The 144,179-nt window shown below is 25.7% G+C and overlaps 4 protein-coding genes and 1 long non-coding RNA gene across 14 annotated transcripts in view; 1 reads left to right on the top strand and 4 right to left on the bottom strand.

Annotated features, from left to right (window-relative positions):
• The window catches only part of LOC135927679 (uncharacterized), an 18,668-nt gene extending 7,611 nt beyond the window's left edge, over nt 1-11,057 (bottom strand). For 3 of the 5 annotated variants that reach the window (XM_065463831.1, XM_065463834.1, XM_065463835.1), the window contains exons 1-5: nt 10,927-11,057; nt 10,764-10,883; nt 10,612-10,722; nt 10,458-10,570; nt 10,303-10,412 (exon numbers count right to left, since the gene is read on the bottom strand). In XM_065463831.1, coding sequence (XP_065319903.1) covers nt 10,303-10,412; nt 10,458-10,570; nt 10,612-10,722; nt 10,764-10,883; nt 10,927-10,983 — 511 coding nt within the window. In that variant the 5' untranslated portion in view covers nt 10,984-11,057. Of the gene's footprint in view, nt 1-10,302; nt 10,413-10,457; nt 10,571-10,611; nt 10,723-10,763; nt 10,888-10,926 lie in introns of all 5 variants that reach the window. The other 2 variants (XM_065463832.1, XM_065463836.1) reach the window with 2 other exon arrangements.
• Nucleotides 4,775-10,053, top strand: LOC135927680 (uncharacterized). The gene is made up of 3 exons (XR_010572150.1): nt 4,775-4,841; nt 5,512-5,628; nt 9,935-10,053. It is a non-coding gene; the product is annotated as an uncharacterized LOC135927680 (long non-coding RNA).
• A 28,582-nt stretch (nt 11,058-39,639) lies between the features above and the next one.
• On the bottom strand, nt 39,640-77,926 carry LOC135925735 (S-adenosyl-L-methionine-dependent tRNA 4-demethylwyosine synthase TYW1-like). Its single transcript, XM_065461195.1, has 15 exons — nt 77,836-77,926; nt 77,591-77,785; nt 77,108-77,239; nt 76,490-76,675; nt 72,173-72,254; nt 64,329-64,457; nt 57,618-57,835; nt 56,810-56,936; nt 52,085-52,256; nt 51,390-51,478; nt 48,648-48,846; nt 48,008-48,147; nt 47,676-47,890; nt 40,282-40,476; nt 39,640-40,071 (listed from the first exon to the last, which is right to left on the bottom strand). Exons 1-15 carry the CDS (start codon nt 77,920-77,922, stop codon nt 39,703-39,705), a joined length of 2,535 nt encoding a protein of 844 aa, XP_065317267.1. The 5' UTR covers nt 77,923-77,926; the 3' UTR covers nt 39,640-39,702.
• A 4,190-nt stretch (nt 77,927-82,116) lies between these two features.
• Nucleotides 82,117-92,879, bottom strand: LOC135927691 (cytosolic Fe-S cluster assembly factor nubp1-like). Of its 4 annotated transcripts, none has more exons than XM_065463851.1 (9): nt 92,688-92,879; nt 92,540-92,641; nt 92,293-92,429; nt 92,073-92,174; nt 90,880-90,970; nt 90,047-90,210; nt 89,626-89,790; nt 82,374-82,518; nt 82,117-82,244 (listed from the first exon to the last, which is right to left on the bottom strand). In XM_065463851.1, the coding sequence occupies exons 2-9, from the start codon at nt 92,577-92,579 to the stop codon at nt 82,147-82,149; spliced, it is 942 nt and encodes a 313-aa protein (XP_065319923.1). In that variant the 5' UTR covers nt 92,580-92,641; nt 92,688-92,879; the 3' UTR covers nt 82,117-82,146. The 4 variants fall into 4 exon arrangements, 2 of the variants coding, with proteins under 2 accessions (XP_065319923.1, XP_065319925.1); XR_010572154.1 differs by lacking the exon at nt 82,117-82,244 and adding an exon at nt 82,890-83,028 and having other exon boundaries at nt 82,376-82,518; XR_010572155.1 differs by lacking the exons at nt 82,117-82,244; nt 82,374-82,518 and adding exons at nt 82,658-82,696; nt 82,890-83,028.
• Nucleotides 92,880-132,775: 39,896 nt separating this feature from the next.
• LOC135925910 (delta-aminolevulinic acid dehydratase-like) lies at nt 132,776-143,904 on the bottom strand. 3 transcript variants are annotated; one of them, XM_065461482.1, is made up of 2 exons: nt 143,777-143,902; nt 132,776-135,241 (listed from the first exon to the last, which is right to left on the bottom strand). In XM_065461482.1, exon 2 carries the CDS (start codon nt 135,218-135,220, stop codon nt 133,598-133,600), a length of 1,623 nt encoding a protein of 540 aa, XP_065317554.1. In that variant the 5' UTR covers nt 135,221-135,241; nt 143,777-143,902; the 3' UTR covers nt 132,776-133,597. The 3 variants fall into 3 exon arrangements, with proteins under 3 accessions (XP_065317554.1, XP_065317555.1, XP_065317553.1); XM_065461483.1 differs by lacking the exon at nt 143,777-143,902 and adding an exon at nt 143,590-143,617; XM_065461481.1 differs by having other exon boundaries at nt 132,777-135,460; nt 143,777-143,904.
• Between the last annotated feature and the right edge of the window lie 275 nt (nt 143,905-144,179).

The raw sequence follows: 144,179 nt of genomic DNA, 5'->3' as shown, positions 1-144,179 counted from the left end.
AATCAAGCAGAGCAGATAAATAATATATAATAAAACGATTTTAAAAATGCAAAAATTATACTTTTATAGCAAAACTCTAGCCAAAATCAGGCCTTCGCCTACATCTAATATATATCAACCCCACTAGCCTATATCAGGCATTAGCCTATATGTAGATTCTTTTTTATTTTAATCAATTTAAATGTCATTTTAGTATGGAAATATTTATTGACATGGTGTTCCCGTAACGATAATCTGATAGTGCCACATTGCTTTATCAGAATCATTTATTATAAGAATGAATAGTGGATCTGATTTAATAGGTTTTTTTATCAAGTTTGAATTTTATTTTGATTTAAAAGACCTTTTTTTCAAGTGGCTTGAATTCCAAAGACACATTTTTATTTGTTGCAATAGATTTATCTTGTTCAATATTTTAATTTTAAGAATGACATACTAAAATATAGCCTTTTTTTGGTAAGTAAATAGCGAGTGATCCATTTATTTTTTAATAGTAAAAATAAATTTAAAAAATCCCATAGGCCGTGTCAACGCTCGGTTTATTTCTAAACAGTTGTCTGTTTACATTCTATATAGCTTTTCTTAACCGCCAAAAAAAAGAAAGAGGTTATTTAGATCTATGGAATCCTTTCATTTAATTTATCTAAAAAACTTATAAATAACAAGTAATATTTATTTGGGAGGGTCACCTTTGATCGTAAGATATTAATAGTATTTTCGTCCATTTCGATCAAAATGGATGGCATCATTATTGATGAATTCTAATTTACAAATATTAAATAGACCAATGAAAAAGGTGGACGAATTTACGATTAAATGACTTTAATCATAGTTAGGCAAATCGTTAATTTATTGTAGAAACTTAAAACAAACCAGAATAGGGTGTCGCTGAATAGTCTAGGCTAAACAGAAATAAGTTTCAAAAATAATCCGAGCGTGGATATGGTCTTACAGTTATTTTAACTAAAAATTAAAATCGTTATGTAATATATTTATTTAATTTGTTTTCAAGTTGGAAAAAGGGAGAATATAGTGAAAGATATTTGCACAACTAAAAATTAAAATCGTTATGTAATATATTTATTTAATTTGTTTTCAAGTTGGAAAAAGGGAGAATATAGTGAAAGATATTTGCACTTTGATCATCCAAAACTCAACTCACGATACTGTCAGGATTTTCCCAAGGATGGAATTTTTTACTAAAAAATTGTAAATCTATTCATTTTTAAATATTTAGTAAGCATTTTATAAAAAATTCATAGTGGTGATGTCAAATAGTAAGCGAGAGGACGGGTGAGAGAATTTATAATATTTTTCAGGGGAAATGAACAGAACGAGCTTATATTATAAAAAAAGATTTTATTACGGAGAGAAGAGGTAAACAAATTTATTAGATGAATGGGCAGGTGGGAGGGTTGATTTTTTATAAACCAGAGCAGACGAGCGAATGAGTTAAAAAATTTAAACATTAGGTGAAGGGGCTTTCAGGTTAAAATCAGCCTATTAAAGTCTCTAGGGCACGCACATTAATCTCTTAAATTAAAGCGCTTCATGGCGGAACGTAAAAATGAGATAAAAGTAGGTTTTGATAGAAATTTGGTCACTCAGATACTATTGAGATATTGTTTTTGTTAATTCAAATATCCAAGCCTTAATAGAAGCTTTCAATAATCAGTTTTTAATACTAGATTCTAGATAATACCTAACCAGAGTTGTTAAAAGATATTTTTCAGCTGAATCTAGATCAATACATGATATTATATGCATTCAGATATAGACACAAATACATCGCTACAAATGTATTTGTATGTAGATACCGATACAATTTTCCTCAATATATATTTTTATTAAAATTCAAATTTTGAAGTGAGTTAAAATAAATTATTGCGTTGATATTACAAAATACATAATTTAATGATAAATAATACTTGTTAGATTTTAGTTTTACATATACGAAATATATAATTAAATTAATAATTATTATAGATAATAATTGTTAAATTTCAGTAATAGAGCTCTCAAAATTTTATCATTTGTGTCCCCGTTTATCTGTAAAGACATTTTAAGCCACATTAAAAGTCTTTCTACCCGGTGACTTTTCAGGAGTGGTGTTATATTTTATGAAATGCAACTTTATATTGGAATCTTTAAATATGCTAAAATCCCAACACACATTTTTAAAAAATCATTCAAAATTTGATGAGAAAAATTTATATCATTATTCATATCCTGTAAGGGATACCTAAAAAAAATATGATATTATATTGTTTAATTTTTTTCAGAAGTTGTCAGTTTACAATCCGTTAAAAACTTTGATAGTTCATCAACTAAAATTTAAAATTTATTTTGTTGTCGCCATTCATTGCGTAAAATAAAATTTGTCAGGTTTGTTTATGCATAAAACTCGGATATAATGTTCAATTAAATTCAAATACTATTTTTTTAAATATAAATAGATAAAATAGAATTATATCAAGATGTATCTTAAAATGTATTTAAAAAATACAGATACCACTAAAAATATATCTGTTTATCTTGCTATCGATACCATATGTTTGTATAGATACTTTAACAACTTTACCAGTAGTATATTGGATGAAATGATTTAGAAAACTAATTTAATAACATATTTCAATAGAATATAGTCACATTTAAATGTATCAATTTAAGTTTAAAGAAAGTGGAGATGGCGCGAATTGATGAGAGCATTTACGTTACATTCAATTTTGAAAATGAATTTCTTCGGAAAGACGGTAAGTCAGGTATACATGAAATATCAGCTAATAGCATGCATTATGTCAATACATTGTTCAAGATTGCGCCCAAGGCTAAATTTTTGATAGACTCGGATGTAAGAATTTTTACTGATTATAAGTTTTCATGAAAATAATTTTTGAAGAAAAAAGAAAGAAAAATATATTCATCCGCTACTTTTGAATTCTTTATAGATTAATCCTCGGATTAGATAGTAAGTAAAGGATTTTGCATGTAAACAATTTTAGTCTGGGTAAAAGATTTTTATATAATAGTATTTGAGTAAATTTAATTTAATTCTAAGTATAGTCATTAAGTTAATAAAATTTTTATAAAAAATCCGGTAGTGGATTTGGTCGGGTATTTGCAAAAAATGAATCCGATTCGGTGTCAGGTCATGACTGTAAGGGATCTAGATCCAGTTTAAGGTATATCTCATTGGAAGGATTTGAAAGTTTTTGGATTACAAACGAATTTCTTAAAATAACATATTTTATATATCTTCTTATTCCAATAAAATTTATTTTTTTTAAGCCAAAATTTAATTACAACTACTCTTTGGAAATTTTTTTGCTAGCCCTGTCCTCACTCCACTCATATCAAAAAGTAGTTTTGATATTTAAAGAAAGACAATTTAATTGAATCAAACAGCGATGCCGTTGCCTGAAATTGAGGGACTATCAAAAAATTATAAACCTATCAGGAGTATCTACCCTTTTTTGATGTGATCAAAATGCACATGTATATAAATTTCTAACGAGTTAGCTAGTATTTATCATTGATATTATATAAATTGTATTTTAAAGATTACAAATTTTTATTTGAGAGAATACGCCAAAAATAGTAAAAACTATAGTATAAATGTTGTAACAATAGAAGGATGACATGGGTTAGATTCTATTCTAAATAGTTTCTTAATTAAAAATATTCCCATATTTTAATTTTCCCCATCATAGACTACTTCCTAAAGAGTTTATTTAAGAGAATTTTTTTTTGAGAAAAGTAACGGCTATGAACAAAAGCTCGTGATGCTATGTCTAGGATAGTTTTAAGGCAGCATAAGAAACTCGCAACTTAATATAATATCCCTAGAAGTGGTCATCTACAATATACCCCTGAGATAAGCACTATACTTGTTTAAATTTCCCATGAGGTGGTAGGCTTTTTAATGGAAAACAAGTGAGTCTGAAATTATAAGTGGCATGAAACGAGCCCTAAAATAAACTTCAATTATTTAATAAACATCAGGGTTTAAAAAATTTCTCAATCATGATAAAATGAGGGATAAAGACAAATGAAGGACTACCATAGAATATTATTATCCGGAGAACTTCATATGAAAGATAAAAAATTCCATTATTGTAACCCCAACGTATGTCCACACATCGGGAGATCCTTGTTTACTTATAAATCATTGATGCCAGATTGAATCAGTATTATATTGGCATTTAATATCATTTGCCACCTTGATATGTAGATAATGGCATTATCCATGGTGGTTACATTAAAAATGCCCTGTTCGTAAAGCATATATTTACTTTTTTCTTTCTTTCTAAGGTTGTACCTAAATTGAAGCCTGCCAAACAAAAATTCAAGTAGGGAAGACTAGAGTTAGGTAAACCCCGGGGTTTGGCTAACCACTTAATCTTATTTAAAATTAAATAGAGTAGAAGGTTTAAATTGTATCCTAATATAGCTTTTATTAGTAACTATAGGCAAAAAATCTTGAAATAATTAATTATTAAAAATTTATTTAAAAAATAAAATTTTGATGTCAAATTCAAAAGATTTTTACATGACAGAATTTTAAATTTATAAAGTTATTTAATCATTTATATATAAATTAAATTTTATAGCAAAGTTTTATCCATCTTTTATAATTTAAGAAAGTTTTGAGTATTTATTTTGTTTAGATATTATTTCAATCATGATTACTAAATTTAAAGCTAGTGGGACTTGCTAATCCCACGTCAATATTCTGTCAGTTAATATTAAAAAAAAATTTATGGCTGTGTATGATTGGTATATAGGATTTATATTAAGAAATCATAATCTCTTCTTAAGATTCTTATATTTATTCATTTGAAGTAGGCCTATCGAAAATTATTTATAAATTCAATTTCTAAATTTATGAATATGAATAAAAAAAATTGACGAATAATAAATTTAAATTATTCGAATTATTAATTAATTTTAGAATTATTAGCAAATATTATTAATTAATTTGTTTTTTTTTAAATGAGAGCCACTCTAATCAAATACCTTATTTTTCTGGCACTTGTAATATAAATTTTTTTTTTCTCATCGTTGTAGTGACTTCTTGTTTAAAATTTCATAAAGCAAAATTAATTTGTAAAATCATGCTATCAGTAGGAGGAAACAATAGCGCTTTTTTTGAGCGTCTATTTTAATTTTATAGACTTTGTACTACCAAAAATGGCAGGTCACTAAAAGAACAACTAGTATACCCTTTGTCTTTTTTATCAATTCATTTTGAAATTACAATAACTATTCTTATGATTTTATTTTACATTATTGAATTTTGCAATTAAATATTGTATACTAAATAAAATATCTGAAAAATATTAACTTTTTTTAAATAAATCGAATAATTCGTTATTCGTATACGAATACATTATTTTCGTATAACATGAATACTAAATCATTCGATTCGGAATTTACGAATCGAATATGAATATTTTATTATTCGATTTTCTGGACTTAATTGTTAAATAATTTTTCCATTTAATGAATTAGGTAAAAATAATGGCTAACACTAGTAGAGAAAACCATAGATTTGTGCTCTGTATGATCCATGTAGCGGAAGAAAAGATGCATGAAAGATGTCTTATGCCAAAAAATTTTGGAGTTATGGTAAGTTGATTGAATCGTATTTTTACAATGTTCATTTTAATTATTTAAGAATTAGGGGGTGTAATCAATCCAATTTATAATATGGGGGAAATTGTCTATAAAATAAAGAATAGGATATAATGAATATAAAAAAATATACCAATAAAATAAATAATTATAAACAAATGAACTATTGCAATTTAAAAGGAATCATTATTATATATTTATAAATATTACTCATCATTTCGAGATATATCAGATCAGACTTCTCAGCTAAATAAACTAATAGCCTATATTTTTAAAATTAAGAATGATTGGGCCCAATGTCGAACTTTTGATATATAGGTTCGGTTCTGTTAAAGTTCCAGGAAGAAAAAATTATAAAGGTTCAGTTCAGGTTAAGAAATTAAATTTTATAAATGTTCAAATTTGAATTTTGTACACATATATAGCTCGATAAATAGTTTTAATTATATTTTCTGATAAATATAGGGAAAGAAATACAAAACACAATTTAAAGTTAACCTATAATTTTATTGTCAATTTATATTTGTATATAAAATCATGATTACAATATATGATTAAAATAACATCTAATATATCTATCCTGAGAAAGCCGTTAGCATCCCTTGATCACTGTAATACTCAATTTCAGTTGAAGATTTTTATGACATATGCATATCCATCAATGAACCAAATCTTGTAATTTATCTTTCGGATGCTGACAATTCTAACTTTTCTTCTGTAAAGAGTCTCCGGGTAAAATAAGCAAAATGACTGGCATCAAGAAATTTAAAAATATTTATTCTATCAATTATCAGATTTTGGGGGACTATATACTATGCTACCATGAAGCAGGTTCTACTTCCTCAGGATTAAATCAGAAGTTTGGGCCAGATAGTGAGGATGTAGTGTAGCTCTCACGATCTGGCCAAATACTTCGATATTATCGTACCCCATCCCTGAAATTGCTGCTTCTGTATCAAATAACATTGAAACAACACTTTCATTCAACACTCTAGGACAAATGTCATACGCTATCTCTTCATGTATCATATTTATTTTTTTAACATTATTGGTAAACTTTATATTTCTCCACCCTTACCTCCGCCACACCCTTATAGTCACTAACTCATACAATCTCTTGCCACATATCCTTCTTTCCCACACTAAAAACATACCGCATTATACTCTCCATTTTCTTCCTTAAAATTGGACATAATTATTTCTTTGCGTCTTTCACTTTCTATAGCCTGCACATGAGTATTTTGATCCGTTCTCCTTTGTGGAAAACCCCCTCTTATATTATATTTGCCTATGCTACACTCCTCCTTATTATGATCAAATCTCCCGTACCCGATACATTTCAATTTATTTTGCTTCCGCCAATGCGGGACTATATCACCATATTTTCCACACACAAAATACTTTGTTTCTTGACAATCTCTGAATATATGGCCTTGCAGTTATAGCAATTAATACCCCCCCTCTCTCTCGCGATTAAATCTCGGTCTCATCTCCTCTCTATTTTTCAACGAATTTTCTCTTCCTTTTTTAAATAAAACTACAAATAACGTAAGAAAAAAATAAATAATAATAAAATATTGTTTGATTATCAACATTTCTTTCAAGGCCAAAATAAAAATAAAATAATTAAAACTACGATATAAAATATAACACATTATCTTGGTAAAATTATACTCTTATATAAATAAAAACTACGTTATATAATTTAACATTATACAATCTAAGTAAAGCTATAATCTTACATAAGTATGAATAGGACAATATCTTTGTCCAATATTGCTCTTTGTGGCAATAGAATATATTTCAATTCTGAAAATGTTCTCCCGACCAAAACTTGTATTGCTTAGCTATTCACGTTTCTTAAACTTTGTTCCTTCCCAATATGCAATAATATTTGTGCTATTAATAATTCGTTTATTGGCATTAAAAGGATTTATTAAAAGAATTCATAATGGGACCTATTAATCGGTCTTGTTTTAAATTGTGATTTTAACTTTTCTTATTTTCTTCCATTTGTAATAAGAATTCAAAATCGTCCACTGGGTCATGAGAATTATTAACTTGAACTAAGAAGTGATTTGATCATTATACATTCATTATCAAATGCAATTACATGCCAAGTTTGTATAAGATACTTTGAAGCGCTGTTATTTTTTTATCTGATATAATATTTGATATTAGGGATCAGGATATAAACAAACCGAAATCGTCCTTTGCTCTATTATTTGCATTTTTAAGGAAGAATTTAGCAAATTGTTTTAGTTTCTTTATGTGTTGTCATTAACATTTATAATATTAATATGTATTGCATATTTTATAAATATAAGTAAACATACATTAAAATAAAACAAATAAAGAGCCAAAGTAACCAAAGCCCTACCTAGGAAAATCGCCTTACGGCATATTATATTTCCCGGCAATTTAAAAATATAAATGAAGAATTAAATCCTAAAAAAGTGTATTCCTTAGTTAGGATATTGCAGCGAATATGAAAGCTACTTGGAGAATTTTAATATACAAATCGGCCTTTAACGATATTCAATTTCATGAATGTGCCGCACCAATTACAATTATATTTTCAGATCTAGAACGAGTGGAATTCGCATGTCCATTATTAAAAAAATTGTTAAAACCTTTTGCAACAAATACAAATTTGCAAAAGATCTTAAAAAGCGCCTTTATTGAAGAAACTGTTTGTAATATATGACAGAGGAATAAGTGATTAAATCTTAGATGAAGAACAATTTTAGATAAAAAATTTAAAGTTTTTAAATGTAATTAAACTTGCAGCTATGCCGTTGAGAATTCAAGGACACAAATGCATGTCCCAAAAAATGAGATTTATCTTAAAACAATATTATTTAATTGTACCAAGAACGAATTTTTCGTTGTCAGAAGAGAAAAAAAATTACAAACATATTTGAAAAAAGAAAAAAAATTATCTAAAATGGCTGCCTACTCATTTGATACCCAATATCTCACAAAAAATGAATTCAATGAAAATATGATAAAAGAACTATGATTCTGTAAGGTGGTGATTATCAAGCCATCTTAGTTGATATAATAAATCATTGCTGTAAAAACAATATCTTTGATAAATAAAATATGTGACATGTGGTAGAATCCATAACCATTAATCAGATTTGGGCATAAAGCTAGTGGAAGGAACATTCCACCTTGCCCTTTAAGGGAAGTAGCAAATATCTTATTAACCCTTCCTAGTTCAACTTCTTTAGAAAAAATTGTTTTGTTTGGGGTAATATTCATTCAAAGAACTAAAATCGACCAAAAACTTTGAGTATGGGAAAATAGTACTATTAAACAGCTTGATTTTAGCTGATTTTTAAAAATGGCTAGCTCAATATTTTAGTATTCCAAGATTTTGCTAATAATGTCCATCTTTATGCCATCTATGAGCAAAATCTTTAGGCTTGCGTTATATTTTTCTGGATAAAATATTGAGTTAGCCACTTTTAATAATCGACTCAAATTTATTTAGCAACACTTGGAAAAATAGTTAGTGTTTATGGCAATTTTACAATAATTAAAAACATTTTATTCAATTGAACCAGAGGACAACTCTACCACAAAAGGTGAAAACAAAACAGTATTTCAAAAATGAATTAAAATATAACCAAATTCAATATAATGCATTTATTTATGAAAATTTTTTTTTTGAAATCATAATATAAAACTAATATTCATTTTATTAAAGCAGAATTGAGACTACATCCCAAAAAACATGAATAATTATATTTTAAAATATTAATTTGAATATTTTATTATAAAATATAAAATTACTTGGATTTTGATGTATGGGCTTTTATTTTGCCACCTATATTTTTAAAAAAAATAAGTTCTGCTTGACATATTTCCAAGAGATATTGGTAAAAAACATAATCTGTTAACAGCTATTTTTTTGGTTATATTAACAAGATTAGAATTTACATTTTTTTGTAATGAAGAAATGGATGTGTCCCAAATTAAGGATTTATATAAAGGCCAAGGTACAGAAGCTAAAACAGTTATTACATATAGTTAATAAAGTGAATACTGTCATAAAAATATTTAATTGGGTTTGATCAGTAAAACATTGGTCATTTTACCAAATCAATTTGACAAGCCAAATACCTAAGAATACTTTATAGTTAAACATTATATTTATAAAAAACCCAGACAATATAATTTTTGAATGAACACATATTAGCCATTACAAATTTAAGGTTAATCAAAATAGAATTACTACACTTTAACTCATAATCTTTATTTAAATATATTAAATTATTGTATTTATTAATAGATAGAATATACCCAATACCCAAAAGGACTCAAAGCTGAACACTATAACAAGGCAAAACTTCAAATTTCTTATTTTAAAAATCATTTTATAGAATTGCTAAAGTGGCCTGATGTTAAAGTTACTGGACAAAAACATAAATTATTTGTCAAAGTTTATGATTGTTAAAAATTTAAAGATTTTGTTACTATATATTTATATAAAACCTAATTTTCACAATATAATTACTAAAAATTTTGATGTATGGTCACTGCATATAAATATGTTATATAAATATCATTTAAAAGGCAAATTAGATTCATTTTTGATATCAATCAATAATGGTTTAAATTTATCATTAAGTAGTTTTTTCAAATTTTGCCTTGAAATACTTTTATTTTCATTATTTTTTTCTATATATTGAAATTGACTATTTGATTCCTGTTTAGATTCAACATCATTAATAATCATTTTTAAATTTGTAAATAACAGTGTATTATCCCTATAAAATGTACATATTAAACGCAATAAAAAATATTTAATAAACTTGGATTGCTTCAATTGTTTTATAATGTCAGATTTAGTCATGATTTTAGTTATCAAATTACATATTCTTTCATTATCATAAGAAGAATGGCTGATGTGCTTATATAATTCATCCTATAAAAAAATTTTGATAATATTCTTTAAATAGATTATACAGTTAATAAGTCTAGAAATTTTTCAATTTGTATGTTAAAAAATTTTTGATCATAAATCAGTGATTTTACTTTATTATATTGTAAGCGTAATTGCATATTGGTATAATACATCTATAACTAATAATGCATATTGGAATAAATATATAACAAACTTTTCGATTCGCTTTTAGATTATTAACATGTTCAATAGAATGTTTTATAGATATGTTTTTCTCATTCAGTTTTTGACATATAGTTGCATGTGTAATTTGCGTTTTAATATTATTTTCAACCTATCTTATTTTTATGTAAATTAGAAAGTATATAAAAATTAACATGTTTTCGTGCCCTGTTGTTGTATAATATGTCTATTTTTCGTTTGTGAGCATTCATTAATTCAATAAAATAGTAAAAATTCTACATAAAATATCTATTGAGATCTGGCAGCTATTCCCGTCATACTTGACGGGAATAAAAATCTATAACTATTATATGAAATTTTTTTTTAATATCTTTTTTTTATAAAATAAAGGAGAATCTTCTGTAGATTTTATTAGATAAAATGTTAAATATATGAATGTAAAATATATGAACATAAAATATATGAATTTGTATTCATAAATGTAGGGATATGGATAAATAGTATTGTATATCATTTCCTGAGGTCACATATTAATGGTGAGATAAAAGTATTATATTGACTTTTAGTGTTCCTATCCTATCCTATCAAACACCGGGGAGACATCCCACAATTAAGTGGGCACTGAAAATTTACCCTACTGTCTGGGCCCGTTTAATTTGAGAGAGCTTATGGCATCTCTCACGGAACAGCTGGCATCCGTTAAGATAGACAGTAAAGATAAATTAAGTGTTAGTAAGTAAAAGTGAGGCAAAAGAAGGAGGAGAGATAAAAAGAACAAGAAAATAAGACTGTATAATGTTTTATTTTTTGTTATCTTTATTTATTTTTTTTTCTTTATTATAAATTTTATTGTATTACTATAATATTTGACAATTGAAATGAATATAAGATAATGAGTATAAAAAATTATTGGTAAAATAAGGAGTGAAGGATGGTTTTTTGATTATTTGGAATTGAGGGGAAAAAGAAGGGATTAATCTAGGATGGCTTGATTTAGCCAGAATTTTAAGTCTGGTTTATTTTGGGATATATTGATTAGAAATAGGTTGCTAACGTTATTAAGTTTCAAAATATAAAGAATTTGACCATACCAGGAAATATGGTATAAGTGGTATTGTTTCTTTCTTTTTGAATTGAAGTGTTTTTGAGAGATAGCATCTGAAATGGTACTATAGTGGTCATGTCTTAGAGTATGACATAGGAGTTCAATTTTTCTGTAGGTTAGAAGTCTGTAGATGGGGAGAATGTTACATGTATTTAAGAGATTGAAATTTGAAATAATTAGTGGATATCTTATATTTAGGATATTTCTTAGAGATTTATTGATGAAAGTTTGAGTTTTATGTAGATTTGATCTAGAATTATCCCAAGATTCTATCCCATATGTTAATGAAGGGATAATATAAGATTTAAAGATATGAACTTAAAATTTATTAGAGATGAGATTGGAGTGCCAGAATTTGTTGAGGGAGAAAAAAAATTTTGAGGCTTTAGTAATAGCAGATGAAATATCTGGTTTAACTGATCCTTTGGAATTAATTGTGATACCAAGATAATTGAACGAGTTATTGAAAAGTAAAGTTTTATTATTAAAGGATAATTGTTGAAATTTGGGCGAAGTAGATAAGAAAATAGTTTTTTTAAATTAATTTTTAGATTGATTAGTTGAAGATTAGATGATAATGTTGTTAAAATGTGGTTAATATAGTAGTCTTCTGTAATGATGCAGATGTCGTCTGCGTAACAAAGCCAGTTGACTTTTGAGAAATTGCAGGAATGAATTAAAAGATTATTAAATTTAAAAAAAGTGGGGACAAGGACAGCGTCTACATGACAGGATTTTCACTGGAGGCAAACCCCTTTCAAAAACCCTTGCCTACCCCCCTAAAAAAATACAACCGCCTTCGGTGGCGGTGTTTCCCTACTATCATTTTTACTCTTTTAATTTATTGATACTCTTTTCAGAGAATTTATAAAGGATAACTTAAATTAATCAATCTCTACTACCAACTATCGATATTTTGTGAATATAAAGAATTTATTTTTTAGATAATAAATTCTTTTAAAACATCTATTATTTACAATGAATTATTTATTATGGCATTATGAGCTTGCTGAAATATCTAAACCTTTTAAATTACATTTAAACGGATAGCAGAAAGTTTTATTTGGAAAACAATGTGTATGATTGTTTGCAATATATAAATTTGGTCGTTGAATTGTATTACTATTACAGCAATAATTTTGTCCTATTTCATCTCAAAATTTAATAGATAACCCCCAAAAAATTTATCCTACACCCATTAAAGCAGCTTACCCCCTACCCCCCCCCCTCGAAAAAATATGATGCAAATTGTTCCTACCCCTCCCGCTCATGTAGACGCTGGACAAGGGGCAGCCTTGTTTGATTCCACATTTGGTTTTGAAAAAAGGAGAGACGAGGTTATTATATTTGATGTTAACAAGGCTATTTTCATATATAAACATTATAATTTTGATAAAATGCGGATTGATTTTGTATTTAAAAAGAGTGTGCCATAAAAATTCGTGTTTGATTGAGTCGTAAGCTTTAGAGATGTCTATGAAGATTATGAAGGTGTCAATTTTAAGAAGATGAGCTTTCTCAAGTCTGATCTTTAAAGCTGTGATCAGTTACTGTATTACGACCCTTTCTAAATGATGCTATAGAAGTATGAGTGTTGATTTCAATGGTTTTTTTGATGTGATTGAGGATGAATGTTGTGAGGATTTTGTAATAAGGGGAGTTTAAGGTAATTCCTCTATAATCATGGATGGAGGAGGGGTTGGAGATTTTTGGGAGGTTTATAATAGTGGAATTACACCAGTTGGGGGGAAAAGTGACTGAGTTCCATATTTTATTTAATGTAGGAAAAAGAAGATTGGTAATGGTTTCTGGGAAAATTTTTAAAAGTTCGTTATGAGTATTGTCTGAAGTTGCTTTAGGATTTATAAATTTTTTATTATTGTAATAAATTCGTTCTTGTTTAGAGGAAAAGGGGGGTGTGATAGAATTTGGGATGAGGAAATTATTTTGGGAGAAGGGAATTTGGTGTTAAATAGGGATCGATAATGGTCTGTGAAGATATTTAATTGATCTTCTGGGTTTTTGATTGAAAAGTTACCAATTTTTATGTTATGAAAATTTTTTTCATTAGAAGAAGTAATAAATTTGAGAGTTTTAAAGACATCATAAAGGTTGTTTGAACGTTTAAAGTCTGAAATGAGATTGAGTTTAGATGAAATGTAATTACGTTTGTCTTTTTTTATAGATTTTTTGATTTGATTTAATTTGAGTTTGATGGAAGCATTCTTTTTTAATTTTCTTCTATTTTTGGCAGGTAGAGATAGGATTAGTTGGGTGGTGTGGGAACTAATCCAGTCTGGATAAATTGTTTTGATGTTTAGGTGGGAGTTGGCTGATTAAATGATAGTATTCTGAATAGATTGCCATGAGTTGTCAGTGGGAATTGATTTTAAATCATTGTGGAATTTGGTGGCTAATGAAGGAATAGCTAAGTTATTTACATTATAAGATTTCTTAATTGAGGGGGAAGGTTGATTGATCTTAGATTTGTTAAGATTTTTCAATAGGTAAGGTTTGATGAATAGGTTCAGGAAAATAGGACGGTGATCTGAGAGAAAGTCGAAATCATTTAAGATGGAGAAATTACGGATAAATGAGGACATTTTCCTACTGGTGATAAAGAAGTCAAGTTGACTTTTATAAGGCGAGTTGTATTTAAAGGTGAAATAGTTATTTTTTTTGTTTGAAAAAGGTATTGATAATTTTCAAGTTGAATTTATTACATATTTCAATTATTAATTTGCCGTTATTATTAGTAATTTGATTTAGAGCTGCATGACCTACTATATTATCAATGTTTTCATTGCCTATTTTCATATTAAAGTCTCCTCCAATAATTATGAAGTGATTGGGGTTAATTTGTTTTAGGTGACTAGTCAGGGACGAAATGAAGGAAGGATATTCTGAAGGTTTAGCTGGTGCATAGATGTTTTTTTACCTTTAGAATTTAATGTAATACTAGCAATTCTATCATTGAATGGAGTGAAGTTTGAAATAAATTTCAGAAATGAGTCTTTGATGATGAATGCAACACCATTGTGGATAGGGGAGAGGTTAGAGTTGAATATTATAAAACCTCTTAATTTTTTTTTAATATTATTGATAATAAGAGATTCTTGTGTTAAAATAATGTTAATATCATATAGATCATGGAATTTCCTAAGAATAGTTATTTTTGAAAGTAGGCCAGGAATATTGTAGGAATAAATTGTAAGACTTTTGGAAATTGACATTATATTAATTTTTGAAGCAGAAGAAAATGAGAAAATGGAAACAGATGATACTGAGAATGTTGAGAAACAAAAAAGCTAGACGATTTAATTATAAGGTTAAAAAATAACATGTTGAGTGTAGTGTTATTGAAAAATAAAATTGATTAGTTGTATGATATATAAAATAATAGATTAAAAATTGTGTAAAAAATAGAATTTAATATAAAAGATGATAATAAGGTTATATTAAATAAATTTATAATGTTATAGGAATTTTTGTTAATAGGTAAAAGAATAAGAAGGAAAAAATTTATTGATAAATGGGTGAGATCTTTGGGAGAGGGGAAATAAAGAAAAGTTATATATGAGAATTGGAAATTAGAAATAGATTAGGATAAGAATATATAAATATTTGAATATACTTGATTATCTTCTTAATTTGGTTTATGTAAAATAATTTATATATGTATAAAAATTTGACTAGGTCTAGCTTAGCTCTGTTGGTTGTTGTTATATTTGGTATTCTTATTCCACCGTTAATAGTTTGACTCCTTTATTATATATAATTCATAAAGTCTTTATTTTTATTATTTGTAGATCGCTCATTTTATTTTTGTGTTTACTATTATAAGCTTATTTGTAACATTATTAATTTAGTATATAAGGGATTATATATGGCATAACCGCAAATTTATTTTTTATACCCTTATGTCACATTTTACATAATATATTGTTACTAGTAGATAGCTTGTCAAAAATGACGGGGAATGAAAATTTTCTTCTTATATTTATGATAGATGTTACCTGTTATTTGAAAATTATATCCAATTTTATTCTTTTAACCCCCTTCCCCCTTTAGGCCAGGTTCAATCCATTAAAACTAAGACTAAATACTATGGTTTGAGTAAGAATAAATTTAAAGCTTTTACTTGATAATACCAATATGTTAAATTTACTGATCATTTATACATAATATTTAATATTAAAAAAAATTCCCAGGTAAAATACAACATAATAATTTTGGAAATTCATCCAAGCTGAATGAAAGATCATAATAATTTTGGTAGATGAGAACTGAAATAAAACATTTAAATAATCATAATGAATTTAAAAATACAAAAAAAATCAGATTTCCATTGGCCTTGGTTTTTTGATCAGGCCGAGCCCAGGCTTGCAAAATAACTTGTTTTAGGCCAATGTCTGACCTATAGTTAATAATAAAAAAATTATCAAACGTCCAAGCTCATAATTTTCCCCAAGCCCAGCCCAATATAATTTATAAAAATATTTTCCAAGCCCAGTCCAACTCATAATAATTTTATAAAAATTTTTCTCAAGCCTGGCCAACCCATAGTAATTTTCAAAATTTTTTCCCAAACCTGGAGATAGGTAAATCTCTAAAAACCATATATATTTTTTATTCTATCTTTATCCAGCTCACCCATACTTCAGACCAAGCCCAACCCATTTAGACTAAGAGTGAATACTATTTTTTTGAATAAAAATAATATTTAAATTAGCTTTTACCTGAGGGCCATATAAACATTCTGTGTTAAATATTACACCTATGCCTAATATTAAAAAAATTCCCAAGCCAGGTCCACGCACTTGGGAAAATTTTCTCAAACCTGCCAAAGACCACAATAATTTTGGTAGTTGAGAACTGAAATAAAATATATAAAAGGTCACAATGCATTTAAAAATACAATCAGAATATGAATTTTGCATGGGCCTTGGTTTTTGATCAGGCCTGGCTATGTCTTCAAAGGAAATTCTCAGGCCAATTTCTAGCCCATATTTAAAATTAAAAAATTTTTTGAAAAATGTTTAGCAAGATACATCCAAGTCCAAATTAATTGTGAAAAATATTTCCCAAGCCCAGGAAAACTCAGAATAATTAATTTTTTTCTTGGATCCTAAAAAATATAAGAGGTTTATAAGAATTAAATCTGTCTAATATATGTATATATTAATTGGGAAAATTTTCAAAATTATCATCAAATGAAGGGGAAATATCTGATTTACCTATCATTATATGAAATTCATGAATACACATTAAAGTATCATTCTGAAAATATGTTCATCCTAATTTAAATTTTAAACAAACCACCACCTTTCCAAATGATTTATTATTTAGTTACAAATTATAAAATTAAATTTAAGAAATTGATATTAAATTACAATAGAATAAATAAAAGGATATTTTAAGTTATCAAATAATAGGAGGTTAACTACAATCATAGTCAAATTATATATAAGTAAAACAAAAATGTTATACATTTTACCAAAAATGTTATAATAAGTTATGAATAACATACATTCTACAATTATGAAGTTATGAGAAAATATACAACACTATATTATAATAGATTAAATTATTTAATGGTAATTGAAATATTAGTAAGTGGACAATTTTTACAAAATTATTTTATAATTTATTTTATTCTTCAAAATATTACACTGCTAATAATCTCTGCAATTTCTCTTGGAATATCTGTCAATTTTCTCTTAAACCATACAATAAATATATTACAATAACTCAGATCGTAACATTAAAAGGTGCTGGAAAATAAGGATCTACTATATGTCAAACAATATATATGGTTAAAAGAAAATATTGATGATATTACCAAATATTCTGAGTCAATTTTAAAATTGACAGACAAATATAAAATATTAAAAGACAAAAATATAAAATAGTTTTTTATCTTAGGAATCTAAAAATTGACATCTCGGAACAGTATTATTTTATATATGTATAAAAAATTAACTGTATCATACCTTAATGAAATTGCTATCCCTATGTCTAATGATTCTGTACATTATGTTACTATTATTTGTTATTTATTATTGAATAATAGCTAGATCTATATAATGGCAACAAAGAAAATGAAAACCCTACTATAGTTATTAATAAAAATATTCCTATTCCTACTCTTAAAAGATATTGTATCATTTCTATTATAATTTTATTATATAACTCAAATATAATCATTTATAGTCAAACCGTTTAATTGCATATCGCTTAAGTGCAAACACTTTTAAATGCGAAAAAACCCCGCGATTTTGATAATAATTACTATGGCATAATGTTAAATTACATTTATAATTGCGAATCGGTTAATTGCGAAATTTTTCAGGTCCCATTTATATGACACTAACGTTAATTTAATCGGATAAGTAAAAAAAAATTATCGAAATAAATTATTCGTGATTTTTTTTACATGTGCACCTTTTACTTTTTTTAATACAAAAATGGTAATTTTATTATATATTATAATCATATTTAAATTATTTTTAGAGTAAAACATCATTAAAAACATTAACCCTTAAGCAAAAGGGGGAAATCATTGAAAAATTAAGCACTACCTCAAAAGCACAATTAGCTTTAAGTTATAAATGTCATATTTCGACAATTTATAGATAAGAAGCTAATAAATTAACTATATATTCACAATTTCTAAAGAATAAGCCGCCTACAACTAAAAGAGTTCGAATGAGTTGTTACCCAAAGACAGAAGTAGCTTAATTAGTTTGGTTTACTCAAATGCGAAATAAAAATTGCAGTCTAAATGGGCCAGTGATGTTAGAAAAAGCTATGTTTTTTAGCCAAACAATCAATGAAGGTAATTATAAATTATATATATATAATATGATTATAAATTATAGGCATTCCTACTAGCAGCTGGTTGCAGAGATTTAGGAAAAGACAGAATATAAATTTTCATAATGTTTGCAATGAAAAAGGGAGTGCAGATATTATTAATGCAAATGAATGGAGCAGAAATATACTCCCATCTAGTGTTGTTAATCGACTAAATTTAGTCGACTAACAGATGACTAACTAATAGTTTTAGTCAAAAAATTCGACTAAAAACTTTAGCAACTAAATTAGTCTATTAGTCGACTAATTTGGTCAACTAAAACGAGTAATTATTCGAATAAAAGGACTAATTTAGTCGACTAAAACGACTAATATAGTCGACTAAAACGACTAATATAGTTGACTAAAAGAACTAATTAAGTCGACTAAAAGGACTAATTAAGTCGACTTAATTAAGTCATAATCGTTATTTTTGAACTTTTTTAATAATTTTTTAGCTAAAATATATATGTTGTAAAAATGTAAAAATAAAATTTCGGCGAAGATGTACCATAGAAGAGTGACAATTGTCATAATCGTTATTTTTCAACTTTTTTGAATTTTTTTAAAACAAATAGGTAAAAATATATATTGTAAAGATGTTAAAATAAAATTTCAGTGAAGATGCACGATAGAAGAGTGACAATTGTCAAAATAGTTATTTTTTAATTTTTTTTAAAGTAATTAGGTAAAAATATATATTGTAAAGATGTTAAAATAAAATTTCAGTGAAGATGTACCATAGAAAAGTGACAATTGTCATAATCGTTATTTTTGAACTTTTTTGAATTTTTTCAAAGCAAATAGGTAAAAATATATATTGTAAAGATGTTAAAATAAAATTTCAGTGAAGATTTACCATAGAAAAGTGACAAATGTCATAATCGTTATTTTTTAACTTTTTTTAAAGTAAATAGGTAAAAATATATATTGTAAAGATGTTAAAATAAAATTTCAGTTAAGATGTACCATAGAAAAATGACAATTGTTATAATCATTATTTTTGAATTTTTTCAAAGCAAACAGGTAAAAATATATATTGTAAACATGTTAAGTTAAAATTTTAGTGAAGATACCACAGAAAAGTCACAATTGTCATAATCGTTATTTTGGAACTTTTTTGAATTTTTTTAAAGTAAATAGGTAAGAATATATATTGTAAAGATGTTAAAATAAAATTTCAGTGAAGATGTACCATAGAAGTGACAATTGTCATATTCATTATTTTTTAACTTTTTTTAAGGTAAATAGGTAAAAATATATATTGTAAAGATATTAAAATAAAATTTCTGTGAAGATGTACCATTCGATACTACGGTGCCCCCTTGGCCGATTACATAATCCATCAAAGAGGAAGGAACAAAAAGGATGAATTAGAATTAAAATCTAAAATTATACAGCTACTAGAACATAATAATGGATTGACGATAAAAAATATAATGGATAATTTACCACCTCATCTCAAAATGAGTGATTCGGGAATATCTAGATGCCTTAAATCAATGGGATGGAGTAGGAAAAGGGTTGGAAAAGAACCTGATAGACGGAATTCCTCAGATGTTATAAATATTCGTAAAGAATATTGCCTAAATATGATGAACGTGCCATTTCAAAATATATTCTATTTAGATGAAACAGACTTCAATTCCCTCGTCATTTCCCACTATGGATGGTCACCTTTGGGTAAGAGGCCATCCGTCAAACTTCCTCCTTCAAAGGGGAAAAACGTATCGGTTTTTTGCACCATAGGAATTAATGGTTTCAAAAAATACATGATTATAGACGGGGCATTTACATCAATAAAATTCAAAACTTACCTGGGTGAATTATCATACATTTTACCGTTGAATTCTCTAATAATAATGGATAATGCGCCCATTTACCGAGCTCATATAATAACAGAAAACTATCAAAATATAGTATATCTTCCACCTATTCCCTTCAATTAAACCCCTTGAGAATTTTTAGGCGTTTTGAAAAATCAGTAATGTTTTATATATCCCAAACCCAATAACAGAATTCATATAATTGAGGCAATTACTAGCCTATTACTTAATTTCACTAATTTCAATTTCACAGCCTTCTATTCACATACGATACGATATATCGAAGAGGGAATCCGATCTATTCCTTTGAACAATTAATTTAATAAATTATTACACTAGATTATTATATAATATAGATATATTTTTTCGTTATGTTATGTGCAATACAAATAGAAAAATAAATATTTTTTGATCTTTTATTATGTAAATAAAATATACATTAAATAAAGATTTCACAAGTCATTTTCGAAACTTTAATATAACAAAGGTAAATTTGATAGAAAATAAAATAAACAATGAAGAAATAAGTTAAAAATGATCATATGAAAAAAGTGTTTATAAAAAGTTTCGGTATAATATTATATTTTATTTATTTTTTTATAATTTTTATTTTTTTAATATTAATTTAATTGTTTATATTTTTAATAATAATTTTTCTCCAAAAAAAATAAATAAATAACTTAAAATATTTTTATTCTTATAATTATCGTCTAGCTGGCACCAAAGGGGAGGGGAATAATTTTATTATTTGGATATAAAATTCATTGTTTTTTAAATAATTTTTTTTTTTTAAGAAAATTCGGGGCGGGTCGGGTGGGCTTTAGAAATTTTTTTATATAAATTTATCAATTTTATGATTAATTTTTTATGTAAAATATAAATATTTTATTTTATTTATAGAAACTAGATACCATATAATAAATATCGTTTAATTAGAGAAATTATATAAATCAATTTATGTATTTAAATTAATTCGAGCCGGGTCGGTAAATTTTTTTAAAAAAAATTTCGTTCCGTCCGGGGTAAACTTTTTTAAAAATATTTCGGGCCGGGCCCGGCCTAAAAAATTAGGTCCGATGCAGATCACTAATTCAAACCTATTATTTGAATATTTTGTTTTACAATAATATAACCTTCTTATAGCAATTATATTGAAGTCAATATAATTGCAAAATATTAGAAGTTAAATTACATAATTATAAAATAGTATAGGGGAGACTAGGGTTAGGTAAACCCCGGGGCTTGGAAAACCATTTAATCTCATTTTAAAATTAAATAAACCTGAAAGTTAAAATTTTATCATGGTACATCTTCACTGAAATTTTATTTTAACATTTTTACAAAATATATTTTTATCTATTTACTTTAAAAAAATTCCAAAAAGTTAAAAAATAACGATTATGACAATTGTCACTTTTCTATGGTACATCTTCACTGAAATTTTATTTTAACATCCTTACAATATATATTCTTACCTATTTACTTTAAAAAAGTTCAAAAATAACGATTATTACAATTGTGACTTTTCTGTTGTATCTTCACTAAAATTTTAACTTAACATGTTTACAATATATATTTTTACCTATTTGCTTTGAAAAAATTCAAAAAAGTTCAAAAATAACGATTATGACAATTGTCACTTTTCTATGGTAAATCTTTACATACATTATAACTTAATATGTTTACAATATATATTTTTACCTATATGCTGACTAAATAGATCAACTTAGTCGACTAAATTAGTCGTTTTAATCGACTATATTAGTCATTTTAATTTAGTCGCTAAAGTTTTTAGTCGATTTCCATGACTAGAAAGAACTCGACTAATTAACAACACTACTCCCATCTCTAATTAAAGGTTATCAGAGGTGTAATATTTACAATTGTGATGAGACAGGACTATACTACCGAGCATTAGCAAAGGGTACAGTGGAATTTAGTGGAACTCAACCACTGGGCTTCAAGCCAGACAAGTAAAAGGTCCCAGTTCTATTTATCATAAATGGGGATGGATCTGATAAAAAATTATATGTTGTAGGGAAATTTAAAAACCCTAGGTGCTTTAAAAATAAAAAATTATCAGTTAAATACTACTACAATAAAAGCAGCTGGATGACAACGTCAACTCTTGAAGATATTCTAAAAGAATGGGATTCCTCATTAAAGAAGAAAATTTTATGTAACAAAATTAACATTTAATATAAAATTAATTTTTTTACTAGCAAATACTACATCCCTAACCTTTGGAAATGGGTGCAATTAGATCTTTTAAATGTCATTATAGAAAGGGTATCATGAGAAAGATGATAACATTAATGGAAGGAAATGATACCACCTCTTTTTATAAAAGATTCACACTTTATGATAGCCTCTATCTTATAAAATTCGCATCGGGTGAGGTGACAAGTATTACGATCAGGGTTGCCAGATATTCTTCACTTGAAAACGTGAGTTTTTCTTTTATAATAATTAATGGGGGACTTTGCCCCCCATATCCCCCAATTTGCGGGCCTTCGGCCCGCTTTTGCCCGGCCTTCAGCCGGGGTAATTGTTGTAGCATACTCTCTAAGTTAATATGCTATATTTAATATAACAAGATTTTAAAGACAATGAAAATTCTTTATTGATTTACTAATAACAATTATGATATATAATTTTCTCATGTTTATAAATATAGCATATTAATTATTATATTTTATGGATGATTTTAAAAGTTTTAAAAGAAGCAATAAAGATTTCCCATCGGCACTGTGGAGATAGGCTGAAAACTCTTTGCATGAATAGTTAATTTTGTTTAACCATAAGTTCAGCTTCCAATGATGACGTTCTTTTCGCCAAGCATTAGACTGAATATTTTCTCTGATGAAGCATTTGAATGCGGAATAGAAAATATAAAATTGCATATTTTCTCTATCAATGGTGAGTTTTTATTAGAAAGAAAATCCATCCATTTTTCTTGGGTATTCATATGATAGTTTTTTGACCATAATAGGAGTAAAATTGTGAATATTCCTTCAAAGAGAATTTCTGTATCTATGTTTGGTATTTTATAATCACTAATATTTTTTTGTAATTGTTCAAATTTTGGACATTATTTTAATGTCTTAGGGCTAAGATATTTCCATATATTATTTATAATATCATAACGTTTTTCTACATATTCTATATTTTTTATAAATAGCTTTGATTCATTTTTGAAATTTATTGCCTTTTCTACATCATTATTATGTTGTAGAATATTTTTAGAAATATTCCCATAAAAATTTTGTTGAATTTTTAAATTTAATGAATTCTTTAGTTTTAGAATAAGATCATGTATATATATTGCTAATACATCTTCAGATTGCAATTTATGTTATTGACTAAAGTGCCAACGTTAAGGAAAACACCTATATATGCCTCTGCAAAATCATCTCCAAAAATTATTTTCAAAATTGGTGGGGTTGCTGATAATGATAAAAAAATATTCATTAAGGGGTTGAAAATACTTAAGCATCCGCTTAATCGCTGGGATTAATGTAAGCCAGGGTGTTGGAACATGGCGAAGTGAATCTGACCATTCTAAATTGCACCATTCTACCAATTATTTTATAAATGTAACTCTTTTTATCGAGTTGCTAAATTCATTATAGCATTTAATTAATATGCTCTCAATATCATATTTAAGAAAAATTATGGCCTTTTTAAACGAATTGTGAAGAATGTGGCATATACAACCCATTGGTATAATATTATTACTATGACTTTTCAATTCTGTCCAAATACTTTAATTTTTCCCAAAGCTTACAGATGCGTTATCTGCAAAATAGGCAGTTACATTAGCAATATCAAGTTCAGTGAATTTTAAATTTTCTAGCAAGCATCTAGATATGTCTTTAGGGGTTTCACTGTGAGACGAAAAAATTTTAAGTAATTAAACATTTATTCCATTCTTTTTGTTGAAGTATCTAAATAATAAGGAAAATGTTTTTTAGATCTTTTATAATATTTGCCCTTAATTTATTTCATTTAAAATTTTACGAGTTTTAATATAAGATTTATAAAATCTATAAAAGAAATGTATAGTTATTTAAATTCATATTATAATTATACTTGATATACTTTCTAAAAATTGAATTTCTGTTATGGGTAATTGATCTGAATATGATTGGTTAGTTGGACTATTAACAAATACTACAATTTTTTAAAATATTTTTAAATAAAATTAATTTAAAATTTTATATTTGTTTTTAAAAATATTTTTAAAAAATTTAAAAACGTGAGAAAAAGTGTGAGACTAAATGTGATTATTTTAATTTACTCAAAAAACGTGAGAAAAGCGTGAAGTGTGAGAAAACGTGGGTAAGTAAAAAATTAGGTATGAAATCGTGAGAATCACTGCTAAATCGTGACATCTGGCAACCCTGATTACGATCATAAAATGCTTTATTGAAGCTAATTTTTTTGACAAGTCTATGCCATTTGGTTGGGAATCAGAGGATGATATAGCATTAACTGACAACGAAGAAGATGAATTGGATCCCATATTTGTAGAATATGCATTGCACGATGATGATGCTGGCTGCCATGGAATATTGGATGATCAGGATATTTGTAATCAGATAAGATTAGAATTGGAAGGTTTAATTACTTTAAAAGATTTAATTAATCTTATTTTTTTTATAGGTTATGAAAGCTCTGATAATGATGAGGGGAATCAAGAGATATCAAATCATTTAATTACAAAAGATTAGGCTCTTAATGGTTACTATACTTTTCTTGAATATGCTCACCATCATCTAAAGGACCAAGATTCACTAAGAAAGCTAGAAAATATAATAGAAAAAGAATTATTTACACCAGAGTCTAGCCAAACTCTTACCACAAAATATTTTTATTAAATCTTACATTATTTTATAATTGTGATGCATGTATGTATAATAAAATAAGTTCAAATAAAATATTATATTAACAAAGGATTAATAAACTTTCATTCCAGCATGGCCTGTTTATACATTTACATTTATAATATTAGATATAAGTTCATTTTAAAAAGATTAGATAATATAGTAGGTAATTAAAGTTCTGAAATGGTGAAGATAATCTATAGATCTTATGATTTAATCTAAAAAACCAACTATTTATGGATATACCTCTTTTGAATAGGCAGAGATTTCAAATCAAATATGTGAATTAAAATGACACTTTTAATAAACATAAATTTTCAAGCCTAACCTGCTTTTTAATATTTATTTTTTAATTACTTACCATTTAAAATTAAGGTATGTAAATTAAAATAAGCACCATCTCGTCAGTTTATAAATTTGTAAAATACTTAGCTTAAAGATTTTTATTTTCCTGGATTGCTCTATGATAAAAATTGTAAATATCATTATTGGTTATATTATTTAAAACTTTTTAAATAAAAATTGCAAATTAAGAAAACCAGCAAAAAAAAGTTTTCTTTTTTTATTAAAATAAATATAATTTTAAGTTTGAGATACAACAATTAAAATTGAAATAAATGTGATATTGTTGAGTTTAATAAAATTAGGGCAGGCTGGCTTTTTCAATGATAAAATTCAAAATTTATTACAAACCTGTCTTTATTATATTGGATATATATATACAATAAATTTATATAAATTGTTATATTTTTGTAATTGAACAATTTTCTATGAATTTGAATTGCTTGTAGAAGTGTTTCACATTTATAAGCTTAGGTTTGCAAGAAAAATTATTACCCGGGGAATTAAAACATATGTTACATATTAGATAAATTTTAAAAAATGATTTTTTTATTCGTTTTATAACTTATTTAAATTTAAATATATAGTTTGTACATTAACTAAAAAATGTAATTATTACAAAGTTTGACGGTTTATATGCTTAAAATATATATGATAAATATTTGCATAAAAAACACAAACTGATTTTTAATAAATAAATTTTTTTAATCGTATAATTGCTAAAAATCGGATAATAGCGAAATTTTTAAATATTTTAGTCCCAAGCTTTCGCAATTAAACGGTTTTGAATGTATATATTTTATGGCAAAATTATCTTTCAAAATAAAAGTTATTACTAGTTTTCCAACTGTTTATTAAATATTGAATCATATATTTATTTATTAAGTATATAAATAAAATTTAAATATAACCATTATCAAATAATAAGTTCATATAAAGTTTAATAACTGAAAGTAATATATAATAATAAATACAATTAAATATTTACATTAGAGATCTGCAAAGTTAGACCCGGCCCGTACCCGGCCCAAACGGGCTTCGGTCCGGGCCTAATTCTATTTAAAATATTCGGGTTCGGGCCGGGCCTAATATTTTTAAAAAAATTTCGGGCCGGGTCGGGTCGGACCTTGGAAATTTTATTAAATATATCTATTTATCAATTATATTGAATTTTTTGTGTGAAATAAAAATTTTTGATTTAATTTATTGAAACTAAACGCTATATAACATATGTCTTTTATTTTAAGTATTTATAAAAATTAATTTCTATAGCCGGTAAATATTTTTAAAATAAATTTCGGGTTGGGCCAGGCTTGAAAAATTAGGCTCGATGCAGATCACTAATTTACATATCCTTTAATAAATAACTAATAATTGAATCATATCAAACATTTTGAATATTTTAATTTTTTTAATGTTGTTATTAATGTGAAAATTATAAGGATTTTTTTAAAACATTTTGGACACAGCTTCAAATTTTAGTTAATTATAATTCAATAAATTTTTTGGATTTAAAGAAAAGTTATTTGTAGAATAGAATAATATTTCTTAAAATTATAAAAATAAAATTTGGTAACTATTCTATCTCCAGTTTTGGAATAATAATAAAAATGATTATTTGAGAAAGGAACTATTAAATATACACATGAATTTCATATAAAACCTACACTTATCATAAAAAATTATTTAAATGCTTTTAAGACCTTCATAAATATTCTTTTAACTTCTCCCTTAACAATCAATCTTAAATGCTATGTATACCTAATAAATTAAGACCCTGCATGTTGACCCTTACCAATAATCTTCTAAATAGCCAATGGATACCACCACAGAGTTTTTGTGACACAATCAGGTTGACCTCATATTTGAGATTTATATCTATGATAGGAGGTCTTTGTTTAAAAGAGTATTTATGAAGGTCTTATAAGCATTTAAATAATTTTTTATGATAAGTGTAGGTTTTATATGAAATTCATGTGCATATTTAATAGTTCCTTTCTAAAATAATCATTATTATTATTCCATAACTGGAGATAGAATAGATACCAAATTTTATTTTTATTATTTTAAGAAATGTTATTATATTCTATAAATAACTTTTCTTTAAATCCAAAAAAAAATGTTTTAAAAAATTCTTAAAAGTTTTACAAATTAATAATAACACTTTGACACATTTAAGTTTTAAAAAAATTAAAATATTCAAAATGTTTATAAAAGTATACTTTAAAAATAGTTTTGATAACAAAATTGTTTTACCCCTAAATTCCAAGAGACATACTGTGACATTAAAACTCTCCTTTATTCTACTCAATTTGAAGTTTAAATTTCTTTGAAGCCAATTTTAAAAGACTTAAATATTCTAATATATTAACATTTCCTGTAGGTTAAATATAAACTATAACAAAAACCTTATGAAGGGATATGTGATAAAAGTGTTTTCGCCCTCTGGTTGTGGGTACAACAGAGCCACGTTAGGTTTTCCTCAAAATCCATCAAACTATACAGTTAATTAGGGGAAGAAAAATGAGGAGCCCTTCACACGTTTGTGGGCAAGCGCACGTACTTTTAGGCGTAACATTTCGAACAAAGTTGCTTAAACCTCTATAGGCTTAGTACAAAGGAGTGGGGTAAAAAAAGAGCCTATGCCCGAGAACTACAGTTTAATTTAATTACTTTAAAGGTGGGTGATGGCTGATTTTAAGTTTAAATTCTTTAGTGTAAGTTTTGATGTATCACTATTGAGATTTAATGTTCATAGAATCTGTAAATAAATATGATTAAAATAAAAAAATTTGCCTGAACAGTAGATATAGTGTTATTTTTTTTATTAATGATTCAACCCATACAATACAGTAATCATAGTCTATGTTCAATTTAATGTAACCATTACAGCTTCAAAGGGAATTGAGTGGGATAAAATTATTTAGTATAAAATTGGATGATCCTCTTCTCTTATAAATTGCAAAAGGATGTAGATATATACAATCAAGACTGGAATGAAATGTTCAATAACATAATTGTGTGATCTTTTGGTTCTTATATTTACAAGAATAAGGAATTCAATATATCTAATTGTGTGATCCTTCACTTAACTTTGGATCTGATATAAACTCAACAAATTAAATTAGATCAAATGTAACCATTCCAGTTTAGAAGGTATATGCGTAAGTAAACTTATAATTGCAAAAGGAAGTGTAGAATATTATAATAAATCTAATTGTATGGTTATTTTATACTTACTGAGTGGAATAAAAATATTCAATATGAGATATTCTATATATAATCAAGAGTGGAATGAAATGTTCAATAACCAAATTGTGTGGTCTTTTAGATCTATCTGATATATCAACAAACTTAAAGTAGATCAAATGTAACCATTCCAGTTTAAAAGTATATGTGTACAAAAAAATGATGTATTTATCTACATTATAGTTAACAAATGCTACTTCCTTAAAAGGGATTTATAGATGCATTCATTACAGTTCCAAAAACATGTCCATAATTAGGGTTCCACAGGTACCAAAACCTTTCATTAGGTGTAACTAAGGGATTTACAAATGCAAGATTATTACAGTTCTATACCTGTCCATAATTAGGGTTCCACAAGTACCAAAACCTTTCTTTAGGTGTAACTATCTATGTACTGACCATGATTCAAATGTATATAAGATAAGAAAATTCATGTTATAATTATAAATTGTATAAGCTGGAAGTACATAATTAACAAGATATCTTATCTTGAGAATCTTCTGATAAGTGTAAAGCTTCTTGATAATTCCATAACTTTGAATATTCTTCATAGGACTTCAATTAATGTTTACATGGCATACTCGCCGCCGATGTTATAATTTGATCTAAAAAAATAAATATACATTATAATAATAACTTCTAATATAGTATTGAATCTTGGTATTCTATATTGTGATTGAGGATAACAAATATTTCGTTTCACAGAAAACTTTGAATATGAATGAGAGTGAATCAAAAATATAATTTGAATAAACAGAATTAAATCTCTATTCAAATCAGTTGTTTGCTAAAACAACATCTTTTGAATATCCTTATGAAGTGAAGATGGTAAAATGTGTTATAAAATTGAATGAATGTTAAGGTTGTTACATGATTACTATTGGATTACCCTATAATCATTTTTATTGGACAAATTTTTTTTAAAAGACTATTGGTTAAATTTGATTGACGTTTTTTGAGGATTATTATTATTATAATAAATGAGCATCAATATTCGATCCATTTGTTTTGTTCTTTATTTTTAATATGTCGAAAAATATAACAAAGTATTTTATTTCTGTCATCGTCCTTTTGTGTGAAAATAGAAAATACACAGATAGTATTAATATATTATTAGTTTGCCTCTCCACATCTAAGTTACGCCCCCAAATTTATATAATAATATCAAACTACCCTTGAAAAAATTCTGATTTTTGTTTATAAAACACCCTTTGATCCCATAAATAGGAGATGTAAAATGTGATCGTTATTTTATTTTACTTTAAAATTAAATTCAACTATTTTATATTGATTATACATTGAATATTATTTACTGATTTGAATTTAAACAATTAAAATTAATAAAATTAGAACCAAAAGAGTAGAAAAAATAAGAAAATATTTTTATGAAATGACTGAATAAAATAATTATATACCTAAACCATGTCTCAAATAAACAAAATAATGCAATATCCACCTTCACATAAATAGGTGCGGAAAAATCAATTTCATATTAAAATAAAAGTAGAAGAATCGGACTTATTCTGCGGGAGAAGAATTCCGTTCTCTATTCAAAATTAAAGGCGAAAAGCCGATCTGACCTAGCAGTAATGGTGGTATGTCTCAGTTTTAAAAGATTTGATATAGTTGCATAACTGAATTATTATGGACCAACCGAAATTTAATTTGTCTTGTAATTAAAATGACTAGGATAAAATAAAAAAGGAGCTAAGCTTTACCTAAAAATTAAACTTTAACGTATATACTTTAAATAACCCTCTTATACTGTGAGGTGACTAAACACAGATTAATAAAGAATAAATTTATAATTTTCTGTATATTTTTGATTCCAAAAAGGCAACGTGTAACCAATGTGTGATAAGAAAATCCCTTACCCTTTTATTGCAAACTTGTCTGTTCTCATCGTGTCTACATGACAAGATTTTTATTAGATGTAAATCCTTTCAAAAACATGTGCCTACAATTAAAATTTTCGCCATCTAAGACAACATTATTTTCTCATTATTAATTACATCTTTTTTATCAAAATATTATGAATATAAGAATTATTTATTAGAATATGAATTCAATTAAAAACTCCCGCATTTATAATGAATGCATTATTTTTGATATGAATATCAGTTTGTAGAGAATGTCTTTAACCCTTTAAAAAAGTTTTATTAAGATAATATCCATGATTGTTTACAATATATAGATGATGATTAACAATATCATTGTATTATAATAGGTGTATAATAAAATTTTGCCCCATTTCATTTAAAAATTTTGAAGATAACCACTCAATATATTTATCCTACCTCTCTTAAAGGCGCTTACCCCCTACCCCCTTCAAAATATTGTATCCAAACTGTTCTTACCCCCCTCCGCTCACGCATTTTAAGCTAGGAAACATTTCCCCCTATAAACTCTCCTCTTCCTCATAAATGTATAAAATAAATCACTATAAAAAAGATTTGATAAAAAAATAGTTACAACATTTTTAAATTATGACTTTATATGATTGATTGTAAATGTGTTTTAACTTATTTATATATGATACAAATAAAATATATTAAATTTATAATATCATCGATGGACAAAATAATTTATTACATTTAAAGCATTTTTATAAAAAAAATTGGTGAAACTATAGAATAATTTTTGTAAAAATATAATATACCGAAAGGCTTACAATAGTGGACCTATAAAATATATAGAAGGAAACCCCGTCAAAAATACTTTCTCCACTTCTAGCAAAAATCTGAATACGCCTATGGAAAACGACTAAAATTCATGCGATCGCTGGTTCCCTTGTCCTCATCCTTGAAATGCCGGCCCATCGACCGCAGTTAACACCTCCCAAGTGATTTTTATGAAAGATCAAATGACATCTGGGATCTGATAAATGCGGGTAAATGTGATATACCAATCTTTTTCTTAATAATTTTTATTATGAAAATAAAACTAATATGACAACAATTATTAACCTTTGTTTGGAGAATAAATAAAAGTTTGTTGGAAATGTGTTTAGGAGAATTAAATACGTTGCTATGACCTAAACCGTACACTCACTTATTTATTTCCTAACATTTAAACATTTTAATAAACTCCGTCCTTTCACCTATTTCCCACTCAATCTAAAGATGAAAAGTATTTTACATATCTATTATTAACAAATTCTCTCTAAGTATTTAAAAATATTAAAATATTTATCGCATAATTAAGATTTAAAACTATTTTAACCTTATTGAATTACATTTTAATTTAATAATGCGAAATATAACTAAAATTAATTTTTCATTTGGTTTTATTTATAAGTCTAAAATTGACCAACGTGCTTGATATGATATGATTACTCAACACTGAATTTAAAATAATGATAAATGCTTAGTAAAAATATATGTATAAGTGAAGGATAAAGAACTGAAGAATAAGATATCACCATAAGGAGTATAGGCTTAAAAGTTAGAATAACAGATTTTGACAAATATCTCTGATGAAGATAGTATCCTTTATATCTTTAAACAATTTTTATTATATAATACTTATTTCAAAACTAATTTTCATTGAATATTTTATTTTAGAAAATTTTTTCAATGACAAATCAAAACAAAAGAATATAAATCAAATGAATGATGCTAAGCAGAAAGAACTTGAAAAATTAAAAACTGAAGAGAAGGTTGTTATAATTGCCCCTTCTGTTCCAAAAGATGCTACAAAACATGTAACTGGGAAACAGAAAAAATAGTATTTCATATTCTTTAGAATATTTTGATCATCATACAAATCCTTTTAAATATGTATTATTATTTTTAATGTCCTTTTATATGATATAATAAAAAATAAATCATAACACATACTTGCATATATATATTTAAGTGATGATAATTGTTAATTTACTTACTAAAAAATTTAAAATTAGATATATGAATATGATGATAAATCGTTTTCTACCTTTGGTTTTAAAATAAATGTTAATGGTTAAAAAAAAATTAAAACTTAATTCAAGCATAATATATGTTTATACATTCTCAAATAATTTGTTCCTTAAAACCAAGTTTTCTAGTTTTGAAATCTTTCAAATATCCACTTATGTTTCATCTATTTACTTTTTTTAATATACTACATCTACTCGAATAAAGTAAAACTTCCTTTTAATGTCAATACCCTTTTTATCACAATTATTGGAACTTATAAAAATTAATTCCAAAGATAAATAAAAATTTTACATAATTATGGCTAAGGTTTATTCATATTTGCAGGGCACGACCCGGATTTTTTTTATTTTTTACAGCCCGGCCTGGGTATTTTTTAAAAAATTTTCAAGCCCGGCCTGGCTTTTTTAAAAAAATTTTTAGGCCCAACTCTGCTTTTTTTAAAAAAATTTCAGGCCCGGCCCAGCTTTTTTTAAAATAAAATTTTCAGGCCCGGCTTGGGTTTTTTTTAAAAAAATTTTGGGCCCGATCTGGGTATATTAAAAAAATTAAAATACTGTCAAGCCCGGGGCCCGGGCCTGCAGGTCTCTGAAAAACATACCAAGAAGTACAACATCTGAAAGTAGATTGAAAGGTTTGGATCTTTTGAATATTCATAGGCATTTGACGACAAGTAAGGATGAGATATTTGAAAAATTAGCTCAATCACAACTAAGATTGGATTTTACATTATAAATATATAACATATAAAATGCAATTATTCCTTAAAGGCTCAAAAAATTTAAATTTCTATTTTGGGTCATTTAAGTGATTCTTAACATATAAAATTTTTATAATTCACATAAATTTAAAATTGTGTATTAGAAATAGTTATTGGTCCTAATAAATTTATGCTTGATATTTTTATAATTCACATAAATTTAAAATTGTGTATTAGAAATAGTTATTGGTCCTAATAAATTTATGCTTGATATTTTTAAACAATAATATTTCTTAAAAAATTTTATTATCCCCCCTCCCCCAGACCAAATTCCTGCATACGCGCCTGAAAATAACTATTTATGGTATTATTCATCATTTTAATAAAAAAATCATTTCTATACTATTATTCCCAAGTCTAGAGCAATGATCAGAAAGTATAAGTTTTGTCGAACAAAATAATCTCTCAACACTAGGACATGAGGGCAAGACAGTATTTAATTTTATTTACATATTTTTAATATAAGAAAAATTTAAAAAACACTTCAAGATGATTTTCTATTATATCATCCTTTATTTCAAAAAAATTATCAAAATTTAAAAAACGCTTCTAGATGATTTTCTATTATATCAGAATCCTTTATTTCAAAAAAATTATCAAAATTTAAAAAACGCTTCTAGTGATTTTCTATTATATCAGTATCCTTTATTTCAAAAAAATTATCAGTGAAAGTATTTTTTATGGCTGTAACTAGGGCATCTTTGTTTGGTTTGAGACTATTCAGCTTTACCATGAGCATATCATGTTGATTTTTAGCATTATCGGAATTGATATATGGCCAGTTTAGATTAAAATTGGGATGATTATAAATTTTAATTGCAAGTACATCGTATGTCTAGAATCCTATTATACTTTTTAGAGCTAATGCTACAGATCTTCTTTTTAAAATCTTAGGGTTAAAAAATTTTGTATAAAAATATTTATCCTAACTTCTAAGTAAATAAATTGTTAAATTTACCAGGTTCATCTATAATTATATATCACCTGAAAGAACTTGTCATTGTCACAATTTACAAAAAATAAGTCAATCATCTATTGTCATTCTTGCCCCTATTTCAAGATATTAAATTACTAAATATATTGCTAATATTTTTTATACATGATAAAATTGAGATATGTTTATAATTTAGAAATGATGTTTAGTCGTATTAAATATAATATATGTGATTCAGATGAAATGGTTCAGCCCATTCTGATATTTCTCTAAGGGCACTCAAAATAGGCTAATTATATCCAAAAAAGCTGTAACAGCTTGATGAGGTTCCGTCTTATCAGGATGCTTTTTACAGTTTCTTTCTTCCAGTAGTACCTTAGTAATAAATCAATTTAGCAAATTCTGTCTTTCGATATCTAAACATTTCATACATGCTAGAAATTTATCATAGTTATTAATAGAGATAAATTAAATGATTTTTTTTGATTGATAAAATTTTTATCCATCATTGTTTAAGGTTTTTAAAAGTGAGATAAAATTTAATACAAAGAAAAAATATTTTAATTTATTTTAACTGCAATTATTAACAGATTATGAAAACCTTTTATATTTTTTGAAAGATATTTGCTACAGTGGGTGGGCTACGCGCATGTTATAAGCTTACCTAATGATATTTAGAAAACGAAAATGTAAAGAAAACGCGCTATTTCGGTCTTTTTTGATTTAAAGTCCATAAAATTTGCCTTGATTTTAAAATCAATAAATTATATTTTTATTGAAGTTTACTTTCTGTAATACGTGACGAGTTTAAAAATTATTTACCTGCTCGTCCGTTTTATAAATTTAATTTATTTTCCTGTCCCTTAGATGGGCGGGCGTGGGCTAAGCTCGTTTCTGCAAAAAAATGCTTAAAAATAAGGATTCTGACAATTGTCACTTACTATGGTACATCTTAATTGAAATAACAAGTTTCTAATACATAATTATACCCATTTGCTTAAAAAAGGTTAAAGATAGCGATTATGAGAATTGTCACTTTTCTATGGTTCATTCCCTTAAAATCTCAATTTAACATGTTTACAATTTTTTTTATTTGCGTCAAAACAAATTTAAAAAATAAAGATTATATATGACATTTGTGTTTTATATGGTTCATCTTCATTGAAATCCCAATTATGTTTACGCTTTATATTTTCACACCGAATACACAGTGATACAAGTTTGGCTTAAAAATTCAACTTAGTCGACTAATTTAGTCGCTCGAGTTTTTAGTCAAATTTTTTGACTACGACTATTAGTCGTCTTTTAGCTAACAAAATTTAGTCGAATATGAATTTATTTTTATGATCATATTAATTGAATAATATTTTTAGGTACGGAATTGATTCAATGTTAGTTTTAAATTTCTTATAGCCCTAATAAATTTATTGGAATAAGATATTTTTTGCTGGCATGTCCTATGTTTTTCCTCGTCTTATTTTATAAAACGCGCAAAAAACTCAGGCTTTATTAATATATTAATCATTGAGTTCATTAGCTACTGGGTTGCGCCAATATTTATTGTCTGAAGTCCTTATGTAAAAATTCATCAAACACTTTTGCCAGTTACTAACCAAGAGTTATAAGCTATTAGACTGTCTTCATCGAATTTTGAATGGTAATTTAAAATAAATTACATCTAAGTGAAGTAAGGGGGTTTCTAAAATTTTATGATCTATATAGATATTTTTTTATCTTTTCTGTTTACTTAGATATAAAATATTAGTTCAAAAAATTTGATAGGAATCTCAATCTAATATTGAGTCGGAGCCTTAAACATGAAGTTTGCCAGTAGGTTAGTGCTACAGCATATAATATATTTTTCTCCTTAATTACTCAGAATTAAAACTACTTAAGGTAAATTTTACTGAATCCCCAAAGATGATTTTGCTATGTAGAAATTTTAGTTTTCTTAGAATTGAATTTCTCAGAAAATATAATATATTGCTCAGAAATATTTACTATTTATATTATTTAAGTGCATAAATTTTTTGACTTTTAAAATTAATAATTACTGTGTCTTAATAACTCGGAAAATTGAATAAAATAATTCTGAGAGAAATTTAAAAAAATTACTTAGCAAAATAATAATCTGAGAAAATAAGCAAAAATTCTTAGCTTTTATTATTTTTATCTTGATTAAAAAAATTTAAATATTTGTTCAAATTTACTTTTAATGGCATAAAGCACATATTAAAATTTATGTTGGGGGGGGGGTTGAATTTATTTGGGTAAAAACCTGAACCAAGTATCACTTCCGTACTTACAACTATGCGTGAAGCCTAAAAAGATATTGGTTAATTTATTTTTTATCATCAGATAAAGGTTAAATGCTTACTTAATAGATAACAAAAGATGCATAAAACGTTTCGCGTTTATAATTTAAGGACTTTTATGAGTAAATTAATATTCAATCTATTGTTTTCCTTTAAATAAATACAGTCGCAATATATTTATTGTTTGGTGGTAATGCACTTGCGAGTTTTAGAAAATAAAATGTTACAAGAGAATAAAGATTTGATTAAGGAAAATCAAATTAGGTCTGATATGAACTTAATGAGGTTATTAAATATATCCGAGCAGGCATAAAGATATTTTTTTCAAAATTCCCGATCAGGCTAATAATTGATTTATTTTTTACAAATTATTGAAAAAATAATTCATACATTCTCTTAGCTCCCTCAAAAAAGTTAATATACCATCCACCCTCGAACCAGTGAACCTTAAAAATATAAACGCTATATGCCCTGATGGTATATCCCTCATTCCCTGGAGTAACGGTCTCCCATTGACCTAAGACTATACTTGCGTTGATCTTGCAGTAAAGTCCAACCTCTCATTTTCTGCCATGGAAAAGGCAGAAGTCCTTAAAAAACAAATGTCCTGGCCTCACCAACAGAGTGCTCATACTATTCGTTACCAATACCATAGGCATGTTCGGATGAAATCCTCAATTAGATTAAAACCATAGGAAAAAAATGACAGATCACTGGGGACCCAACGAAGTATTTTACCTTAGTCAGCAAATTTCTCTCGAAATCTGCCGGTCCAATTTTTCAAGCATTCACCTTTCTCTAGGGCGATATATACCTGTTTTAATATTTTTTTAATATAATTTTAATAAATTCTTATTTATTTTTTTTAAATGTATTTTTAATTTGATATTGTTCGTATTTATAAATTTTTTAAATTGAAACGGCTTTTTTTAAAATTTATTACCTTCAAAAAAAAATTCATTTCTTTAACATTTTTCATATAATTTTAAAATAAGTAAATTAAAATATTTTCACTCACCTTTAAATAAATAACTTTTCCTAAATGAAACAAATAATAGATAAGCTAAAGTGTTGCAATCCACTAAATAAACAAAAATTTTAAAAAGAATTTCCTGTTGGGTGCTTAATAAAATAATGATTTATATCTTCAACAAAAAATATGTAATTCGTGCCACTACCGTTAAGTAAAATTTGTCCAGACATTCCCAAAGAATTTATATATCCAATAACCTATAATTAGTAGTAGGCCTTTGAATCTATCAATGTAACATTACACAATTGAGAATCGCCAATTAAAAGAAAACGTTTAAAGAGAAAGATATCCTAAAAATAAAATTTAAAAGATTAAAAAGCAATAAAGAGTTAGAAATATCTGATTTTGAGTATGATAGTCCAATTAAAGATGAAATTTTTATTATATTCAAAGATAAATCACTAACAATATCAAATTCTTATACTTTTGCCTCGAAGATTAGTGTCAATAAAATTCAACGAAACATTATATATGGCAAAAAATAAAAAAGGATGGTAAAAGAAACTGGAATTATCTCATTCTCAAAATATAATGTAGAAAAAACACTAAATGAAAAAAATTTAAAATTGTCAAGGATTTTTAGTTTTGATAAAATAAGCTGACTCAGTAATTGACGAGAAAGAGCCAAACCAAAAAGACTAATATCAAATAATCTTAAGGGAACATTCAAGATGTTTAAGGAAAAATATCCTGATATATCAAGATGTTTTAGGAAAAACATCCAGATATATCAATTAGATTCTCTAAATTTGTCTAACTTGGGCCAAAAGATAATATAACTAATCACATGAGGATACTATAAATATATAAGTAATACCAATAATTAATTTTTCTATTATTAATTAAATAAGATTTATATGTATTGTATATCTTTTTTAATCAGCCACTGTATATAAATAATTCTAAATTTAAAAATAAAAATATTTTAAAATATATGTCTTATCTAGGTCTAAAGTATATGTTAAAAGACAGTGGATCAACTGCAAAATTTAAAAAAATTACCATAATAAAAACTCTAGGGAAAGTGACAATTTATATATAAATGGCTTGGTTATGGTTAAAAAATTTTAAGGTTCATTCCGGTGTTTCGTTCTAGGTCCTTGGTTAGGGAATTTCTAGTAATATCCTCGTTCTTCTGTCAAATTTTTTTTTTGTTATAATATGACTTATATAAAAATTTCTCTCAATTAGCCACTTTTAAGTATGTTTGTCCATTCAAACTATGATATAAAATTGAGTCAATATAGCATAATTTTTTTTGAACATTCATTAATAAATCTTGGCCATCAACCTGAAACCGGAGTATTCGAAATTTCAACCATACTACCTAAATAGTAATATTTATAGTTGACACTTCTTCACACTTTAATTATGAGAATGTATTTCTAAATACAAAAAAAAATCCCTCAATTATGTTGCCTTTGATCATGAGCTGAATTCCCTCATGGATATATTGAACCACGTTTTTTATACAGCATATTTTTTTAAATTTTTATTCAGTCACCAAACATATTATATCATTCAATCTATCATTTGATCCCCATAGTTGTCGGTTTAATCAATAAATATAGTTTTTAAAATTTAATAAAACCTGAGTTTATTTATTTACATAAAGCAAAAATACATAAATTCACTATATATATATATATATATATAATGATAAATTCTTATAACTTTTAGTTATTTATTTAAAATTACAGTTTATAAATAGGATAATAAACATTGTACAAACATCTTTATTATAGTTCAATTTATTCTTTTATAGATTTATCAAGTCTTGTCTGAGATCTTTTTTGTCCTGTAATTCTGTTTTCTCCAGGATCAAAACCTCGCTCCTCAGCCCCCATTTGACTCCACCAAGGAGTTGGACAGGAGTATTCAAGAGAATTAATTAAACTTTTCATTTTTTTTAATTTGTTTGAAATTGTATTATCAATATTAACTCTGGCTTTTTCCAAAGGTGTAATTGTATAGTTTTGAGGTATTTTTTTTGCGTTATCTAAATTAACTCCTTGTAAATTTTCGGGTTCCGATATTGCAATTGTATCATAATATTGTGAAACCATTGTGATGAACTTATCATAATCTATCCACGTATGCCAAGATTCGTCAATTTTGAACTATAATAAACAAATTATTTTATTGAATTTTTTTAATATTAATCTTTTAAATGAAAACTTAATTTGGCTGGTGTTAGTGTAAGAAAAATGGTACTTAATTAAATTTCTAGGGATTTAATTAATAGTCCCAATTTTTTACAAAAGTCTTAAAAGTCAAAACTATTTTTAAAAAGTACTTAGCATAATATAAAGTATAAAAAATTATCGAACCCTATTATCGGCCAATAGAACACAATTAGAATGTTCATGTTCGCAAGCTAATTCATATCTTGGTATACTATTTTTGTTATTAATAGGGTGATTCAAAGCTTGAATTAGGGTTAATCCAAAATTCAGGACGTCTGTATGCCATGGAACATCTTTCATGGTTAGTTCGTTTCCAGATGTACCGCAAAATGTTACCCCCTTTTATGAATATATATTATTAAATGTAAATATGAATGTTGTAGTTTTGTATTATTATGATATATATTTGTAATATATTATAAAATGTCAATCAAAAACAATATATTTTATTTATTAGTTATTTTATCGAGAATTGATATTCAAACACTTGGTATTTTTTTGTTTACTTTTTTACTTTTGATAAATATATTATACGAGAAAAAATTAATGTTCATGTTTTATGGAAATGAAAAGAAAAACTTTTATGAGATGAAAATTATTTTAATTTGATGTTAATAAATTGATTCAGTCGGGGATTTTATAAAATGAAGAATAAAAATTGATTTTTTGAAATATATTGTGAAACGAAAATTTTTACTGTGAATATTGTTTTTATGGAAATTGAAAAATAAAGAGTATATTTAAAAGTATTATTAAATGATAAATATAAAAATGGTGCCATGACCAGGATTCGTGAACACTTATTAGGGAAAAATAAGAAAATTAAAATAAAAAAAAAGTGAATATTTTGTGAAGAGAATTTTAGATATTATAAAGAAGAACAATTTCTAGGACCGAGTTCCTCAAAATAATAGTGGATTCCGGATAAATAAAGGTAAGAAATTTTTTTTGTATTATAAATTACATGACGCAATAGTAGGATTTTTGGATTAAAATTTTAAATTTTGGGTAATTAATGAAAAAATGGCTTTCTATTTTAATGATAATTATAATAAGCATAGTATTAATAAAATGTCAAATTTTAAGAATAATTTTAATAAAATTTTTGATAAGAAATTTAATATTGGATGTGACCAATAGTGTGGTTAAAGCTTTCATTTTTTTATATTGTATATATTATTAATTGGTTTCAGACAATTAATTAATAAAATTCAGAGAAGATCAGTGAATAATAAAATAATTAAATTAGGTGATCTAAATAGTAATAAATCTTTAGATATTTCTGAGGATATCAAAAATAGTTTACATTTAATTTTGTTAGAATTAAAAAATTTAAATAGTAAAAAAAATGTTGAAGATAAATATGAGAAATATTTAGATACTGGTGAAGTATTTAATGTTCCTCAAAATATTGACATATCGGAGGATATAAATAAAAAATTAAATTCAAAATATTTAGATACGGGAAAAGTATTTAATTTTCATCAAAATATTGACATATCGGAGGATATCAACAAAAAATTCAATTCAATTGTGATTGAATTTAAAGAGAAAATTTCTGAGGTTTTAAGTAAAAAATCAGAAGAAATTTTGAAAAATAATAAAACAGATAATACTTTGAGACAAAGTATCGAGGAATCTATAATTTTACGTGAAATTAGAGAAATGAGAGAAAATATGAAAAATTTATCCAGAAAAGTTTCCAGCTTAAAAATCAAAAGTAAAATGTGATTGAAAGTTGTAAACTTTGTGGAAGAAAAGGACATATCGGTAAAAATTGTTATTCAAACCGAAAAACTAATGAGAATTTGACTGGAAAACCAGAAAAAAATGACATAGTGTGTCATCGATGTGGTTTTGTAGGACATATAAAAAGAAATTGCATGGTGAAAGAAACCAATTTCAAAAGTGGATTTCCGCAACGAACAGGTAGTGATAAATCCAGTGGTTCGAAGTATACAAAATCCTCAGATTATAAATGTGGATGAAATTAAAACTTACAATACAGACCATGATAGAATGTGTTTCAAATATGAAGAAATGGGACACATTGCCCTACATTTTATTCAAAGTGTGAGTGGGTTACAGTGACTATATGATTTGAAAGAGAATCATATAAAAATTGAAAAATCATATTTAGAGAATAATAAATATTTTGATATATATAGTTTTATTAAAAATTTTGTGGATATATATAATAAAATTGATAATCATTATGGGAATGATGATTATACATTGAAATTTAACTCGAATAAAAAAAGTTGTAATGTGGGAAATTTTTATTGTCATTCTGATGAAATAAAAAATTTTAAATTAACCAATAATCTGAATAAAAAGGATTATTGTAATCAAACAAGTGAGATGTTGTAGTTTTGTATTATTATGATATATATTTGTACATATATATTATAAAATGTCAATCAAAAAGAATATATTTTATTTATTAGTTATTTTATCGAGAATTGATATTAAAACACTTGGTATTTTTTTGTTTATTTTTTTACTTTTGACTTTTGATAAATATATTATACGAGATAAATTTTAATGTTCATGTTTTATTGAAATGAAAAGAAATTATTTTAATTTGATGTTAATAATTTGATTCAGTTGGTGATTTTATAAAATATTGGAGATGGAATGAATTGATTTTTTGAAATATATTGTGAAACGAAAATTTTACTGTGAATATTTTTTTATGGAAATTGAAAAATAAAGAGTATATTTAAAAGTATTATTAGATGATAAATATAAAAATGAACACATATTTTTTCAAAGTTCGGTTAGAGTGTAGATCGTGCTGAAATTTTTTTTTACTATGATAATGATCCCAAGAAAGTCAGAAGACCAAGGTAAAATTTAAAATATCATTTTTTTAAAGATGATAATGAAATGACTAAATATTATAATAGCATATTATATTACAAGTGATCATTAATAAAAGATTCTGTACCATTTAAAACTAGATTTATGCAATCTTTATGATTAAATATTTGCTACAGTATAAAATTTCCGTGTTAAAAAATTTACCAAAAATATTAATTTAATTAACTATGCCTGGAAGAATTAAAGCCATAATCTTTATTATATCACCCTAAGTCATTAATGATGTTGCTTTTATAGAAATGCAAAATTTAATAAAATTTAACATTTTGAGAGTGATCGGTATTTGAAAAGTTATATCACTCAAAAATTCTCCGCCACCAACTTTATCTGGGCAGGGTCGTCAGGTCAAAATTTTTGAGTTGGAGAAATTTTTATAAAGGGCCCCATACCCTCTTACGGGCCTACGACCTGCTTTTGCCTGGCGCTGAGTCCCACTTGTGACATCAATTTTAATTTATTTATTTATTTTATAATTTGAATTATACGAACTTAGATAGCCTATATTACTTAAATTTTTTATTTACTCATTCTTCGTGGAAATAAGCATAACTAATATAGTTGTGCTTATTTGGATACCTATTTTTAAGTTTTGAACCAATTGAGAAGGAAAACATAAATTATCCAAATATTAATAAAATATAGCAAACATTTAAAATGACTCTTAAAAATGGTATGAAAATAATTTAAAAATATGGCCTTACTACATTTCATTAAACAAATCAAAATAAGATGTTTATAAATTCTTTAAAAAATGGCTTCTTCTACATTTTTTAAATATTTCCCAATATCCTTGAGATAATTATAAATATTGTGACAGGTCATGCCATAATTTTGCTTGAACATCAATTCTGCCTCCAATGTAACTAAATGAAATCTATAAACGTTCTTTCTATAAAGTCCTCATCAGATTAAAAATGTGTTTTGAATGATGTAATGAAAAAATATAATTACATATATTTTCAAGATTGCAACAATTATCGTTCACTTAATTTTTCTGCTTTCATTTATATATATATTTTTTATTGATGTGTATCATAAATAGACAAAATTCTATTTTCTTCAAATTAAATATTAAAATCGATATTCTGTATTAAAAGAATCAAATATATTTAAAAAACTATCCATTGACAGTTTCTTGTCAAGGGCCATAATAGTCAGTCATAAATAAGGTTTAGAATCATATCTTGTTTCCAAATAATTTTAGATTGTTTTTAAAAAGGCTACAAATAAAAATTTTGTAATGATTTTGTCATTACATTTGATAAAGTAACTTTTGCTGTAAATTCATAAAATTTATTTTCTATTTTCAACTCTAAAAAGGGAAAAAGTTTATTCATTATTTTATCTATATTTATCAAAGACCTGCAGAGGTATTATTGCAAGGCCCGGTCTGGCCCGTATTTGAAAAATAAAAATTTGGCCCCTGATTTTTAAAAAAAAAAATTTTGGCCCGGATTTCACGGTCAAGGTATGTATTTTATCTATGACCTTGCGTAAAAGGAATGAGTTTGAATCAACACACTTTCAATTTTACTGGTCGATCCATTATTTCCTGTTCCTCTTGTAATTTAATATACTCCCTTATATAAGTATCAGTCATTTACTCTCTCTTCCTGGCAACATACGTAATTGCCTGAATTTAGGAGAGAGAAAAATTGAGATTAAATGATACTTTTCAAAAAATAAATTTTTCCCTTAAAAAGTTAATTATATTATTGAGTGTATCTTTGTTACTTTTAATGATTTAGGGCCAGGCCTGCAGGTCTCTGATAATGATATCATTTTCTGATTTAAATTGAATATTTGTTATATTAAGTGATTTCCAAGATATGAAATAAAGGCTCGGCCAAATCATGTTTAAAAAATGATTTTAAAAGAAGAGGAAAAGATTGTAGACCTAGAAACCCTGAGACTATATCAAAAATGCTCGATCACCTTCCGTTTTTTCATATTTTTGTAATTATATTATCATCAACTTTATTTTATCAGTCACATTACATTCTTAATATAACTATTTCTAAATCATTTTAAATGTAAATTACAATTCTAAGATCCAAAGGAAAGCAACATATAATAAAATTCGGCCTCTTATTGTTGGTAATCGATCTTGACATAAAGACCTTATAAAAATACCCCGATGCATAGCCGCTGTGAACCAATTTAAGAAATTTTTATGCCATGCACATATGTGAAGTAAGGAAGTAATGGTATTGACAGTTTGAGACTAAAACTCGATTAAAAAAAATATTTATCGTTTGATAAATAATAAATAAATTTTTTTAAAATTGTTTTTTAATGACAGCTGGTGGGTCAGTGGGTTAAGGTATCAAGTCAAGGGTTAGCAGTTCAAATCCCAATTTATTTCTCGAGATTAACCTCGTATTATTTTTCATATTCCAACACTACAACATATATAAATTACTGCCCTATTTTAATTTTTACAAAAAAAAATCAAATACTTCTTCAGCAAATAATTACCCACAAATGTTACGCAATATTTCACGCAAAATCATTTTATTTAATTACCCCAAATCAATTTCAAAAATTGCTTTCCTTATTTATGGGTAACATTATAACCTTGCTTTGTGTTTCCTTCAATTTCGCTTTACCTTCATTACTCAAAATATTCCACATAATTTACTTGGTTTTAGTACCTTGGTCAGTATACATATACATATATGGTGGCCAAAACGCACGTACTAACTATCCCATCTTACGCCACTACACTACCGTATCATCTCAATTAGCACATATTGCATCTTTACTATAATTTTCATGTTCACATTATCCAAAAAAAAATTCCACGGTACTTTTCCTAAATAATAATTTTTTTCTTTTAACAATTTTCTCTATAAACTATTTCAATACGAATCTCTTCCGTAATTGATCTCTATGCCTGACCCTTTCACTGTTATCATCAATATTTATCGTTTGTAAATAAAAAATAAATTTTTTTTAAAATTGTTTTTTAATGACAGCTGGTGGATCAATGGGTTGAGGTATCAAGTCAAGGGTTAGCAGGTCAAATCCCATAGAGATTTATTTCTCGAGATTCTATTTTTCGTCATCACAATTAGTCAAGTATTAGAGAGATGGTAGCTAGCCTGGATACAAGAGTAGAGTTAATATATATTTAAAAAGGGGTTTAATAAAATTTGGTGATTAAATTTTAAAATAAACTCTCAATTTTATATTAAATAATTTAAAGCATCCAAGTGGTGTAATGGATAAAAGAAATCATCTGAACTCGCTTTTATGTGTTAGATTCCTGGCGGGGCTCTAAGCATTTCAGTTTATTTGCTAAAATTTATTTTGAATTGCATAAAGCGCAAATTCCACATTTTAAAAATTCATGTTAGGGGAGGGAAGGGGGGGTGATAAATTTATTGGGGTGTGGGAAAAATTAGAAAGAAAGTGTGAATTTATTTCTTCATCATATCAGATAAAGGATTTAAGTCAACTCTTACTTACTTAGTAGAAAAAAGGAACAATACCCTTAAACATTTCGCTCTGATTTGCAGTAATGCTCTCGCATTAATGACTTCCAGGAAATATATTAGTGATGAAAAAATCGCCATAAATAGGCAATGAAATTCGCTATAGATCGCGATAAAATTTTTAATAAATTCGCTCAAGGTGTTTGCGGTTTAGGTTTCGCGGAAATAACTATGCGATATTGTCTTCGCTGTAAATGTTTCATGGAATTGGTTACGTGATATCTTCACTCCAAAATTCCTTTGCAATCAAAGTTTCACAAAAAATTATTCTTCATTAAAAGAAACTTATTTTGTTATTAACCATTAGTATTACTAAATCTTCAATTAACTCTTTGGTGCAACAGCTTCTGTAAAAATTTTTTTTCATATTAATAGTACAATCTAAATTTGGCTTGGACTATAAAAAAAGTTGGAAAATTAGTTTTTAATTTAAATATTTTATTGATAAAATCTTATATATTTAATTTATTATTAAAATTTACATTAAGAAACAGTAGTCATTCATTTATGTATTGTTTGATAGTGTTACAAATATAAGATCTAATAAATTGATGGAAAAATATAATTTTTAACCTTAGAAAAGGATATTAAATAATTTTCACTTATTAAACTTCAAATAAGTTTAACTAATATTCAAAAGGTATTAATAGAAATTAGCACTACCCCGAGAAATTGTGTGAAATATTTTCATAGACCAGGCCAAGGTTTGTGAAACTTATAATTAGGCAAATTTATGTCATTTTCCTTTATAAAAAATAAATAGGAGCCGGATGACAACTTGTACAAAATATATTATATGGGCTAGGCCAGAATAATAACTACAGGCAGAAAGACCCGATAGAAAATTTACATAGGCCAGGTCGGGCTGACCTCTAATTTAGTAAAATGTGATTTGTAATTGATAGATTGATAATTATTATGTTTAGCTCAAAAGAAAAAAAAAGATTTAAATTCACAAATTTCTACAGTTTAGGGTGCCTCTTTTGGGTATGTATTTTTACAATAAACATGAGATATTACATAAGTATAAGTAATAGTGTGGTCAATATATTAAGATATCGTAGGAAGCATGGCGAAAAAAATGGTATTAGTGCTTCTCTGATTTAAGCCATTGTTTATAATATACATGAAAAATTTAATACATGGGATTAAAAAAACTTTGATCTCGATGAAATCGGGTCGTCCTAGAGCTATCAAATCGATATAGTTTCTAATATCCTCCTCGAACCTATTAACATAATCTTCTAACACATATTTTTCCTTATCTTTTATGGCATTGTTGCTATCTAAATCAGTTAAATCGATTAGATAATCTTTGGCGTTAAAATTCCATTTTTTGACAAGGGTCATCCTATAAACAGTTCTAGTTAGACCTTTTCGTTTTATATTTAAAGATAGGAAAAAAAATTGAAACAACAAATGTTTAACAAAATAATATGAATAATTCACACAATATTCTCAAATAAATAAAGGTTAATATAAAAATTTACCTTTGAAATCAGAAACAGCTTTTAGGCTTGCTATAAATCGTTCCCAAAAATCTTTGTGAAGTGGTCTATCAATTTTTTTCAGGCTTTCTCTGTCGTGAGCATCTATGCTCACGTACAATTGTGTAACAGGGTCTAAATTTCTTTTAAATAAATTTTTTTTTTAAAAAAATAAATTATTATTAAAGTATATCTTCTTTATTATACCAATTTTTTATAAATTCAAAATTATGATCCTCTGAGAAACATGAATCTAGATCGGACAACTAAAGGTCGTGATTAGTTATGTAAGAGAATAAATAGATCAAATAGAAGAAATTTACAAATAGTAATCAAGTGATAAATTAACTAATTTCTACTTTTAAAGCTTCCATTTTTCTCTTCGATAAATAAAATTATGAATAATATAATAAAGGTATAATATTCCATTTACTTCAATATTAAAACAAGAAAAATTTAAAAATTATAGCATCTTTTTAACCTCATGTATATTTTTAAATAGCACTTTTCACAAGTCAATCGTTATCAATTTTAGAGTCAAAAAATGCTTATTAAAGCTAAAATCATCAATTTGCTTAAAAGAAAGACTATTAGATATAGGCTACAACTATAATAAATTAAGGTAATTTAAAATTTTTTATACATAATTTGATCGGGAAACTGAGCGTTAGTAACGAGAAAAGTAGAAATTCCGGCTCTATGTAAAAGTTGGACGTAGTTATTTATTTTGGGATACATTATGGGTTCTCCCACGAGCGATAAGGCGCAATGCCTAGGCGTAAGAGCTAGGTTTAGCCTTTCGGGAATTACCCCTGGCACTCCCTTGAACTGCTTTATCATAGCTAAACAGAAAAAGTATGAAATAAAAAATTAACATTAAATAAATCGAACGAAGGCGAATGAAAAAATGCTACCGGTATTATTTATTATAGTTATAGATTTTTAACTATTAAACCTACTTTTTATTAGATTAAGCTTCTAAACAGCGATATATCAAAACAAAATGTCAAAAAGTGAGTTCTTAAAACTGGCCTTTTGAAAATGTTTTGTCATAAGCTGTTTTTCTAATTCATTAATGGCCCTCCCATTAGAAATATTACATAAAATATAAGTTTTGAGTTAATCCTTATAAGAACCGGTTTTAAACTAATTATATTATCTAAAAAAAATTATAAAAATATTTTCAAAATAGGGATTTATTGTTACTTTAAAAATTAAAACTAAAAGAAATGATATGACAAATTCAGCATTATGATAATTATAATGATTATAAAAATATAACAGGTTTAAATTTAATAAAAAAAATAAAAAATAGAAGGTTTAATTACTAGAAATAATAATGATAAATAAAATATAATTAAAAATATTTCTTTTTCTAAAACAATATTGAACCAAGGATTGATAAAAAGTTTCATCTATATCCAGCAGAGTTGTTAAAAGATACTTTTTAAATGGATCTAGATGCAGATACAGATACATAGTCTCAAAAGTTATCTAGATACAGATACAGATACAGCGTCTAAAAAGTTATCAAGATACAGATACAATTTTTAAATGTATCTGTATACAGATACATTTTTTTATGCTCTTATAGGTTTGCATAAACCTTATTATATTGTGAAAATTCATGAAATGAGCTAAAAATTTATTGACGTGATATAACATTTATCAGAATATAACTAAAATTATAATTTTAATATAATATATGAAAATATATGATTAAATAATTATTAGATTTCAGTAATAAAATATTTTCAAAATTTTGATCATTTAGGCATCCTCGTTTATCTGTGAAGACATTTTTAGCAACACTAAATAGTCTTTCCACAGGGGCGCTTGAAGGAATTGTAGTGTTATATTTAATAAATAACAATTTTATATCAGTTCTTTAAAAATGCTAAAATCTCTACATTTATTTTTGAAAAAGTTATTTAAAATTTGTTGATTATCAAAATTTAAATCATTATTAGAAATTATATTTGCTGTAGGGTACTGAAAAAAATCTGAAATTAAATTATTTGTTTTTTTTGGCAGGTTATTTGCTTGCAGCCAGTTGATGACTTTGATAATTTACCAGCTAATCTTTGTATCAATTGTTTTCTTTTATAATGGCTGCATGCCATCTATAATAAAAGCAATAATTAAATCATCTAAAGTACCTTGAGTTAAAGTCAGTCTTTTAGCAAAAATATTATTGGAGGATGAGCCTTGCCAATATTTTCTTTAGTATTTTATTTTCCTTCCCCTTTTTTATTTTTGTTAACAAGGTTGGATATTTTCTCTTAAAATTTTAATTAGAATTTTAAATATATAATATCTATACCCTTATGTGCTTCACGATATTGCACGTTGAAGTCATACTGAGGGATATTTTTGTATTTTTAGGTAGACACGGCAAACCTATTACCATCAGAGAATTTTTTGTTTTCTTTGTTTTGAGATATTATTTTAAAATATGCTCAATTTGGCCATGGTAAAGTAATAGAACTTGTTGCTTCCTCTTCTTCATCGATATAGATCTAAATAAATATATAAACTTAAAAATTTAGTTATAAAATAAAATTTACCATTTCCATATTGTAATATTAAAATTTGTATGGTTTATTGATAAACTCGGACATAATATTTAAATTAATGAATATTTATATATATTTTTTATATATAAGTTTTAATATTTTATGTATATATAATTCTTTATTATAGTATTAATAAATATTAATATATATTTTTATTTATAATAAAAAAAGGGGTATATAAAATGTATCTTAAAAAGTATCTAAAAACAGATACAGATACCTCTAAAAAAATATCTAGATACAGATACAGATACCTTTCTAAAAAATCTATCTTGATACAGATACAGATACTACATTTTTATATCTAGATACAGTATCTAGATACTTGTATCTAGATACTTTAACAACTCTGATATCCAGTCTAAAACCAATGTTCTGGAGGAGATGAAATACTCTACCATTCCTTTAATAAATAACTATATTAACCGTATGTGGATGTGATAACGAGAAAGAAAATTAGTTACTTTTATGAAATAACAATTTATCGATTTAGCAAGTGATTTATTGTACTATTATAATATAGATAATATATTTGGACACTGAAAATTCTGATCCTAGACAGAAACTTTAAATAAATTAATTGAAAGAAAAAATAATAATGAAGCATGTCTCCAGTTAATCAATGACAAATTATTAGTAGGTATAAGTAAGGGCAAACTAATCAACACATTCATATTTCAATTTAGTATCAAAAAGGCTAAGAAATTGAGGAAAGTTGATTATGATAATAACTAGTGTTAATAATTGATAATCAATTTATTATTTTTAAAATTTTTTTAAATAAAATCCTAATAAATAAATAATTTTACATTTGTGTTGCGCGATAATCTCGTTAAAAATAAAGTCAGGCTCGTCCATTTGCCATTTCCACTCTGTGCCCACGGGATTAGAATGATGTCTTTTAAGGGAGGTGTAAAAGTTTTATGCATGTAATATATATACTATATTCCTAATCAGTGTAATTTTAATCATTTTTAAATACCCATATTTTGATCTAAATATTTCCAAGTATCCACACTTAAAATATGTGAAGAAAAAAAATGAAATAAATATCGTATTTGAACAAATTATAATCGATGAAAAATTTTGAGTACACAAAAATTAATTAAAATGAAAAGCTTTAACAAAGAAAAGAATAGATTTTATTGTCAATCAAAGTTTTTAAAAAAATACTGAAATGGAAAATAATTTCTTAAAAATTGGTTCCTCTAATAAAATGATTATACCACTAAATATGGTCCTAATAAATAATTATATAACTGATGGCGAATTAACTAATGTCTTTTAAAATATAAGCATGAGGGGGGGGGGATCTTAATGAAATCAACTTATGCATTTTTGGAAACGTTTTTTAATAACCTTCTTCTACCGCTTTGAGGCTTTTGAGAGCAATTATTCTATTTTCGCTAGATACTTCTTTTGATGCCATTAAATTTTTAAATTAAAATTAACTTCAAAAAATTTTTGAAAAGAAAATCATGCGGAGACGATATCCAAAGCATACCTCCAACAAAAAACGCATTTATTAGCGCAGGCGAGGCTGGGTGTAGACTCAACACATCTGGAAGAATCTATCCCATAAAATGAGTGTTTGTAACAACCGCCTCTCCCCCTAAGAGCCGATTTGGTCCATCTACAAAGCTTGACCCCGGAATGAGTACCTACTATCCTGTAACCTTTCATTGAAAAAAAATCAATACCAAACAAAAATAGCGATAAGTATGAATAAAAAAATAAGTAAAGTATAACTGGTATAACGCGCAATATCAATTTAATTTAAGGTGAACTTTTTTATACCATTATTAATCTGAAGCAGATTAAAAGTCTAATGAGTAGTAGGAATAATAGGGATAAAACTATGATTGCCTTATAACTTCTAAAAATCTATTTATTGAACTTTGACCTACATTAGATATTAAAGATATGTTCATTCCATGTCAAATCGATCAAAGACAACTCTTTCCATTTTTACTAAATTTAGTATGCAAAAAGGTTAACAAAACATATTTTTGCTAGCTGCTATATTTTTGGGAATATCAGGGGTAGAAGAATAAATGTTTTCATGTGTGTCGATTTTCATTTAATAAATAATTGATTGAAAACTACAAGCTTTAATAAAATTTAAATACTACTTGCTACTTTTAGAAAATAAATTTAAAAAATATTTAAAAAATTTTTTGGACATTTTCTGCCCAAAGCAATTTTTAAGAACTTTATATAGAAAAATTGGTAGTTCCGATTTCAATAAAAATTAAAAAACCATACTTTTACAATTCCTTGTGAATACGAGAAAAAATTAAAGATGAGCTTTTAAGACATTAAGCAAAATCAATAATAACTAGTAAAGAATGAGATATTTTTTATATTGTAGATGGAGTATCATATTTTTCCTTGTTTAAAATTAATTGTTTATATTTTAAAAATTCAATTTTTTATTAAAATTCATATTCAAATATAAAATATTATTGAAAAATTAACATTATAATATAGAGAAAATAAAATATGTCATATATCAGTTTAAGTTAAAAAAAAAAGATTGATAAAAATGTATATTTTTATAAAAAGAAAAAAAACATTTTTTTAAAAAAAGAAAAATATCAAATGGGGAGGTCGGGCCTATTTGATAATTTGATCTAATTACAGATAGGCGATTTTCTGCTTGAGTTTGTAAAATGGAGAAAAGTATGATTTTTTTATTGATTTGGATATTATTTTGAATAGATCTAAAGTCGCTTGTCCAAAAGAGCAGGTTGATGTAGCTGCTATGGAAACAAAGTGGTTATCACACATTAGGTGTGAGTATTTTATATTTTTTAGAGATTCGGCTCTGTTAAGGGGATCATGGGAATTATTAGATGGAGCCATGGGATCAATGCAGGTAAAATCCCATATTAAATGCTTTCCCATAAAAAAAGGTAAGACGGTTTTGTCAGGGCGTTTTTTATCGAAAAGGGATGTAGGTTCTAAAATACAGGGAAAATTGGCTTTATTTAAAAAAGAAGCTATTATTGCATTTATTTTATCATGTCGGCTGATTTTTGATATAAATTTACAGTGGAGAGCGTGTCTCCCATACGCGTCTGCCGATTGATTGCATTTAATGCAAATATAATGGTTTAGGAAAGGTACGCCCAAGCGTAAATTGATTGCATAACGAAAAGCGTCGTTATCTATTAGCTGATTATTTAAAATGCTAAGATATGAATCTAAACATTCATGGCCAGAGTTGTTGAAATTAAGAGATCTTAGGAGGGATTTACATTGATGATCATCGCTCAAGTTGAGGTAAGCTAAGGAACGAGATTCCAATCCTTGATCCCAATCTTTTTGTTTCGTTGAATATGGTAGGGCTGTGTTTGGTAAGACATTATTATTCTAACAACGTAAGGTTTCATCTAATAAATTATCTTTATCGATGGTAATAATTTGCGAGGTAATATTTTTTACTGATAAGGTTGATGAGATGAAGGAAACAAGGGCTATACTTAATGCAGATCTTAGGCCTAGTCCTCCGGATTTACAAGGGAGAGTTGCTTGAAGCAGCCATGAAAAGAATTTCAAAAGAGAAGGCACCAGAAGTTTTTAAACAATACTAGATTTGTGGTATTAAAAGGGCATTTTTGAGAATGTAATATGCATGATGGATGGGTAATTTTGTGGAATAGCGATTGAAGGTGATTATTAAAAATTAAAAACTCCCTCTGCACCTCCCAATGGGGCTCCTAATATACTGTATTCTTGTAAGGGTGTCCGTCTAAAGTTACCTAATATGGTGTCTGTTGGAGGCGGAGAAGGATAAATTTCGCTTTTATTTATATTTAAGGATAAATTAAGTTCATCAAAGTGTTTGTTGATTATATCTAGACAATTTTGGATTGAAGAAATGGTCCCCGATATAGTATAATCGTCAAGGTACCAAACGTGTAGATTAAGTTTGCATAAAGAGCAATATATATCACTTATTACTAGCTGATAGTCCTTTAAGAATGACGAGGAATGAATCTTCCTTTATTCATTGATGGTTTGAATAATAAATTTTACCTTTATTTGATGATGGATGAATCAGAAATTTTCCCATTTTATGAGATGTGATTCAGAAATTTATATCTATTTAGGGGGTTCTCTAAAATTTTTCATTATTTTTGATAAAATATATTTATATATATTTAGTAAATTTAATTTAAGTGCACAATAAATAATCTTAAAATAAATTTTTGTTCATTTATATTTGTAATTTATAATCTAAAAAATATATTCTTGCTAGAAGAGAGTTTTGTGGGGCAAAGTTAAATCGAAAATATGTAATGCAAAACTCATCTAGCAGGAATGTATTTCTTAGATTATAAATTACAAATAAATTTAGTTTAAAAGATTTTATATTGTGCACATAAATTAAAATTACAAAATATATAATTCATTAACATTATTTAAAAAAGAGAATTTTAAAATAACCCTTATCTATATAAATCTGAATAACACCTCATAAGATAGGAAAATTTCTGATTCAACCATCATCATATAAAGATGAAATTCATTCACCCATCACTGAATAAAAAAGAAAATTCTGATTAGCCATAATTGTTAATGGGCTTATCAGCTAGTAACTTATATTTTTAAAATGGGTCTTAAAAGATCCCTAAAATATATGCAAACTTAAGGCAAGGTCACATAAGGCATAATTTTTTTTGTTATTTATGCCAAAATAATCCTGGATTAATATTTCCTCCATATATATACTTCACGATGGCTTTATTTATTTCCTTGTGTCCAACAATTTTTGAAGCATTAAAATCAAAATTTCTTTCAATTAACAATTCAGCGATTATCAGTTGTAAGAAAATTATTTGATAATTTAAACATTGATACAGTGAAAATCTAAAATCTAAATTCTTTCTTTTTATTATCAATCAATAAAAGTAGTTATACAGTATTTTAAATTTAGAACTGCACAGCTCAGCCTGAAAGCTGCTGGGCTGGGCTAAAAAAAATTAAGAGCCGAGCAGCTCATGCAAAATATTTTGTTGAATTTCGGATATAAAATTTAATTATATTTTCTTTAAATATTTTTAGATAATGGCCCGAGGCACAAAGTTAACTATATATATATATATATCTATTAATTTTTTTACTTTTTATAGTTTTATTTTGTGCCCAGACTACCCTATAAAATTTAAGCCAGGCATGAGGGCTGCACGGTGCATGTTTCTAAGGCTTAAAAGATGGCATAAATAATCCAATTGATTGATAATAGAAAGAAATTAATCAATAAAGGAACTGTCCCATATTTCTATGTTAAGAATCTTCACAACGCGATTCAAAACCTAACCCCCTGCACTCCAAAGCCATATTCATTGGCCAGGCATCGAAATATTGTGATAGAACCCTTTAATCCTATATTATTTAAAATATCTTATAGGAACATTAGTAATCCTTCAAACAAATAAAATATGTCATGTAATTTAACTAGTTTTTATCGATTTTACTTATGATATCGTAAAGACTTTTCTACAATTTTTTGTTGTAATTACATAGAATGGTAATAATAATATCTGTTTAAAATCTTATTATAACCGTAGTGACGCATGAAATTTTCATATATTATCGTATGCAAAGGAAAGTATACGCTTTATTTTAATGTTTATTATTTACAAGCGTGTTTTTAATTAGTCATTAATTAAATTAAAACCGATACACATAAAAAAATCTCATTATTTAAGATTCTACCTCTGGCTCCAAAATTATAACTAGGAGGCTAAAATTGTGCCCAAATATAGGTTACCCGAACCTTAGTGTATGTAAATTTGATCGTGATATTTGACATGGAAGGCCTTAATACGAGTCTTTATGTCAATTTAACTTTGAATTGAATATGAAGAAAAAGAAAGGATGAAATATTAAAGAAAACAAATAAAAACAGTTATGTATTTATTATTTTATTGTGATATTTATATTTATATATAACGATTTTATAAACAAATAATAATTAATATTATTTTTTAGTAATTTATTATTGTATTATTATGAAAGTTTGAAATAAAAAATGATAATCTTAAGAAATATAAAATAATTATCAAAAATAAGTCTAAAAGAAAAATAGACTTATAAAAATGATCATTTAATTTCTTTTAAAATGTTATAAGTGTCAAACTCAATAAAAAAGATATTTAAAAAAAACAGTCTTACCACCAAAAATTGTTTAAATATAAAGATAAGATTTCACAAAAGTAACCTTGCTTAGTGAGGCGTGATTTAGCTTCGGGAGTTAACATAGGTTTCATCTCAGCATACGGATTAGAGAGGTTTTTATCTAATTCAGCCTTAGATGAGTTTATTTTCAGGGTACTATTGACATCCGTCTAAGTTGAAAGTGCGAGATAATTTTATTTTAAAAAAAAGGTAAGACAGGTGTTGAGTAGGCTAGAATAATCTCTGATGTTTGTATAAATCAGCATAAATATAGTTTGGCCACAAAATCAGAATTAGTTAGGTAGATTAGTGATAGATAAGAATTTAAATTGTATAATAAAAAAAAGGGAGGTATTAACTAATATGGGAACTAGATTTGGATAGATAGATACAGTAAAACTTAGTTATAGTCAAAGCCCAGGGGAACCTGAAATTTAGTTAACTATAGCGAAAGTTAATTATATCCGATTATCCAATATAAATTCTATCATAAAGTATACAATGTATAATTTAATTAATAATCCTTTCATTAATTGAATAGTTAATTAATTAATAAATATTATTTATAATTATTATATTAAAAAAATTAAATGTAAATAATTAGTTAGTAAAGAGTTAAGAAGGTTAACCGAATAATTTAACATTACCTCAGATAGAATTCTTGGTTGGACTTTCAAATTTGATTAAGAATAACGAAAGTTTATTATAGAGGTTTATTGTATATCAAATCCAGATAGCAAATATAAGATTAATAAGAAATGTGCAAACCCTTTTTATATTATAAAGGTTATTGTTTCTTTAAACTCCTTACTTTCCCTCTTTAATTTTTATTGTGAGATATTTTGTCCTACCTTTGAAGATGATTTTTGAATTTTTTCCAACATAGATCCCATATCTTCCAGATCGGTCAAAAACTCCTTCTGGGAACTTATGTTGATGGGTGATTTGCAAGACATCGTCTTACCATTTAACGTATCTATCTTTTGGTGGTTGACGTGGCTAACGGAACTTTTATAATTTATTTTGAAGAACTTTTTGTTATTTTCACCTTTGGAAGAATGGGATTTGGCTGTTTATTTTTTTTAAAAAAATAATATTTTGAGAGTATAAGAAAATATTTATAGTAGTGTAGTGTGTGTATATATATATCAAAGATCTCCTGCCCGGCCCTAGACACGGCCTATTTTTAAATACACGGGTCGGGCCGTATATTTTAAAATCGAATATTTTAAATTGTCATTATTAGCTATAAAAATTAAAAAATATATTTTAAAAATATCAGGGCTGTGCCGTGCAAATGGTACCTCTGAAGGTCTCTGATATATATATATGTTAGCGGCAATGTGAAAATTCCGGCAATGTATACATTGCCGGAATTTTTTCGGCAATGTGAGGTAGTGGTAGGCAATGTAAATGTGAGATTTCGGCAATGTTATTTTTGTAATATTATATTATTAATAATTTTGTTTTTATTATTAATAATTTTTTTAAGATTAAAATTTTATTTGATAATTTATATTATTTTTTTAGATATAATAATATGTTTTTTAAATATATTATTTGATTGATATTTTTTTTTAAATATATTGAAATATATTATAATATATTTTAATTTGTTATATTAATTTTTTATATATTTTTTGATTGATATTTTTTATTATAATGGTTTTTTATGTTTTTTATTATAATGGTTTTTTATGTATTTATTTTTCAGGTAAATTTTTTCTTGATATATTTTTTTTTATTTTTTGCTAAATATTTTTTGTGTTATATTATTTTTTTAAATATATTTTTTAATTGATATTTTTTTTAAAATAATTTTAGATATAATATTTTAATTTGTTATATTTTTTTGTATATTTTTTGATTGATATTTTTTTTAAAATAATTTTAGATAATATATTTTAATTTGTTATATTATTTTTTTATATATTTTTTGATTGATATTTTTTAATATAATGGTTTTTAATGTATTTATTTTTCACGTAAATTATTTCTTGATATATTTTTTGATATCTAAATTTTTTTTTATTTTTTGTTATATTATTTTTTTAAATATATTTTTTGATTGATATTTTTTTTAAAATAATTTTTAGATAATATATTTTAATTTGTTATATTATTTTTTTATATATTTTTTGATTGATATTTTTTAATATAATGGTTTTTTTATGTATTTATTTTTCACGTAAATTTTTTTTTGATATATTTTTTGATAGCTAAATTTTTTTTTATTTGTGTTATTATTATTTATTTAAATATATTTTTTGATTGATATTTTTTTTAGAGATAAGATATTTTAATTTGTCATAATTTTTTTAAATATATTTTTTGATTGATATTTTTTTAAAATGATTTTTATATAATTTATTTTTAACGTAATTTTTTCTATTTTATATCTTTTGATTCCTAATTTTATAGGTAAAAGTGACAAAAGGTATAATCGTAATTTTTGAAATTTTTTAAGTTTTTAAAAGCAATTTTCAGTGAAGATATATTATAGAAAAGTGACAATTGTCATAATTGTTATTATTGAACATTTTTTAGTTTTTTTAAAGTAAATAGGTAAAAATATGTTTAGTAAAAATGTTAAATTAATATTTCAGTGAAGATGTACTATGGAAAAGTGACAATTGTCATAATCGTTATTTTTGAACATTTTTTAGTTTTTTTAAAGTAAATAGGTAAAAATATGTTTTGTAAAAATGTTAAATTAATATTTCAGTGAAGATGTACTATGGAAAAGTGACAATTGTCATAATCGTTATTTTTGAACTTTTTTGATTTTTTTTAAAGTAAATAGATAAAATTATGTTTTGTAAAAATGTTAAATTAATATTTCAGTGAAGATGTACTATGGAAAAGTGACAATTGTCATAATCGTTATTTTTGAACATTTTTTAGTTTTTTTAAAGTAAATAGGTAAAAATATGTTTTGTAAAAATGTTAAATTAATATTTCAGTGAAGATGTACTATGGAAAAGTGACAATTGTCATAATCGTTATTTTTGAACATTTTTTAGTTTTTTTAAAGTAAATAGTTAAAATTATGTTTTGTAAAAATGTTAAATTAAAATTTCAGTGAAGATGTACTATGGAAAAGTGACAATTGTCATAATCGTTATTTTTGAACATTTTTTAGTTTTTTTAAAGTAAATAGGTAAAAATATGTTTTGTAAAAATGTTAAATTAATATTTCAGTGAAGATGTATTATGGAAAAGTGACAATTGTCATAATCGTTATTTTTGAACATTTTTTAGTTTTTTTAAAGTAAATAGGTAAAAATATGTTTTGTAAAAATGTTAAATTAATATTTCAGTGAAGATGTACTATGGAAAAGTGACAATTGTCATAATCGTTATTTTTGAACTTTTTTGATTTTTTTTAAAGTAAATAGTTAAATTATGTTTTGTAAAAATGTTAAATTAATATTTCACTGAAGATGTACTATGGAAAAGTGACAATTGTCATAATCCTTATTTTTGAACATTTTTTAGTTTTTTTAAAGTAAATAGGTAAAAATATGTTTTGTAAACGTGTTAAATTAAAATTTCAGTTTAGATATGTTTTATATTATATAGACACTAACAGGAAGATTAACATTAAAATTCCTAAATTCGCTATTATTTATATATTGAAAATTAAAGATGAATTATTTTCCTGCAAATCGTCAATGCCTTGATTTGATTAATCTCGAGATTTCAGCATGAATACATTAATGACCTCAAATGATAAAAAATTTTACTATTACGATTACACCTTAATCTTCATAGCAGCCGGAAATGTTTTTTAACATAATTTATAATAGTAGACCGATGTATAAATAAAATATTTTTAGGATTAATTTATTTTTTCCTAAAATATTAACTGCGAAATATTTAAATATGAATCCTGCATCGGTTATTTGTATATCAACTAACTATAATATCTTTGACTTATTTATTTCAATTCTGTGAGTAAATATATTTTAAATATTTATTCACTTTAGTGAACTATCTAAAATTACAAGTTAGAGCTATTGAGATGTATATCTATCACTAAATACATTTTCATGAATATATTTATAAACGAAATAAATTTTAGCAATTAACTATGTTGCAATATAGCGAACATTAAATACTATTAGCCCTTATATTTATTACTAAGATTATGCGTCAAACATTTTAAATTCATCTGAAATTTTAATTTAACATTTTTACAAAACATAATTTTAACTATTTACTTAAAAAAAACTAAAAAATGTTCAAAAATAACGATTATGACAATTGTCACTTTTCCATAGTACATCTACACTGAAATATTAATATAACACGTTTACTAAACATATTTTTACCTATTTACTTTAAAAAAACTAAAAAATGTATAAAAATAACGATTATGACAATTGTCACTTTTCCATAACATCTTCACTGAAATATTAATTTAACATTTTTACAAAACATATTTTTACCTATTTACTTTAAAAAAACTAAAAAATGTTCAAAAATAACGATTATGACAATTGTCACTTTTCCATAATACATCTTCACTGAAATATTAATTTAACATTTTTACAAAACATATTTTTACCTATTTACTTTAAAAAAACTAAAAAATGTTCAAAAATAACGATTATGACAATTGTCACTTTTCCATAGTACATATTCACTGAAATTTTAATTTAACATTTTTACAAAACATAATTTTAACTATTTACTTTAAAAAAACTAAAAAATGTTCAAAAATAACGATTATGACAATTGTCACTTTTCCATAGTACATCTTCACTGAAATATTAATTTAACATTTTTACAAAACATATTTTTACCTATTTACTTTAAAAAAACTAAAAAATGTTCAAAAATAACGATTATGACAATTGTCACTTTTCCATAGTACATCTTCACTGAAATATTAATTTAACATTTTTACAAAACATAATTTTAACTATTTACTTTAAAAAAACTAAAAAATGTTCAAAAATAACGATTATGACAATTGTCACTTTTCCATAGTACATCTTCACTAAAATATTAATTTAACATTTTTACAAAACATATTTTTACCTATTTACTTTAAAAAAACTAAAAAATGTTCAAAAATAACGATTATGACAATTGTCACTTTTCCATAGTACATCTTCACTGAAATATTAATTTAACATTTTTACAAAACATAATTTTAACTATTTACTTTAAAAAAAATCAAAAAAGTTCAAAAATAACGATTATGACAATTGTCACTTTTCCATAGTACATCTTCACTGAAATATTAATTTAACATTTTAACAAAACATATTTTTACCTATTTACTTTTAAAAAAACTAAAAAATGTTCAAAAATAACGATTATGACAATTGTCACTTTTCCATAGTACATCTTCACTGAAATATTAATTTAACATTTTTACAAAACATATTTTTACCTATTTACTTTAAAAAAACTAAAAAATGTTCAAAAATAACAATTATGACAATTGTCACTTTTCTATAATACATCTTCACTGAAAATTGCTTTTAAAAACTTAAAAAAGTTCAAAAATTACGATTATACCTTTTGTCACTTTTACCTATAAAATTAGGAATCAAAAGATTAAAAATTACGTTAAAAATAAATTATATAAAAATCATTTAAAAAAAATATCAATCAAAAAATATATTTAAAAAATTATGACAAATTAAAATATCTTATCTCTAAAAAAAAATATCAATCAAAAAATATATTTAAATAAATAATAATAACACAAATAAAAAAGAAATTTAGCTATCAAAAAATATATCAAGAAAAAATTTACGTGAAAAATAAATACATAAAAAACCATTATAATAAAAAATATCAGTCAAAAAATATATATAAAAATAATATAACAAATTAAAATATATTTTCTAAAAATTATCTTAAAAAAAATATCAATCAAAAAATATATTTAAAAAAATAATATAACACAAAAAATTAAAAAAAATTTAGCTATCAAAAAATATATCAAGATAAAATTTACGTGAAAAATAAATACATAAAAAACCATTATAATAAAAATATCAATCAAAAAATATATAAAAAAATAATATAACAAATTAAAATATATTATCTAAAAATTATTTTAAAAAAAATATCAATCAAAAAAAAATAAAATAATATAACAAATTAAAATATATTACCTCTAAAGTTTTATTTAAAAAATAATATAAACCAAAAAACAAAAAAAAATTAGCTATCAAAAAAAATCTACGTAAAAAATAAATATATCAATCAAAAAAAATATGTAAAAAATAATATAACAAATTATAATATATTATTTCAATATACTTAAAAAAAAATATCAAAAAAAATATATTATATATTACCTCTAAAGTTTTATTTAAAAAATAATATAAACCAAAAACAAAAAAAAATTATCTATCAAAAAAAATCTACGTCAAAAATAAATATTTAAAAAAGTAATTATATTAAAAAAAATATATAAAAAAAATTATATTTAAAAAAAAAATATCAATCAAAAAAAATATATAAAAAAATAATTATATTAAAATAAAATATCTATCAAAAAAAATATGTAAAAAAATATATAACAAATTATAATATATTATAATATATTAAAAAAAAATATCAATCAAAAAATATATTTAAAAAGATAATATAACAAATTAAAATATTATATCAAAAAATAAATTAATATTAAATAAATAATAAATTAATATTAAATAAATAATAAATTAATATTAAATAAATAATAAATTAATCTTAAATAAATAATAAATTTATAAATTTGTAAAATACACATTGCCTAAAATAACCAGGCAATGTTCACATTGCCGAATCTCACATTTACATTGCCTACCACTACCTCACATTGCCGCTAACATATATATATAAGAAGAGAAAATATTTAATGATTAGGTTTGTATAAATAGGCAGGTAAGTCAATCAAAAAAAAGTTGATTTTCAACCCGATCCCCTTCAAAATTAGTTTTGTTTTAAATTGCAGTAAATTTAACTACCAATTAACCCAAAAAATTATCACCAAACTTCGTAATCCGCACATTCACTGAAATATTACCCCTTAAAGTTCGGGAAAATGAGACAGTTATAAATTTCATAATGAATATAATAAATAAACCCTAGTTTAGCTAATAATATATATTAATTATATGGAAAATATTAATTATTAAGGTAACATAATCCATTTTAGATAAATTAAGAAAGATTAAGCAATGAACTCATATATACATGCTCGTTTTTAGTATTAAAATTTGTACAAATTTAATTTTATCTCTATTTATAAAAGATTTCCGGGGAAAAAATTGTAATTTCTAACTTCCAATTTCGGTAAAACATAAGATACTTTTTCACAAAAATGTGTGATTCCGCCCTTTAAGGACGCTTATCTTTGTATATGCAGAGTTGGGTGTTAAATTTCTCTCTCTTTTAATTTCATAAAATAAAATATATATTGAATCTTTGTTAGATATGAATATTCACTATAATATTTAAAGGTGAATTCTCAAAAATAAAACCCAATTAAGAAACAAATATTCCATAAAATGAGTATTAGATTTTTTAAAGACAATTAATATAAGAAAAACCATTATAAATGACGCTGTATGTCAAAACATCGTTTATTTTTGATTGGGGAATTGTAACTTCAGCTTCAGATTGATTGCAAATTATATCGATCAGTGATTCATTCCATTTGGAGAAATCATCTTTCAAATCTTATAAGAAAAGTTTGAAATTGAAAAAAAAAATAATTGCACATAATATTAAACTAAATAAAGTTTAAATACTGTAAATCTCTTTATCAAATATAAAATTAAACTTATGTATTTATTTTTTAAAGTTCAGGAAGTTTAAAATATATATAAAATCCGGTAATGAGAATGTTTAGGTTTAAGTGTAAAAGTTATTAATTAATTAACATTATATAATTTTTCAAGTTCATAGTTAAAAAAAATGTAAGAATTCATTAGTGATTTGAATTTTAAGTGTATTGAGTTATATGGGAGTGAGGAAGAGATTGTTCATAAAAAGCAAAGTAGGGGTTCGAACTAATATATGTAAAAGTCATGGGTAAGGAATCATGTGCTTAGAATCTATCAAGGTTCATGATGCTTTTTAAACTTTTTATAAAATAAAAAATATGTTATAAAAAAGTTAAAGATGTGATTTGATTGGTTTAAAAAAAAGGAAATAATATAGTGCTTAGTAACTTGCCAGGAAAAAAGAAAATGCCTAAATTTTAAAACTTACATTTAAATTAAGACATTTAAACAAGCTTCAGTAAATTAATAAAGATAAGATGGGGTCTTTGATCGGTTATTGCCACTTTCAGGGGGGGGGGGGGTATATTATTTTATTTCTTTTATGTTATTTTTTTAAAAATTAATATATCATTTTTTATTTAAGATATTTTAAAAAAGTTTTTTCTACAAAATTTTTTGCATTTTTAATTTTTTTTGGTAGATGAAACTTTAATTTGTTTTGGTGATAATACTATAATTAAAGGAGGAATAATTTTATATTTAAGATTTTTTATAAAGTTTTTTCTACAAAATTTTTTGCATTTTTAATTTTTTATTTTTTTTGGTGATTGATAATATAAAGGAAAATTAATATATCATTTTTTAAGATATTTTAAAAACTTTTTTCTACAAAATTTTTTGCATTTTAAATTTTTCTTGGTAGATGAAACTTTGCATATTAAATTTTTTTTGGTGATAATACTATTATTAAAGGAAGATTCCACAAGTAAAGATATATTTAGCAACTTTAGGAAAATTACTTTTTTTTGTTGATAATGCCTACAAAGTTTTTAAAGGGGGCATAGGGGTAAGGTAAAGTAGATGAAACTTTGAATTTTAATTTTTTTTTGGTGATAATTCTACAATTAAAGGAAGATCTTATAAATAAATAAAATTTTAAGACTAGTTATTAAAGAACCAAATTATTTTTAGCCTTTATACAATTTTAAGTGCTTCGAAGGAATTAGATTATGAGAGGAATGCAATTTCTAGATTGTTGTTGTAGCACTTAGAAATATTTCATTTGTTTCCCGACATATGCCATCGATGATCCATATAGCCTCGGAGATTAAATGCCGACCACGATTATATTTACGCTTCTACACATGAGTTTCGTCAATTTAGATAACGCCGCCGCCCCCTCCTTGATCTTTGAATGATTCGAAGCTATATGGAACACACATACCTTGCAAAATTTTTTCCACCTACATAAGTGAAATAAAAAACCATATTTTACTTTAAATTACCATCTAGAAATTGCATTCCTATCATAATCTAATTCCTTCGAAGCACTTAAAATTGTATAACGGCCTAATAATTTGGTTCTTTAATATTTTTTAAAGACACGAGTCTTAAAATTTTATTTATTTATGAGATCTTCCTTTAATTATTGATAACCAAAAAATTCTTAAATGCAAAGTTTCATCTACCAAAAATTTACCTTACCCCTAATGCCCTCTTTAAAAACTTTGTTGGCATTATCAACAAAAAAAAGTAATTTTCCTAAAGTTGATAAATATTTTTTTATTTATGGGATCTTCCTTTAATTATAGTATTATCACCAAAAAATAATTTAAAATGCAAAGTTTCATCTACCAAAAAAATTTTGTAGAAAAAACTTTATAAAATATCTTAAATAAAAAATGATATATTAATTTGAAAAAAAATTAACATAAAAAAAAATAATATACCCTCCAAAAGTGGCAATAACCAAATCTTTTTAAGAATTTGATATAAAAATTTTGATATGATTTAGCGGTTCAATATTTCCTGCAAAAAAGAGTAAATTTACTTTTTTAACTTATTAGTTTCTTCTTTGTAAACGGGATACCACCTACAACCAACCATATCATGACATGAGATGTGTTTAAAAAAAGAGGAACGTTGCATTTATAGCACCATTCAGTTTTTAATTACCTATTAATAATTTTATAGCTTTAAAAAACATAAAATTTTATTTTTTTATTTTTAGCATTGGAATATTTAAAAATAATAAATGTTATATTGGATTAATTTTCTAATATAAATGATCTATAACTTTTGTAATAAATTGGAATGATTAAAAATCTATTTCATTTTAATATTTTTGGGGTTTCATCAATAAAAATATCAGAGCCAGGTAGTGTTGTTAAACGGCTCGTTTTGAGCCGATTTTTAAAAACGGCTAACTAAATATTTTAGCCAGAAAAATATTGCCTAAGCCTCGAGATTTCGCTAATATATATCCAAACCTTTGTTCCTTCTACAAACAAAATCCTCAGGCTTGCGTAATATTATTTTAGATGAAATATTGAGTTAGCCGTTTTTAAAAATCGGCTCAAAACGAGCCGTTTAACAACACTAAAGCCAGGGATCCAAACCGAACCTCAACCATTAAACATCTAAAAACCAGTATTTTTTATCAAACCTAAACTGCTAAAAAATTTATAGCCGAACCTGAACCGAACCGCTAAAATGCCTATTAACCGATTCGAGACTCTGGATTTTATGCATAAAATAATGTGATTATTACTAATATATTGCAAAAATTTTAATTATATTCGAATTGTTTTAAAGATTATTATCAATCACATCTGATTGATAAGTTTCAGACATTATATAAACTTTAGTATATTGCCATTTTACAACATTTTTTAAATATTATAAATTAAAATGTCTAGAGAAAAATCAAATTCAATTGATTGCCAAATAAATATGAAAGGCCATCATGGAGCAAATCTTGAGTGTCATATAAAAAGAAATCACCCTCTAGAATTCGATAAAATTTACAAAATATCAAATAAAAGCCTAATATAATAAAAAAGTTTAAGATGTCATCAAGCTAAGAGACGAAAGAAGCATTAAAAGAACAAAAAATATCAAACTAAATAAAAATAATAATAATCGAAACTTGTAGTTAATAGGTAACTTTTAATGGCAGACCATTCAAATTAATCGATGATAGCGGTTTTAATAAAATTCTTGATCCTATATTAGAAGGCATGGGTAATATTAAAATTAATTCTCAAAATATTAAATCTAATGTTGCAGGCCTTAAGTATTGGGCAAAATATAATCAAAGAAATAAATGATGAGTTATATCTAAAAATTGACTGTGTTACTCGTCTAGACAGACCCATTATTGGGATTAATCTTCAGTATATTCAAAAAACAAAAATTGTTCTGAGAATCCTAGCAATGAATAATGGCCAACTGCATAAAATTTATAACTCCTTTTAATAAAAATATTAAATGATTATGTATTCAAAACATTATAAATATACACTATAACAATTGACAATGGGGGAAATCTTATTAAGATGATAAAATTATTTATGGAGGATAGTGATGATACAATCAAATGTCTGAAAATGATGAAGAAGAACAAATACAAAATATAGATAATTTGAATGATATTTCTACTAGATTCGCAAAAGTACTTGATGAATTAACAATCAATCTTAATAATTCTCAATATAATATTATATTGGATTGTTATAGATGGTTATCAACCTAAGACATGCTATAGAGATTGAATGAATTAAAAGATATGTGTGAGGAATTATCAGTATCATACAGTGAACTTTATTTTACAGCTTTGGAATGGAAAACAATTATAGGGTTGAAAAATATCCTAAAACCAATTAAAATAGAAACCAAGAACTTATAACTCGAGCAGCTAACTTTAGGGAATTTTTATGGCATATAGCTAAATTAGAAATTTCTATTTTTACTTCATCCTTTGTTGGTTCAATAATAGATGCTATGAATTTTAGAGAGAAAATTTTAAAAAACAATGACTTTTTGTCATGCCTATATCTAGATTTAAGGTATATTTTAAAAATATTGTATTATATCTTATATAAATTTAATTAATAATTTTATTTACCTTAATTTATAATTTTATTTAACTTTATATATTTTTCAATGTTATTATATAGATATCAAGTGCTTTCTGAAAGAAGAAAAAATCAAGGTTAGAGAGCATATTATTAAAATATGGCATAACATGGAATTAAACGTTGTTATAAGAATGGAGGATTCTAGTGAAGGTGAATCAACTTAATGTATCTTCATCTGAAAAGGATTTAGTAGTAAGTCTTCTTTAAAAAAAAGATGGTAACAAACAAAATCTGTTATAAAAATTGGTGAATATTAGAAATATTTTAGTTAATTTTTCTAAAGAACCTAGGTTAAATAAAAATATGAATATTTTAAACTAGAGAAATCAGAGTAATCGATACTCAGAATTATGTAAATTGTCTAATAATATACTGGGAGTGCCGGCTACCCAAGTTGTTTTTCAACAATTAAACCTTATATATATAATTTGAGTGAAAAGAATCTTGAAAAAATATTAATTGTGCGGCTTAATAAAAAAAAAATTTAAATAAATAAAGTTAAATAATGTTCATATTAAAATTAATCATTGCTATTTGTTTGTTATATTTATAAATTAAATATTATTTTATAATGTGCAATCAGAGTTGGGCAGTACCGTGAATACTTGTATCTAAGATACAAGATCCTTTTGTATCTTGTACTCATTATCTTATATTTTTAATTAGATACTAGTATCTGTATCTAAGATCCTTTATTTTGAAAAGAATCTTGTATCTTTTTCATTTTCTTTAAAAAGATACAGATACAGATTCTTTTTAATATTCATATTTAAAACATTTACATATCACATAATCTAAATTTATTTTCTTCATGAAATCTTGTATTATTTTCTTTATTTTTTCCTGCTATATTTTAAATATATTGATAACCAAAATTAGTTGGAAATTTTACAGATCACAAAGATAGAAAGATTAAAAATAACAACACCAAAACTAAATAAGTAAAGGTTATATTTTATATGAAATATTTTTTAATCTGTAGAATGTTTAACATTTATAGTAGTGAAGATGAAATTATGGAGATAGGTTCTCCTGAAACAAATCCGAATCTTAAAATTCTAGATGGAAAATTTTATAAATTAATTCATGTGAAAAAGGACAAGGTACAAGCCGAATGTCAAAATTGCACAAGTAAAAAAGTTATTAAAGGTTGAACAAACTCCTCTACAAACTTTGTTAAACATATTAAAGTATATTACACATTTTTATTTTATAATTATTAACATAATAATACCTATACTCCCTCTTAGATAATTGTTATTAAAATTTTTATAGAAGATGGTTGATTATCAAATTAAAATCATTTTGTATATATAATTTTTAGAGGTGTACCGATACCACTTTTTGGAGGTCGAGATCCGATATTCAATTGATATCGGCCGTACTGATCCGATATCATATCTAATTTTGTATTCTGTAAAGATACCAATGGTTTTAATTTTTAATATACTTTTTATTAGTATAACATCTATAATTTAACTATACCATAATGTCATTTAAATATATTATAATGATTAGTTATAGTTTATATTCAATTCAATTGCAATTCTAAAAGTATATAAAATATTTTTATTGTCAAATCACTTTTATATAACAAGTAATAACATTAATCTATATACATATTAATTAATAAACAATTATAATATGAAATTTGAAATAAATATTTAAAATAATATTTAACATTAATATAGCGAAGATTTCTTTTAAGTAATACCAATATTTCCAATTTATCAGAGGTCAGCTAGTGGCGATAGTAACAGTCTATATAACCAGCTTCACTAAAAACAGATTCTGAAGAGATTATCGCACACTTACAGAATGCGCAAAAAAATAACAATATGGTAGAATGTTTATTAATTAAATATTATTATTAAAAAAATATACATAAAAATGGATTTCGATTTTATTTATAAAAATAAATGATTTTAGATATAACTATTTTTTTAAATTTTATAACATTTTATTTTTGTTAAAGAAGCCATTTTTATATTGGATCAAATTTTATAATATTGACCGATAATTGATATTTTAAAATGGGTGAAATATCGGTTTGATAAAAAATATTGGCACATCCTTAATATATTTTATATTTAATTATTTTAGCATCTTATTAGAGTAAATATTTAAGCTACAATACAATTGATATATAATATTAGATAATTTTAAAAGGCTCTTAATAAAATAATTATAATAAGGTAGAATTTAACTTTATTAGTTACTTTTATTTATTTATGATATAAGTAAAATTATATTACAGTATTTATCTACAAAATTTAATCAATTTAAAATGCATTAAAGAAAATTGTTATATATTTAATAATTAAATAATATAATGTTGTACATTATTTTTATATTTTTTATATATAATTAAGGATTTTGCAAGAAATATATTAAAAAAATTTGAAAAGAGATTTAAATGATATTTATATATATATATATTACAAATGCAAGATTTAATAAGTCATACTAGAAAATAAAACTAATTTAAAAAATACATAAATATCACAAACAAGTAATGATAAATACTTATTAAATATAATGAATAAAATAAAACTAGTATAATTTTTTTTAGAGATTCCATTTAGCCATATACTCCGAATATATATTTAAAACAACACAAAAAATAACCTGCAAATTCTAATAAATCATTTGATTTAATTTTTTTTCTTATTTGCACATTTTCAACTCCCATTAAATATACTACTCTCCCTTCCCTGTTTAAGCTATTAAAGGACAAAAGTTAATATTAAAATCCCTGGTTATTATAATTAATTCATCAATAAATATTTTATTAATTATTACAAATAATCATTATTATATGTGTAATACTATTTTCTTCACATATAAATAATAAAAATTGTATTTTATAAACTATTCTAATTTAATTGGTAATGATAATTTACAAGTATCTTGTATTTAAGATACTCTAATTTAGTAAAAGATACAAGTATCTTTTATTTTGTATCTTTTTGATATTTTGAACAAGATACTAGTATCTGTATCTAAGATTTTTTTATAAAGAATCTGTATCTGTATCTAGATTCTTTTTCCGGAGGACCTGCCCAACTCTGTGTGCAATTAATAAAAATGAAGGTTTTATGTATGTGTTTTTTATTTTAATGATGAAATAAAAAAAATTTCCCTATACATAATTCGAATATATGTTTGAATAAAGTGTCTAAACCAGTTTTTAAAGGATCGAACCGAACCGATATTTTTATTCTTTACGAACCGAACCTGAACAGAATCGATATTGGTTTCGGTTTGGACCCCTGATCAGAGCATTAAATATAAATCTAATATTTTGTGTTTTTTAATTTGTTACCTAGAGGGTTAAGGGTGTTAAAATAATTTGGTTAAATTAAAATGTCATTTTAATTGATATTTAGCTAATTAGTAAATTGACATCTTACAGATATAGAATATTCGTTTGAAAAAAAAATAATATAGGAGGTTTAAATGTTAAAACGAGAGCTATATATAATATGGTATGTAGGGTTTTATTACCTATATTTAAAAAAAAAATACCTCTATATTCATCGCCGGGGAAAAATGGCATCAGTGGCTTAGCCCCTAAAGTCGCTAGATTTTGGTGCATAGTTTGTCCAACCTTTTTTTTTTTAAAAATAAGTTTAGATGTTTTGATTCGTTACAATTTAAACATGAAATTGTCGATTCTTTTAACACTACTATTTATTAAAAACAAATGAAAAGGTTAAGAAACTGTTATGCCTCGTGGTTAATACATTAAACATATCAAATATACAATAATTTTTTTTATAAATTAGAGCCAGTTCCATATTTTTGAACCCCCCCCCCTTTCTATTAAATTTTTTTTAATGCATTCTATATAGGGATGTATTTGATCCCTAAATTGTCATTAAATATCCAAACCCCTATACGACCTACTACACCTTGGAGTAAAATTTGATTGGAACATATAACAGCTTCAACGCAATTAAAGTAATCCGCACTCACCTAAATCTTGTGATATGTAGAAGCCTTACTATCACATAGATGGGATAACGAAATCGATAAACTAATTGCTAATGCATCACGAACTTTACCCAAAGCTGAAATAAACTATTCAACAATTGAAAAGGAATCCCTATCCATTAACTTTGTGTAAAAAGATTCAGACAAAACCATTACTAGCTATTTTTGGAGAACAGATTATTATAAATACCATGACATCTGATAAACTATAACAATGGGGGGGGGGGTAGATTCAGCATCAATTTCAAAGCAGGGACATCCAACTTAAATGTCGACGCCGTTTTATGATTACCGTTACAAGATATGAATCAAATCGACCCCGTAGAAGAGACGGATGTCAACCAAATAACCTAAACCCAGCTAAACATGTTACCATTTACTAGACAAAATGGAATCCCTAACTAAGCAAACCCGAAATAACCCAGATAAAACATTATATATGGAAAATATAGCCCCCGAAGATAACCAGACAGGAATTTAGAAGACATTGAGAAATACGTAATGAGTTATCAGTAGATGAAAAAATAATTGTCTGTGAAACCAACCAGATTAATTATTCTCCGACGGTTACCACACATGATATTACAAGAAATTTAAGGTGGACATCCCGGAATAATTCATATAAAAAATATGACAAGAAAATATTTTTGGTGATCCGATTTAAACAAGGTTATAACTATTGAAGCCTTTTTATTTTATACAAATTTTAAATTAAAATATTAATAACTTTTAAATTCATAATTTTTATATTCATATTTTTTTAATTTTCGACTGATGAATATGATAGTTCAGTTCGAATAATTATTCTAACAAAACCTGTAAAAAATGTCAACAATTCAAACAAAATACTCAAAGGTTACCAACCAGCATCTGGCCAGTATCCATCAAAATAGGAGAAAGGGTACTTATAGACATGGCCGGGCCAATGCATAAATATCACCGTTAATAATAATCGATTAATATTTAACGACCCGTAACTCCAGCTCTTCATCTACATTGAACCCAAAAACATTCACCAACAATGGGCTCAAAATCATATGGCAAATATTTTAATAAACTGGCACCACCATAGAATAACTTATATCTGTGCGTCTTCCTATTCGCCACAAAGTAATGGGATAGCCAAACGGTCTGTGGGAACCTTCAAAAATGCAAAGGAATTACCGAGAATCGAAATTCAAACTCAACTGACCACTTCACTACAAAACAAACCCTCCTTATATCTAGGGCGGGATATCCGCCTCCCGATATATATCCTCCAAGTAAACACTCTTCACATAACACAAGTCGATTTACAAAAGGGAGACCTCGCATAAGCATAAACTCCCCCTGATATACAAAATCCGATGGGAAAAAGATAGTATTCGACATTCAGGTCCGTGTTGTACTATGTAAAAGACCACCAAAACCAACGAATAACTGTCGCAATATCCGACCCCGACATGAGCCGAAGGTGAGAAGGAAGGAGATGTACTCGTTCCCCCCAAACTCGTACGGATTTTCTATCGGAAACGGCCACTCGTACCTTGGGTGATTTATCGCTGTCAGGTTACCTCTCACTGATAGTTAGCGCGAATTCGCGGCAAATTATACACAATATACTGCATTTTTGTATTCACCGCAGCGAATTCGTGCAAACTATGAATGAATAGTTACCCTGTCATGATTAACATGAATTCGTGGCAGAGTATACAAAATCTGCTGTATTTTAGTGCATTTTTATATACTTCGCTGCGAATTCGTGCTAGTGAATGGAGGTTTATGGCCCTGCCGTCAATATTGATGAACACCAGTAAACAACTAAATAATGGCAAGTCTCAGATAGGTTAAATTTACTTACGGTCTACAGAATAGAGACTCCATCGCCATCCACCAGACCTAACATAGGGTTTTCTTTCTTTCTTTGATGTAAGATCTCTTAAACCCTCCTACCCAGTATGCAGACCTCCCCGATTGTCATGAGGTCACACACCCCAGCCTGCTGATGGGAGGATAGAAAGAAGCTAACGCCCTGGTTCGCAATAACCTAGACGTTCAATCGCGCCAAAAGCCGTAACAAAATGGAAGACCTTCCGAACCCACTTACTCCATATCCAGTTTCCTGTGTCTCGAGGCCGTTGAAAAGAATATCTAGGCATAAGATCTACCATCCTATACTACAAACGCTTGCATGAAAACCCAGTAGCCAGGTAAAGAACTTCTTCAAGACCTGATGGAGGAAACAAAATCATCTCTCCACCTCGAGAAAACCCCGCCGTAGCAGATTGCCAAGCCGGAAGGGATTTCTGGTAGTTCTTCAACTTTTTTCATCTATATTTTTTTGGTAATCGCTAATGCGATCTGAGTTTTAGTTATTCATTTTTTTATGGCATTCCTCTCTAGGTTATTCTTCTCGCATTATATGTCCAACAAAACATGTTATGGAATGTTTTTGTCTTAAACTTGTTTTTAACAAAACAGCACTTGAAATAATTTTTTAATTTTATTTATCGCACTTTGTTATCAAATTTTATTAAAATACCAATACGCACAAATAGTTTTAATATTTATTTTTATCTCATAATCTAGCTTCCCCATCTAGGTTACGCACTGAATCATATACATTTCGTAAACGTTAAAGAGTAATGTTTTTGTTTTTTATATAGCTTTATTAAATTTTCCATAAATAGGAACGAAAAAAAAGTCTTGATAAAAATACAGTATTTTATTTCTAATTACGCAATACTCATTAGATTACTTTGATACCATAAGCATTAAATTTAACTAATTAATTTGATTATTATCGGAATAAAAATGATAAGAAATCGTAAACCACTCAACCTAGAAATCTACATATACCCTTTTATAGTGGTGTGGTCAATAATTACGTGTATAACGTCTATAACTAAAAAAAATCAAATACGAAGCCACTCATATAAAGTGGTGCCATGAAAGCAGCTGGTTTTAAAAGACCTGAAATAATGGTATAGTAGGAATAATTTTAACTTAATTAAAAATAGGAATTGTCTTGTAACTAGGAATTCGTTTATAATTTAATTAAAGTGAGTCGTATTCAAAGTCGTCCTTTGTAACTAGCAGTTCATTTTTTTACATTTTAAATTTGTAATCGATTACTAAGATTCCGACTAACCAGCCTTTTCCCCCGTCCTCGAAATGCCCAACCTATCCACTGTAGTGGATCTCGCCCGCCTTTCCATTCGTGTAACCTTCTTATCGGGCTTAGATGCAATATTGTATTGACATAAAAGTAAAAATAAATGAGTCAATATTTTGTAACTTAATCATTTGGAGCAAGTTATTTATCTATTTTTACAATTATGTAAGATAAATTTTTTATAAGGATTATGAAATGACGAAGTTATAGGTTTACTACAAGAGAAGCCTATTTTTTTTATTTCCACACTTTGTTCTTTAACTCTGTCAAAAATTATTATTTTTTTTTATTAGAGACCTGCAGAGGTAGCATTTGCACGTCTTGGCCCGGCCCAGATTTTTTTTTTTTAAATTTTTGGTCTGGCCTGGCTTTTTTTTAAAAAAAATTTCAGGCCCAGCCCCAATTTTTAAAAAATTTTTGATTTTTATAGCAGCTAATAATGGCGATTTCAAATATTTTGGTTTTAAAATATACAGCCCGGCCTGGGTATATTAAAAAAAAATTAAAATATGGCCAGCTCAGGCTTAGGGCTGGGCCTGCAGGTCTCTGATTTTTATTATGTAAAAAATTAATACTATTTATTTTTACAAATTGCAAGGTGTTACATTTGCTTCTGTGGATGCTTCATTACTGAATTTAATATTTTAGTTCATTTGAGAACTTTAAAAATTTAATGGCTAAGTATTACTTTATACTTTGTTAAAATTCCCAGTGTATAATGAGTTCCCACAACCAAAGATGGTGAATGTAACATTCCTCAAGACATGTCTATCTATTCTAAAATCGTCAGGTGCTTGATTCAGCCATTCACAGAACCATTTGGCATTGTCAGGACTCTCTCCGTCAACATATGTGGAGATCACTATGATGCATAAACTTTTCTAATATAAAATAATTTATTGCCTTTTTCATTACTATTTGTTACCTATTAAATTAGTGGTGATAAAACTTTTGAATTTCTATTCAATCCTATCAACTACATATTCTTTTATTATATAAACCATAAAAATGAAATAATTTCTATAATTAAGGTCAGAAAGACTAGCTAAAATGTTATAGATGATAGAAAAGAAGGAGGGGAAAAAATAGAGAGATAAATAGATATAAAGGAAAGGAGAGGGTAAGAAAAAATATAAGAGATTTTTATAGTATAAATACTATGTTATCACTGTATTCTATGTTTTAGGTGTTACAATAAAAATATTCCATTACTATAATAGATATCTTATTTAAAAGTATCAAATAGATTATTTTAAGATTTGTTAATTATAAAAGAGAAAAAAGATGCATTTGATTATTTTAATTTTTATAACCTCTTCCAAAATTAATTCTGGCTCATAATCATTTAAATCCACAATAACTAACTCATTAGAATTATTGATTGGGATTTTTAATATCTCGTTTCTAACTTTTTTGATTTTGTAATATAATTCTTCTGCAAATTTCTAAAATAAATACACAAAAAAATAGATTATAATTTTATAATTTCAAGTAGAGTAAAAAGAATATATAGATATCATATTTTTTTTCTGTAAATTAAAAAAAATTTTGGTAAATATTCTATCAAGTTTAGAAAAGGATGAAGTGAATATCAATATTTGTTAAAGCTTAAGAATTTTGGCATAATCAATGAGTAAGCTAAAACAGAAATCTAAGAAGTCTCTCCACAATATTTAAAAGTACAATAAAATGTCAAATATAGTTTTAAAATGTCACATTTAAAAAAATACTAAACAAATATAGTTTGAATACAATAAATTAATTTTGGTAAATATTCTCCTAAAAAATACTATTACCTTGGTTTTTCCTGATTGAGATCCATAAAATATTTTAATACCAGATGATGCAAAAGTTTTTTTAAAATTATTAATTACATTCTGGTTTATTTGGGTGACTTTAACATTTGTAATAATGTTTTCTGGCGCTTTAATATCAACTATAATGGGTACAAAATAATTTCTAATCTTTTTATATAGATTTATCACAATTATCTTAAAGTGGAATTTTTATAAATATAAGATTCATTATTTAAAAAATTTACTTGTTGGATTATATATAATAAGAATAATGAACACACTATTCTACTTATGCTAATAAAATTTATATCAAACACTATTTCACTGAACATGTGGTTTGTGAACAATAAATGAATGTCAACCTACTAGCTAGCATTAATACCTGTCATAAAGTCAATATTTAGGAAACTCTTTCGAAACAATAAAAAATTGGGCGAACCTCTTAGTTAATGAGTAAGGAAGAGTTCCATTAGGCCGTAGACACAAGCAAAAAGATCTTAAAAGATATTTTTTAAACTCATTCTTACTATAATAAACAATAGTCCTAAAATTTCGAATTTAAAAATATTTAAATGGCCAAATTTAGGTAGTTAAAAATTTTTAATTAATCGTGATTCAAAATAAATTTCAACACACTATGAAGCCGACTTTCAAGCAGACTCATCGAGCTGACTCTGAAGCCGACTCATTGAGACAAATCATGAGGTTTGAGCCGCTCAATTTGAAATAAGTTTTGCGACAACTTATGTTTGGAGTCGTAATAACTCGCCTTTTAAACAATACTAGATCTAAGTTCGTTTCAAAATCTTAATTTGGAAAGAGGTCTAATCCCAACCAATTTTTTTTATATTAGACTGTTAAAAATCGCGATATTTAAATGAAATTGGAAAATTCCATGCGCTTTATGTTAATAAATAATTTTTGATTTTTTCGTGAAATTACGTGGGAGCTAGCTCCTTTTGAGAAGGAGCATTATCAATTCTAACTATTATTTTTATTTTTCCATGTTTATAGTGCAATTGACTTGTTATATATTCTTATAAAATAAATTTTAATATTATAATCAGGTTTGTGTATTTGACCGGTCAAAAAAGATTCCGTCGATTGGCCGAAAATTCAAATAAATGTTTTTTAAGACAATATTAACTTTATTTTTTATATAATAGTAAAAAGAATCTATAATCGATTTAATATTTTTTAAATTCATTGTCATTCAATAACTAATGTTTAGCTCTCCGCAGCGTCTACATGGGAGGGGTAGGAACAGTTCGCATCCTATTTTTTGAGGGGGGTAGGTTGCTTTAATGGGGGTAAGATAAATCTTTTGGGGGGCTATCTATAAAATTTTGAGATGAAATAGTACAAAATTTATTGCTGTAAAAATTAATACTTTTATCATAGAATTATTATAATACAATATTCATCGACCAAATCTGTATATTGCAAACAATCATGCACATTGTTTTCCAAATATAACTTTCTGCTTACATTTAAAAGGTTTTGATATTTCAGCAAGCTCATAATGCCATAATAATTAATTCATTGTAAATAATGGAGGTTTTAATTGAATTTATTATCTAAAAAATAAATTCTTTATATTCACAAAATATCGATAGTTGGTAGTAGAGATAGATTAATTTAAGTTATCCTTTATAAATTCTATGAAATGAGTATCAATAAATTAAAAAGGTAAAAATAATAATAGGGAGACACCGCCGCCGAAGGCTGTGGAATTTTTTAGGGGGGTAGGCAAAGGTTTTTGAAGGGGATTTGCATCCAGTGAAAATCCTGTCATGTAGACGCTGGCTCTCCGTGGGAGTCTTGTTCTGATTCGTAGCCAATATTATCATTTCTTTAATATTTTTCAATCAATTTCCTGTTGTCGTGATCTTCAATCGATTTCTGTTTTAGTGAGAATATTAACCCAAATCGACCAATTTATTTCTGAAGAAACTAGGAATTTTTAGTAAAATGTCACTTCTGCTAATGATCATGGTGAAGCCCATTCCATTTATTTGATGCTGGAATCTTATTGTTTCTCATGGAAGTTACTACTTTCAACATTATTTGTTATTAAACATGCCCCTTATACTTTCTAAAATTTATGGTGTCACTTGAAATATTTTGATCAACTTGTATTATATTACACACTTAATTAAATTCACTACTAATAAAATGCTCCTCTTGATATTATGGACTTAATAAATAAGCAACCATGTGATCACATTTATTAATTTCTTTTTTCAAACAAGTTTTTAATTTTTTTTTCCAGAGTTTTAGAGTATTTGACAAGGTTTGATAAGGTCAAATACTCCTTTGATCAATCTGTTTATAATATGTGTTAGCGTCAATGTGTTTTTTCCAATGTGTTATTCTTCCAACCTTAAACATTTTTTTGAACGCGTTTTTAAAAATCTGATTTTACCGGAAATTATGCCGTCATGTTTGGAATACATACCTTATGAATTTCAGATAATTTTTCCATGAAATTATAAACTTTATATAATTTATAATATATTTCCCATAAATTATTTATATAAATTATAAATGACTCAGGGTTTACAGCAAAGTCTACAATTCATAAGATAGGTATTCCAAACATGATAGAATATATTTCCGATTTAAAAATTTTTAAAAACATGCTCAAAAAATTATTTTAAGTTATAAATATAACACATTGCAAAAGAAACATACTGAAGCTAGCAATACAGGTTTGCATTGTCTGAAAAATTATCCAATCCCATACCAAACAACTTAGGTTCGGCACTTGGACCGAATCCATTACATTTTAAATATCAAGGCAATATATTATATATATGCCAATTATTTAAAAATACAAACATAGGTATTGATACTGAAATTGGATCCATTTATAGCCAGGATTAGAGGTCTGTAATGGGCGGGTTTTCAGCCGCAGGTCCAATATTTTCAAAATCCGGCCTCGCTTTTATAAAAATATAAAATTTCTAAAATTCCTCACACATTATTACTCTAAAATTCCTTACCCGTTATTAGTCAATTTATTACACGCTTGCCCATTAATTTTTAAAATATTTAACTTACGCCGCCCATAAATAAACTAATTTTTTAAGTATCCAATAAAAGAAATGATTTAGTTTCAGTGCTACATCCCTAAAAGTTTAAAATTTAGGAAGATGTTATATTAAGCATTAAAAAAATATTCAATTTTGTAGTAGGGATAAGGAATTTATTTTATCTAATAACATAAAATTAATATTTATTGATACTAAAAACCTTCCAGCAATGCTAATCCCTTGTTCAGAAGAAGCACCGGTTGCTGGAATTGGCAATTTTTTTTTACCTAATAATTTAGTTGAATTCTCTTTGCTTTTGTGAAAATGGGGAAAATCATTTTCATCCAAGTTGATGTTATATTCTTCCATGAAAATCAAATTCAACATGTTTTCGAAATATTTTACCTAATTCATTTCTTCCTATCCTCAGTTATCGGTACTTTGATATTAAAAATGTTGAAATTTCAGGGAGAATATTTTTTTAATGTTTACTACTTAAATGTTTTAAAATAACAAATAAAGATTATAAATTTTTTAACCTGCCCGCCCACCAGTATTACTATTTTCTTAACCCGCTCGCCTGCCCACTTAGATAAGCGGGACATCTAGCCAGGATGCTTTCTATTGGAGATCGGCAAATCACTACCCGGCCCGTACCCCCGAAAAGGTTTAAAAATAATTTTGGTTCGGGATGGATCGGGTTTAAATTTTTAAGTATGATATCTTTACATTTTGTCAAATAAATTGATATACTTTTAAATTATTGCAAGAAACAAGGCGCTATTATTTTTTGTAGCTATTTTTTTACGAAAAAAAATAAATTTTATATATTTAAATAAATTCGGGTCAAGCATGGCGGACAAATAAAATTTTATTTTGGGCTGGGATTTTTGGGACAAATAAAAAAAATTCGTTTGGGATCTGGTCGGAGGGGGGGGGATAAATGTTCTTAAAAAAAATTTGAGCCGAGCCTTGCTCAAAAGATTAGGCCCACAGATTACTCTATACCTAATAAAATTCAGCAAAAACACCCGATCAGGATTCTATCTTATTTGGCATCTTATCCTTTGATCTGTGGTTTTTTAAAAATGAGTAATTATTTTAAAAATAATATCTTACTTCATTTCAATTATTTTTTAAAGATTTTTGTCGACGTTTGTTTAAGATAATATTAAGATATTAGTTAAATAAAAATTTTGATTATTTCATGTTATAAATAGATTTTTATAGTAAAAATATGAATAGATAATTTGTTTTTAAAAAATGGTCTTTACTTTATTAATAAATCTTCAAAATTTTAAGGTTAACTCAATAAATATCTCAAATTTACAAGCTTAATATAAAAATTTGAATGAGATATAATTTCAAAATGAAGGTGAATTATGCACCAACCACTCACGCTATTTCTTTCCACCTTTAACACTAAAGGGTCAATAGGGTTTATAAAGGTGGTATGCATTATAATTTTATATTATTATTTATTACATAATATAGCTAAATCATCTTTATTTAATAATTCAATCAAATAATAGTTTTTTTGCGAATATTTTCAAAAATGTCACATATTGGAGTGTTCGGAAATTTTTCGAAATAAGACTCCCCAGCGTCGCAGACTTTCCCTATATAAAAAAAAATATGATTCAATTAAATAAATTATAATATAAAAATTTAAATAAGAAAAACTATGATGAAAAATAATTCCTTCCTTTCTTTTATTCAAAAAAAAATCCATAAAATTGTATATTTACTAAAATTTATATCCAGAGGTATGGATTCCAAGTATTTTACACCCATATCCTTGCACATTTTTTGTACGTTAGTTTCATTTGAGGGGAAATGATCGATTTTTAAAGATTCGATATTAACCGCTTTACTGATTTGATCTACTCCATCCTAATATTCGTCGTTTTTTTTACGTGGATATATTAAAATTTTCCATAAAACTTTATTTATTCAAAGGTTATTTTTAATTAATTTATTTATTTACCTATGGGTCATAATTATAAAAAATATGAGCATTGATTATCCGTTTCTAAGTTAATGTTACCTACCACGAGGTAAATTTCTGCACCTAATACGATAAATATTGTTCTATAAAAATTGGCTCGTCCACCCTCAGAGAAAAATCGTTTGGATAGTATAAACCTTTTTAAAGTTATATTTATTTGGCCTGCTCAATAATTTTATACAAAATTAGTTAGCTCACCTCCATAATATGTCGTAAAAAGCTCATTATGGTTCAATATAAGATAGAAAAATAAAACTTGGGAGCAGTTCTAGTAAGTAAATTCCGGCCCTACATATTTTTTTAACAATATGCAAATGCTATGTAGTGATAGCATATCGACCTGGTCAGTCTTTTCGGTTTTTTGATAGCCAAATCTTTAGCCCATATGTGTCATTCTGCCATAGGTTTGATATACAATTTAATCAGAATGAAATAGGTTAATAAATGATTAGTAAAATGCTCAATTAAAGCAATATTTAAAAGGCCATTATGTGTTCTGCAAACTAGGGTTGGCAAATAAACATCAATTTGACTTAAATCTTTTAATAAAATTTTATCAAAATACCAAGACAGAGACTTAGATTATTTTAGAATTAAATAATTTTTATATGAAAAAATTATACTAGTAATCATTACTTATTAGATAAAAAAAATATTTGATGTATTTTGTATTTCATTGTTTCTATTTTTTACATAATTTAATTGTATAATTCTAATCTCAATGTAGTGAAAAATTATTATTATAAAAAAAATATAATTAGTTTGTTAAATGGACTGTGAAGTGTGAACTTTCCTTCTAAAAAAAGAATGTTAGGGTTGGCAGTTCAAAAAAATAGACTTCTAAAATTTAATAAAAATAAAAACATCGGGTTTTTTAAGAATTTACCATAAAAATAATTTTATCATTATAATTAAAATAATGAAATACAATTTTTAAAAAATCCTGTTTGTTTTTTAAAATTTATAACAGAATTATAATCATATCTTCCAAAACTAGATATTAAAACTAAAAGATTGATTTTATGGCTAACTTTGACAGTGCATTGCAACTTTTAATTTTTTAAAAGAAAACTAGTTTTCTAAACGATTCCTAAGTTTGGAATATACTCCATATGATCTACTGAAGCTGGATTGTTTTACTGTGAATTAAATGGTTCTCCTAACCATCACTCATTTTTTTTATTATTTAATCGGAAAACATAATTTTATTAAAGGGGTCAGATAGCTTCGAATTTTATTATGATTGATAGATAAGAGATTGACTGAGGATATAAAATTAGCCACATTCCATTGCCACTTCGGTTATGTGAAAACATACTTTATGTTTAGAAAATAGAGTAAGAAATATGCCGGTGAAAGTATTATAATAATGTTTCAGGATGGTTGGTTATAAAATCAACGATATAATAATAATTAAATAATAAACTATTCTAATTTAGACATAATTAATCTTTTTTTAAATTTTTCAAATAACCAAACATTTTAAAAATTATTAGATTGCATATCTGATTGTGTAATATTTTGTTATAAACAAGATTTATTCTCAGAAAAAAGGTTATTTAAACCATATTTATCATAATATAATTGAAGATCAAAAAAATGTAGGAGAGGGAGAGTTTTAAAATTTTTGGTACAGACAAAACAATCACCACAAAACTAATAATCAAGATTATTTTAAATTATGGGTATTAATTAATATTATAATTTGGTTAATGCATCAGGGCAAATAAATTGGGGAATAACGCAGCTAAAATTAAAAATAATAAAACCCCTATTATTTTATTAATCAAAAAAATAATATTTTAAATTTTTAACAGTTTTATTTGAGGATATTTATAATAATAAGTATATTTGTTTTAGAAAATTAATGATTTTCTTTGGGACTCACTGATATAGATTAGTTATTTTTACAGTTTACATATATCATCAAATTTTTGATTGAAAGTAGGATTTTCATTTGACAAAAGTGGCTCATGATTTATCAATATATATTTTTTCAATAATTCGGATCTCTTGAAGCATTAAGTTGTAAAAAAAAAATTATGATGTATGATATTTTTCCAAAAATCTACATATCAAACTGTAAAATTTTTTTAAAAAAATTAAGCGTATAAAAAATAAATTTAATTTCTAAAAAAAAAAAATTAAAGGGCCAAGCCCATGAATAATTTAATATTTTAGTTAGTTTCACCGATTCCATATATCTTCTTTAAATTTAATTAATCATAAATATGGCAAAAGATTTTTAAAATTATGTGACATTTTATGCTTTTTTGTAGTGCTGTAAAGTAACGTCGATGAAGGCAAAAAAAGTAACAAGTAACGCGTTTTTTTTGAATAACAGTAACGCAAAATGTTACTTTATATTTTTTTAAAATATATTCTATTTTGTTATATATTTTTCAATTTTATAAATAATTTAAACCGAGTTTTTAATTCAGATCAACCACCAAAGTTTCCATTTTTATTTTATTAATACATTTTGGTTGCTGAAATTTATAGTCAAGACTTTTAATCAAATTATAAATCAAGTTATATTAATTTATATTCTCTAATATTATCATTATAAATAATATATGTCAAGTTAACAGTACTTATTTTTTCAGTTGAGGATGATTTGACTCTGCCCTCACCCCACTAAGAAACATTTTAAATAAAAAAAGAAAATAAAGGGCACTAAGTTTACATTGTAAGCGTAGATTGTGTCCTAACAATCTAGATGTCAAGTAGCTCATATTTAAAAAACATATGAATTCAGATTAAATTCTAATAAAGATAATAAAAATTGATGAGGATCTGAAAGAATTTTGTGAAGATGGACTAATAAGTTACTTATAAATACAGATCCATCTATAAATATTTTAATAAATTCCCTCAGTTAAAAATTTTATTTATTGGTGTTTAGCACAGTTGTGTTGAGCACTAAGCGCTCTTGTTTATCTCCCTCCCCCCCTCCCCTCATAACGTCGGGGAAAAAAATTTTAAAATATTTTTTTTATTGTGAATAATTTTATTTATAAAACGGAAATAAAATAATATGTACGATATCAAAATGAAATATATTTAAAAAAAACAAATAATAATTTTCAATTATAAATGATCACATGATTTAAATTAAAAATTCTATTAACTAAATTATTAAATAACGGGAGGGGGGGGGGCTATAAAGAAATATTATAAATATTTTCTGGCATAGTAGAGCCGAGGATGGAGAAAAACTATGATCTGCATAAGAGGTCTGCAAAGTAATTTTTCGCAGCTCGAGCCCGAATTTAAAATACTTTTTTGTCCGAGCCGGAGCACATATTTTTTAGTCCAACCCGATCCGAGCCCGAATCTTTACAATTTGAATATTATAATAACCTAAAAAAAATTATGTGTATTTATTCAGCGCCATTTTAAGTAAAAGTTTATTTGACGGCCATAATCTAATCTATATATTAAGTTGAATTTTATTGAATTAAAAAAATATTATAAAATAGTTAAAATACAATCAAATTTAAAAATTATAAAAAATTTAACTATATTTTCATATATTTGTTACCAGCACATCGACTTTTTCCCATATATACGTTTAATTTCGGAAATACTTTATTGCGTATACCATCAGCAGTATCCATTAAATTTCTAGAAATTGTCGTAGGATCTGGAATGATGCTTTTTTCCATATATCAAGGAAATTTTGACAAAATATTGGCAATAAAGCCTTCCCAGTGAATTGTATCAAATGATCTCAAATCACGTCCATAAAACATGGTAAGCATCTTTGTACATTCTTCTTTTTTTTTAATTTGGTACAACATTTGAGTTTTTTGCGATCAGTACTAAAAATGATATCAATTGTTAAATTGTGTCTTTTTACTCTCTATTTTAAATACACATTTAGACCTTTTAAGTTGATTTGTGCCTAAAAAATTTAATAATATATATTTTATATATAAATATACTAACCTCTTGTTATAGAATTAAAAAAATATATATTTGCAAAAATTGCAACTTACATAATTAAGTTTTTCTCATATATAAATGAAAACTTTTTCCAGACCTCAGATTTGCCATTAACATACTTTATATTCATTTCTCTTAATCTTTTTACCAATTTTTTTTAATCTGGCATCCATTGAAATAATTTTTTTTAATATGAAAATATGAGAGATATTAATAAAATATATTTTATTTAACTTGATAAAATATGATGAAAGTAAAGTTTGTAATAATACCGATAACTATGCAATGTAATAAAATATAATCACATAAAATAGTTTGGTGTATGGTTGTTATGTAAATTATAAAATAATAATTGAAAATTACGTGCTATTCTGAATGACATTTTAAGGATAAAATGTCATAAATAAAAAATGCTATGGTTTTATAATTGACATTATTAATTATAATAATTATTTATGATATTTATATTAATATTTATTTTTTGGGTTAGTTTCGGTCGGACAGTTCTTACAACCCAACCCGAGTCCGAAAAATATTTATTTAATGTCCGAACCCGACCCGAGTCGCCTGTGCAGTTCTCTAATCTGCATATCTCGAAAGGTATTTTTTGAAAAACAATTTTAAATTTAATAATATAATTTATATTGTTAAACAAATTAGATAATTTTAAAAATTTTAATTAATTTTTTACAATTTAAAAGAAAAATCGTTTAATTTGGTGAAGATAAACAGCAAGCTTTTATTTTCTTTTGCCGGTTGAGTCTGAATTGAGTTATTTATATTTTGATAATATAATCATTTGTATTAATTATAATTGTTTAATTATATTTTTTAAATATCGATATGTATAACAAAAATTATTTGTATTTTATGTAATAATATTTTTTTTATATACAGTTATTTACAATAAATTTTTAATATAATAATTTGTATAAAATTTATACATTTATACATTTTGAATTATTTTATTGTATATTATCATTAAAATAAATAAATAGCAATGCCATATATAATACCTAGACTGACGGTTCATTCATTAAAAGTGTACATCAATTGTTACACTAATCATTATAGGAATAAATTAACGAGAGGCTAATTTATTCCTATATCTGATGCAAACGTTATTAAAGAATTACCGGATCATCGAGATAATAAGGAAGCAAGTTATCGATTTAATAGTAGGTTTTAACATGAGAATAATTACTATATGTGTTACCAAAATGGCAGGTCCCCTGATTTGCTTTTAACGACTCTTAAAATGCATTTTAATGAATGAATCGTCAGTCTAGGTATTATATATGTCATTGATAAATAGTTAAATAAAGGAATGTTATTTATATTAAAGTATTTTAATAATAAATAAAATCTATAATTAAATTTTCTGTAAAATTTTGTTATATGCAAATAATTAAAATAATAATTTTTAATATAGAGATATATTGAGTGATCATAAAAAATGTGAGCTTTTTCTTTCTACACCGAATGGATTGAATTAATTTACAATTGAACACTAAACATTGATAAAATTTTCAGAATAATGCTTTCAGATGCCTTTTAATCATAAATTTGGCCAAAATTTTGTCATTAATATTTTTTCATCTGTGCTGGCTACTACATTAGTGGTTAGACACTAATAATGCATAAAAGATTGGTAAATTTTAGAATTAGTATTTCCCATTTTTTAGCCTACTTTAAGAAAGATGATATAAAGGTAACTACTAAAAAATTAACATTATATAATATTTTTTAGGGACCTAGCCGAGGGCCGGAGGAAAATTTTGAAAATCAATTTAAAAATAGATATAAAATTATTACAAGAAAAGACTTGTGTTTTAATTTGTAAAGTATTTGACATAATCTATAGTTTATATTAAAATTATATATAATTACAATACATTATATTAAATTTTATTAAAAAATATAGTTCAATGCAACTAAAAAGAACATATTTAAAAAAATTTTAAATTTTGACATATTTCTATTTTTAACAAAATAGCGAATGTTAAAAAGGAAAAAAGTACAAACATTCCTTCATTTAAAAAGGAAAAAAGAAAGGGAAAATAATGATTAGACGAAGGGAAGGGGAAAAAGGTCTAAGTCATCTTAGCTACTCGGAAAAGGAACAGATGAAGCATATCAAATTAGATTTTATAATCTGAGTTCTGATGTAATTAAATTCTTTCTTTTGAATCCTTAGTGTTTTGTTATGCTTTTTAATGTGCCTGGTTCCCAAAGAATGTTTGTGTTGTAGTAACATATGATATGAATTTATATTCATCTGGTATGTCAGCATATTTGTTAGTTTCAAATCTTCTGTGTATTTTAAGAAGTTATTATTGATGTTGGAGGATGAAAGGGGATCAATAGGAAAGTCCCATGCTAAAAATCGATGCTTCTCCCAAGGAATTCGTGTAATTCTATCGGCCCATCAGTGAAGAGACCTGGGGGTCATAAAGTTGCAGGAAAACCCGTGGCTTGTAAATCCCGTTTGATGAGAGCATTGCATCTATATGTCGGATTGAACGTAAGACATCTTAAGATACACAGAAGACTTTAAAACCAACAAATATACTGATATACCAGATAAATATAAATTCATACCAATGTTACGACAACACTAACATCCTTTGGAAGCCAGGCGCTTAACTTAAAAACTTGGCAAACCCTTTAGGATTAAATTAGGAGATCCGAAAGAAGGCATTTATTTAAGTTAGCAAGAGTTCAGATTAGCTTATGATATATATTATTTTTACATAATTTTATTTTCATATGGGTAAAAAAATAAATAAAAAAATTTTTAAGAGGTAACGAGTAACTGTAACGCGTTCTCTTTTCAAATGTAACGAGTGAAGCGCTTCTTTTTTGATGTAACGTTTATAGCATAATTTTTTGTAAACTTTAAATTAGATGTAAAAGAGGGTAAAAAATCTAAGAGGAAGAATAGCAATTAGTTATTACTCATATTAAGATAAAAATTTATATTATAAAAATGGTTTTTAAGGTGGCCAGTATATCTTAAAATTAATAATAGTCAAATGGTTTACCTGTTGCATTAGTTTGATATTGGAAGAATGATTAGGAAATATGAAAGAAGATTTGTGGCAATTAGGACACACAAATTTGTTCATGTTTTCAACGACGCCCAAAATATGTACACCGGATTTCTTGCAAAAATTTATCTCCTTTCTTACGTCTAACAATGATATTTCCTTTATGTTAACATTTTTTAGGCGACAAATATTGTTTTTATCGATTTATTATTTTCTTATTTTTCTAAAAAAAACTTTCCCCGTTTTTTCCATCTTATTATCACTTATTCATTAAACTGGTTATAGTGCTTTAGTTAGAATGGTCCCAATATTATAATTCAAACATAGTTTAAAGGTTAGGTTAAAAAGGGTTTCCTTCCTCACTAATATATTTTTTTAAATAAATGCATAATTAAAATTATTGAAAAAAAATAACTTGGGGTGTGGTAATGATAATAGCACCACTATTAACATTTAGACAAGGCTTTAAGTAGGAAAATATTGACATGTGCTCATCTGATGTGCCCGGTGGAGTGTCTATTATTAGGAAATCTATATCGTAACCCCAGTCGACATCTTCCAAAAACTGTTTTATCATGGCTTCATTTTTTAGAAATAATTTTAAAAAATATATTTCTTTTTCTTCATTAATTTAGGAAACTCCCAAACAATATTAAAATAATAAATAAAGATTATATAAAACAATCAAACTGTGGATGGCCAATAAAAAATTTTAAGTAATAAAATAGAAAATAATTTTTTATATGATTTAAGATTAAGACAAGTAAATTTCATTGTTATTTAACTTTATAAAAATGCCTTTAATTTATATTTTAATTTTTCAATTAAAAATTCCGAGCCAGGCCAGACTTTGACCTAAAATCATTAAAATTATGATTGGGCTAAATGTAAATAAAATAGGCAAACCCGGGCTTTAAAATTAATATAAATTTTAGACCAGGTTCTGGGTGACCATATTGACTTTGCATGGCTCTACCCTGGTATACTTTGAAAGAAAAGTGAAATATATGTATCGCGGAAACCCCTTATAACAACTTAAAGGCGATTATAATCATTCTGTCAAAATATTTCAGGTGGGGAGAGGAACAAGGTCGAATTTATTTATTTCCCGTTTCCCCACTTGTTATTTTTCTCGCTTAATTCTTCTGCAGGAGGCTAGTAATATAATAGTATACGAAGATTTTTTTAAAATTATTATATTAACATCTCACATTATATATAATTCAGGTCGAAAGTGCAAATTTTTACCATTTTTCTTAGGGGCCCTCCATATGACGGCGTCGTCAAGGGAATCCAGCAACAGGCCTATCGACATTACCAATAAATTTTCTTGCACATACTGTATTTTATATTTGACAAAGATAAGCAAAGAAATTCCTTAAAATAGTGACAATTTGTTCAAAATTTATTAAGTTTTCTAAAGCCAACTTCTTCTATATAATACCATTTATTTTTATTCCTTAATTTACTTTACTTCTTTTTCTTTAAATTTCGAATTATATATCAATCAATTATGGGGAAATAACCAATAATGCTAATTTTGCTTTAGGTGCCCCCCCTCCCCTCAGTAATCACTTTTGAAGGTTGATAGGGAAAAGTAAACATAGAATTTAGCTTTTAATTAATTTATACAAAATTTAAAAATAATACAAATTTTTAATTAAAATAAAAAAAACTTCTATGAGTCCCTAATTGTTTGTTTTATTTCAAAAAAATATACCACCACCACCCCACCCCCCCCCCATTCCCAGTTGAAAATTCCTAGCTACGGCTCTGTATATAATTAACACATTTCTTGAATATAGAAATATAAAACAAAAAATATTCATTATTATGAATAAAAAATATTTTGATGCTTTAAAAGATTTAAATCTCACATCTTGGTCCTTTAATAAAAAAATTTAAATCTCACATCTTGGTCCTTTAATAAAAAAAATCAGGTTTATTTAAAAATTATTATATTTTTCTCAGTCCCCATTTCCACCAAATTTTTCGCTATAAATACTTTTTAAATCTTAATAACTTGCTTTGTAATTTATTTATTGTTGTTTCTTCTTCATAATAAAATTAATTCATAATTAAAAGTACAAAGAAGGGGGTAAGGGGGGGGGGGGGGTAACAATATTTTCTTCAATTTGTAAATATTTTTTTATTCTATAAATTCATGGCTAAAAGTAGATTTTTTTAAAGATCTATAAGGGTTAATCAATATTTTGCATATTAGCCACTAGATCTGGTTAGCATTGAAAGCAATTCATTTATACACATTTGTAACACTAAATAGTTATGATAAAAGAGAAATATATTATTTTGTTTATATTTAGAGATAATACTCTCAAAATGTTAAGAGATATATTTCAATATAATAATCAAGAAATATGATTTTATATATTAAAATCTTAAAGTTAAAATCTGAGGTAAAGATATTAAACTAATTTTACTATTGGAGACCAGCCATTTGCACTTTGATGCACTTTTTGGTTAGATATATTCATCATTTGAGGGATTGATGGCCCACACAGATCAATGTCTAGAAGGCCAACCTATTAAATAAATATAATCTTTTAAAAGGAAAATATTATTTCCTATTTAAGAAAAACTCAAGTTTATATGACAAAATTTAATGACTTTTAAATAATAATAAATAAAACATTGATATACATTTTTATTTGGATCATGATCAGCTAAATATCTTGCAAAATTTGCTGCAAATGAACTTTTACCTACACCCCCTTTTCCAGACAATACAAAAATGATGCTTTGAATATTGGTAAAGTTAGATAATATCTTGCTTAGATCTGTAAAAAAATATATTATAATTGTATATACATTTATATTATTAATTCATTATGATATAAATTTTACCATGATTAATTATTAATTTAGTTACTATTTTTAAAAAAATTACCTATTTCTTTTTTAAGTTCACCACTTGAACATATTTTCATATTAGGACATCCTTTGCATGAATCTGTTTTCCCTGCATCCTGACTCTGGGTTCCAGGGCAATCTGAGGTATAAATTTAATTATATGATTTGGATAGAAAATATATTACCATGAGGTACATTATTATTTAATTTTTCCAGTTCAAGTTGTTCCAGCGTTTAAAAATTCAAAATAGTTGGGTCGATTTGTAGAAACAGCAGTTGTACTTACGCTGCATTTATAGTACCGCATTATCTCCAAGCGTTACATTAAACGCAACACTATTACAGCTCATTCAGTTTTTAAAACTAATTTAAGGTAATCTAAGATTGGCTAAGATAGTGATAATTATATATATATTTATCGAGTTCGCTATTAATTTTTTAATTGTATCGCGTATTTTTTTATCAACGAATAGCAACATATGTTTTTCAAATTAACGCTCCATATTTATTAATTTATATCTATTTATTAGTTTTATTTTGAATAATGCTGGGTTAAATAACATATGCTTTAATAAAATGTGTTTAAATTTTATTTTTTTGAAAGTTTAAACTGAGAAAAAAATATAAAATTAAATATTCGAAATTAACAAATAATGTTTTTTACCAATCATTATCTCTTCCCTTGGACATATGTCAATTTAAAAAATATAAGCGATAAAATAAGAGTCTTTACATCAGAACCCAGGGGGTCCTTTTTAAAAATATATATTCAAATTAGTTTTTCAAAATATAATTATCCATGTTTTTTGAAAAATTATACTCCCAATTTCCTTTTTATAGAATGAGAACCTTTTTATAGTTGGTGATTGGAATATGGGTATATTATGAATTATTATATTATGAAATTATGTTAAATAAATTTTTCTTTAAATAAAAAAATATGTCATTTTAATTTTACTATAATAATCTCTTTTTTTTTAATTTTCTCTCCCACTCCCATTAAATTGTTTCTATTTAAGAAAATATAACTATTATAATACATGATACTATATTAAGAAACGAATTAAACAAAGGAAATATAAATAACACTTAACGTTTATAAAAGTATAGAGCATATACAATACAGTGTTGTGCAGATTTAATTCAAAACATTTCCATATTTTTTAATTCGTTTATAAATTTATTTAACTTGTAAAAATTGATAAGAATATATAAATATGTTATTTAAATAATTTTTTGCAAATCAAATAATTTTATTTTCAAATAAATTAATAAATATGGAAATGTTTTGATTTGAATTAAATCTGCACAACACTGTATATGATTTATTGAAACATATTGACTATTAAATTAAAACCCATCTATATAAAATTATTTTCTTTGCAAAAATAATTAAAATATAGACAAAGCATTATTGAAAAATCTTTTATTATTCCTTTTGTTATTTTAATTATTTTTGCAAATAAAATAATTTTATATGGATGAGTTTTAATTTAATCGTCAATACATTAAATCATCACAACACTGTATATATAATTTTTAAAAAAACAAATACAGTCAAAACCACTTAATTGCATGTTTCTCAAGTGAAAATATTTTTAAATGCGAAAAAAATCCGCTATTAGAGATAGTCATTGCTTGGATGATGTTATAAAAAGCTATGAATGGATATGACATCTTATCCACTATGCGGATGCTAACTTGAAGGACCAAGAATCATTAAGAAGGTTATAGTCATTATAGAAAGATAATTTAAACATTCATAACAAATTATTTTAAATTAATTAATTTTATAAAAATTATTTATTTGTTTATATGTATATATAATAAAGGAAAATAAAATATCAAGCGTGTAATTTTAATTTTGCAATTCATAAATTAAATATAAAAGTTATCAAATAAGAAATTAAAAACATTTCCCAGTGAGTAAAATTGGATTATCTACTAATATTGATCACTGATTGATTCTGATTTATTTAGCAGACTCTTAGAAGGAAAATAAAATATCATGTGTGTAATTTTAATTTTGCAATTCTTTAATTCAGAGTTATTAACGCTCATTTTTAAAAGCTACAGTTCTTAAAAAGAGCTAGCTCCTGCTCCCACTACTAGATTTTTAAAGGGAGCTAGCTCCCGCTCTAAGTAATTAAGTGCCACTCCCATTGGCCACTCCATAGCCGTTCCTTTGATTTTCATTTTTTCTAGAAAGTACACGAAACAAAATCATATTTTTTATCAAAAAAGATTTATTTATATTAAATGATATATCAAAATACCTTTTATTAGCTTTTAAAAATAAATTTTCTAAATTAAAATCTAACAAACATCCACTCCTCTCCACTAAAACCTGGTTAGGAATACTAAACAGGCTTAATATTAGTGTTGTCAAACGGCTCAATTTGAGCCTATTTTTAAAAACTGGTAACTCAATATTTTATCCAGAAAAATATTATGCAAGCCTAAAGATTTTGCTCATAGATGTCACAAAGGATTGAACATTTATGGTCAAAGTTTCGACGCTGTGGAAATATTTTCCTGGCTATAATGTTGAGCTAGCCGTTTTTAAAATCGGCTCAAATTAAGCCGTTTAACAACACTACTTAATAGAAGCACTTGAGTGAAGCGGGATATTGTATTTTATAAAAATATTTTTTAATTCAGGAAATTTATCAAAAATAGTAATTTTGATATCATTATTTATAAAATATTTGTCCAATATATTATCTGCCTGATGATCAATTTCATAGAATCCAAAAAAATCTTCCACATCAATGCAGGGTTCCCGTGAACCTATTTTTGTATCAAGATTGTTTTCTTAAAAAATAAATTATATATTTTAGCTCCATATTTTGTGCATGATATTTTCGTCATTATAAATTATTGAAAATCTGCAATAGAGTATTTAAAAAGATAATTTATTTTTTATTTCGATTTCTTCTTCTATGATGTTTGGATCCATAATATCAAAAACTATTTTTATAATATATGACTTAAATATTTTTAAAGAAATTTTCAAAAAAAAAAGAAAAATGTATAATATTTTAACTGATTAGATGAAAAACCTATGTAAAACTCGGCTCCACATTTAATTGCATTTAAATAAAATAAGATTTCATTTTAATTTTAATTAACAGATAAATAGATATATTAATATTTAAAAAATAATTTTATTTATTTATTAAATTTAAAAGAGCAGTGAAGCGGCGCTCCTACACTCCAGCCCAAAAAGAAGCCATTTCCCGCTTCCGCTCCTGATTTTCAAAAGGAGGGGAGATCCAGGTGTTTTTGAAAAAGTGTAGAGGCGCTTCAGGATCGATCTTGTCGCTCCTTAACAATACTAGAAAAATCTTCAAATAGGAAATTAAAAACATTTCTCAGGGTAAAATTAAGGTATCCATTATTCATTCATTTGATTTGTCATTCATTGACAGATTTATATAGCAGAATCTATTTATATAAATTATAGGATTATCTTAGTTATTATGCTTTTAATTAGGGTGTAAATATTATATTTCTTGACAACTTTTATGTTGTTTAAATTTTTATATAAAATTTTGTTATAATTATTTACAAGAATAACTTTTAAGACTTTTTATTAAGTGTTTTATAGATGTAAATATACATAACATGGTAAAGATATGAATTTATTAAATGTTTCTCTAAAATTATAGATTGTGTAAAATTTGGAAAGAAATCTTCATATGAATTGATTTTATCTTAAACTTATCAAATAAAATTTTCTTTAAAAAAACATATGGTAATATCCAGATTACACACAAATTGGGAAAAAAATTTTTAATCATTTTAAATTTTTTTTCATAAAGCAATATATGTATATAAAAGAAGCCAAATTTGATAGCTTTAATGCATGGAGTATATGTAAATAATGTATTATTAATAATAATATTAAATTAGCTTATATTAACAAAAAATTATATCTATTCTTATAATTGCGAAAAATCGGATAAGTGTGAAAAAATAAATTTTTTCAGTCCCAACGCTTCGTAATTATCTGGTTTTGTTGACTGTAACTGAATTCAAAAATAAATTATATAAAAAAAACAATAAAGAGATTGGTTTATATACGTTGCCATATAGAACCATTTATAGCAATGCAATTACTTTAATGAATAGCCATTGTAATGGCTTGTAAGACCAGAAGACCAAGGCAAGGCTGATACCATCGGGTTTTTTGTTGTTTCTATAGCATAAATTATTAGGCCTTAGGTTATTTGGGATGCTGGCCCTTAAGAGCTTTTGAGATTTCATTATTAATGTTTGTACATAGTGGGAGGCGGCCTTTAAAAAATCAACAATGTAAAGAATAGGGTTTCATGTCAATTCAGCGAAACTTTTATCTCGAAACACTTTTTTGCCAAACTTTTATCGCGAAACACTTTTTCGCGAAACTTTTATCGCGAATGTCGTTTATCGCGAATGGATTTTATAGCGAAACTTTTATCGCGAATCCATAATAGCGAATACTATTCCGCGAATGCAATATCGCGAAACAAATATAGCGAATTTTTTATAGCGAAACCTTTATAGCGAATACATTACCGCGAATATAATATCGCAAAACAAATATTGCGAATTTTTTATAGCCAAACCTTTATCGCGAAACCTTTATAGCGAATACATTACCGCGAATATAATATCGCAAAACAAATATTGCGAATTTTTTATAGCCAAACCTTTATCGAGAAACCTTTAAAGCAAATACATTACCGCGAAACTTTTATCGCGAATCAATAAACACGAAAATTTTATAGCGAAACCTTTGAAGCGAATACATTACCGCAAATTTTTTATCGCGAATCAATAATCGCGAAAATTTTATCGCGAAACCTTTAAAGCGAATACATTACCGCGAAACTTTTATCGCGAATCAATAATCGCGAAAATTTTATAGCGAAGTTATTATCACGAAACCCAAATCGCGAAGACAATATTGCGACAATTATTTCGCGAAGCATATATCGCGAAGATATTATAGCGAATTTAGTATCGCGATAATTGCTAATAATGAATAATTTATTTTGAATCATTTTTTTATAATTATATTATTTGAATTATAATTTTTTTTAAAAAATAGGTTGAAGATTGATTCACAATGATAGTTTGTAATTTTCCTTTAACCTTAGAAAATTTATATAATGATTAATAAACTTAGATCTGGTTTATGAAATTTGTTATTGGAATACTCTTCGAAGTTCTTATTTTATAATAATCGCGCATAAGGAACTCAGCTTTATCAATATAGTAATCATTGAGTTTATTAGTTAAATCTTGATATTTACTGGCGAAATTGATATCTGGTAGCATTCCTATTTATTGTCTGATGACTTAATATTTATAAATTTATCAATCAGTTTTGGCCAGGGTTAGCAAGTCAGTCAATTGACCAGTCAAATAACTAGATTTTGACGGGTCAATTGAAAGGGGGAATATTTGACCTGGTCAAATGGTCAAATATTCTAAAAGATCTGAATATAAAAATATGTTTGAAAAAGAAAAAACAATATAAATACATGTGATCACAATGCTGCTATTTATTGAGTTCCTAATATTAAGGAGAGCATTTTACTCATAGTGAATTTAATGAAGTATGTAATATAATAAAAGAATTAGGCATACAAGGTGGTGATCAAAATATTTCAAGTTATATTATAAATTTAAGAAGTAAAAGTGGCATGTTTAATAGGAAATCATGGGGAAAGCAGTAACTTCCATAAGAAGCAATCAGATTTCAATCTCAAGCAGTGGAATTAGCTTTGACTACCATGGCCATTAAGAGAAGTGGCATTACTAACAATTCCTAGATCTACTTCTTCTTCAGAAAGAAATTGGTCGATTTGTGTCAATAATTTTACTAAAACAGAAATCGATTGAAGATTTAGACAACAAGAAAATTGATTAAAAAATATTAGAAAATGATGATATTTAATATAAAAAAAATATTTATTTAAATTTAACCATATTTGACCGGTCAAATGCACAACCATGCACTAATCATAAATAGAGTAGCTGAATAAATTACTCTTTAGAGCGTCCATTTTGAATGACAATTCAAAAATAAATAACATCTAAGTGAAATAAGGGATTTCTCCAATTCAAAATATTTTTTAATCTTATTATTTTACGATCTTTATAGATATCTTTTTATCTTTTCTGTTTATTTAGATATAAAATATTATATATATTTTCAATTTTAATAGGAATCTAAATCATATATTAAGATGTAGCTTAAGCATGAAGTTTAACAAAAATTCTGAAGCTTTTAGCCAATATGTAATGCTTCATATTACAAGAAATATCGGACAAGGACATCATATGAAAGCGAATAACATATATTTTTTGAATACTATTATCCACCTAGGTTCTTTGATCTAGCTAATTTATAGGAAGATTTGGGGGAGGGGGGTTGTATAAGCTTACTCTGAAATAAATATTGATAGAGTAATAAATTAAAGCTGATTAAATTTTTCTTATTTAATTTATAGTCACTTTGTTTCAAGTCTGAGTTTAATTGGGGGAGGGTAAAATATTTATAAAATAATATATCGGAGTCTCATATTAAAGCTAATCTTAAATAATTTTAAAATATAATAAAAAAAATAGCTACACTAAAAATTAACAAATAATTAATGACATATTTGATAAATTATAACTAATAAAAAAAAGTATTGCCGAAATTTAAAAAAAAAAAATTTTCTAGCCTGGCTGGTGCCATTCCCTATGTTATAAATTATATAAGAATTCTACGAATTCTCCGATTTGTGATATAATTTAAAATTGACCAAAAATATTTAATTTTTATCTTTATTTTTATTATAACATTTAATTTTCAAAAAACTATCATATAACAAAAAAACATAACAATATATACAAAAAATAATTTATCGTTATAAATCATTTTTTAACTTTTTTACCTTTTAAATTGATCTTTACTTTTACATTTAAATCGATTTTACTTTTACATAAAATATTTCATTATCACCTCGAGTGATTTTATTTAAATTATTTCCACAATATAACATTTCCTTCTCTTTTAGTTTCCCCCTTCATCGTATCTATCGATCATATCGTATGTTGAAATTGTCACTAAGATTTTTATCCGTTTACGTCCATGTATCTTTCAGTGTTCATTACCCAGATTTAGCTAAAAAAATTTCTTTTTGTTTATATATATATTTGATAAATCTTTTTCGGTCTCAGATAATATTTCCGATTTTGTTCCTTTTGACTTTGAACTTGACCTCGAACTTGACTTTAATTTCGATTTTATTTGACTTCTTCCCCCTCTAAAACTCATTCGTCCGTCGTACGATTAGTTTGTCATTTTCGCTATATTTTTTTTTATTGTTGCATAAGTAATTGTTGATTTCATCTTTTATCGTTGTCTTGCTTTTGTCAAGTTTTATCGTTAGCTTGTTTTCATTACGTTGGTTTGTTATGATCGTTTCGTCTCTTTGTTGTTTGTTTGTTTGCTCGTTTGCCCTCCATCGTTATTATTATCATTATTATTAGTCAATCAAGAATAATTAGGAATAATAAGAATCGATCCAATCGAATATAAGAATATAAGAATCATCATAAAATGTTGATAATAGAATCGCGTTTTAATATTGTTTAAATTTTTTATATTATAGTATTAATTTACATGTTATATTAATAATTTTGATCCATGAAGTAATTAAAATTTTATATTACGTACTTTTTTTTTATTCTTATTATTTTAATTTGAATTTAACTCCTTTATTCTTTAGTTTAATAAATTTTTTTATAAAAATTTTCTTAAAATCAAATTTCAAACTTTTAAAAATAAATTTTATTCTCAACAATTTTATTCTCTCCTTCATTAAGAATTCTTTTATATGTTCAATTTTAATTTTGTCATCCTTTCTCCTAATACTACTCCTATTTCTTTTAACATTATTCCTACTTTTACACGTAATATTTTTCACTTTTTTAAATTTCTGCATTTCCTAGAATCTTTATCAATATTAATTAAATTATTTATATTATCACATTTTTTCTCTTTTATTATTATTTCTTCAAATTTTACTATGTGATTAATATAACTACATATAAATGTTTCTACTATATCATTTTTTAATATTTTTACCGACGTAATTTCAAAATTTATAGTATTCATTTCTAACTTTTCTACAATTTTTGTTTTATAAATGTCTACTTTTTCTGCGTTAATTCAATAAAATTGTCTCTTGTTAAATTCATTAGTCGTTTTCCACTCTTCATACGACTTACTATTAATATCACTACGAAATAAAGAACTATATACTATTTCTACATCAATTGGCTTATCCTCCACTATTGGTTTTTTTTACTTCTATTTTTACATTGATTGGGGTTTTTTACTTTTACTTCATTATTTTTTATACTATTATATTTATAATTATTATCATTATTATTGTTGTATATGCAAATTCGAATGTTAAGTGTGAAAAGTGATTATTCATAAATAAATGGTAGACGAAGATAATATTTTTGGGGTAATTTGTCTATGTAAATAATCTTAAATTGAACATAATATTTTTCTATAAATTTTATATATATATTCAAATATGCAAATTTTATATATTTAATTCTTCGAAAATTGTTTAATTTTTTTATATATATATATATACATTGTTAATTCAAAAAAGTTCAGAGTTGAATAATTTTGGATTCTGCGAAATTTATGTTATTATTTATTAACCGAACGATATTTGGATTATTAATTTACAGACGATATTTTGATTATTATTTTGGATTTGATAGAAGTTGAATAAAGAGTAAAAGTAGTGAATTAGTATTAGAAATTATTAATAATTATATATTTATTTATTTATTATTAGTTCCATAGATATTCAGTCTCTCCCACTAGCCTCAGCAATAAATATCAATCCCATATTGGTACAGTGGTGCCTTACAGCGATTGATCCAGGCTTTAGAAGATCAAAAGTCAGTCTAATTATACATTGGAACAAGGTAAAAAAAAATAATAATAAAAAATATATATAAATTTTTGATAATTTCGGTTCTCTTATTGATGTTATATAAATTTTGGATCTTGGTATTGGTTTTATTCGTATGTTTATATTTATTTAATTGTTTAAGATTAGTTAAAATTATTTTAATCAAGTGGTTATTGAGTACACTTTAATGTATATTACGCAAATAAATTTATTAAGTTTAATACTTGAAAATATAAGTATAATTATATTTTTGGTGCTAATTTTAAGTTTCACGTTAGGTTTAATTATAGGAAGAAATACGACTTACGTTAAGATAGAGATTAAAGAGTTAGAAAATATTAAGAATATATTAAGAGAGGAAGATAAGAAAAGATATATAAACAACTTCATACGAACGGATAATTACAGACAGATAATTTGCTATAGTTGTGGTCAGCCGGGCCACATGTCGCGCCAGTGTGAGATAACGAAGAATCTAAGATGCGCGAGGTGTGGTAAGAATGGCCATGTGGCTATAAGCTGCAGAGTAAACAATTCAATTGTAAGGTGCAATAATTGTGCCCAAGAAGGACACACACAAGAAAATTGCAATAAATGACTAAGAGAGAAATATTTTAATTTTTAATGATAAATTTTGTAATGATAATAATTTTTCTAAGGTTGATAATTTTAATTCAGTTAAGAATAAATATTTTAATTTTAATGATAAATTTTGTAATGATAATAATTTTTCTAATGTTAATAGTTTTAATTCAGGTAAGAATAAATATTTTAATTGTAATGATAAATTTTGTAATGATAATAATTTTTCTAAGGTTGATAATTTTAATTCAGTTAAGAATAAATATTTTAATTTTAATGATAAATTTTGTAATGATAATAATTTTTCTAAGGTTGATAATTTTAATTCAGGTAAGAATAAATATTTTAATTTTAATGATAAATTTTGTAATGATAATAATTTTTCTAATGTTAATAGTTTTAATTCAGGTAAGAATAAATATTTTAATTATAATGATAAATTTGGTAATGATAATAATTTTTTTAACGTTGATAATTTAGTAGAAAATAAGAATAAAGATTTTAATTTTAATAATGATAATTTGGATAATGTTGATAATGCTAGTGCAAGTAAGAATAATTATGGTAATAAGAACGAGAAATTTTGCGATGATAAAAAGTGCTTTAACGTTGATAATTATAATTCAAGCGATATTAATAGAAGTGATATAAAGATAAAAAGTAGAGATTTTGAAATATATAGAATTAAAAAGGCAACTAGGGTAGACGTACTAAAAATGGAATTAGAGAATTTTTTAATGAAAAATAGATGCCCTAGAGTAAAGATAAACATGGAGGAAGCAGAAATTTGTTTTTTATTAGATACAGGAGCAGAAATTAGTTTAATAAGTATAAAGGATTTTATGAGATTTTGGCCAGAGAAAGAGTTTGTTACTAAAAAGATAAGAGCCAAACAATTGGATGGTAGCATGGTGAAAATTTTAGGGTATTATAGGGTAAGGTTACCAAGAGTTAATAAAAGTATAAATTTGTGGATAACGACGTTGAAGATTGAACCGATTTTAGGATGGTATGATATAAGAACGTTAGGTCCAGTTTATAATTGGTGGAAATTTTTCGACTACTATCCCTGTAAGTAATGAAGAAAATAGTGAAATGATAGATTTCGATAGATTTAAGTTACCTATTGATAGAGGATAAACAAGAATTAGTTCTCGATAAACTTAAAAATCGAACACCAGAATTTTTGATTAAATATAGAAGCAACTTAGAAGAAAATAAGAAAACAAGAGATACAAAGATAATAGAGGTAAATTCAGTCGAAATTAAACAAGAAATTAATAATATGGTAGATCAGAATGTTGTTGAAGATATGGTTGACAAAGAAATAAAGATTATTTTGAATAGGTATAATGAAGTCTTTAAAGAAGAATTAGGTACTCTGAAAAATTTTGAAGTAGATATACGATTAGAAGAAAATTATAGACCTAAGTTTTGCGGCATAAGAAGATTACCGTTTTCTTGGATAGAAGAGATAGATAAAGAATTAGATAAATGGTTAAGAGACGGAATAATAAAACCAATAGTGCATAGTGAATGGGCAACACCTTTAGTGCCCATAAGGAAACCAGATAACAGTTTAAGATTGTGTATAGACTATAGAGTAACAGTTAATAAGTGCGTAATAAATGAAAAGTATCCACTACCTAGAATAGAACAACTGCTAGCGAATTTAAGAGGAGACACCCTGTTTTCAAAGATTGATTTTTCGAATGCGTATTTGCAAATTAAGGTGAGTGAAAAGACAAGTAAGATACTAACGATTACAACTCATAGAGGTTTGTTTGCATTCTGTCGATTACCTTTTGGTTTGAAAATATCAGCGCCAATATTTCAAAGAACGATGACGGCGTTATTTCAAGGAATAAAAGGAATAATGTATTATTTAGATGATGTTTTGATATCTGGTAGAACAGAAGAAGAACACAATTCGAGATTAGTTAAAGTGTTAAATATTATAGTAGAAAATGGTTTAAAAGCTAATTTGAAGAAGAGCGTTTTTGGAGTAAAAGAAATAAAGTATTTAGGACATGTTATAAAGGGAAATGAGATTACGCCAATTGGAAAGAATATAGATAAGATCATGAATATGAGAGCCCCGAATAATAAAGCGGAGGTACAAGCGTTTTTAGGAGCAACAAATTATTATCATCGGTTTGTTCAAAATTTTGCAGAAATTGCTACACCGTTGTATGATTTATTAAAGAAAAATAAAAAATTTGAATGGGGAGAAGCACAGGAGAAAAGTTTCGAAAAGTTGAAAATAAAGATGGTAGAGAAGCCTATTTTAAGTTGTTTTAATGAGAAATTAAATATTATTTTAGCAGTAGATGCTTCTAATGAAGGTATAGGAGGAGTTTTGTTGCAGATGATAGATAATGTGGAGAAACCTGTTTTATTTTTATCGAGACGATTTAATAGCACTGAGAAAAATTACTCAACGATAGAAAGAGAGGCTCTAGCAGTGAAATTCGGGCTTACGAAATGTAAGGAATATCTGATAGGAAAAAGGTTTTTATTGTATACGGACCATAAACCGTTGGTAGATTTATTTAAAAAAGAGAATAAGGAACTTATGATTTCACCCAGGTTGCAAAAATGGCTAATTTTAGTTGGTAATTTCGATTTTGAAATAAAATTCAGAGAAGGTAAACAAAATTGCTTACCGGACATTTTATCAAGATTGTTTAATAAAGACATTGAAGACAAAGAACCAGTAATCAATAGTTTAGAATATATAGAAGAAGAAGAAAATGTAAATGGTAATATTATAAGAGCGGTGAGAATAGATACAAGCGAAAAACCTATAACATTTGATATAGTAGATAAGATATCCCAAAAAGATGAAGAATTAATAAGAATTAAAGCTTGTTTAAAAGGAGATATAGAATGGAAAAATGAAGATAAAGCGTTTAAAAAAGTTAAGAGTGAATTAAATATAGAAGACAATTGTTTATTGAGAGGATATAGATTAGTGATACCGAATAAATTAAGAAAGGAAACCTTAAATGTAATACATTCAGGTCATCAAGGCATTGAAAGAATGAAAAATAAAGCAAGAGAATATATGTGGTGGCCTAAGATGAATAAGGAAATAGAAGAGTTAACAAGGAGCTGTGAAACCTGTAACATGTGGGCTAATGTTCCAGCAAAGAATAAGGAAGATAAATGGCCAAAGACAGACATTCCATGCGAAAGAATACACGTAGATTTTTTAGAATATGAGAAGAAAAGATTTTTTATCATGGTAGATGCAGGTTCAAAATGGATAGATTGTCAGCAAGTTTCAGGTTTATCAACAAGAGTAGCTTTAGACAAGATAAAGGATTTTGTAGGCAAATATGGTTTGATGAAGACGATAGTATCAGATGGAGGTCCAGCGTTTAAAGGTAGAGCATTTGATAAATTTTGTGATAGGTGGAATATTAGACATTTATTATCACCACCTTATTACCCAAGAAGCAATGGACAAGCTGAACGAATGGTAGCTTTAGTAAAGAGTTGGTTGAAAAAGGCAAAATATGGAGAAGGTCAATGGTGGTTATCATTGTTAGCATACAACAGTACGGAAACAGCAAAAGGAAAGTCACCAGCTGAAATATTTTTAGGAAGAAAGACGAGATCAGAATTAGATTTTTTAAAGGAAAAAGTGATAAGGAGAGAACAAGCAGAGAGTGAAAGATTTCCAGTAGGAAGTTTGGTGTGGGTATTGTTGTTTGATGGTCCTATTAAATGGGGGAAGGGGGTAATAAGCAAAAATATAGGAAAGAAAAAAGTAGAAGTAAAGATTGAAGGACAAGAAGGAACCTTTACAAGGCACCTGAAGCAAGTAAGGTGTAGAAGCTTAAGGCCTTAGAGAGAAATGAGAAATATACGAAGAATTAGAAAGGAATAAATTGATGATAGACATAGTAGGAGAATCATAATTTAGAAAGGAATAAATTGATGATAGACATAGTAGGAGAATCATAATTTAGAAAGGAATAAATTGATGATAGACATAGTAGGAGAATCATAATTTGGAAAGGAATAACGTGATGATAGACGTAGTAGGAGAATCATACGTTGTAGGAAATAAAAGGGATGTTAGACTTAATTAGGAGAGTTATATTTTATAAAGAGTTAGAGAAGAAAGTCGAAGAATATATATATATATGTGTATAAAGTATTTGATTTAGATGGCCTCCTATGTTAGAGTGGGTAACAAAATAATGAAGATAGAGATCCGAGAGGTTGACGGTTCAGAAGAGTCCAACAGATGGGTAGAAGCCGCTAGGAACGAAGCAAAACAAAGATATGGAGATTGGCTACAAGAGACGCCAACGAGAGGGGTTCACAGGATAGCACCATATAACACAAGAAGGAGAGTGGAATGTTGGGCTTGTGGGGGAGGACACAAGTTACGATATTGTCCCAGTGTAGAGTTGACAGCGAACAATAATACGAATTTACCGATGCGAAATATGGTTGAATCAGCGAACACTTCGGGGGCAAGGGAGATCTAAAGGAAGGAGGTGTTGTATATGCAAATTCGAATGTTAAGTGTGAAAAGTGATTATTCATAAATAAATGGTAGACGAAGATAATATTTTTGGGGTAATTTGTCTATGTAAATAATCTTAAATTGAACATAATATTTTTCTATAAATTTTATATATATATTCAAATATGCAAATTTTATATATTTAATTCTTCGAAAATTGTTTAATTTTTTTATATATATATATATACATTGTTAATTCAAAAAAGTTCAGAGTTGAATAATTTTGGATTCTGCGAAATTTATGTTATTATTTATTAACCGAACGATATTGTGATTATTAATTTACAGACGATATTTTGATTATTATTTTGGATTTGATAGAAGTTGAATAAAGAGTAAAAGTAGTGAATTAGTATTAGAAATTATTAATAATTATATATTTATTTATTTATTATTAGTTCCATAGATATTCAGTCTCTCCCACTAGCCTCAGCAATAAATATCAATCCCATATTGGTACAATTATATCGATACTTATTGTAATTGATATTATGATTATTATTTCTATTGTTAAATCTCGCATAATTATTATATTCCTTATTATTGTAATGTCTTTCGTAACAATTTTTACACTCATAATGATTATTATAATTATTCCTATAACTTTTGGTTTGCACTTTATCATTTAAATAATTATGATGTAATTTAGATGTTTCTTTTATCTCCTTTTCTGCCTTATAGCCAGATAAATATTTTAATATTGTCATAGTTTTCTCAAAAGTTGCATCTTTCCCTGTTGGAAACCTTATTGCTTCCATTAATACGTCCATCTCCAAATATAGACCTTCTGGAAGATTTTGAAGCAATACCTTAGCACTATTTTCAACTTCATATATCAAAAAAAATTTCTCCAATTCATTTATATATTTATTTACATCATTATCATATTTTGGATAGTCCATATTGATTAATTTTATTTTAATTTATTTTAATTTACTTTAAGTTTTTATATTTATATGTCATATTTATTTTATATCTCTTACATTTTTTAGAACTTATTAAATATGATCTTTAAGAATCCATTTCCATAATATTTTGTCCATGATAGCTCCTGCCACCATATAAGAATTCTACGAATTCTCCGATTTGTGATATAATTTAAAATTGACCAAAAATATTTAATTTTTATCTTTATTTTTATTATAACATTTAATTTTCAAAAAACTATCATATAACAAAAAAACATAACAATATATACAAAAAATAATTTATCGTTATAAATCATTTTTTAACTTTTTTACCTTTTAAATTGATCTTTACTTTTACATTTAAATCGATTTTACTTTTACATTTAAATCGATTTTACTTTTACATAAAATATTTCATTATCACCTCGAGTGATTTTATTTAAATTATTTCCACAATATAACAAATTATAAATATTTTCGCCATTATTTCCACTTTATTTCGGAGTCTTATAAATTATGTTATCAAGTATAAATAAGGAGATCTTAATCTTTAAAAATTATTTGTTCCGCCTGGATAAAGTTGTCATACAAACTATTACAGATGCATTAACCAAGATATATTTAAATGTCCCGTACGACTTACAAAAAAAAATGGTAAGATAGAAGATAATAAAGAAATACACAATCATCCAGAAGATCCAATCGAAATGGAAACCAAGAAAATAATCAATTACATTAAGAATGAAGCTTTGAATAATACTATGGAAACTTCAAACTTTATTGTGGCTAAAAACGTATCTCAATTAACTGAATATCAATGGCACTACCATCACCGAATCTTATTATAATTCACCAAAAGCGGGGTTCAAACAGTTTTGCACCTCCGAATCCTAGCAGCCTTATTGAGCTGGCAATTCTGCATAAATTTTCAATTACTGATAAGTATGAGGATTTCATACTTCATGATGATGGTCCGGTAAGATTTTCTATAAATTTTTTGAAAAAGTATAACTAAATCCTTCATTTTTATTACGATAAGCTGCCCGATAAGAAACACTTTATTAACTGCTTATTTATTTATCATATGTACTAAGTTCTCGACCGTGTTATCATATTTGGAACAAGAAAAAATTTTGACTTCTTTGCTTCATGTGAACATTGGTTTTCTGATGGTATTTTTAAATCGTAGCCACCTTTATTTACGCAAGTTTATACAATTCATGGGATTAAAAATAATAATGTTTAAGCACTCATATTTATATTAACCAATAAAAAGGATTACGAAACTTATAAAAAAATATTAACTATTATAGGTGACAATTTAATATCAACTCTAAAAAAAATTATGACGGATTTCGAAATGGCCAGTATAAAAGCTTTCAATGAAGTGTTTCCCAGTTCACAACACAATGTTATTTCCATTTTGGCTAATCATTTTGGCGAAACATTCAAAAATATCCAGAAATATCGCAGAAATATAAAACAGATGTGGAATTTAATTTACAACTTAGAATGATGGTTTGCTTGGCATTTGTGCCACCATTAAATGTAATTGAAACATTTGAATTACTAATAAACTCCGATTTTATTCTAACAATCAATTGTTACTCCAGCCTCTAATTGAAACTTTTGAAAAAGCTTACATTGGTAAAACATTTAGAAGAGGCAGACTACCTGCTTTGTTTAATATTGAACTATGGAATTGCTACCAATCAACTCTGAACGGGGAAGCTAAAACCAACAACGCCGTTGAAGGGTGGCATTAGATGCTTCAGTTCCCTCCTAACAAGTCACCATCCAAACATGTAGAAATTTTTATCAAATTATCTATATATCTATTTTTAAAATGATTTAAAAAGTATAAAGATTTACTAATAAACCTTATAATTTATATTCTAAGCTTAAAAAACAACAGGGGTTGACAGAGTTAAAAATTGCTCAATATAATTCTGGTGAAACACCCTCTACCCCGAGACAAAAATATCTAAATCTACATGTGAGAATAGTAACAATTGTTTCTGATTTCGAAAATCGATCAAGATTAGAAAGAAATCGCTATTAATATAACATTGAACGTTTAATTTTTTAAAATTCTTATCTACAATAATAAAAATTTTGTTTGTTTTTATTTAATAGTCTCAAATTTTTTATATTTGCATTATTTTTTTGTGACATTGGTATAAAATTTAGCTAGCTACATATAGACTCATTCATTAAGATACAGATTTTATGAGAGTATTTACAAATTCTTTTATATGTGACGAAGTCTTTCTCTATCACATCAATCCCACGATTAATATTTCAAAAATAACTACCTTCGTCATGCATTATAAAATTATATTTTAAAATTCATATTCCTAGCCCTTGAGTCATATAGTTGTTTTCCCTTATAAATATGATCACTTTTGATGAGCAACATTATTAGTAAAATATTATTATAAAATAATTTTCAAGGATTACACTATTAAATAATAAGGGCAAAGTTTAAAACGAGGAAATTACATTCTCCTTATATAAAAGCATGTAAAATTTTTTATATTGGGGTGTTTTTGCACGATGTCTTTTTTTTCCCTTGGTTATTTTTAATCAGTCTTTGTCCAAATCAGTGATTCTTTTAAAATTTTACACTTCAGTTATATATTTAACAAATAAACTATTGGTTTAGAGGATATGATATGGCTATGCTCTTCTTTTCGTTCACATATTCAATAAATAAAAAAAATCATTTTTTTAAAAACTTTTTATAATGAAATTTATTTTGTAAGGATATTTATTCTATATGTAAATTAGATATCAAAAAATATGGCTTAAAGGAATATATTAAAAAAAGAAAATACTTTGTTATACCATTTCCTATTTTAACTTGAGAAAAGGATGCGGAGAATATAATGTATTCACTTTAACAGGGGCTTGTATACCCATCTATAAATAATATCAACCTCTCAAAACTGTTAACCTCATACCAAATATAAATAATTTTAAAAAAAATTAGAATTCATCCCTCTCCAATTTTATTCAAATAATGATAATTATTTCAAAACTACCCACTCATTTCAATGACCCTCCAAGTAGAAGTCCCTGCACTCCATGAGTTCGCAGTTTATGTTAAGATATTTATCTAGCTATAAAAATTTGAAAAAAAATTGGCTGTATTTAAATAATCACAATCCCCAAAATATATCTCTCTCCCGCGAAGAGTGGCATTAAAAATTAAAAAATCTCGCTGAATAATGATAAATCTAAATTTTTTTATAAAAACTAGATTTAAGAAATTTACATAAGAAATGTATATGAGATGTCTTACCTTTCCCTTGTTACAAAGAACTTATAGGCATTTTGAGTTATTTTCTCTAAAACATTCACCAATAATTCTAAAATCCTTCTTCGAATACTAATTAGCTTAAGCCTATCTAGGCTTTATTTTAATTGAAAGCGGTTTTAGATGAAATAATTAAATTGCTAATGTAATTATAAACGATTTATTATTAATTATAGAGAATATGGTAAGAATAACCATTATCAGCTTGGATTTTACAGTTTGTAAAATCGTTTTTAAATAAGTGTTCTGACCAGTGGCTTAGACAAGGGAAAAGGGCTAAATCTCTAACTGGGAAATATGATTAATGACAATTTTCTTTTAAATTTCCATATTCTAAATAAAATTATCTGAGAAAATTCTTATTTAAAAAAGAACGTAAAAAAATCTTACAAATCTAGGAATAAACAATACCATCATTTTATTTTATAAATTTTCACAATTTTTTTTTACAAATTATAATTGTAAAACGGAACACTTCTCGGGGAGGTTAGGCGCACTTAATATTACTTTATTAAACAATAGCTCAACCTATTCGTTTGATAAAAAAAAATTAGCTATCTTAATTTTTTTAAATCTTACCATAACCAATCCATCTCATTTTGATATAACATTTTCCAAAGTATCCACAAGTTTCATCTGTCAGAAAAGTTTCCAAGCTTAATTTTCTTTTGGCTAAAATATCGAGTTAGCCTTTTATTTTTAAATCCTCATATTATGAAATTAGGAAAAAAGTTGATTTTATAAATAATGATAGTAATATTTTTTTTAGATAATTCATTTAATTTTTTTATTATAATTGCTTTCTTTAGATTCTTTGTTCAATCTTAAATTTAAATTTTTGAAATGCTAATAATTTTTTGGTTCATACTTAAATGTGTGTCATTGTCTATTTCGCTTAATAAAACTAGTTTTTGTTTATTGACTGGAAAACTGATTGATGGAATAATAAGTACTAATCTGGCATTTCATATGGTATGAGCTCACCCAAAAATATTTATTTGTTTTCGCATGTTGCCAATCTTGGTAATTTTATCTTATTTTGTCAGTAATGTGTTTTTCTTTAAACTATCTACCAAACGAATTGAAGAATCAATGTAATAAATTTTAACCATTTATTAATTTAAGTTCCAGATTTAGTGCTTCCAGAAATTTGGTTGATTTTACGCTTTAATGCGTGATATAGATTTTATTTGTCTTATAGTAAGGTTATCTTTTTGTGTGTGAAAAAAATGACTGAAGTATTAATAAATATTAGCGCAAACCAGCTATTTCCCATTCTATCATGAATAATGCAAAATTTGGCAATTTTTCTTATTTTGCTAATAAACTTTTTCTTTATACTGTCTATTAAAAGAATTAAATTATAATTATTATGGAACATCGATAAAATTTTCGGAATAAATTATTTCAAGTGGCTTAAATCATAGATATGCCAAAATTTTGTTACTAATAGTTTTTCCTTTTACTAGCTACTATAATCGTTTCAGTACTCAATCGGTACTAATAAAGCAAGAAATATACAATTAGTTCGTAGAACTATTCATCTGTCAAATTTAACAGCGATGATATTAAGAGATATAAATCTTGTCTACTCCACTGTTCTGATACACAAGTTGAAGCATATAAAGAAATTACAATTATCAAACTATTATGGTAATTATAGATATAAATAGCTTAAACCTTTGATTTTGAATGATACGATCAAGTTAGGATATTTTGAAAGAATCAAATAAAAATGTAAATATAAGACTAAAAAATATGTAAAGATTTATTTTTAATTCTACATTCAAATGCTGGCTCAGAGATAAGTTTAATGAATATGATTAGGCGAAAAAATCCTTCTTCGGTCTCATTTGATTTATTAGAGGCCGAGTTAATGGTAAAGCAGAATTTTGACATGAATTGCGAAGAGTTAAAATTTATTTTCATATATAATACTTTTAAATAAAATAAATTCCTTCCTATAAATATGTAGATTTGCATCTAATTTTTATATATTTTGACTTTATAAATATGGATAATATTCAAATTTAAATTTATAAATTCAGATTAAATGATTTATTTCCATAATTTATTACAAATTTATATAATCCAATAGAATATTATGAATTTTTTTTGATTAATCATAACTTTGCAGTTATTTCTATTTATTAAAATGCGAAAAGAAGAAAAAGGAGAGGTCAAAATATTCAAATTAATTAGTTACTATTATATCAGAAAGTTATACATTATCTAAAAATTATAATCAAAAGATATTAATTATCAGTAAAATCTTCTATAAATTTTAAAAATAATCTGAGAAAATAAGTAAAAAATTCTCTTTCAGTATTTTTTTTATCTAGATAGGAAAAAAATTTCAGAATATTTTTAAATGACATAAAGCACACTTTAAAATTTTTATTATTTTTTTTTGGGGGGGGGGGGGTTAACTTATTCTGGTAAAATTTCCAAAATGTCCCCTCCGTACTTACAACCATGAGTGAGTGAGACCAGAAAGACCAATATATTTTCTATCACATCAGATAAAGGTTACATGTTTACTAAATAAATAAAATGTAATAAAATATTCTTAAAATATTCGTGTTTATGATTTAAGGAACTTCGGTTGGTAAATTGATATTGAATATATCAATTTCACTTATATAAATAAATTCGCTATAACAAGTTCGCGGTCAAAGTTTCACTAAAATGTATTCGATATAAAATATTCTAGGTTTAGGTTTCGTGGAAATAAATTCGCTACAAGTTCGCGGTCAAAGTTTCGCTAAGGTGTATTCGCTATAAAGTATTCGCGGTTTAGGTTACGCGGAAATAAATTCGCTATAACGAGTTCGCGATCAAAGTTTCGCTAAAATGAATTCGCTCGGAAATAAATTCGCGATAATGAGTTCGCGATATTGTCTTCGCTATAAATGTTTCGCGGAATTGGTTTCGCTATATTGCCTTCGCTATAAAATTCCTTGCGATAAACGACATTCGGGATAAAAGTTTCGCGAAAAAGTGTTTCGCGATAAAAGTTTCGCTGAATTGACCTGATACGAAAGAATAGTGTCCTTTGCACTGTTATAATGAATCATCGATAAGATATAATCAATGGGGTGTGATACTAAGGGAATATCCCATACTTTCTGAAAGGTGGATGAGGGTCTGCTAATATCAGGTTGACAATTGCCCATCCATGTGTGAATAGCGCTTTTTAGATCAGGATCATGGCCAGTAGGGATTAAGCTAGTGATGTTTAATCTTGAGGAGATAAAAAGATGAAGAGAGAGTAGGGATAGGGAACGAAAACCAATCCCGACATAATTGTATGAATAAAGCCTGGGGGCCACAATTTTTCTGAAAATTTTATATTTACCAAAGCCTCCAGCATTGTGCGGATATGCCACTCATACTTGAGCAGGAGATCTTTGTAAAAGGAAAAGTATATAACTATTTATTTCTAAGACAAAATTAATAAAAGCGATAAATATAATTATAATTAACTATAATAAGAGGATAACGGTTAAATAATGATGTTTAAAAGGAAAATAGTAAATAGAAACTAGGAATGAAAAGGAAAGAAAATATAAGGAGGCATGTAAAATTATTCGATGAAAAAATATAATTTAGGTAGTTATTGAGAACGGACAATCGAGGTAGCAAACCGGGAGATTCCATAGGCTGATCAGTTTTTTCGCAAACCCTAATTCTTTAAAAAAAGCATTGAGATTTGCTCCCTAAAATGGTAAAAATAGAGCAGACCATTGGTATAAATGAAAAAAAATCAATGGAACTGTATTTTGTGATTTTCCGGGTTTCCACGAAAGCGAGAACATCGACGTTGGTTGGATGATGCTTTCGACCAATGCAGGTTAAGTCCAAACCATTTGACCAAAGAGAAAAGAACATTCAGTCCTTCCCATCAGTTCTAATATGATGGTTAAATCAGCTTAGAAGGAAGGCCTGAGGATTTAAATGCAAGCTAAATGATGTCAAATTTGGTATGCTGTGCAAAATTGTCTCGATAAAAGCGTCAATTCCTACCCTTGCTATCTACACTGGTTTCACAATGTTTACATTGGTTATGTGGAACCATTGCAGTTGAGCATGAATCCAATAGAAAATCTTAGCTCATCTGAAAGCTGCTAATCGAGGTTGTTGGAAAATATGGTTTCCATAAACTAGCAATCGGATTCTAAGTTCAAGGGGTGAAAAACTGTGAGATTGCGAATCGGTTCGCTAGCATTAAATCAGGCTTTCTGGTAAAAACAGACTGAAATTTATCAGCTGCTTCCCGCTACTCAGCACTCCTATGTATCTTTCGATTTTAAAGAATGTAATGGGAATATTTATTAAAAATAGTCATTATTTTGCTCATAATAATCGCTTAAGTTTTTATAAAAAAAAAATTCAAATATTTTTATGAAAATATATAAAGAATATATACGTATTAATAATATATAAATGCAAAAAATATATAAATGCAAAAAATATATAAAAATGCAAAATTTAAAATAACTATAAGTTGATAAAGTTGATTCAAAATTTTATTTTCGAGATTATTTTTAGTTTATATTAACGTTTTATTTTATCGTAATTAACGTTTTATTTTATCGTTGCAATTTATGTTTATTTCTAATCAATTTATTTTGACAATTGATATATTTTTTGGATATTAAGTTAAATTCAATTTAAACGAACATTTTTTTTTAAAATATAATTGGTTATTTTATGATTTATTTATTTTTTAAAAAAGATATAAAAGGAACATTTTTTTGATAGAGAAAAGGACAAAAAAGTATAAAAAATATGAATAAAAAATGTAATTTATAATAATATGAATAATCAAAATGTAATTGTAATAATATAAAGAATAAAAATGTTATTATATGATGATATTCACAAAATCAATAATTAACGATAATTCTTCATATTTTTATATATTTTTATTTTATATATTTTTATGTATTTTATATATAGATTTATATATTTTATATATTTTGTCACACCATGCAAATCATGAATATCTTCCAATGTTTTTTAATTTGTTCTAAACTTCTTTTAAACCTTTTAATGAAAACCTGTTTTTTTATATAAGGGAAGGATGCATTCAAAGTGGAGACCGATCCGTTTTTACATCAGTTCCGTCATGTCAATCTCATTAAAAATTATATATATATTGATTTTCATTTTTAGAAAATTATAAGTAACATTATAACGCTCTATAAAATTTGCCGGATCAAAAAGTCAAAATTTTTGACTTCAAAATTTGCCGGATCCGTTTTTAAGACGAAAGGTATCGGATCGGACGCATTATGAACATATATATCATTTTTAATGAGATTGACTTTTGGCGGAATGAATGTAAAAAACGGATCCGTCTTCACTTTGAATGCGCCTAAAAAAATTTACTTGATTCTCTAATATAATAACGAACTTATAATATGGTTCTTTCGTAGAATTTTTTTATGTATTTTAGAGGGAATAATAAAAACTTGACAAATTAAGACCTCGTTTAAAGTAAGCGCGACCTAATTCATCTCTGCGCAATTTACAAAAAGGTAAATAAGGTATAATTTATATTGATTGGGTGATGCGATGAAACGAATTGCATCGCTATAATGGAAAATCATATGTTGCAATGCGAAACCACTTTATTCTATGAATATTTATATGGAAGAACAAATCATGCAGTTACATATGAAAAAGAAATAATAAACAGGGGCATCAAAAAAATTTTCAAACTTATAGGATTTATTTAAACTATATAAATAAAATTGCAAACTTAATGAATTAATATTTGATTTAAATTATAAATTGCTTTAATAAAAGATTATCCTTATAGATTTTAGAGCATGTATCCTTATAGATGCTTTTGATTTCCAGTGAGGAAGCTTCCATAGAAGCTAGCAAGCATTGCTTCCCTTGAAATTTTTCCTACAAAATTCTTAAATAAACTTAATATAATCTTTATATGTTAAAAAAACTAATTTGACTTTAAAAAAAATTAATATAATTTTTATAAGGTTAAAAATATAATACTATTTTACTAGGTGAAGAATTACTATTATTTACTACGTTAAAAAAAATATACATGAGGGAAGCAAATTTAATATAGCTTATTTATTTTAATAAATAAAGAGTAAATCAAGCGGATGTATTGTGTATTTTTACGTTTAAAAAACAAACATTGAGGAAACAAATGAAATAATGCTTATATTTTTTTAATAAATAAAAGTGAATAAAAAATTTTTCTTTTTCTTTTTTATGTTTATAATTGTAATTATATTATTGAATATTTATTAAGATTATGAGAGTTGTATAAAAAGTATCGATATCTATATTTATATACTATTTCAGAGGTATCTATATCTGTTTATAGATACTTTTAAGATACATTTTGATATTTTTTTATTTAAGGCTTTTTATCTAAAAGATAAAAATATTTAAATGCAAATTTTATTTCATATGTATGAGTAGATAATTTAAATAAATATATATTATAAAAATATTAATACTAATATAATTAAAAAAATATATATAATATTAAAACTTATATAAAGATATAAATATTATTTTTTTCCCCATTTATATCTAGATATCAGTTCAAGATTGTGAATAATATTATCATGCAAAGGAATTTATAAGACCTTGCTTAGCCATTTATTTCAAACAAATAAATTTATTTATAATTTTGCAAAATAATTTTATAGATATCCCGCTAACTTCTAATGAATAAATTATAAGTTTATAATGTAAAAGAAATTATTTTTAAATTTTAAATCTATTAATGAGATTGAAAAAAACTTATTAAAATATTTAAAATCTAGCAATAACTCTTATAATTCAGTTCTTGATCATTTTACTCAAAAACAAAGACGAATTGTATTTATTTATATATTTTAATCTTTTTATGGTTTGATTAATAAATAAAATAATTTTTCGATTTCTTCCCTAGTAGTAAACTTGACACTTCATCACTGTGATCTTCTAATAACTCAGATTCAAACCAATGCACGATGTGCTTTGAACAACTTAGCGACCAATACTAACTAATTAAAGATTATCAAAATTTTATATTTATATTAAATTATATAAAAAACTGTTAGTTCTAACAAAAACCTCTATAATATTCAGTCTTGTTAAAGTAGCACGCTAATTTTTCAGTAGCAATAGTTAGCTAACTACATTTATAAAAAAAATAACGATAGTGGTGGCTCGCTACTTATTATGGCTACTTCGTTACTTATAATTTTCTATAATAAATAATACACATAAAATTCTAAAATCATTATATTTTATTTTATTTAATTTTAAAATTAAAATTTAAAATAATATTTAAAAATATGCATTATAAATCTAGTATTCAAAATAATTAAAATTTTTAAATATCTACAATAGAGAATAATATTGAAGATAATTTTAATACTATAAAACTGAAAACCCCCAATAGCCCGATAATATTCTAATCCACTGACCATACCAAAAACCTATTAGAATACTTAAAACAACTTAATTGAATATTATTAAACCAAATACTACTACAAGAGCCAAATCTACACGACCATAACCAGTAAAATAAAAACTTCTATCCGAGACAACATTGTGTAAGGGAGACCGAGGTACATTGAGGACAGGGGAACGTTAGGTCACTCCAATTATAATTTGAGCTATTATTTTATAAGACTGAAAATTTAAGCCCAGATAATTACGTCATTCATGATTGGCAAAAAAAGATTTGAAAAATATTTAGTATTTTAATTTTTACGGAAGAAAATGTGTTATGGAATACTAAAAGTAATAAAAAATATTTTCAAACTTTATCGTTTATATTTATAAATAGAGCTTCAAAAACCTTAATAAATAAATTTTAGGAAAGTTTAAACCCTATTTTTCAATCTGGCAAACTTTCAGAATCAATAAAAATGAATTAATATGATTTTGAATGATATTTATAAAGTTAGTAGACTCGGTCATAGTTGGTCATAGAATAGTTATGACAGCCATTTTAGCTCATTTTATCATTTACTAGTGATGGATGGGCACACGGAAGTTGTGCCAAATAATTTGATAATTTTTTTATATGCAATAAATATAATTAAATACTTATCATTCACTATGTTTAAATATAATAAAAATTTTACAAATTTTTTTTACCAAAATAAATTTCCTAATTTTGCTAAAAAAAGTTATTGGTTAGGAATTACAATATTATTAATAAAATCAAATGTGTTATAGTCTCTAGCAGTGGCGTAGCTAGAAATTTTCCTTAGAGGGGGTCCATTAACGGGCCTTCGGTCCTTTTGCCCGGCCTTCGGCCGGGTTTATCTTACAAATCATAACCATATGTTCGATAATATATAATAAATATATTTTTTTAAATGCATCAATAATTTGTTTTATAATTTGGTAGAATATTCTCAATCTTTATATTAACACTATCCAGAATAATTTTAATAGTAATATAAAATACTTCCACAAACATCAAAACCAGAAAAATAAAAATATTATTGGTATTTATTTGATATTTATTTGATATAAAGTCACCACTTATAAGTCTTTTGAACGTATAATCTAAAAATAAATTTTTGCTCTGGGAGGGATCCAAACCCGAAAACCACCCCCGTAGCTACGCCACTGGTCTCTAGTCTTACTGGATTACTGATTTTAAATTTTTAAATTTATTTAGACCTCCATTTCATGATTGTCCTAACTATCACATATGTGTGTCCCAATGTATACAGAGTCTGTCATGGTTTGGACAAAAAAAATATTTTTTTTAATCCAATTTTCTAAAAAAATATGGTCTTTATAAAATATATATTAATTATTTCAAATAGCCTATACTTTTGGGATTCAGAAAATGTTTCGCTTATTCAGATTAGTCTATTAATATTAAAAATTAATAAGGTTTGAACGAAAAATGTATGATTTTAAAATGATAAAATATATAGATTTTTATGTTTGTTTATGCATGATTATTAAATTAAAATAAACGGTTATTTTCGATTTAGTTGCATTATATATATGGTCCATAATATAAATAAAAAAATATTATTATAAAATTAAAATATTTAATAAATTTAATTTACCAGTATAGAAATAATCAAATATGCCACTAAACAACAGTAACAAAAGATTTATTTACATTATAGAGTAATAAGATCAGCTTCCTTAAAATTGATAAAATTAGAACTCTACCGATATGCTAAATATCGGATCGGATCTAAACCGATACTTATCGTTTAAAAAATATCCGGGCTGTTATAATATATGAGTACAAGTAAATGTAAGCCCTTAATCAATGGAATACTACTTCATTATCACAAAAAATGATAGTCTTCTATAAAATACATGACAGGATATTCACAGGATGCAAACCCCCCTCAAAAACCTATACCTTCCCGATATTTTCACATTATAAATTACACGGTTATAAATAATGGCAACTCTATATATTTTTTAAAGTTATCAATACCCTATTTCTAACTATAAATAAAAATGCATTATTATAGTGTATTGTGTGGCATAAATATAAGTTCCTAACCCATTTAAATTACATTTAAAAAGATAGAATAAAATTATCCAGAAATATGGTTTATTTTAAAAATAATGACTATGATTATATTCAATATATAAATTTGGGGGATGTTTAACAATATAGTTATATTATTATAATAGGTCAATAATAAAAGTATTAAATAATTATTTAGTTATATATTTTGCCCTATTATATCCAAAAATTTAATAGATAACCGCCAAATAAATTTATACGACCTCTAGCCTATCCCCCTTAAATGCCTACCTCCTACCCCCTCAAAAAAATTATACAAAGTGTGCCCCCCCCCCACATATAGACGCAAACCTAATTTTTATATCTACTTTGCAAATTAAATAACACTATTTTAACATCTATATTTACACCGCGTTCACAGAAAATAAGTATATATATATATATATGCAATATTAATTTTATTAGATACATTTTAACACCCTGCAAACGCAATGATAAAATATAATATTTATATGGCTATATTTTTATCTCAAAATATTTTCATACCTTTTAATTGATAATAAAGTTTATATTAATTTGAATTATATCATATTTTAAATTAATGATATTAAAAATCTTCTCTCGACCATTTTATTTTTAATAAATGAGTTTTTAGCCTTGGTCTTCGCTAGAAATTAAAAATGAGCATATCCGCGAATTTTAGTTTCGCAATTTTTATAAACAATATAAACAGACATGAGTGTCTTAGAAAATCGTCACCTGAGAATTAGATTATTCTATATCCACCTTTTGTCAAAAATGATTCTTTTTTACATAAATCTTTTTTTATAATTATACTATTCTATTTACACAAACAAAAAAATTTGAAATATATAAAAGAATAAATTAAATTATAGTCAATATAAGGTTATATCATATTGAAAACAATAGAAACTTGATTTTTAAAATTGCTCTCCTGTAAAATTACAAAAAGTGAAAATGGAATATCACAAGCAATGAAATATTCGCGCATCAATTAAAAAGCATTAATTTTACAAAATATGCGTATTCACGCTTTTTTAAATGCCTGCGAAGATAAAGACTTACTAATATTTTTTGCCATATTTCCACTTTTTAGTTGCCTTTAAAAAAATCTTAATATGCGTTGACTGTTACTGCTTAAAAGTGGCTTGAAACATATTAGTATACAATACTAGATAGAAAATAACGATATAAAATATCCACTTCCTTATTTCGTACTTGACTCTGGATTTTATCATTCAGGGGGAAAATTATGAACAATGAAAATAACAAATATTTTAAACTATCTTTATATTTGTTAGATTTGGGACGATCAATATTTTATTAGTATAACTTGAAATCCATGACTTAAAAGAGGGTATTATTATCTTTTTGCTGGGTAGGCTTTTATATATAATTTGTTTTATTTTTAAAGAACATGCTAATTTTTATTTTTATTAGCTTTGGCTGATAACAGAGTTATTAATAAATGTTAACAATAGATATCAGAGTCTTTACATAGATATATTGTTTGATTTATGTATGGGTATCAAAAATTGGATATAATGCCGATGTTTTTCATGTATAATCCCTATTCTTTTCTTAAAATTTATGTTCAAATTTGGAAAATGACTTATTTCTCTTAAAAGAAGCCTTCAAAATTTGCAGAGAACTCAGGAAAACAATAGTTGGCCAAAAGCAAAATGCGATTTTAGAGAGAGAAAAAAGAAAAATTATAAAAAAATTTATATCAAATTTATTTGTTTGGACTAGCTAAATAATATATAGGTTTGTGTTAACTTAAAATTTATTTTTTCATATAGATTATAATAAATATGTTAAATAAAATTCTCTTTTTTTAAATAGCGTGGTAGCTCAAACACAAACATTTCAACTAAGGTGCAGAGATATCAGGTTCGAGACCAAACTTGAGCAAATAAATTTTGGGTCAACTTTTTTACTAAAACAAATTTGATATTAGAATCAAACCGAAAATTTAGGACTGTCGAAACAGCCTGTTTGATTTCATGTAGGTGGAGGTTTAATATTAAATTCTTTCCGCAAATTAAAAACGATTGTCCTAGCATTCCTGATTCCATCACGTCATCCGATCCCAAATACAAATATGGGATAGTAATTTTTTAAATTATGATATTTAACTAATAAATGCAAATTACTATTTTTGATAGTTTTTGCTTTTTAATATATAATATTTTTTATAAATTAAAATGATTTTTACTTCATAGATGGCGTTAAAATAATTTAAGTTTTATGGAACATTTTTGCAACAAATTTTTGACTATCAAATTATACTTGTTTTTCAATAAATTTAGTGTTAAATTTTTGGAATAGTTCCATATATCTCTGAAATAAATCTAAAATCAGGCATAAAGTTAGTAGAAAATGTTAATTTTTGAAAGAAAAGTTGACCGGAGAGTCCACCATTCAATAAAATTTTAAAACCAACATTGAACCAAAATATAGAAAAGGATAAAGGATACTTTTTGGAAATCAAAATATAATTTTTAATTTTTTATAGCCGTATCCTTGTCATAACTATAAATCGATATCGCAAATCCATTTTTGAATTATAGGACTTTAAAACAAATACATTTATTTGTAAGATAAAATGATAAAACTAATTTACAATTTATAACTTTGTTCAATTTAAAATAATATATGTATGACTATAACTCCTTGACATCATTAAATTTAAGTGTACATAATATACGCATTTATTTTAAAAAAACGTATATTTAATTACACCTAAAAAAATAAGAATTATGATAATTACAAAATTCATCTACCTTTATTTATATATGTATAATATGTATATAAATAACTAGTACATATCGATTATCTAATTTGCAAATAAAAACAAAAAAAATTACAAAATATCAATGAAAATACATTTATATTGAATTCATTTTTTTAAATTGCAAATTAAGTGAGTTTTTTATGAAAACTTTGGAAACTTAATTCTAATTATATTATAAATCCTATTTAAAACCACTAAAAGGTTTTTTTTTTAAACTTTGATTCCCTCTTCACTAATAATTTTATATTTATCAAATTTAAATTACGAAACTGAAATGGTGAATGGATTATGATAGTCTTCTCTTCATATTATAATCAACTTATTACTTAAAATACTTACATTTCTTTGTTATGAGCCTTCTGCGAATTTAAGCCTCATAATTTTATTTGTAAACATTTACCAGTAAATATGAATCAAATTAGGAAAGATTATTAGTGAAACAAAAAAGAATTAAAACAACTGGTGGGAAATTGAGACCTAAAAGTGTATGCCACTAAAGACCAGAATAAATAGTTATAATATTCAAGAATAATTGAGTTTTAATATTTGATTTTTTTGTTAAAGATAAAAACTTATTTGAGTATTAATGAAAAAGACAGTTAATTATTGTTCAGCACCTCGCTAAGCTAATGGCGATATTTCCCTTCCACTTTCGAAAAATGCTTACCCCATGCCCTTTATTCTCTACTTCTTTTAACCCATTACTTCCTATAAAATTTGTACACCCTCCCTTATAGAATTCTTATTCAATAGGCACATATTTTATTTTAATCCATACTTTTTTAAAATTTAGATAAAAATTATATATAATTATACTATTAAAAATGTATAAATTTGTACAAAATATAAAAACATTTTAAAATCAAAATAGTAAATCTGATTTTAACAAAAACATTACGTAGTTATCTCGAAATATTTACAATTTGAAATTTTGTTTTAAAGGTATGGTTGGGGTTATTTGACGGAATTTTTTTAGTTTTTGATCTACTGATTCGAAAAAATTAAAAATTAGAGGTGGAATATGGATATGGATGAAAATTTTGAATATCTATTAATCTTGTGGTTCTCTGTTGGTAAGATCAGTATTTAATATTGAAGGAACCACGGTAATATATGGCCGATCCTACATAACATTTCCAGGGTATAATAGTACCATCCGGACATGAGTTAAGAAGTGATAGATATGTTGCTACAATTTTTGCTTTGTTTTTTTTCAAAAATAAATATCATTTTATTTAATACTTTGGTTTTTTTTAAAAAATATTTTTATGCCCGAGCCCGGTTAATGGGTTCAATTTTTAACATTATTAGGTTTTCGCCCGGCTCAAAATATTTTAAAATGTTTAGGCCTGAGCCCATTTTAAGACCGACTTGCATCAATGCCACCTTTTTGGCAATCTTGAAGTATTTGGCAATGATCCTGTTGGAGTGCAGGGATAAAACCATTATCTACTAATAACTTGAAAGATAGAAAAAATGAATATTTAAAATAACCAGAGTTGTTATCGCTCCTCCTTCATAAAAGGAGCCAGCTCCCGCCCCAAATTTAAAAAAAAGGGAGAGCCAACGCTCTGATTTTTATTTTATAATTTAAATCTATATATATTATTCAAAGATGGTACATCAAATTAATATAATTCTTTAATTGCTTTTAACAGTAGCCAATTTTCTAAATTTGAATCTTATAAACAACCACTCTTCTTCCCTAAATACCTGATACCACACAAGGGCTCAACAGGAGGACTAGAAGGAAGAGGGGTATTTTATTTTATATATATAATTTTTTTTAAATCATTATAATTATTGAATATATTTATTGTAGTATCATTTGTTAAAAAATATTTGTTTATTATATTTTCTTCCTGATAATATAATTGATTGACTCCAAAAAAATCGATTGGTAAGGGATTTTCGATGTAATAATAGGTATATTTGTGTTTGGAATTTGTTTCCTATAAAATGAATTAATCAGTTTTATCCATTCCCAATTTAATTTAAATGCAGGATGGCAGCAATAATATTATTATAATTATAATTTAAAATAATTTATTTTTATCAAATTATACCTTTACTAATGCCATCTACAAGAGGTTTCTGGTAAGATTCTAAATCGACAAAATCATAGAATTTTGAAATGAGTTTAGAAATAGTTGAAGTTAAAAATCCATATCCAAATGAAACTTATCCCAAAGGTTCCAAAACCTTTGGTTTTATTGTAGTAATGTAGAAATTACATGTAAAATTGAACATACATACATAGGTAAAATATATGTAAAATTGAACATACATACATAGATAAAATATATGTAAAAAATATAAATTAGTATCATATTTATTAAAAATTAAAAGGTTATCAATCTTAATATATTTTAAATTTTACTGAGTGTGGTGGATCCTAAATTTGTATTTTTTATTATATAGATATTTACTTGGCTATATTCTTTAATAAGTTTACGTTCCTGAGAGTTAAAGCCCATAAGTCTAATGAAATTATATCTTGCAATTTTTCGCTAAATATTTTATTTAACAATATGAATTCTATCTTGTGATATTTGTACATATAAAATATCTTCCAATTTTTTAATTATAATTGGCTGTATTTGTGGGCACATTTTATAGTGGTACTTTTGAAATGAGCTTTGGGATATTTTCGATTTTCAATTTTCTAAAGCTTTCACAGTATCAACTGACGACTAAATTTATTTTGTGGCAGGCACATCTTGAATGCTGTAATAGAAAATCATAACTTTCTACTTCGTTAGTCATGATACTTTTAATATCCACATTCCACACTTTAAAAATCTTCATCCATTTCAGAATTTTTATCCTCAAACATTCTAAAAAATAAAAAGAAAGTTATATATAAATTTAAAATAATTTATAAAGTTTCTACCATTGTTAGTAATAGTTTTTATTACCTTATTCTGGATTTTAAAAATTTCTGTCAATTATAATCATGATCAAGACATCAATAGTCTGATTACCTCCAACACGTTTTAAGGAGAAGGGTGCAGATTTCGTTTCAAATCTATTTCCTTCCCCAATATAATTTATAACTATTTATAAAAATAAATATATACTATATATATAAGTATCGAAGGTTCAGTAGCTTAATTTTACTAACGGCATTTTTCTCAGTCAACATACCTATTTTAAAAATTTTATAACGGAAAATATTTAAAATAACAAACGAATACCGCGAATCCATATTTCTCAAACAAAACATAATTGTACTTGTTTTTTAGGAACACACTCATTAATAAATTAAACTCTTTTTGGAGCCTTCGATACTTATATATATTTATTTAGTAATTCTATATATTTTTATAAATAGTTAGTTTTTATAATTTTTAAATAGCAAAATAAATAAAGGAAAAAAATTTAATGTATTAATTTATTGTAATCCATTATAAGGAAACAACATTCATTACAATAATCTATCCCCTTCCCCAAAATAATGTTATGATTTATTGTATTCTATTATAAGGAAACAATCTTACAATAATAACATCTATTCCCTTCCCCAATATATTGCAATAATTTATTCCACTCACCCCTTTGCCACACGATAAATCTCAGCATTCCTTCAATTTTCTACATGTAGCATACATTTTATTTATATTTTAACCGATGCATATTAAAAAAAAATTCTTATATTTTAAAACCAAGCCTTTCGGATATGGTATGTATATTATCTATGTGACAATAAAATAGAAACTTCCTTATATACCAATTTACTTTCATTCAACAAAAAAACATATTAATTTTGTTATATAAATATAAGTAAATAATATTAAATTAACGGTTAATGATTAATATGATTTTTTATATAATAACAAATGTTTGGCGATAAAAATATACTATATAAATGATATTATTTTACACCAACCAACAACTTTGTGCTTTCAAACTCTATTTTTAAAATTTTACCGTTGTTTGGTTCAATAAAGATACTTTTGATATTCTTAATTATTAGCCAAATCCCTACAGAGTCGATCTTATAAACTGTTACACCCAAGAAAATTGTTTGTTTAAGATTATTATCCACCTCTTTAAGAAGAGAAAAAATTTCATTTATTTATCTTCTACATCTGATAATATCACTATATCATCTCCTATGTTTTATGATATGGGACAGTTAATAAAAAAATAAAATATAAATAAATAAGCTGAACATTAATATATAAATATTTTTTAAATTTGAAAAAATATAAATTATTTTTATTGTATTAATATAACAAAATACATATAATATTAAGATTATTTTTTACATTCTGTCTTTCAGGTAAAAGTGTCCTACTAGCATTTTATTTTCAGACATCAACCTTGATATCCATCTCCTCAGCTTCACTGAAAGGGTAGTAATTTATTTGTCTATAGCATTCCACTTTAGATTTTGAGAAATATTTTCGATCCTGAATATGTTTCTTAATAAACTAGTCTTTTTTAATACAGGTTTTTATTTCATGTAACTTTTTTATAGCCTTACTATGTTCACGCTGATAAGTTAAGGACTTACTAGTTTTCACATTAAGTCTTCAAAGTTTGATTATCTTATTGGAAGGTAGATGTCGATGCTCATCCAAGCGAAAAAGTTCAAATTCATCTTGTGGGCAAAAATTTTTGGATTATTCATTCCGGAGCCATCATCCTAAGTTGTGAGCCCCGTCTTTTATTAATCCTCTGTACATAGTAAAGGGAGCGTTTGATTATCCCTAAACCTTTCTCAAAAAATATCCCTCATACACTTTATTTTTCATCTAATAAATTCCAATAGTATAATCATAAAAATCGAATATCAAATAATTCAAATTCCAATTCATAAATATACAACTCAGTTAATAAAAAACACACTAAATAAAATATTACTTTTACAATCAAAACATATTATTAAAAGAATAATAATCTGATTGACATCTCTTGAAATAAATATTTTTATTTTTCTCTTTAATTCAACATTTGCAACAGGCCCACCCTTCAAAAACCCAGATACCATATAATTATCGTTCTTTTAGGACATTGATCATTTCCTCGTCATTTATCGAATCGTACCTTTGAATATCATCGACTTTTAACTCTTGAATTGTCTTTTTTTCGACATGCGGATTATAATAATTAATATATTTTGTTTGTTTTATAATACATATAAATTTGGATTCAACAATCCTTTAAAATTATTTTCTTTTTCTTAATGTTCAATTATAAAACAAATAGTTGACCACAAACAAAATAAAAGAATACGAATAGGAATAAAAAAAAATAATTTATAATTATCACTTATTAAAACTACATACATTGGATATCATTATATCTTTAAAATTATCACTATTAGAACCACATACATTGAATATCCTTATATCTTTATAATTATCACTATTAAAATTACATACATGGATTATCATTATATCCATTAAGAAAATAATATGAACCACAAAAAACATATTAAGAATGCCATATAGCAAAAATACAAAACTACAATATATTTATATATATAATATCACCAAAATCATATTTTTTGTTACAAAAAAAAATATAAAGATGTGCCGATAATTATAAAAAATTTAAATTTATAATTATAACTATTATATCATCACATCATATTCCATCCTTTATTAAAACTCTTTTATTTTACATAATTCTTCACAAGGTCAAAGTTATAAAATCTTTTATTGTCCACCGACTTTTATTTAAGAGTTTTTTCTTTATCACATAATATTAAAAAAAAATTTAATTTTACATTGTTTCACAACAATGTCTCTTTAAATTAAAAAAAATACATTTTTTTTAAAAAATTAATCTACACAAAAGAATGTATTTCATTGAACTTTCTAATACCATGTCACGTGATATTATTCCCATGAACTTTTATTAAAATAGATGTTTTCTTTAACTGATAACAATTTAATTCTTAAATTAAAATATTCTTCTCTATTGCTTAAGATAAATAAAACTTTTCTTCCCATATGTTACCCTTATCAAAAATTTTTATGATTAATTTCTCTTTCACTCATTAAAATTTTATTCATTTTAATCAACTGAATTATATTTATTATATTTTAAAACTCTGAATTTAATGGCCTCTGAATATCAATATTTTTTTTATTAAATATATTGGAATTATCTTTAACAACACTATATATAAATATTACAAATTTTAGTATTAATATATGATTTTTCAATTTCTATATGATTTTTCAATTTCTATATGATTTTTCAATTTCTATATGATTTTTTAATTTCTATATGATTCTCTTTCAAATCATATAGTCATTGTAATTCGTTCACAAATTGAACACAATTCGTGGCCACATGACCCATTTTCTCACATTTAAAACACATTCGGTCATTATCTTTATTGCTCACATCTTTTTCACTTGCATTTAAAATAATAGAATTTTTTATATTACGTACCACGAGATTTACTAATACCGGTGGTCTCTTGGGAAAACCATCTTTAAAATTGGCTTCCTTCACTATGCAATTTTTCTTTATATGACCGGTAAAACCACACCGATGACAAATTATATCATTTTTATCATTCACTTTTACATTCATATTTTCATTAATTTTTCGTTCACGTGAAAAACAATTTTTCCCACTATGACCCCTCCGGCCACAAATATCACAATTTTCACTAAGATTGTGATTTTAATTCCTAATTGTATCTATATCTTTAGAAATATTTTTCAAATTTTCTTTAATTTCTTTTATATCATTTGAAATTACATATTCATTTTCATTTCTTTTAACATTGTTAGTAACATCATGATCTTTTACAACCTTCACAGGTTTATTAATAACAATTTCTGAAATTTTCTCTGTAATTTCACTCATAAATGAATCTAAACTAACACTTATATCTTTTGACATCATAATACTCTTACCAACAATGGGCACTTCACTAGTATTTGACTTCTTATTCCCACTGGAATTATTTATTTTCTGGATATTTAAATTTCTAAGTTCAATTAGAATCAAATTTAAACTATTTTTTAGATCTTCAGAAAAATCTAAAAATTTATCAGATGACATAGGATTCAAATCCACAACATTAAAATCATCTAACTTACTCACTTTATTTGTAAAATACTTATTCTTAATTATCTTAATTAAATATACAATAAAAATCAATGAAATATATAAGATGAAAAAAATTAGAGCTGTAACCACACAATTGGTCACATTCAATTTATCAAAACTCGAATTAAATACTTTAACAAAATTATTCTTATAAATGCATTTTATTAAGGTTAAAATTCCTATGATTACTAATAAAAAAATAAACCATGTTCTCATTAAAATATTGATAATAAAAATTTTATCCTAAACAATAATTGCATTGTGTGCAACAAGATATTTAACAAAGACAATATATTTTTATTCACCTTTTTAATCCAGATTCGAATGATCCTTCAAGTTTCTTCCCCGAATAAAAATGATCTTCTTTAGGAACTGCGTCCTATAAATTTATTTCTCTTTATTTAAATATTTTTCCCAGTAAAATTTCGATCCTGGTCACGGCACCACTTTAATAAATGTAGAATTTTAACACAAAAATTGCACTTTTTATTAATTTATTTTTCACATATTATATATATTAATAATCTCATAAAAAAATCTCCAACTCCTTTCATAAAAAATTTACAATAAAAACATATTATTAAAAGAATAATAATCTGATTGACCTCTCTTGAAAATAAATAAACATTTTTATTTTTCTCTTTAATTAAACATTTGCAACACTATTTTTATAATAAATAAACTTATTAAATTATCAGAGTTATTGCTGAATAATTAAGCTTAACATTAAAATAGAAATAAATTTTTTGAGTTTGATATATATTTTCTAACCCCATTTATAAAAAGCATAGGGCCTAGATTTAAAAACTCTTTTACCACTTGGTAATAAATATTTCTTTTAAAATTTTTCGTAACATCGGATTCCCTATTCTAATTTTATTATTCTATAATTAGGAGGGTTGGAGCATAGGTGGCGCGGCTCGGCCGAAATATTGACTGACCAAAACAAATTATGCAAAATATTTTTACGGTTCGGTCCGTGCCGACTTCTAGGTTGGAGTTTTTGCTTTTAATTTTTCAAATATTAAATCAAAATTTTGAATCTCAAGATAAAAATTTGAATTTTATTTAAAATTAAAATAAAAACAACATTAGAACCGATATTAAAATAGTTTATTTTTCGAAATTTTTTTAAAAAAGGTGGTTCCCGTTCTTAAAGATTTAAGTTTTGGTCGCGGTTCTTAGATTTGACATGGAACCGAACTTTTTTATAAGCTATTTCATACTCAATAGACCAAAAATATTTTTTTTAAATATGGATGCTAATAGCAAAAGCATTTGATGCATATTTTACAAGTTAAATGATGCTTTTGAGAGAAATATAATTTTAAATTAAATCATGATAGATTTTAATTGTTGAGAGTAGAGAATAAAAAGTCGAAAATAACGTTAAAATGTTTTAAAGATTTATTCCATGGCGAAATAAAGTAAGCTATAAATTTATAATCCGTTGTCTTTATAATTTCAAATTTAGATATAATATCTATTTTTATGCATAGTATCTTCTATATAAGTTATCTGCAGAAATAAATTTAAACCTCCATATCTCAGCTTCTTCAAATACCGATTTGTAATAAGTCAAAAATTGTGAAAATATAAAATAATAGGATAGCTATAATAATACAAGGGAATCAAGGCTATTGTTCTATTCACAATAAACTTAATTTTTTAATTACCCTTTCTTATATGGCACCACCTAGACCAACCCCTAAAGAAGTTATAGGCTACCATTCTGAGTGTTGCAAATGTTGAAGAGAAAAATAAAAATGTTTATTTATTTTCAAGAGATGTCAATCAGATTATTATTCTTTTAATAATAAGTTTTTATTGTAAAAGTAATATTTTATTCAGTGTGTGATTTTTTTGAAATGAGTTGGAGATTTTTTTATGAGATTATTAATATATATAATTTTGAATGTGAAAAATAAATTAATAATAAAGTGCAATTTTTGTGTTAAAATTCTACATTTATTAAAAATAGGATATTAAAATGTCACATTTCCCACCTGATTTTTTAAAAACTTTTCTTATCTTTATAATTGTGCTATTCAATCATGCAAAAAATGGAGGGATTTATTTGATATCGGGCCAAGGATCAGAGCTATATTTTATTCCTGGCGTGACTACCTGCGGCCCTGCAGGATTCTAATGTTTACCATTCTTACATTACTTGGCCTGCAACAATAGGTCGACGAATTTTGTCATCATTTTTTGCCGATATTACAAAAACACCCCATTGTTCCAATCTAATTAATGACCGCTATTAGTAGGAGTTAGGTATCTCAAATAAATTGACTTTTAAAAATAAAATTCATGATAAACTATAACATAATGATGAGTTTCTCATTCATTAGGAAAATTTACATTTAGGATATAAACATGATTTAAATGCAAACTTTAATCATAATTTTGATAAAATGCCCTAAAAACCATTATAATTAAAAATATTGTCCTCTATCTGTAAGAAGGTTATTTTATTATCCAATCGTAATATAGAAAAATGAATATGAATGAAAAGTTTAAAATGCACGCTATTTTAAGGAGAAAAACACGGGTGATTATAAAAATTAATTTATGCTATCCCTAACATATGTACATAAAATACTCTCATCGTAATATAATTTTAATTATGCAAATAGCGATCTTCAATGTGTTAATATATAATAATAAATAGTATTTCGCAAATATTTTCTATAAATGTAACAACCTGATCAATTGTTTTACATGAGCAATATAAATGATAATTTAATATAATATTTATTAAGTATAAAATTCGAACGGCGTAATAAAAATAAATTTCGAAAAAAAATTTTCAAATGCATTCAAATAATAGATTAATCGAATAAAGGTAGATTAAAAGAGAGCAACATGAGTTAGAATACTTACTAACATTGGGTTTAAAATTTTTAAGGTATAAATCCGTATTTTTTTTAACTAATTTCCTGCAATAAAAAATTTAAATAAAGTTTATAAAAAAAAATACTGCCGACTGACTCGTATAATGTAATCAATAAAAGATATAAAAAATTGCCTAATTTGGAATATATTCATTTTGGATTTTTTTTCCATTTAAGATAGAAAAAATCAATGTGGGATGTGAAATAATAATGACTGATATTTAATCATATCAACGATGTTTAAATATAGCATTTTTATTAATAAAATGTTTATTCAAGAACATCCATTGGGAAATGCTAAAGCCGATTCCATAATTATATTTTTTTTAAAATGCAATTATATATTGGTGCTGTTAGTTTGAAAATCGAAATCCGCAGAAAGATAAAAAATTTTACGGATACAAAGTATTCAAATAAAAAATGTTAGAAGTTTCCAAATATATTAAAAATTTCGTGAAAAAAATATTAATTTTACAAAAATAACATCTCTGAAAGGTGCGAAACATTGTTACTATTCCTACTCCTACCATTTTCCTCATGGGTTTCTACCAAATCACCCAACCCATTACCGACAGCTACATGAAATCCAATTCCAGAATCCAAAGAAGAAATCATAGATTCGGGAGAGGGACTTGCCTCTCTTCCACCGTTAAGCGAATGGTTCAAGTTATCATAACTCGTGGGAGTTCTCATGGGACATGATGAATACATATTAGCCGAATAAGTGGGATGATTGTAAGTTTTGGCCAGAATGTCCAATAACAACGGCGTGAAATAGGTTATAATTATGTCGGCGCCCGCCCGTTTCATACAAAGAACGGTCTCTACAAGGGCGCTTTCTAAGTCTATACAGCCGGCCTTGGCTGTATGGTAAAGCATGGCATACTCGCCCGAGACGTGGTAAGTAGCTAAGGGAAAAGAAGGAAATCGAGTTTTGGCCAACTTAACCACGTCTAAGTACATTGTGGCAGGTTTCACCATAAGAATATCGGCCCCCTCACGAACATCTCTTTCCAATGCTCGTAGAGCCAGACCGGTAGAACCAACAGGCAGTTGATAGCTGGAGCGATCATTGGAAATCAAGCACCGGGTACTGGGTAAGGAATCCACATTGGGGGTGTTTGTGGGATCTGTATTGTGCACCAGCGATTTGATTTTGCACCCGACTGTATCTCTAAAGGGCCCATAAAAGGCCGAAGCGAATTTGGCACTGTAACTCATGACAGCCGTGCGAGCTTGCAACCCATGAGCCACCAAGGCCCTCTTGAGGGCACCTATCCTGCCATCCATCATGTCCGAGGGTGCCAAGAGATGAGCCCCGGCACGGGAGTATGCAAGCCCTATCTCCACCAGGCGAGTCACCGACCCAAAATTATCGACAAAATCTCTCTGGACCGGGAGGATATGAGAGTTGGTTTTGAGTCTTTTGGCAGTCTTCGTTTCGGGACGATTTATTTCGATGCTAGGCATTGCCACGTCAATATCCCTGTCGTTGAAATCCACAAGGTCATATCTCTTATCAGATTGTACAGCTGAAAATAACTTGCCGTGCTTGAGTATTCCACAATGGCCATGGTTAGTAAAATTGCAAAGGCACAGATCACAGGCTACGAGCAACCTGGGAAAGGCTGCAGTTATCAAACCAACAGCTTTTAAGGCAGGGTTAGTTAGAAGGGAATCAGCGGCAGTACCTCGATCATCTTTTAGCTCGTCCGGAACCGTGGCAAAAATTAAAACCGATTTGAGCCCTTTGGATACTAAGGGCTCTAGCGTGGTTATGAGGTTATCGATTGATATTTTTGACACGCCCGGTATGCCCTTCTTCTCCATAGCCATGGTTTCTGTTTTGTGGTTAACAGTGTCGGGTATAGGAGTAATAGCATGAATTGAATAATCTTCCTTAGAATTAATAATTGAGGAGTTCTCGTTGGAGTTATCGGGTTCTAGTTCTGTTAAGGGCGAAATCATGGAGGGCATCGATGAATTAGTGACAAATATAGGATACATGAAGTCCGAGCATTTAAGAGAGGGCGAACCTGAGCACCAAAATCGCAAAAGCGGGTGACAAAGAGATGGGTGTAGGTAGGTATCCATTTGTGTGAGATAGTAAGATATCTTAAAAGAAACTTTTACTGATTAATACAAATTAGTAATAAAATAATCAACGATTCAAAAATGTAGAAGAGTTTTTGGAAAATATTATTTGAATTCGTACTAAGACTCTGATAATATTTAATTCTACGTTAATGTTATCTACTAGTTTAGAATTAACATAAAGAGCGGAATATATGGAATTTAAAAAGAATTCTTCATAAGAGATGATCTTTCCTCTACCTAAATATAAAGTTTAAAATAAAATTATTAAAAATAAATTAAAATTATTTTTATTATTTTTTCCTAGAAATTTATAAACGTTTTTTAAAAAATTTCTTCTGTAAATTACCATTACCTAAAGGTCAATAAATAATAAATTAAACATGAACTCTGAAAAAGATAAAGCTCCTAAAAATGATTATAAAATAATCTTTTATTAATACGTTGTAGCCAAATATGATTCATTTAATTAACAAACAACCAAACATCATAGAAATATAATATATATTTAAAATATCGGATTAGGTTGGGATTGCTTATTTTATTATATTTAAATATACGGGAGATGTTTATCAATTTATTGATAAGTTAATAAAAGTTAAATATTTTTAATCCTGGAATTGAAGAAAGTTAGTATTATTGGTTGAAGTTGAAACGCTTTATTTAAATAATCTTAGCAAACTTTTTCTCGATTATTATATCCACGCGGAGACAATGCTCAGATGTAAATCATCACCGCTATTTATAATTATTTAATATTTCTCATATAATTTTAAAAAATTACGTTTTATAGGGCGATGTGACCTATGGATATTAATTTATACAGGGATTTACCTATAATTTCTTTATATGAGAAATATTTTTTTAAAAAAATATCGTTTAAATTGGACTTCTTAAAAAATAAAGCTCAAATTAGACAAGTTTTCTTATTAAAAATTATCATATTTTTATAGCGTATTAACTTTTTATAATAATTTATCATTTAAACTTTCAGGAAATGCATTTTCCTGGAAAATAAAATATATTTTTTCAAAGAAAAGAAATTAGGTTGAACAAAAAAAGTTTGAATTTTTTTTTTACAAAAACAAATATTAAGGAACATCTACAAATAAATTTAGTTACTGATGCAAAAAAAATATTTGAAATAAGGTTTATTAATACATGTAAATAATATTTTATAACCTTGGAGAAAGAAAGGTCTAATAAAAATTTAAAATTGTATTATCATACCAATTAATCATAATCATATATTTATTATTCAGTAAAATGGTCTTATTTTACATGTACACATATAATAAAAGTTAGAAAAATTCCCATATTATAAATTAATAGAACTATAAATTGGATTTCTTTTTACCAATTAATCATAATCATATATTTAATATTCAGTAAAAAGGTCTTATTTTACATGTACACATAGTGTTGTTATAAACGGCTCGATTTGAGCCGATTTTTAAAAACGGCTAACTCAATAAGCCAGAAAAATATTGTCTAAGCCTCGAGGTTTCGTTAATAGGTGTTCAAACCTTTGTGCCACCTATGAGCAAAATCTTAAGGCTTGCATGATATTTTTCCCTAATAAAATATTGAGTTAGCCGTTTTTAAAAATCGGCTCAAAATGAGCCGTTTAACACACATATAAAAAAAGTTAGAAAAATTCCCATATTATAAATTAATAGAACAATAAATTGGATTTTTTTTAAAAGGCTAAATCCAAAATATCAAAAAACAAGCTTTTGAAATTTTATAGTAGAATAAATTATAAGCTTTTTTAAATATATAAAATAAAAATATGTCCAAATTAATTTTTTTAAATTTAAAAATGATATCTTTAAAATTTTAAAACTTAAAGTTTCAATTAGAATTTTTTAAAAAAGATTTTGGAATTAAAAAAGATATATATGGTATGGGTTATAAAAAATATTTTAACATTTATGATTTTTTTCCCCAAGGATTAACTTCTAGTTTCTTAAATCCTAAAAAAAAGATGTACAGGTCTGAAACTATTGGAACAAATATATTATTTAGGCAACCATATTCATTTGTCTTTATGTTTAATGATGGAGTTGAAAGGATCTGACAAAGGTCTACACAAGTATAATCCAAAGCAAGTCCTTGGTTCCAGTGATACATTCACCCCATCGGGTCTGGAAGTCAAAGGGTTCCAGCATTTTATAACTTAAATTTTATTTAGCCTAATCAGTTAAAAAATTATGTTCCAGCATTTTATAACTTAAATTTTATTTAGCCTAATAGTTAAAAAATTATAATCTTTATTTTAAAAAATATACACAAATAGAAATTTTATAAAGATAAATTAGTTATATTTTTGGATAATAAAAATAATTCTTTAATTATTTTTAACAAATTACCAAAATTAAAATGCTTTTTTAGTTAAACATGTCTTTGATTAAAATTTTAAAATGATATTAAAATAGTTAGAAAAGGGCATGACTAAAATAAGCGCCCCCTATGAAATAAGCTTAAATTAAATTATATTAATATAGAATCGTATTTAGCTTCAAAAGATAAGTCAGAAAATGTTTTTTTTGATTTTAAGAAAAAATGGTAAGTAAAATTTAAAAAAATTAATTTTTTTACATCATTAAAATACGCGCCCCCTATTAAAGAAGCTTAATTTATAAAAAATAAACGTAGAATCATATAGAGCTTATTAAAAGGTGTAAAAAAATGTTAATATCATATTTTCAAACTTTTTATAACCTAGTGGGCTTTTAAAAATATAAATTTTTTTTTGACTAAACTACACGCCCCCTATCAAAGAAGCTTATTTCATAAAAAATTAAAGCGAGGAATCAAAAAATGTTAATATTAAGTTGATAAATAATTTATAACTTATTGACAATGGGAAAAACACTTAATTTCTTTTTTTTTGACTAAACTACGCGTCCCCTACGCGCCCCCGTTAAATATACATTATTTTTAAAATATGAATACAGATTCATGTTTAACTTTTCAAAGAGATTCAGAAAATGGTATTATTTATTTTTTTTAAAAAATATTTTTATTATCATAAAAAAATTTTTTTGACTAAACTAAGTGCCCCGTATCAAAGAAGCTTAATTTATAAAAAGATTAACGTAGAATCATATAGAGCTTATTAAAAGGTGTAAAAAAATGTTAATATTAAGTTTATAACTTATTGAGATTTGGAAAAAACACTTAATTTCTTCTTTTTTTGACTTAACTAAGCGCCCCATACGCGCCCCCGTTAAATATTATTTTTAAAAAATGAATACAGATTCATGTATAACTTTTCAAGGAGATTCAGAAAATGGTATTATTTATTTTTTTTAAAAAATATTTTTGTTATCAAAAGAAATTTTTTTTGGACTAAACTACGCGCCACTACGCGCCCCCTATCAAAGAAGCTTAATTTATAAAAAATGAACGTAGAATCATATAGAGCTTATTAAAAGGTGTAAAAAAATGTTAATATTAAGTTTATAACTTATTGAGATTTGGAAAAAACACTTAATTTCTTCTATTTTTGACTTAACTAAGCGCCCCCTACGCGCACCCGTTAAATATACATTATTTTTAAAAATGAATACAGAATCATGTATAACTTTTCAAGGAGATTCAGAAAATGGTATTATTTATTTTTTTTAAAAAATATTTTTATTATCAAAAAAATTTTTTTGGACTAAACTAGGCGCCCCTACGCGCCCCCTATCAAAGAAGCTTACTTCATAAAAAATTAAAGCATAATCCTATTAAGCTCATCAAGAGGAATCAAAAAATGTTAATATTAAGTTTATAAATAATTTATAACTTATTGAGATTTGGAAAAAACACTTAATTTCTTCATTTTTTGACTAAACTACGCGCCCCGTTAAATATACATTATTTTTAAAAAATGAATACAGAATCATGTATAACTTTTCAAGGAGATTCAGAAAATGGTATTATTTATTTTATTTTTTAAAATATTTTTATTATCAAAAAAAAATTTTTTGGACTAAACTACGCGCCCCCTATCAAAGAAGCAATTTTTTAGTGTCTTTTGATAAAAAATTGTTAAGATTTTACAGAAAAAACATCTCTTTTGAAAACTTATAACGTAAATAACGAGGGCTCCTATCGATTTATAGCATGTTTGGAAAAAATCAATTTCATTGACCAGATCCTATTGATAATCTAAGCTAAATTCTGTATAAGTAGCGTTATATTTACCAAAAAATTTCGATATTTCTAATTATATTTTTTAATTGGCAAAATGCTAATCCTGTATTCATTTGTTAAAAATTAATGTATATTTAACGGGGGGGCGCGTAATTTAGTCAAAAAATGAAGAAATTAAGTGTTTTTTCCAAATCTCAATATGTTATAAATTATTTATAAACTTAATATTAACATTTTTTGATTCCTCTTGATGAGCTTAATAGGATTATGCTTTAATTTTTTATGAAATAAGCTTCTTTGATATGGGGGCGCGTAGTTTAGTCCAAAAAAATTTTTTTTGATAATAAAAATATTTTTTAAAAATAAAATAAATAATACCATTTTCTGAATCTCCTTGAAAAGTTATACATGATTCTGTATTCATTTTTTAAAAATAATGTATATTTAACGGGGGCGCGTAGGGGGCGCTTAGTTAAGTCAAAAATAGAAGAAATTAAGTGTTTTTTCCAAATCTCAATAAGTTATAAACTTATTTATAAACTTAATATTAATATTTTTGATTCCTCTTAATGAGCTCTAATAGGATTATGCTTTAATTTTTTATGAAATTAAGCTTCTTTGATAGGGGGCGCGTAGTGGACGCGTAGTTTAGTCCAAAAAAAATTTCTTTTGATAATAAAAATATTTTTTTAAAAAAAATAAATAATACCATTTTCTGAATCTCCTTGAAAAGTTATACATGATTCTGTATTCATTTTTTAAAAATAATGTATATTTAACGGGTGCGCGTAGGGGGCGCTTAGTTAAGTCAAAAATAGAAGAAATTAAGTGTTTTTTCCAAATCTCAATAAGTTATAAACTTAATATTAACATTTTTTTACACCTTTTAATAAGCTCTATATGATTCTACGTTCATTTTTTATAAATTAAGCTTCTTTGATAGGGGCGCGTAGTGGCGCTAGTTTAGTCCAAAAAAATTTTTTTTGATAATAAAAATATTTTTTAAAAAAAATAATACCATTTTCTGAATCTCCTTGAAAAGTTATACATGATTCTGTATTCATTTTTTAAAAATAATGTATATTTAACGGGTGCGCGTAGGGGGCGCTTAGTTAAGTCAAAAATAGAAGAAATTAAGTGTTTTTTCCAAAGTCTACTAGGTTATAAAAAGTTATAAACTATAATATTAACATTTTTTTACACCTTTTAATAAGCTCTATATGATTCTACGTTCATTTTTTATAAATTAAGCTTATAGGGGACGCATAGGGGCGCGTATTTTAATGATGTAAAAAAGAAAAATTTTTTAATTTTACTATGTTACCATTTTTTTTAAAATCAAAAACATTTTCTGACTTATCTTTTGAAACTAAATACGATTCTATATTAATATAATTTAATTTATGCTTTTTTCATAGGGGGGGGGGCGTAGGGGCGTGTATTTTAGTCATGCCCATTAGAAAATGTATTGTAATATAATTATAAATTTTATTAATAACTATATTTTTAATTTTCAGTCATTATATTGCTTTGGTTTTTGTAAATATCTGAAAAAAATAAATAATAAAAATGGCTATATATATTTTGAGAGTAACGAGTGATGCTATTTTAAAAAAAAGTAATTAACACTTTTTTATGGAAGGTAATAACTCATAAGTAGGATAACAATGTTCTGTCCTTGTAAAATTAAATTCATGAATTGATTTATTTTAAAAATTGATCAGAAATTTAATTATAAAAAATAAAAAGAAATTGCTGTTAATTTTTCTTCTTAAATTATTTACTTAAAATTTATATCACTTTTAAAAGTTTATCATTAAATTAACATTTGTAGAAGGATAAACACACAAAAAAATAAACTAAAGGTTTTAATATCGTATTTTTAATTTTTGGAAGGCAATTAATAATTCCTCTTATTTGCTGAAACTTTATCAGCAATATAAGATTTGCAATCTAATTTTTAAATAGTTTAAATTTTTAAAAGGGGGTATATCATTAAAATTATTTTCTGGCATCCCCTCCCTTTAAGGCCTGGCGTAATTGCCTTCCAAAAATTAAAAATACGTATTTTTAATTTTTGGAAGGCAATTAATAATTTCTCTTATTTGCTGAAACTTTATCAGCAATATAAGATTTGCAATCTAATTTTTAAATAGTTTAAATTTTTAAAAGGGGGTATATCATTAAAATTATTTTCCGGCATCCCCTCCCTTTAAGGCCTGGCGTAATTGCCTTCCAAAAATTAAAAATACGTATTTTTAATTTTTGGAAGGCAATTAATAATTCCTCTTATTTGCTGAAACTTTATCAGCAATATAAGATTTGCAATCTAATTTTTAAATAGTTTAAATTTTTAAAAGGGGGTATATCATTAAAATTATTTTCCGGCATCCCCTCCCTTTAAGGCCTGGCGTAATTGCCTTCCAAAAATTAAAAATACGTATTTTTAATTTTTGGAAGGCAATTAATAATTCCTCTTATTTGCTGAAACTTTATCAGCAATATAAGATTTGCAATCTAATTTTTAAATAGTTTAAATTTTTAAAAGGGGGTATATCATTAAAATTATTTTCCGGCATCCCCTCCCTTTAAGGCCTGGCGTAATTGCCTTCCAAAAATTAAAAATACGTATTTTTAATTTTTGGAAGGCAATTAATAATTCCTCTTATTTGCTGATACTTTATCAGCAATATAAGATTTGCAATCTAATTTTTAAATAGTTTAAATTTTTAAAAGGGGGTATATCATTAAAATTATTTTCCGGCATCCCCTCCCTTTAAGGCCTGGCGTAATTGCCTTCCAAAACCGGTACTAGTTACTAAATAACTAAAGCTTTCTATCAAAAAGCTTATTATAGTACCCTAACTACCAAACCATTAAAATTCATAATCTTATAATTATAATATAAGGTAATAACTCCCCCCACGAAAACTTTATTAATTTATCATATCGAATTCGCGGATATGAAGCCCGAATAAACAAAAATATAAGTGAAAATAATCTAGAAAAACCGATAGTCACTATAAATCTTACCACAACTGTTAAACATAATTGAAATATACTCAGCTATAAAAATTAGGGCGAAAAATCCTGAGTAAAACTCAACATTAAACCCTGACACCAGCTCAGACTCACCTTCCATTAAATCAAAAGGAGTTCGATTTATCTCAGCTAATGAGCAGATCAAAAAAGAAACTAATAAATATATAAATATATATAAATAAATATTTATAGAAGTTATAAATTCTTCAAACTCATAACTTATTACCGCTAATCCTATCAGTAAAAAGATAAATCTTATAATTAACTCATAAGAAACAGCTTGTCTCACCGCTCGCATACCACCTAATATAGAAAATTTCGAATTTCTTAGTCAACCCCCTATAATCAAAAAATAAACGCTCACCCCTATTAATATAATAAACACTAATAGCGAGTAATCGTTTATTAGAGCGAAAGATCCTTGGGTCAGCACAAATTCGAAAAGGACCAAATAAAGTCCTAGTGATAGGACTGGTGCAGCCATTCATAGATGCCATCAAGTGAGACATTTTTATGTTATAAATTAATAATAAAAAATATTGGGGTGAGGAGTAATAGAAACTTTGAAAGTTAACACTAGATATAAAATAATCTAATTTTTTTAGTATCATTATTGAATATCAACCAATACCATATTAATATCAGTATATGTAGGCAAAACACTGCCCAGCCTGGCTTATAGAAATTATTAAAAAAAAATTTCAGTTTGATCTATAATTATTTTGTCCAAAAATAGTAAAATAATTTTGCACAAGTTATCCAACCTGGCATATAATAATTATTTATGAAGAAAACAGACATAAATTTATATAAAAAATTGAAAAATTAATGCAGGCCTATAAAAATATTTAGTAAAGGTTGTCCAGCCCAGATTGAAGGATTTGGGTTATACTAACTTCTAATCGGTAGCAGCTAAAAAAAGTGATATTATATCATGTAAATACTAGGGTCCTTAGAAAACTTATTTTATCTAATATTTTATTTTTTGCAATTATATATTTATTTTAGTTTCCCTTTTTAGCAATTTAATTTTAAAAAAAAATTTTTTCTCATACAAATACTTCCCAGCTTGATAAGGCTAACAATATCATTCTTAAAATGCTTATGGTCTACTCAATAGGTGCAAAATAGTGCAACATTATTATGCTACTTAAAAGATTATATACAAATATTGATTTTACAGTTATGTCAATTTAGTGATGAACCAAGCTCTGATTGCGCGACATTGCTGTATTTCATTATTATAATAAATAAAGCTAATAAAAATTATCTGTAGAATAATTTTAATATTAAAAAAGGGATAAAATAATTTCTATATGAAAACAAATTCTTTATAATAATATAAAAATATAGCAATATAAAAATTACCTGAAAAAATATAAGTAGAATAGAATTAAGTATTTAAATTAATTCACAAAATGTAAAAAATAAATGGGATAATTTAACAAAATTTAAAGACCTAAAAAAATAAATTAACTAGTTATAACATTCAATGATAAAATAAATGTTGGCAGCTGTTAATCAAATTAATTATTTTATTGATGAACATTGTTATTAGAGAAAGGACGAAAAATAAAAAATATTTTAAAACTAACCAATCAAAAGTATATTTAAACAAATATGTACGTGATACGTGATAAAAGCGTTTTCGCCCTCTGGTTATGCGATAGAACAGAGCTACGCTCAGGTTTTCTCCCTCAATTAATCCATCAAACTGGATAGTTAATTTAGGGGAGAAACATAGAGTAGCCCTGTTCTATCACATATTAGA

This window comes from Gordionus sp. m RMFG-2023, chromosome 3 (genome assembly GCF_954871325.1).
Source record: "Gordionus sp. m RMFG-2023 chromosome 3, tfGorSpeb1-WG-v2, whole genome shotgun sequence".
Classification (NCBI taxonomy): domain Eukaryota; kingdom Metazoa; phylum Nematomorpha; class Gordioida; order Chordodea; family Parachordodidae; genus Gordionus; species Gordionus sp. m RMFG-2023.
Note: the sequence above shows the minus strand (reverse complement) of the source record. Positions and strands in the feature narration are given on the sequence as shown.

Coding starts and splice junctions, on each gene's coding strand:
- LOC135925735 (XM_065461195.1), bottom strand. CDS start 77,922: ATGTTCAGTGAAATAGTGTTTGATATAAATTTTATTAGCATAAGTAGA. Junction 52,257..56,809: donor ATCACGCCTCACTAAGCAAG/GTTACTTTTGTG, acceptor TTTCAATGAAAG/GTTACAGGATAGTAGGTACT. Junction 40,477..47,675: donor CCGATTTCATCGAGATCAAA/GTTTTTTTAATC, acceptor TATTCATAAAAG/GGGGTAACATTTTGCGGTAC.
- LOC135927691 (XM_065463851.1), bottom strand. CDS start 92,579: ATGAAAATATGTTCAAGTGGTGAACTTAAAAAAGAAATAG. Junction 92,430..92,539: donor TGAACTTAAAAAAGAAATAG/GTAATTTTTTTA, acceptor ATTTTTTTACAG/ATCTAAGCAAGATATTATCT. Junction 82,245..82,373: donor ACCTCTGGATATAAATTTTA/GTAAATATACAA, acceptor TTTTTTATATAG/GGAAAGTCTGCGACGCTGGG.
- LOC135925910 (XM_065461481.1), bottom strand. CDS start 135,220: ATGGATACCTACCTACACCCATCTCTTTGTCACCCGCTTTTGCGATTT.